This window comes from Drosophila mojavensis, unplaced genomic scaffold (genome assembly GCF_018153725.1).
Source record: "Drosophila mojavensis isolate 15081-1352.22 unplaced genomic scaffold, ASM1815372v1 contig_80, whole genome shotgun sequence".
Taxonomy (NCBI): domain Eukaryota; kingdom Metazoa; phylum Arthropoda; class Insecta; order Diptera; family Drosophilidae; genus Drosophila; species Drosophila mojavensis.
The window spans coordinates 8,671,430-8,772,553 of NW_025318906.1; the positions used below are offsets into that span (position 1 = coordinate 8,671,430).

The window sequence follows — 101,124 nt, forward strand, 5'->3', positions numbered from 1 at the left end:
ATAATGGCTTTCAATATTTAACGCAAATGAACATCGTTTGCTTCTTATATCATTAAACAAGTGTAAAAGGCTGGCTTTAGCATGTGCCGCGGCCACTACTCCTACCATTGCCTCTACCTCGTCATATACCACTGCCTCTACTTCTGCCTCTACCTCAGACTCTACTTCTACTTCTGTCTCTGCCTCTACCTCTGCCTCTATTTCTGCCTCTACCTCAGACTCTACTTCTACTTCTGTCGCTGCCTCTACCTCTGCACTACCTCTGCCTCTACTTTTGCCACTATTTCTGCCTCTACCTCTGCCTCTATTGCTACTTCTGTCTCTGCCTCTACCTCTGCCTCTACTTTTTCCTCTACTACTGCCTCTACTTCTACTTTTGTCTCTGCCTCTACCTCTGCACTACCTCTGCCTCCACCTCAGCACTACCTCTGCATCTACATATGCCTCTACTACTGCCTCTACTACTGCCTCTACCTCTGGCTCTACCACTGCCACTACCTCTACCTCTACTTCTGCATCTACTTCTGCCTTTACCTCCTCCCCTACTTCTTCCTCTACTGCTACTTCTATCTCTGCCTCTACCTCCGCCTCTACCACTGCTCCATGAGTGGCAGCGCTGCGTATACGCAACAAAGGCACAACACACACACATACACACACACAATGGACTTTGGCTTTCTTTTCCTTGAGTTATGTTGTAGCACCGCTCGCACCGCCAACTGCATTGATTACCCTTCTTCTTTTCTTTACATTTCAGTCGGCAAGTCGTTAATTATTTTTACCCACAATATCGTATCTCTCATGAAAATGTCGCCTGTCTCCTGTCGCCTGTCGTCCAATTATCGGTCATAATGCTCTGATTTAATTTAAAATGCCCGCCCGCCACACACATATCGCCCGGTCCGCCGCTCAGCTTCGCATATTTCTCTGCCATTATATCTTGTTAATTATAGCCGCGAGCCGCACTGGCTCAGCAGCTATGAAATTTTCCCAGTGGTTTCGCTTATCGTCCACCCAGCTGAAACACTTAGAGAAAGAAATAATATCAAGCGCTTCTTCATTTCACCAGTCCAATTTTAGCCAGAAGTCTTATCTACTATTAAGCCTGAGCATGAAAATTTCCGGTTAAGAACTTTCTTTTCAGAATTTTCATTAACATAATCGAAATACAAAGTATACAAATTTAGACCGAGTTGAATTTAATAAAGGCCAATTGCATTATATATTTAGTAATATAATTTCAGCCGTCAAGTCTGAGGGCAATTTTTTACCTTAGAGAAATTTTTAGGAAATTTATAATTTGTACTGTATTTTTTTTATTTTTATTTTTTTATTTTTTCTGAGTCCGCAGAATATTTTGTTTATTTTATTCTTATTTGTAATAGAATTTAAACTTAACATATAAATATTTTTTTATTAAAATGTAATAAAAAAATAAAACAAATACTTTTTATAAAAATTAAAGTATATTTTTAATTGATTTTTTTCACACACATTTTAGAAAGAAATTTCAGATTTTTTTTTAAATCTATTAAAAGATTTCACATTTATTTTGAGTATTTAAATATCTGTTGACTTTTTGTGACATTACTTTTCATTTCCTGGTTCCATTTGAAAATTCTGTTGAAATGCGGAATTCGTAATTTATAAATTCTCAGAAAAGAGTTCAGGTGAAATTATTTGCGTGCCTTTAAATGCCTCAACAAGTCAAATAATTGAAGACAAAATTTAAATTTTAAAATTCTAAGAAAATAATTAAAGCTAACTCTAACTCTTAGGATATTACTTTATACAGATATGCCAAATAAAAAATAAAAAAAAAAGCTAATCTTGCCCTCAAAGACATTTTAATTATATTTAAGATATTTTCTGTATATATCACTTAAAACTCTCAATTTCGCTGAGTGTACAACTCTTGCCTCCAGTTGTCAGTCGCCAAATATGATGACAATGCTCGGCGCTGACAGCACCTTCTGCATGTCCAAATATTGCACTTTACGACATAATCCACGCTTAACCGCTGCCTCAAACAATGGCATGCTTGGCCAAAAAGATGAGGCTGATAATTTCCATGTGGCGTGCAGGAGCAGCAGCAGCAGCAGCAGCAGGAGCTGAAGTAGGAGGCGCAGCACCGCTGGAATCGAAGGCCAGATTTCTCTCTCACTGTCGCACTTGGTGTCTTCTCATCCTGCATTCGTCCTTTGGCAATTGCCTTTTGTTTGCTGATTGCATTACGTTGTCCTCGAACGTTCTGCTACTCGACTTTGTTTTCAGCTGCTGCTGCTGCTGCTGCTGCTGCTACTGCTGCTGCTACTGGTACTCCTGCTGCTGCTCTAGCTGCTCTTGTTGTTGTCGCCAGCCTTTTGGCAGAGTGCAAAACTTTTAAATTAAAAGTCTAAAGCTGGCTTATGGCTCAGTTTATATCCGCTTAAGCCGCTTCATTACGACCAACTCAGTCGAACAAGACAGTAAGAGAAAGGGCACAGGAGATAGATAGAGATAGAGAGAGATAGGGAAGTCGAGAGGACTATCAAGTGAGTGTTCTCATATTGCAACAACGTTTAGTTGCTCAGTTGCTTGGCACACAACTAAAACAATGCAATTAGCTGGCCAATATCGATGGCTTGTTAGGTAAACCGTAACACAACTTACACGAAGAGAGAGGGAGATAGGTACAGTGAGTGAGTGAGTGAGAGAGAGAGAGACGCAACCCAACTCATATTCATGTCTCGCACAGCAGTTTGGCTGACGTCAGAGAACTTTAACAATACATAAATTGTTGGCCCTTTTCTTTTTAAAACGAACGAACGAACCAACTAATTCTGTGGCAACAGCCTTAAGGCATTTATTAAAAGACGACACGTGTGTGCCGGCGCTCTCTGCAGCTAATTTGACATCTGTCGTTGTGTGTTTGTCTTGGGCGAAAATAAATTAAATTTCTTGTGTCAGTTAAAAGAACATTTAACATTTGAACCCGACAATTCTTTTTGCTCTTCTTCTTTTTTTTTCCTTTCCCATTGCAAACGCAGCTAAGGACTGCCGCTGTGAAACTTGTCAAAATCAGAGCCAAAGGTCTAACTTTTAGCTTGCACAAGAGCAAAAGAAATCAAATGGATATACAAACATAGACAAAGTCACACACAAACAAACACACAGACACACCTATACACTGACAGAGATAGACTCCTTTGTTCGGCCGACCACCTATGAGGAGAGAAAAACCGCTGATGACAGCAACTGTTGCCAGTTGCCGCATTACGTCGCAGCAACAGTTGCTGCTATAATTTTGCATCTGCCAACCGCAACTAAGCCCAGCCGTAGCACTAAAGCCAAAAATTGAATATATATCTGCTAGGCATGAGCACTGCGATATACCCAGCAATGATTACTTCAAGGAAATTGCGAACTGTTCCTTGGTTTACTTTGGGAAAATGACGCGAAATGTAGCATTGGATTATGTGAAAATCTTGTAGCTGAGGGCTATGGCACAATTATTCTGATTGTATGTATTTGTGGTATTTAATAAGCTCAAAATTCGAAGAGACAGAAGATGGAAATGCAAAAGATGTAATAAACCTATCAAACTGAAATTTAATAAATTTATTATTCTGCTAACTGAAGGAATGGAATCTACTGGGTGAACTATTAATGAATGAAAAGGAAATATGTAATTTAATACAATTTTTAGAGACTACTTGGTTTGTCACAAAACCTCAGTTGGGTTGCTAAGATAGCACAAAAAAAGGATAAAAATAAAAAAATAAATAAAATTTAATAAAATAGATCAAAATAAATCAAAATAAAAATAATAAGTAAATAAAATTAAAAAAATAAAATAAAATAAATAAATCAAAATTAAAATTAAAAACAACAAAAACCAAAAAATATATATAAAATTTATAATATATTAAAATACTACAAAAAAAAAAATCTATATAAATAAATTAAAAGATTGAATCAATTTTTCAATTCTATTCAAGTTGAATTTAAGGACAATAATATTAAAATAAAGTTTAAATAATTTGTATATTTTCCTCTATTTTTATTTTTTACAATTTTATCTAGAAATTCATTTTGTTTACTTTCAAAATATGGTTTGACTTTTTGTAAAGCTAAAAATAAATTTTTTTTTTAATAATTAAACTAATAACAAATGGAAATTCCGTTCTACTCTGTAGTCTATAGAAGCATTACAACTATTACTTTCTATTATTATTTTTCATTATCTTATAAATAAATGAATTAGTTAGTTAACAACATCTGCTCCAAGTACCCAAAAATTTAAAGGCAATTATTATTCCTTAAGGCAATATATATTCTGTCCAGAGCATCTCTTAGCTGTCAACTGGATTATGCTTGGACAGATGAGCGTATATTGCGAGGTATTTTGCATAAAAGCGCAAAATCAAAAACACAAAAATGTGAATATCAACAAGCTGAAGCGGCTTACGAATGCACACAACTGCAACTGACGCTGTGGCCAGGTTTGGTCAACTGCAGAGAGCTGAGCTGACCAAAAATGTGCAGACCAAGCCAGACTAGACTAGCACAGAGCAGACCCTAGCAGACCGGATCGGAGCGAACTAAAACTGAACTGGCAACCCTGGGCTAACCAGAGCAGACGAGCAGCCTAATTAGTTTTCATTGGGATGCACACGTGTCCGCTAACCTGACGCAATGGACAGGCCAGTGACACGGGGAGAGAGGAGCGGGCACAGCTGGGCAATGGGCAATGGACAGGTGGTGGCCGTGTTGGGTGCGTCATGAACCAGGACGTGGCTTGGCGCCTGCCGGAAACGGATGCGGATGCGGAATCGGCGTGCACAGCTGCACGGCAATGGCAATGCCAGTTACAGGTTGCAGCATGCGTTGCTGATTGCACACACACACACACACACACACACCTGGGCCTGCGCCTGTGTGTATGTGTCTATGCGTTGGTTTTAAGTGCAAAACGCATCATGTGGTTAATGGACTTTAATTGCCGTTAGCGTTGTAAACGTGGCTTTCGGGCTAAAAGAGAGTGAGGTGGTGGCAGGTGGCGCCTCATGCGTACCATTTAACTTGATTAAAGTTGCGTGCCGCGCAACTAACTAAGCTCAGCCAGCTGAACATTAAATGCGCTAACAAAAGGCACAAACGCACTAAAATTTAATCGCGCACTTATTCCGATCAACTGCTGCCTCACTCTCACTCTCTCACACTGTGTGTGTGTGTTTATGTAAAGTATAACTGTAAATCTACGGCACACAAAAGGCCCTAGTTCTAGTCCTCGCATCATTTTCCAGTTGCGCATTTCCCCAGCGTGCAATGAAAAGCTTTAATAAATTTCCCGAACGCAGCTCGCATAAAAACTTGCTCGCTCTCTCTCTCGCTCGCTCGCTCTTTTCAAATGCAAATCTCATTTGGCTAGCCCCACCCCACCACCGCCCAGCCCACTCAGCCGCGACACTCCGCCCACGCCAGGCATTCAATTTAAATCACATTTTAGAATTTTACAATCGGATTAAATCTAAATTCAAATGCCGTTTGCCATTAGACCGCAAAATGTTTTGTGGACCAAATCAAAATCAGGGCAAAACGCTTGCTCTCTGGCCTCTAGCCGTTTTTCGCGCCTTGCCGTCTCTCAAATGCGTTTGCGCTGCTTTTTAGCCAAGCTCGTTTTTTTTTTTTTACTCCTTTTTATTTTTTTTGTAGCCAAATTGTTGTACGAATGTGGCACACACATGTGGCACATGGCTTGTTACCATTTTATACGAACATGCAACACAGCACGAAATGCTTGAATTGAATTAACATATAACAATTTCTACTGCCGTTATACACACAAACACACACATATGTAAACACACACGCAAAAGAAAAGTAAACAAAAAAAAAAAAAAAACATGTACAAATACAAGTTACATGTATATGCCATGTTTATGTTTTGTATACCCTGTAAAAATGAGAAAGAAAAAATAAAAAATAAAAAATATTGAAAAATTTTGTTTCTTGAGTTCTGAAAACTTGTTGGCCAAGCTAACAATGATTTCAGCTAAGCATTCATAATGAGCGTAGATCGAGGCTATAGCTGACACTTTCTATACCCGGGGAGCGTGGCTGTATAGAGCGATATAGTTATCCAAGTAGCTATCCATGTATCTAAAAGGCTTCATACTCATTCACGAAAGTAAAATGAGCATATTGGTTTTGTACAATATCTGTGTGCAAACGCAAATTTGAAAAATATACCCGGAAATACCCGAAAATAAAAAACTATGGGCGTGGCAAATCGGAAAATGCATTTTCCTATATCCCAGTTAAAATACTGAATTTTCTACAGTTTTACAATTTGACTTAATTGCTATTTAAATACTATATTAATTTTGCACAAATATCCATAATGCCCCCAATTGGGGCGTGGCAAATCCGAAAATTCATCTGACTTCGCTTGGGCACTGAATGGGTATTCTAGAAGCTTGTTACTTTTTTTAAATATTTATTATAATATAAATTAAAATATTTTTGTATAATGTCGAATGCAAATCATCTCAGCCATCATCTCATTAAATATTATAAGGTATTAAGTTTTATCTGATTCATAACCTCATTATAAATCGTATTATTATATCCTTAGATAATTTTCGCTTTCAGGTCTGATATTCATTAATTCATTACAGAGCATCTGTCAGTCTAATCCAACAAACTCATCCGTCATATCACATTTTTTATTGAAAACTACACAATAAAGTTGCACTAAAATAGCATTAAAATAAAAAATAAAGAAAGTAAACTAAATTCACAATGAAATAAAATGTGACAGTCAAAAGTTTAACACGCCAGCGCGTCGCGAACGGGCGGGCGTTGTATTTGCATAAAAAACTCATTATGAATTTCAATTTAGTGGCCAGCAGCAGGAACTTTCAAGGATGCAGGCGACAATGGCAACTCTATTGTGAGCAGCGCACGGGAAAACGTGAAAAGTCAATGTTGCTGCATTAGCGGATGTATAAAGTATGAAAATTCATATAGAAAAAATTGTAAAAAAAAAAAAAGTTGAAAAAAAAAACAATAAATAAAACTGCTAAAATATGTTTTATAAATGTTTGCTTTTGTGTCGCTGGCCAAGGGAAAAAAGTATTTTTATTTAAATTTAAAATTTAGCTTTTGTGCAAGCGTAAAAAAAATACCTAAAAAAAATATATTTCAATTTTTGTTATGCATTCAAAGCTTTACTATTTTTTATTAGCTTATTTATTTTATTTTTATTATTATTATTTTTTTTTTGCTCATATTTGATTTTAATTTTAGCAAATTGAATTTGTTTTTATATCAAACACGCAAAAAAAATTCAGTGTGTCATTTTAAGTCTAGTCCAGGGGCTTTTATTAAAGGGGACTTTTTTTTGTGCGCTAAAAAATTCTAAAAATAAATTTTATTTAATTATAATTAAATTTATTGATATGCCATCAAAAATATGATTTCTGAGGGAAGAAACATATATTAATAATAATTATAAAATAAATTCTATGTAATACTAATTAAGTTTATTTACTTGCCTATGCAAATAGAAATTTTAGGCACAAAATAATGTATCAAAATGGGATAATTTATTAATTAAATGATGTCGGCAGTTACTAAATATATTTACTTGATATTTGTAGTTTCATTTATCAAGTAACTATTTAAGTATTGAGTCAAGCAATTTTTATTAAAAGTAAACTATGATCGAAATACAGTGAAAAACAATATACAAAGCATATTGTAGTCATTCAGAACTATATTAGTATATAGCTTGAATATATTTATGACCTTTAGCTGACTTCATTATTCTTCAGAAGACAGCAATCGTCCCTCGCTAAAGTTCCCCGCATTTCAAAGTATTATCATCTCACTCGCATATCTTATCACAACTCGTTTGCCATTGACCAATTTTATATGGCTAGTAACTTGGTAATAAAATATTTATAAGCAAGCAGCCTGGAGTGGCTCTTGCATGGCGTGATTTATTTCTCTTCAGTTTCGCCCCGAAACGTGCTCATAATTAAAAAAGCAAATTTGCAATTTGCAAACATTTGGGGAAACAAAATTTATAAGCCAGTTAAATGTTATTAAATAACATTTGGTTCTCGATTCGAGCAGCATTTCTTTTGTCTGCTTTTGGGCAAACACACTGTCTAACACGAAATATATTTTAGTGTGTGCACTTTTAATCTATTTATTTTTGCAGCTATTTCTCCTGGTCTTTTGTTTAGGCCACAAATGTCGACACGTTCTGGCACAAGTTTTTGCGGTTGTTGCAAAAATCGAAAATAAAAACTATTAAAAAAAAAAAATAAAATAAAAATGGCTTGCAGTCGCACTCATCCCTCGCAGTGGTTGCTGCTGGTGTTTGCTGCTCCTGCTGCTGCTGCCCTTGCTGCTCCTGCTCCGACTCCTGCTGCTGCTGCTGCAACAGCCACTTTTCAAATTAAAACTGCCATTGTGCGTGCCCGTCTAGACCGCCCATTTATTTGCATACAAAGCTGCAGCAGCAAACAAAAGCGAAACCCCACTGACGGCAGCAGCAAACAGTGTGCAACAATATGCAATGTCCGTCTGCTGTTGGCTGGTCTTGAAAATGCGCAACACTCACATAACCAGGAATCGCTTGCATGAGGCATGAAATGCCATTTTTTTTTTGTATATTGTTTTTAATGATAAACTGCGCACAAAGCGCCTGCCCTGGTCACAGTTATAACTGCAGAGAGAGTGGGTGGGGGAGTGGGTGGGAGACTCTTTGAAAGTGGATGAGGTGGCAATGGCAGCTTTATGGTTTGTGGCATGAGTATTTAATCCGCTGACAGCGGTACGAGCACGTGATAACGGTAGTCGGGTTCTTGGCATAAATCATTGTGCATTTTGGCGTGTGTAATGAAAATGCTTAACAGCTACTTAAAACGCAAACAGAAAAAAAATGGAAAAAAATTACACGCACTGCAAAAATAAAGCAAAAAGCCGACAAAGTGACAGCTGTGGCAGCTGACGCAATACAATGCGCGTGTAAATGACACTTCAAGCCGCATTACATGACGCCCACTCGACAGCGGCAAACAACAAATGAGCAAAGGCGCGCACGAGCTGGGCTCATTTCACATTTTGGGGTTGGCCAAGGTGACAATGGTGTCATTAAAAGTGCCAGACCATTGAGAAACAAGCAAACAAACAAAGAAACAAACAACAGCATACATCATGCAGCACACACAGCTGTATACAACATACAACATACAACATCCGAGCAGCCGAGCAGCCGAGCAGCTGTCACACTTGACGCGCTGACAGCTCAGCGCTAAGGACGTGCACTTGGCTTTGCACCACAGCCAAAATGAACGAAGATGTCAGCCAACATTTAAATTAGCCAACATTGGCAAAATCTGTTGCATTCGACCATAAAGACGACTGTGTGATACTCTATAATGACAACGTTTGTCTAGGAACGAATGCTATGTCTTTTTCCATATCTGTGTTCTGCAATTTTATTTTTTTAATATGACTGCTCTGCTCTCTATCTCTCTCTCTCTCTCTCTCTCTCTCTCTCTCTCTCTCTCTCTCTCTTCCCATCATATTTCTATATTTTTACTGTTGCTACTCTCTCTCTCTCTTTCCTCTTCACTTCATTTGTGGCACTTCCTGTCTAACATTTCTCTGTCAACTCGTATCGCACTTCGACTCTCTCTTTCTACAGCCATTGTCTTTCTCTTTCACATATTTCATTCCTTAATATCAATTTGTACGCAGTTTCAATTTGCATTTTTTTTTCTGTTTTATGATCTCCAAAGTTGTTTGATCTCTCCGTCCATCCCTCTCTCTCTCTCTCTCTCTATCTATCTCTCCTCCCTCCGTCTCGGTCACCCTCAGCCCCCTTCACTTTCTCCCTCGTTCCTGTGTCACTGCCACTTTCTGCCTCACAGTCTCCTTCAATATTTCACACTTTCTTTGACTCTATTTCTCATTCTTTTCCTCACTCTCTCTATCTCTCTTTCTCTCTCGCTCCCTCTCTCTCTCCTTCTCTATTTATTTTAAATATTTAATACATTTTATTCAAAAACTAATAAACTCTCTTTTGCTCTATGAATACTCTATGATCAGCACGTGAGCTGCGCTGTCACTGTCCCCTTCTCTCTCTCCCTCTCTCTCTCTCTCTCCCTCTCTCTCTCTCCCTCTCCCTCTCTCACTCCCTCCCTCTATCTGTCTCTCTGCCTTTATCACCCTCTCAAGAGGCTGCGTTGTGGCTTGCCACAGCTTTTGTGCCATTAGCAGCAGCTGCCACGCCCACTGCTTCCACACACCTTAGCAAAAAGTTGCAGGCATTGCCCGCCTGCACTTTATACTTTTTTGATTAATCGTTCGAGTTGTGCGCCGAAACATAAGCAAAAAGAACAACAGCTACAACAACAACAACAACAAAAAGGGGAACATTTTCTTTTTAAGCCGCGAGATGTTGACGTTATTTCTCTAGAGTTGCTCGCACCATGTTTTACCTTATAAATCTTGTTTGCCCTGTCGCATGATATATGAGACACAGCGCACATCTACATATGCAGGTGTGTGTGTGTGCGTGTTGCTGGCTTGTTGTGATAAATTTGTTGGCAACTGTGAATTTCTGCCACTTTTCAAAATTTGTTTTGCCAGCTTTTCTCACATGAAATTCTTGGCACTGATTTCCAGGCAGCGCGCGCACCTCAAACCATTTTTGATAAATGAATTGAATTTCCACCTGATTGTTTGCCAATTGACTGCGAGCTGACTGCAGGCCTTACCTGACTACCTGTATTACGCCCCTAATGAGCTACCAAAATTTATTGGCGAACAACCAACAAGAACAACATGTAGGAGAGTGTGAAACAATGGCTGACTTCATTTCACTGACAATTAAGAGCTCTTACTCCTATAAGGATTTCCTAGAATTCAAATGCTGTGTGTATGAGTTTTGAATGTAATGAATTATATGAAAATATTAAAAATAAATCTGCCAACACATATATAAAAATTGTTGTAGCTGAAGACTATATAATAAATGCATAAAAATCTAATGTGTTGATTATAAATATATAATATGAGAAATTCAATAAACATGAAAATATTCCATGTTTTTACAAATTTCGTTTATAATTGTTGACTAGCAGATATTTTAGGAATTTATAAATAATATTTAGAAAAAAAAAAATCGTAAGCAAATAATATGTATATTGTATGTATTTAATAAATAATTATTTTTTATTTGTGATCATCATAAATATGTATTAAATATTTGTGCAAAGATGCCAAAGACCTAACTTATTTATTTATTTAATAATGTATTATAAATATATATTATTACACTTTTATATAAAAATATATTTTTATTTTTACTAACTAATTAACTTTTTTTTATTATTATTATTATTATTATTATTATTATTATTATTATTATTATTATTATTATTATTATTATTATTATTTATTTCGTTATATTTATTAGATTATTAGCTAATAAACTTTTCTAATATTAATACCAATGATTCGAACCTCTCTTTAGAAATTTATATTTTACTTTTTTCGATCTTGGTTTAATACTCTACCAAAACCTTCCACAGTCGAATTCTGTCGGTTCTCTGCATATTTTTCTTTTGGCCACGCTAGAAAGTAGTGTTGCTTTATCTGATTTTCTCATGCAATCAATCAAATATATATCGCACAACAAAATTGTTTTCATTGACATTTTGAATGTATTTACCTGCAGCTGAAGCAATTGTTTTTTGTTGACTTTCTAATGAAGCTAGACAAAGGCTGCTTGAAGTCGATATATCATTATATATTTTTTAATTAATTTGTTTTCCAGGCCTAAACGACTAATATATAAAAGAGAAAAAATAAAAACAAGTAAGGAAAGTAAGTATAAAAACAAGTAATTAACCAAATATATAAATATTTATATCTACAAATGCAATTTAAAATAATAATAAAAACAAGTAAATAAATTCTAAGTAATTAAAAATATATATAAACATTTATATTAACGAATGCAATTAATTAAAAAATAAAAAATAAATAAATAACAACAATATACAATATATTAATAGAAATGCTATCTGTCAAGGCCCTCAGATAAGGGCCCAATTATTTTCTTGTAGAAGTAAATGAATAAAGTTCAGTACACAATATGCTCTTAAATGCTTTAAACCTTAAAAAAAAACCAAGTTCATTACACAATATGCACTTAAATGTTTTATATTCATAATTTGCTCAAATTGAATAACAACTGACCGAGGAAAAAATAATTGGAGGAAACGATAAGGGAATTATATAGAAATGCTCTCCATTATCATGAACTGATTAAAAAGCTTTATAGTCGATGATGGCATGGGCCGATTCCCCTATTGCTTCTGAGAAAATGCACAGACAGGCTTTCATCATGACGTTTGCCAGATAAACGTGTGCACGTGCAATGGGAAAATCATGCGACTCTATCGATGAGGTACTCGAGAATTAAGCGGCAAATCAATTAAGACATGGGTGTTAAGTGAATGACTTGAATTCGATTTGATTACAAATTGGTTTTACAAGCGCCCCGATGATTCAGTCGGGGTTTACAATTTAAAAATAAGTTCTTATATCATATTTGTGGTACGATAAAAAATGCAGACAACAAGACACCGTTTTGAAGCTGTCTGATAAGGCAGCAACTAATGGGACATGAACACTGATTATTAGTGTATGTCTAACTGTACATATATGTATGTGTGTGTGTGTGTCAATTTATCATAGCTGGCGCTTTACACAATAACCTCGGCCACGATATCACTGCAAAGGGTTGTTCCTACTTGTATTAAAACTGCACAGAAGCCAATTAAGCCTGCCAATTGTCTTGTACATTTTCCCCTATCTAATCGAATGTTGCAAAAAAGAGGAAGAAGAAGAAGAAGATATAGCAGAAAAACGATACATAGAGCAGAAACCAGAAGATATTGCTGCAGCATTTAGTCAGCTATAAAAGCAACTGAAACATTGAGATGAGCAATTAGTTAGCACTCGAGAAAGCAACTGGAATAAGATGAAATTGTTTACACGCATTCTACTGCTCGCCGTCACAGTGCTGGGCGTAAGTAATCGACCAGGGAGCGACCGATTTTCATTTAATTACAATTGAATTTGCTGTTGGCTCCATTGCAGGCCAGCGCCTGGCCCCGCATGACCGACGAGACGACTCTGCTTCGCATGGTCATGTCGCAGCTGGGCGTGCCGCTGGCTCAGCCGCGCGCCCTTGCGTCTGCTGGTGAGGCGACCTGCTTCAGTCGGTACACCAATGCGACCAGCAAGATCGGCTCGGATTTGTCCAGCAAAACCACCAAGTGCGAGGATGTGGCCAAACGCACCGTCGTGGAGAATCTCCAGCGCAGCAATGCCACCGTCAACACCATACGCAGCCAGCAGATTGAGCTGCAGAAGAACCTGCAAAGGTGCCTGAATGAGACAGACAGCCAGCGCTTCATCAACTGCACCGTGTCGACAGTAGGTGCAGTCCCCAATTTATATAAATATTTAAAGCTAATATCGCTTTTATAACTGCTTAGCTGGATAGGAACCTGGAACTGCTGGATAGCTGCAACACCTTGGCTTATCAGACCCAATCGCAGTTTGTATCGAATGCCTCTGTGGTGGAGACTCAGCGCTCTAGCTGCATACGGGCCGCCGTGAGTGAATTGAAGGTGAAGTCCATTGAGGCAGCCAACGATTTCGATATGTGCATGGTCAAGGTATCGCAACAGCGTGAGCTGCCCGCCCACCAGGAGGAGCAGAAGCTGGAGCAGAAGCACCTACAGCAGCAGTTGGAGCAGCAGCCAGAGCAACAAGTGGAACAGAAACCTGAGCAGCCATTCGCGCAGCAGCCATTCGAGCAGCAGCCCGCTCAGCAGTCCGCTCAGCAGTCCGTGGCCGTCGAACAGCCAGCCAACTAAATGTGAGCTATAGAATTTATGGCAACAACTTCAGTTTTATTGCCGCTGAATAAAGAGCTTTAATATTCAATATATTTATATTCTCATATATTACTTGACCTCCTCAATATGCCGTTATCGAATATCAAGATCTAATTAGCCACAAGTCAATGGCTCCTATAAAACAATAACAATTTATAGCTGCTGTCAAAAGGCACTGTCAAGTGCTTTAGGCACTGGGAATTATTCACAATTATCTAATTAGTCATATGTATATACATATATGTATGTGTGGCTAGATAAATGTAATTATCAATCAGGGGTTTTGTGGCCTTATCACTTGGCGGACACCTTGCCAAATATTACTTTGTCGGCTGTGATTTCATAGCGGTAATAGCGATAAGGCAAAAATAGAAATTTAAAATTGTCATCGTGTTTTTGATTTAAAATGCTTGGCCAGATCCAGTGACCAAGTCATTAACGAACGAAGGCCTCAACATGGAGGTTCTCTGCAAAATTTTTGTGCTATTTGCACTGTTATTCAGCGCAACGGTATGTAGAATGGATATTAGTTAATTGGCACCTTTACCAGGTGCATATTTGTAGAGCAAGTAATACCAAGACTAAAAAAATTTATTTTTGATTCACTCTATCATATCTGTGTTCTAAATTTATCAATTGTCAAATATTTTTGAAAAATTATTAATTTGAATTTTATTAAATTTCATATCTATGAAGTGATTTATGATGTGTTAAAAAATTTGTGAAGTGAGTTATAAATAAAACGACTAAAATAATAGATTAAAGAGAAACGAGGAAGAGATCACTAAACAGAGTCAGAGTAGATACTACTCTAAAGCTATAAGCTATTCATATACCTATAAGGAACTTTATCATACATTGAATCATTGGCTCCATAGAACATACAACTCGGTATAATCCAAGCCTAACCTCAGAATTCCGCTTATCGAAACCTCTCATAATTTACAGACATCTGAATCCATTCAATCGACCCTATCAAATGAGCTGTTCGATGCCATCGTTGGAGATCTTCAATTACCCCAATTTGGTATACTCAATGATTTGGAGCAGTGTTCGGCCAATTTTCAGGTCAGAAATGCGAAGATATTAATGCATGCGGGCAAGAAGCTGCGTCAGTGCGCCAATTTGGATCAAACCCAGTTGCAAAGCTATTTGCAACAGCCGAGCTCCGATGGAGTGAGGGCTGCCTTCCAGCAGCAGCTGGCCGGTTGCAGCACGCGTAAATGCTATACGGATTCGGTGAGACAGCAAGGGAAACAACAAGCAAACGAGCGGGTTACTAATCAAAGCCTCTTTAATTTAGGTCATGAATCTGTTTGTCGGTGTGCGTCCCATGCTGAAGCAATTCTGGACGACGGAACGCTGTGTCATATATGAAATCAGCAAAACTTTGCATAAACTCGAAAGGTCACTCCGATACCTTGAATATTGCATTGGAAATGCTTTTGCACCCTCTTGGAACTGGACTACTCCTACCCCGCCTACTTGGAACTGGACTACCCCTAACTGGAACTGGACTACTCCTACCCCGCCTAATTGGAACTGGACTACTCCAACTCCACCCAGCTGGAACTGGACTACACCTAACTGGAACTGGACTACACCTAACTGGAACTGGACTACACCTAACTGGAACTGGACTACTCCTACCCCGCCTAATTGGAACTGGACAACTCCTACCCCGCCTACTTGGAACTGGACTACTCCTACTACACCCAGCTGGAACTGGACTACACCCAGCTGGAACTGGACTACCCCTAACTGGAACTGGACTACTCCTACCCCGCCTAATTGGAACTGGACTACTCCAACTCCACCCAGCTGGAACTGGACTACACCTAACTGGAACTGGACTACACCTAACTGGAACTGGACTACACCTAACTGGAACTGGACTACTCCTACCCCGCCTAATTGGAACTGGACAACTCCTACCCCGCCTACTTGGAACTGGACTACTCCTACTACACCCAGCTGGAACTGGACTACCCCTAACTGGAACTGGACTACTCCTACCCCGCCCACTTGGAACTGGACTACTCCTACTACACCCACTTGGAACTGGACTACCCCTAACTGGAACTTGACTACTCCTACCCCGCCTAATTGGAACTGGACAACTCCTACCCCGCCTACTTGGAACTGGACTACTCCTACTACACCCAGCTGGAACTGGACTACCCCTAACTGGAACTGGACTACTCCTACTCCTCCCAGCTGGAACTGGACTACTCCTACTCCTCCCAGCTGGAACTGGACTACCCCTAACTGGAACTGGACTACTCCTGCTACACCCAACTGGAACTGGACTACCCCTAACTGGAACTGGACTACTCCTACCCCGCCCAATTGGAACTGGACTACTCCTACTCCACCCAGCTGGAACTGGACTACGCCTAACTGGAACTGGACTACGCCTAACTGGAACTGGACTACGCCTAACTGGAACTGGACTACGCCTAACTGGAACTGGACTACGCCTAACTGGAACTGGACTACGCCTAACTGGAACTGGACTACTCCTACTCCACCCAGCTGGAACTGGACTACTCCCGGAACACCTAGCTGGAACTTGACCACTCCTGGCTTGAATGCGTCTACCCCTAGCTGGAACCTGACGACTACAGAGACACCCGCTACAACCACTCTAAGCTGGTGGGACAAACTGATGAATGACCTCGGGCTCTAAAATGTGGCGGTAGTGGGCATTGCTAGGCTCGATTGAGGGCAGCACCTCTAAATTATATATTAAGCAAACTAAATAATAAATTGATCAGAATTCAAATGTGTTTACTTGATAAGACTTGCCAGACTTGTAATTTGGTCCGCACAGGGCAATGAATGTCCAGTAATGTGATAAGCCAGAGAAAAAGCGAACGAAAAAAAGTGTTTATGGCAGTAAAAGTCTGCAAATAGGACACGCCCACATAGCTGCGGCTCGACTGAGCCGCCGTCTGATTAAGATTTATTAGCCAAACCGAGGGGCCACGTGTCGCAGATGGCTGCACAAAATGATGGATCTGAGCGAAGCGTCAGCAAAATATTGCACAAGGACACGGGCAGACCAGGAATCACGGGGGTGAGGAGCAATATGAAGCTGTGTCAATAAGTGCGGCAGAAAAAAAAGCCAAAAGTGAGAGAGAACTGGCAATAATTAGTTACACTCGGCGTGGCTAAATAATGAGCTGGCTGTCAGCATCTTGTGGTGCAGGTCAGATATCTGGCTAAATGGACGAAGATCCACATAAAAGGCAAATCAAATAATCATAGTTAAAGCCAAAAGTTAAGCTTGGAACTGAAGTTATGCCAAAAGTTTAATAATTGCGTTGAGCGTTCAATGTTGGGACGAGCATATTATTCAACGCACTCTGACAGCTCTGTCAGGTCGAGAATTTGCATAGCCATTGAGCGCAGTGCAGTGCAGTGTCTATAGCACGTGTGGTTGCATGTGGGTATGAGTGTGAGTGTGTGTGAGTGTGTGTGAGTGTATGTGAGTGTGTGTGTGGGAGCGTGTGTATGTGCTGTGCATACAAAGGGAATCCTGACCTAAACAATGAGAGTATGCGCAAAACTTTTAACCTCAGCGTCAGTAGATAAATCACGTTGGATCATCACCCTCAGCATTCATTGTCCATACCGCAGCGCCATTATGTGACCTACTATGTCTGTGTGTGTGTGTGAGTGTAGGTGTGCACACACGGACACACACTGCAGGTGCTGCACATTCAATGGCGATTTGCGGCCTGGTCTGGTCTGGTGTTAAACCTGCTGCCATTGCCAGCACCAATGCCACTGACCAGAGTCCAGAAACCAAAGCCCCGAGGCTGGCTGCCTTTGCCTTGGCCAGAACGATAAATTACCGCAGAAGCTGTGTAAATACTTCTCTGCTAACTCTTCTCATTCTCTCCCCCCCCCCTCTATGTCGTTGCCGTTGTTTTTTTTTTTTTTTTTTGGAGTAATTGACTGACTTTCTGATTCGTGATCCAAGCTGAAAAAGTTTTAATGAAAATGCACAAATTCAAGTGATCAATTAACATTAATTGCAGAAGGCAAAGTTCATAAAAATTTCATCCGCCAATCACGAGAAAAGAGCATTCGATAAATGGGCCAAAAACAAAGCGAAACAGTGATTAGATAAGGCGCTGTACGAGTTAACTTAGCATAAGTAAAAAAAACAACAAACATAAAAAGAAATAGCAAAGTTAGACATAAGGAATATGTGCTAAGAAATACCCTGTAAAAATTATGCAAGCTAAGAAAATATATAAGAAACTTTATTGTCTTCAAATGTTTTTAGGTAGGAGCTATAAATATTAAATTCAATCTTTCCCCCTCTATAAGACACTCGTCATTTCATTTATAAATTTTATAAAAATATAAAAATTATATGTATTCTTTTAAAATATATTTTTTTGGCATTTACAATGGTATCTAAGCTTCAAGTATTTTTTTAATATTCGTAAAATGCCAAATACAGTTTTTTAAAGGTAAATCAGACTAAAGACCACCATATATTTCCTTTAAAAAATTAATAAAAATTAGTAATTTACATATATTTTTCTACAATTCTTATAAAAACATTTATATTAAAATTCCTAAGCTAAATAACTTTTTGGCTGTAAAAATCAGTCCAACTTGCTCATAGATCATCTCTAAGCTCTCTCAAAACAAGTTCTTGGCTTTCAAAATCCCCAAGAAATAACCAGATTAAAACTCCACGATTAACTGCTTAGCAAAGGGGCTTGTTTTTATAGATTAAGCTCATAAAGGCAAACTTTGGCTGGGTTAAACCCTTTTTTTTTTTCGTTTTGGAAATGTTTGGAGGCCTTGTAATTTTGGAAATCAAAAACTTTTTGAATATCTTGCTCAACATAAACGTAAACTTTAATGATATGAACGGTCGACGGACGACGGACAACGGACAACCGGTCGCCTTCCCCTAAAACGACAATTCAGAATTTTTAAATAGGAGTCTGGTGCGCACAAAGCTAACTGAAAATTAGTAAGTCATTAAAAGCAAACGCCACGGTGCGACCTGCCAAAAGGCCAATAAGTGCACGAAAAGGTGTCCGAAACGAGGGGCGAGCGAACTTGGCTAAGAGCGACACACAGCAGCTGACAGACTGACGTTTAGGTAACTAATAGGCCTTATTTGCATGTTAATTGCTCTTGACTAAGTCAACAGCAGCAGCAGCAGCAGCAGCAGTTGAAGCAAGTATTCTAATAAGGCCAACAAGAATAATGAGAGACGGGTGCTTGCTCAACAACAGCAACAACAACAACAACAGCATCAACAAAAGTGAAGCGAAAAAGACATTTGCAAAGGCAACCAGAATGTTGCATGAACCCATCAGCAACCACTTGAGATGCGTGCGCGACGCTGCAAAGTAGGCAACACTCGTTAAAGCGGCGCCATTAAATTTGCAGGCGCTGCAGAGTATGCAACGCAGCCATTGCCAGCCGAAACCAAACGCCAGCCGCCATGTGGTCTAAACTTGTCCGTAATTATACGCAGCTGCCTTTGAAGTGCCGGCCGAACAGCGGGTAGGCATCACGTCTGCCCTCGCCAGGTAACAACAGGTAGCCAAGTGCTGCGGCGAATTCAGTTCATTAAAGGTGTGACAGACTGAAGACTGAGAGAGATAATTTCAATGAATATTTAGTGTAAAATATTGTAGAATGTAATTGAAATAACCACAAAACTAGAAGAGTTAATTATTCATTTTGTGAGCAATATTGATATAGGTTAGATATAATATTGAGATACACTAAAAATTGACTGAAGCAAACAAAAAATAAATAAAGAGATAAATAAATAATAATAATATATACATATATTTATACATATATTTTAAAAATTATAATAAAAAACTCATAATTAAAAAACAAATATGAGTTATAGTAAAAAAAAAGTTAGAAGACGATAATATAGAATAAGGACAGCGAAATTGAACTTCGACTGAATATATTATTATTTATTTTTTTTTATTTATTTATTTAGAGCATCTTGTTTGCTCTATTTTTTAATTTGGGACATATTTACAATCACAGCTTTAACTAATGTACAATGAAAATATTAAAGCGTTTTATTTGTGTTATGAGTATAAATTGATATTTATTCTCTACTGACTACAATTGTGGTTCATGATGAAAGTTTTATTGATATTCCAAATTATGCTGTATCAGATTAATATAATATAATTAAAACAATACAATCTTTCAAAATATTAAGCAGAACATAATTCTCGCAAAGTTATGCAACCTGGCTAGTATTCTCTATCGGAAGTGTGTATAGGTAATGCCTTAGCCAATCTATTTTCACTTTGATCTGTGACATTCTGGAATGATGCTGCTTTTCGTATACTTATAGCTCTCCCAAGAGAGCGTTCTCTTCTCTCTCTCTCTCTCTGTCTGTCACTCTCTCTCTCACGCTCTCTTAGCCTCTCTATCTCGCCCTTTCCAGAGAAAGGTGAGTGAATCGCACTCTCTCCCTCTATCTTTGTATGTTGCAATATCTAAGTATAAGACGCTAATTTCCTATTTTTATTTTATTTTATTGTATTTTTTTTTCTTATTACTTTTTTTTTTTTTTTTTTTTTTTCTTCAACTCTTTAATTTTTCTCATGCAACAATCGCAGTCAACTAATTTACAGGATATCCATTCGCCACATTCAGTCTCAGTCAGTCACATTTTATTGTTTAAACGCAAAATGTCGTGTCATTGCCATTAGCTTTGAAATGTGCACAGAGCGTCGAGCAAATAAATTGTGTTTATGTAGGTATTCCGTGGCTCTGATTGCGCCGTAATTGTTCCATTTGGGAAATGCGCGCTGCATATGCGAATATTTATGCAACTTTTTGGCGCATGCAGCGGGGCGTTCAATATATATGATGTCTGTCGGGCCGGCAGCCAACCAAAAACTCTACAAATTTGCACATTTCGCATTTATTTCAGACAATTTTTATGCATATATTTTGCCAAACAATATTTGCAGAAAAAATAATCCCACAAAATGCACATAGAACCAGAAGAATAAAATACTAATTATTTAAAATATGCCATAGAAATTTGATTTAATTTGATTAGAAAAGAGAGAGAAGAAAATTAATTTGATTGAAAATTTCTCAATTTATTTTTAGTTTGGTTTGAGCCAAGATCTGAATCGGTTTGGCTTGAGTGCATCGCCCAGTTGCAAACAATTTAATGGCGATTGGCTGCGGCAACCGCAGTGTGGCAACCACATTAATTGCTCATAAAAATCTTGTCGCCCATTTTGTTGAATCGATCAAAGTTAATTGGCATGCGACCGCCATTTGCATGTCATGCATATTTAATAAACAAAAACCCAGCATAAAAACTGCAAACAGCAGTCAAATTAACATAACCAAACGACAAACGACAAACGGCACGCAATCGCACATCGGAAAATATTATATAAACGCAAAACATAAACAATTACCAAAAGCAGGGAAAAAATAATATATTTCTTGCTGCGTGTTTTAACACAATTTGCGCATAGTTTGCCCAAATTGTAATTGCGAGAAGCAGGCGCAGGAGAAGAGGTTAAATCAAATAAACCAAAGAACTACAATAAGTAATTCCGCATCAAGTTAAATGCCCAAAAATTAGGCACATAAACTCACTTCAATTTGTGCGGCACGCAACACGCGGAAATCAACTTTCAATCTACAGCAACTGGGGAAATCAAAATAACAAAAAAAAAAATAAAAATATAAAAAAATAATATTAAAAAAAAGGCAAACAAATAACTAAAACCGCGCATTCTGCGAGCGGATTCCATTTTTGGCACATCATAAATAAAACATTAATGCGAAAGGAAGGAACTTGAAGAAATCTGTGAAATGTGGAAGCTCAAATACTCTTGTTGAGGAGCTCATTTTTAGAGAGTAAATATTAAATTCTAATGGAATAATGTATGCAAATATTTGGTATTTTTACAATTTTTAAAATTATCAATTTAATAGTTAATCAAATTCAAATTAATAATTATTAAAATTCGCATAATTGGATAGTCAGATACTAAGATGAACTAATATACTCCATTTGCATTCTTGCCAAGTCAGTTAATTTTATGAAATCAGTTTACAGCTCTTCAATAATTCAACATGTCATATCAAAGTTTTTCAGCATCTTCCCATAACTCAGAACAAAAACTTTTAAATTAGAAATGCGCGCACTTCGTACAGAAATATGTCAAACGTTTAATATGTCTATATATAAAATGCTTTAAATAAAATATGATGCAAGCTGAGATCTATCAAATGTGATTAGATGATTAAAAATGAAACGAGTTTTTGTACACGATCCATAAACAAACTACTTGAAATACTAAATTTGACTTGCCTTAGATTTTCAATCAATAATTTAAAGTTTCTGGAAACTCAAATTCTGGGAAAAGTCTATGGCCCATCTATTACCTCAGCTCAATATAAATACTTTATGAGCACAAAATGCACATATCATGTCCAAGTTATTGTACAATACCCTTACTCTTAGCTATATATATGCCCGCTATATATAAATTTATATAAGGGGAAAATAAAACCCTTTCTGCGAGACAAACTCTTTTTTTTTTTTCTTCTTTTACAGTTTTCAGTTGAGTTTTCGCAGTTGCCACGTGCCGTGGCTGCTTTTATGTGCCGTATACATTTTTAAAAATCGCATGCTATAAAAATTGTAATTTGTATAGTGCGGCAAGGTGTGAAGCAGGGCCGAGACCATAAAATGGCAGCCAAACATGGCAAATGTATTCCACACGCAGTGCCAATACAATCACAACGATATGAGCGCGTATGTCTCTGCTCAAGCGGCGCAAGCACACACAGCTAACTACTTACACGAGCGAGGGCTGTCCCAAAGGTATGTGTTATTTTTATTGAATTAATTTTTTTTAAATTGAATTTTGATAAGTTAAAGTGGAATTTTGTGCACACTGAGATTTCTAGTATGTAGGTATATAATATATATATATATTTTCATTTATTTATTTATTTTTATTTTATTTTTTTTGTATTTTAAATTATTATTATTTTTATTTTTTATTTTATTTATTTATTTATTTTTTTTTTTTTTTGTACAAAAGACTTAAAAATATATAGCTTAAAGCATTGGGAAATATTTTTTAATTTCTTTAATTATTTTCATATATTTATTTTTACATACTTACTTACTCTTAAAAATTAGAAATAGAAATAGTTTGAATAAGTCCTAAAAGCTTTAAAGTGCTCTATTATAGTGCCCCGTATTTCATCTAGAACTATCTCACATATATCATTTGCTATTAATTCATTGCTTCATAATGATAAAACAATCTAGAGATAAATGGAAATCAGAATTCATATTCTTCAAGTAGCTCTCGCTACGCGCAGACATAAAGTTTCTTCAACTATTCGTATAAGTTTGCCCGCTGCTTTGCTTTTAAAGAGTTTGTTAGTCTTTGGCATTAATGGGCCGCACTTGTGAATTTATGGACATGGCCTGCGGCTGTTTAGCCAAATGCATAAAGCGAACGGGATGGGGCAAACCATTTGGGAAAAATCTTTAAAAACGATTTTTGCCTTTTATCAGCCAAGAATTGTGCAATTTAACAAGCCAACCTCGAGGCCATCTATTCAAAATGCGCACGAGTGTGAGAGAAAGAGAGAGTTCATTGATTAATTAACTATTTGAAGAGCCATCTGGTTTATCAGCTGATTGTTGTGCATTTAGTCAGGAACACCGCAGGCCATGTCCATAAATTCACAAGTGCTTTGCTAAGACTCTGCTGTTAAGCAGAGACAGAGCCAGATAGATGGAGAAAGGGGGAGGTGGGGAGGTAGATAGGTAGAGTGAGACTCTCTTAAAGCACCCGCTGCGGCAGCCGCATTGCCATAAATTTTGCACGCTTAATACAATGTCGCCTCAGCCGGTCCCCTATAATGGCCTAAGTAAGCGGTTTGCGGTAGTCAACACTTGCGGACGGGAGTCTTAGCCGCAAATGCGCGAGGATCTCAGCTCCATTAAAATTGCCATTGTGCAGCAATGTGCGGAGCAGGAAGTGTAGGAATATTTTATGCCATTGGATTTCAATGCGCAACAGTCTGGCTCAGCCAGGCGCAAATGCCGTTCAAGTTGAGAAAAAAGAAATGAGCAGAGGATTTAATTGAAAAGTCAATATGATACGCGGACAGATATCCTGCATAGGGCAAGCCACTCTTTGAAACGTTTTTCTTTTTTTTTTTTAAATTAGAAGGTTGATCTAAAAAAATTCTGTCAAAAAATATAGATAGATTATTTATTATTTTTAGAATATTATTATGAAAAAAAAAAAATATATATATATATTATATAAATAATTAAAATAAAATAAATAAAAAAAAAATCTGATTATTTTCAATATTATATTATAGAAATTATAATTTAAAAAAAAATAAATTAACAAATAAAATACATTGTTTTTATTCTATAAAAATATATGTATAAATTTAAAACCATAGATACTATTATCTAAAAAACAGAAAAAAAAAAAAAACAAAAAAAAAAAACAAAAATTCCGGATGTACATAAAAATACAATAAATAATCGATTAAATAAATAATTTTTACCAAATTTTTAAATATTACAAACGTATATTTTCAAGAAAAATTAAAAAATAAATATAAATCATATACAGAGCATTTTTTATATTTTAAAAATATATTAAATGCAAAGCACAACTAATATTCGATTGAATAAATTATATTATTTATGAAAACTAAATAATAATATAAATATATATATATATCAGCTGTGTAAGATAAAAATTATGTGAATACCTGATTCAGCTATAATCTATGCTCTTTTTAAAGCAACATCATACCCATTTCAGCATTAGCACAGAAAAAAAAAAAAATACAGAAAAAATAAAAACGAGCCGCACAGACAGTAAAATACTTTATAAACCTGCAAACATATACAAATACATTTGTACACTTGTATACATATACACAGTGTGTATATGTATGTATGCATATCGAGTACGTAATTTAACTTTACAACTGTTTAATTTACTGCAATTTTATGGCGTCCACGAGCCACGGCGCAAATGGCCAACCGCTGATTGAAATAAATCGAAACTTAATGCTGTCGTTGCTGCTGGCACTGAAAAAGTTGAAATTGCGCATACGCCGCATGGTACGGCGTTGCATTTATATTCAATTAAAATTTATAAAATATTTTTGTGTTGCCAGCTTATTTATTGTTGATATTGTTGAGGTATTAATCAAATTTTCGTTCATGATTATGCTCATAATTCGGCATAATTAGCGCGCGCACACAAAGGATTCAATCAATTGGAAAACAAAACTCTAACCCCAAAATACAACAACAACAACAACAACAACAACAAAGGGCATACACTCTGATTTGGCCAACGAGTTTTTCGCAATCACAATGAGTTTTCGCACATAAATTAGCGCATTATAACTGCATCGAGGTAATCGCTTCCTTTTTCTACGTATGTATGTGTGTGTGTGTGTGTGTGTTTTTATGGTTTTATGTAAAGTATACGCCGGGTGTGGCCCGGCCCGGACTTTTTGCGGATAGTTTCGTTGGTATTTGCATTTGTTCATGTGCGGTGAAATGCATTTGTTTATATTGCGGCATTCAACCGCAATTGAACATTTTGGAGCTAGCTCAGCGGAAGCCAAGCCATAAATGGACATTTAATGTGCCAGTGCAATAGTCGTAATCGCCATAAAAACCCCAGACCCAACCCTTTCATATGCATACGCTCATTAATATATCCATTATCGTTCATATTTTATTTGAAGAATTAACAACAAACGCTAAATAATTATTAGTTAAATTATACGCTGTGGCATTTAATATGCGTGCGTAATTTATGCGTATTTATTTCTCTCTGTATTTACATTAGTTGCATGAGAAGTTTTTAATAAATACAGCATAGTTTATAAAAATAATATTTATGTGGCATTAATTATGCTTCTGTTAATAAATTTAAATTTATTTAAATTTTATTTTTTATGACAGCATCTGGAATCAGTGAAAGTTTTCTAAAGCCATCTGAACGATTGTGTAATACTCGCTCATAGGGTTGAATGAAAACTCGAATCTATGAAGAAGAAGCATATGTCATATGTGCGAAAAATATTTTTATTTTTTTTTAAATAAATATAATAAAAAGGTATATATATACATATATATATATATATAAAATTTAAAAAAATAGATAGACGAATATTTAATAATATATAATACATTCAATGGATAAAAAAATAAATAAAAATTTAAGCAATGACAGTAAATTTTTAATTACTAGTATGCTTCATCTATTTTATAAATCAACAAAAAAAAAAAAAATAAATAAATAAATAAATAAATAAAACACTAGTAAATAAATTTAATTTTAATATGTATATATTTTTATTTATATTAATTTTGTATATATTTATATATATTTACATATAGTTAAATATACTTTAAATACGTATATTTACAAATATTACTATATATGTATAAATATATGTTTAAGAATTCCATTTACGCGCATATTACATAATCAAAGCTAAGCTAACGTATATATAATAAATTATATATAATATAGAGTTTGCTATAATCCCACAAGAGTTTCTATTGATTCAAGAGCTTAATTTTATTCATCTCAAAGATCTCAAGTAGAATTTCTGATGGCCATCAAGTAATAAATGTGAGGGCTTTTCTTTGTGTAAGCTGCTGTTGTTGTTCATTTGTAGTTTTGTGTGTGTGTGTGTGTGTGTGTGTGTGTGTGTGTGTGTGTGTGTGCTCAGTGTTTGAACGCTTAACCTTTTTTGTTATTTTAATTTAAAAAATTTGCCTTTTGCTGCACTGCAAATAAGGGACGGGAAGAGACGATGGTGGGGAGAGGGTGGGAGGGAGCGAACGGTTGCTGAGATTAAAATCAATGTCCTCGTTGCGTGCAGTGCAGGCAGTTTGTCAGGGCCAGGCCAGACCCTGGCTGGCTGAAGGATGCTGCAGGAGCACATCAGCAGAGTGACATTGGGACCAAAGAATGGCAAATGGAGTGAGGCGTGGCTGGGCGAGGTGAGGCGTGGCTGGGCGAGGGCGGCGTGCGTACAATAAATTTCATATTGCCATAGGACATAAAAGGGCGTGTATAATATGCAAACACAATCAACGCGTCAGGACATTTGTGTTAGCTGCACACGCACTGCGGGGGCAGAAAGAGAGGCAGAGGTAGAGTGAGAGCGAGAGCGAGAGCAAGATGTGTGAGTGTGAGTGAGCGAGAAGGGATTGAGCGAATGGACTCGCAATGAAAGAAAGACGCCGGCAAGCATACACACGCGCCTGCACACATATGACAATTCGAAGCCAAGTGCCACACACACACACACGCACGCACACAGATGCTAACAACTAACTGTAAAGCTAAACTTTGAAATGCCACGCAGCCACATATTGTATATGAGTATGTGCGTGTGTGTGTGTGTGCGGGCATAAAGCAAAGCAATATAAAAGGAAATAAACCGGCGACAGCGCTGCCAGGCAGCTCGACTGAATATGAGCAGAAACTAAACGAAAGCATAAAAAAAAAAGAAAAATAAAGAAGCTGAGAAAAAAAAACAAAAAAAACTAAGCAGCAAGAAAGTATATATATAAACATATAGATATATATGAGCATACAGACACACACACACACATATATACATAATACAGAGAAAAAGAGAAAAGTTTTTTATGTGGAGACGTGCAGAAATTTTTAATTTGCGGTTTGCCACTGCTGCTGCCGCTGCCGCTGCTGCTGCCGCTGCCGCTGTCGCTGTCGTTGCCGCCGCTGCAAATAGAATGAAGCAGCAGAGCAAACGATGGCGGCCTTTATTGCGTGGCCCAGAAGTCAGAGCCCCGAATGTAAAGCCAGTTGGCAAGAACTTGCAGCGGTATGGGCGCTAAAGGACTCGGCTCTGGCGCTTATTATGATTTACATATTTTCTATGGCCAGCGGCTGACTTCGAGTGCTGTAGACGCACACACACATACACACACAGGCAGGCAGCAAATGTGAGCGTTAGATTGTAATTAAAGTTCACGAGGTCAAAGCAAAGCAGACACTCAACATCGATGGACCAGTTGCTGCTGCTGCTGTTGCTGCTGCTGCTGCTGCTGCTGTTGCTGTTGCTGCTGTTGCATTGTTGCAGCTGCTGCGGGCTTTGGCATATTCATAGCATACACTCAGGCGCGTCGTGGCACAATATCCTTAGCAGCAAACGAGTTAAGTGCACTCTAAAATATGTGGCGTTGAGTCCTGCAGACGCAGTTGCGACTCAAGCCGTGGCACGCAGAACTCCACAACAGAGCGCAGAGCTCAGAGCTGAACTATGTGGCGTAGACAGAGCGCCAGAGCAGCTCGAGTAGATGACAGTGGGGCGGGGCGGTGGTGCGGCGGTGCGGCGGTGCGTGCGGCAGAGCAATGTGAAGCCTGTGGCAGCAAATGCAGGCAGGCAGCTTCCGCATCTTGTCTGTCATTTGCATATTTAAATTGCAGTCGGCAGATTGTCATCAGCGTCGTTTTAAATGTTGATAAATGCGCGCCATAATTTAATGTCCTCCCCCATATCTCTCTCCCACTTACTCTCTCTCTCTCGCTCTGTCGCTGCCATTGTCTTTGTAGTGCAACTTTTGCTTGGCCCACACGGCGTATGCGTAACATGCGACAGCTGCCAACGCCAATGCTCTGGGCCATGATTAATAAACTTTTTCGAGCTTTCATCTTTGGCCGCTAAATAATTTTCAAGTGAATTTGCGTATTGAGTCTTAAGTGCGCATAAATTGATTCACTGATTCATTTCGATTAAAGTCAAGCGGAAAAATTTTCGCCTTGAACGCGAAGAGTTCAATGCCCTGAGCAAACTGGCTCAAGTTTATGTATTTCATGTGTATTTCGAATTTTAGCTACTCTAAAAGATGTGAATAATGGCAGTGTGTGTGTGTTGAAGGTATATATATCATTTTTTTAATTTATTAATTTAATTTTAAAAATTAATTTTATATTAAAAATTATATTATTTTCATTTAAAAATATATAAACAATTTTTTTAAATTAAAAATTATATATTAAATTTATAAATAAATATATATTTTGTCAAATTACTTTTCGAATATTTTTTGCATTAATTTTATTTCCTGAATATATGTATTTAAATATCAGTTTTTCAAAAATTATTTGGATTTATTTATTTATATGGGACACTTTATGTTTAATCAATTTTCGGTATACAAAAGTGTTATGTTTTTCATTTCACAAATTATTTATAAATTTCTTTTTATATACACACTTAAATTTAAATATCATATATGTAATATATTTAAAATGAAATTGCTATAAGGTAAACATATATACAAATAATGTTTAAAATTTTAATTCATGAGAAATAATCCAGTTCAGTTATATTATAATTAAATTAAATAATTTGAAATATTTTCCTTATATTATAATATAATAAAATAATAATAATTATGTGTATACATATATAATTAAAATATTTTAATTATTAATCAAATATGTATAGAGAACGCTTTCATAAACATCCACAATTTGCATATCAAAATGCTAACTGAAATACATTTTATATAATATACATATGTGTATATACATAAACTTAACAGAATTTTCTTCATATGATATTAGTACAGATCTTAAATATATTTTCATATATATTATATGAGTTAATAATCCTAATATACATTTCTTCTGCTCTATCTTATCCTATCTTTGAAATTCGCTTATTAAATTCCCAATCAATAATCCACTACAAAGTTGACTAAATAAAATAGACCACCCCATGCTGGCACACAAAGTGTTTATGCCGCAACATTGACTCAGGGTATAAATGCTATATCATTAGCCATTGCAGATCAGTGAATGCAAAACAATCGACTGTCAAATGCTGCGCTTGACAGAGCACCGCCTCTATTACTCCCTCTCCCACCTCTCTGTCTCTCTCTCTCTCTCGCTCTGTCTTCTGCTCTATCTATTCTAAATGTTTCATCGTCGACTGACTGCCTGCCTGCCTGTTGGCAAAATGTGCTTGAAAAATTATGCAGTTATTTTGCTTGGTCCTTGGGCTCTTATTTAACACTTGGCTGCAAAAGCGAGCAACATAACGAAAGCAAAAAAAAAATAATAATAAAAAAAAAATAGATGGAAAGTAGGGAGAGAAAAAAGTGTCGTCACGTCACAAAAAGCATTTCAAGCAGCAAAAATTCAACACTTTGTTAAAATGTCAAATGAAACATGTCATTTATCATGCCGGCACTGGCACTTACACTTGCCAGTTGGCCCCACCCACACCCGCACCCACATCCACGCCCCCTTCCACAATCACTCTGCTCCCATCCCATCCCCCAGTCGAGTGCATATATCCTGTGCGCTCTCTTATCTGTTTTAACAAGCGTTACACTTTCAGCAAATACGTTTATGCCCCTCGCGTGGAGTACGACAAACAACCGCACGCTGTTCCGGCTCTTCCGGTTGGCATTTCTTTTGCTATCCGCCCGGACGAGTCTCTCGCAGCTAACAGCAGCAGCAGCAGCAGCAGCAGCAGCCGCCTGTCTCTACTAGGAGCAACCAAGTCCTGGGTACAGCCAGTTTGCCGTTGCCGTTGCCGTTGACATTGCTTAAGTGCGGGTCCAACCTTTTCGCACTCGAACGCAACGTCGAAACATTTTCAGTGGTAATTTTTAGAGTACTCTAAAAAACAAGGCATTCAGAGTTTTGTTGGCAAATGTGTAACGTGCCAAAAAAGATTTCTAGTTACCAGACTAAATTGCATTACAGCTTTTAAATAACATCATTTGAAGAGTTTTCTACTGTTTTTAAAGCAGCTAAATATACAAAATTAAATTTTAAAAATACATAATAATTTATCATTATTATTATTATAATATAATAATTAATTATAAAAATATATACTCCAAGGAAAAAAAAATCAATAAAAAAATTAAAAAGAAAATATATATATGTATGTTATTAATTTTAAAATATTATTTTATAATTTTTTTTTAATTTTTCCCGTCCGTCCCATAAAAATAAATGCTTTTAAAATACTGTTGTAATTAATAATACAAATATAAAAATGTTAATACATTTTTTTTTTGTTGTATGAACTCTTAGTCGATTATTTAAAATTAAAAAATTTTTAAATTATATTTTTAAAAAAATAATTTAAAAAAAATAGTTTTCAATTTTTCAATATAATATAAATAAAATGTTCATATAAATATGCTTTAATAATTATTATATATTATATAAAAGAAAATCGCATTTAATAGCCTCGTTCCACATTATTAGCTTCAACAACAAAGTTCCCCACTTCTAGGGTATCTAAGCTTCGTCTGCTTAAAGTCAACTGTGTTTTTTTTTCACTTTGTTAGTTTCTTTTAAGTGTACAACAGCGAAATGCCAGCGAAAGGCGCCAAGCAAAGGCACAAAGGCACGCCCACTCCCACACGCATACATAGAGCATAAATACACAGTGCGCGCTAAAACTACACGTACCGCAGTCAACATTCAAGCAGCTGTTGTTACAACACACGTGTGTCTTTATGTGTGTGTGTGTGTGTGTGTGTGTGTGTGTGTGTGTGTGTGTGTGTGTGTGTGTGTGTGTGTGTGTGTTTGCAAACCCACGACAAGGCATTTAAAATTGAAACAAATTGTGAATGATGCCAAGAGAGACAGAGAGAGAGCGAGAGACACAGAGAGAGAGGGAGGGCGAATGCTGAGTATGGCACAAGGCGAGCAGCAACAGCCGCTGCCGTCAGGAGCCACAGCCTTGGCGCTAGCTGAATGGATAGCTACTACGTTGCGCATATCCTTTGGCTGTCGGTGTAGCTTCTGCTGCTCTGTTTGTTTCTGTAACTCTCTTGACGATTTGCTTTATTGCTGTTTGCTTTGTGCATCCCATACAAAGCAGGCAAACACCATAAATATGTACATGCCACATGCCGCATGCCGTATGCTGCATGCCGCTTGCTGCATGCCGTGTGGCATTTGGCACATGCAACTGTTCGCTCCTCAAGTGCAAAGTTATCTAGCTCGGACTTGCTTAATTGGCGAATTTAGATTACACAATTTCCAGCTGCAAATCTGAGAAAAAACATGCTCCAAATTCGTGAATATTCATGAGCAAACGCGACTTTCTAATCAGCCCAAAGGCGAAACATGACAAATTGCATAACAGATACCCAAGTGTGTGTGTGTGTGAGTGTGTGTGTGTGTGTTAAAGTGCAAATGTTGACTTGGCACATTTGATATACAACTGCAATATATATTTTATATATACAATACATAACTGTATATATACATATATGCGTATAACTGTGCTTCTGTTTATTTGCCAACTTTGCTGTGGCTCTGACAGGTGCTAAAAAGTTGACAAGAATAAGGCTAAAATGTGCACAAAAGTTGCAGCAATACCAAAAACAAAAACCAAATGTTGAGTTTGATAAATAAAAAAAATATTTGCCCGACTTTGGTTTCCCATGCAATGAAAATTGTTGTCAGCTCTTCTACTAAAATATTAATGCGTGTTTTGTTTACTGAAAATATTTCTTCTACAAATTGTTGAATAGAAAATGCGTAAAATTGTATTTTTAGATAAAAAAGAGAATATATGAAATATGTAGAGTCCCAAGAAATAGTAGAGCTAGAAGTTAGGTATTCCATGAAACAAGAAAATGAACAGAGTGACTCTGGTTCAATTCTTTTGATCTTGAGATTAAAATGCTCTGCAATGGACACATGAGTGTGACAGGACTAGAAGGATCAAGGACTTTCTAGTCCTCTAGTCTAGTAAAAGCCATATTTTTACATAGCTTGCTATATTTTAAATATATTATTTTAAACAGATGATAAAAAAATATATATATACAATATTTATACATAATCTACAATAAACGGAATACACAATTTTAAATTTTAAAAATTAAATTTTGCAAAAAAATAAAAAAATAAATAAATAAAAAAAAAAATATTTATATATATATATAATACTAATTTAATTTAGCAAATGAATTGCAAATTCCTTTTAGTGTGAAAGTTTAAATAAGACAAAGCATTCTCAGCAATATATAAAAATTGTTTATGTAATTTTTTTTTAATTTGATTATTTTTCATTTTTACAAACCATTTTTATTTTTATTTATTTATTTTTTTTTAACTGTCCTCCATTAGTTTAACTTATGTTTAGTGTCAAAAGCTGTTTCAAATTTCCAATACAAATGTGAACTTTGACCTTTAGTAAATATTGTCGCAATCGCAATGCCACAACAGAGATTTTTTTATTGCAAAAAAAAGCTGCCAATAGACATTGACATACAAAAAAATTGCTCGCTATTTTGGAAAACGAAATGGAAAAAAATGAAATGGAATATGCACTATCGCACATTTAATGCACTTCAAATTGACAAGTAAAACCGCAAACATTTGCTGACCCCTGTAAAAAAAATTGCAAATGCCCAGCTGAAAAACGCTTGACCAATAAACCAAAAATTGCCCAGGCAGAAGCGAAGTGGGAATACCCCCAATGCAGCTACAGTTAAACTGTTGGGCAAAAAAAAAAAAACAAAAATGGTAAATGGAAATGGAACTTCAGTGGGGCGACTATAACATTCGAAACGTTTTTCTTTTATTTTTCTTGTTTTTTTTTTCTTTTTGCTTTGGATGGAAATGTGTAAACATTTCAGGTGGTAGGAGACAAACGCTAAAAACGTTGAATGCCGCAAATAAAGCGCAGTGGCACGCAGCGTGCGGCTGCATTGAAACAAAGCCAAGCCATAAAAATAAATATAAATTTAACAATTTCTTTTGCCACTTTGGCCAACGGCCGGTCGAGGGGGCGGGGCAACACGTATACGCAATGTAAACGGTGCCAGGCTCCAAATTGTCGCAACGGCAGCAGCCGACACGCCAGGTGGCATTCAGTCAGCCAAAAAAAAAAAAAAAAAAAAGAGGAAAAAATATATATAGGCGTATACTAAAAGGTCGCTGCTCACCTGAAAGGTACGACATTGACGTCGACTGCGACTGTGACTGCGAATGCAGCAGCGACCGCGACTGCTGAATATGGTGCAAAGCGTTCTCATGCGTTTTTATGAATTATTTCATAATATATTTTCGAGAGCGTGTCTTTTATTTTTTGCTGCCAGCATTTATGCCACAGACAACACGTTGCGGCCCGAGACTGACCAGTTGACAGCGACACCTGCACCGCCAACCACCGAAAAAAAAAAAACCAGCCACTGGACAATGCCAAAATTTAACGCTGCATTGACTTGCCAACCATTAAGGTTAAGCTGCAATGAATACCCTGTAAAAATGAGTGAGATAAAGAGTGTGAAAATGTGAGTGAGCGAGACAAGATTATATACTATTACAAAATATATATAAATGCTTCTTATGTTGTCAATCAAATATAGTACAAATGACAAGAAAGAAATACTAATTAAATACTATATTAATGCTTAAGTTGAAAATAGAATATAGTAGAAAATAAATTTTAGTAGGGTATTCAAAAATAGGTAGGAAACTCTTAAAGAGAAAATTAATTTCCGAGTAAAATTTAATTAACCTGATTTCTTCCTTTTTCAATTAAAATTGAAGTGTGACTCAAATGAGCATCGATCGTTAGAGAGCAGGAAACATATGAGATAAGAAACATGAGACTCGAACACACGAACCAAGTTCAGTCAACTTTGCAGGCGCCCTAAATAAGAAACGTTTTGAGATCAAAAAACAAATTAGGAACTTAAACAGCTATCAGAGGGAAACGTTATCAACGACAATTGAGACAGTTCACTTCAGAGAACTAAAACAATTAAACACTTAAAATATTCTATTACTTCATATATAAATATGTATACTGTAGTTAACTCACTAGGCTATAATGTGATACAGATATCAATAGCTTTACAATAATCAATGTGATACAAACACTGATGACTTTACAACAGTAATTAATTAATTAACAAAAGCATGTGTCTACAAGTCAATCAAAAATATATAATATTTCCTAGAATATTGTCTAATCTAAAACACATAAATAATTGAAGCTATTTATCGTAAATTTACAACACGAGAATCTATTTCTTATCTAGCCTTGACTTTAGCTCAAAGGTAGTTCGAGTAAATGCCAACTATACTCAATGGAAGATAAGATACCAACAGCAGAGTGATAAGTAATGGCTACAATTATCAAGAAAATGCATAGCAACTGTTAAGGGATTGGTGCAATGCAAAGTGCATAGCAACAGCTGTAAAGTAACTGCAAAGCAACTGTAACATAATAGCTAGAAAGCGACTGTAAAGCAATAGCAGTAAAAAAAACTATAGCAGTAAAGCAAACAGCAAAGCTTCTGTACAGCAACTGTAAGGCAACAGCCGTACAGCAACTGTAAAGTAACAGCTGTTTAGCAAGTGTAAATAAACAGCTGTACATCAACTGTAAAGCAACAGTCGTACAGCAATTGTAAGGTAACAGCTGTACATCACCTGTAAAGTAACAGCTGGTTAGCAACTGTAAAATTTAACTGTTAAGCAACTATAGAGTAATTCCAAAGCTAAAGCTATGAAAGAAAACTGTAAAGTAACTGCTAAGCAACTGTAAATCTAATTTATGTCAACAGAGTGTAGATAGATTCTAAAGCAACTGTTAAGCAACAGCTGTACAGCGTCTTTAAAATTAGCCTTACTGCAACTTAAACAGATGCAAATATCCCACTGCCTTGTCCAACACTCATTACATAACTAATTAACATGCCTTGGATTCACTCTCCTTTGCAGGGTATATTAAAAAAGAAAAGAAAAAAAAAACTCTGACAACCAACAGGCTACGGCGTGGTTAACGCTGCGGTTTTTATTCATTCCATTGTGCGCTCAAAATCCAGATAGCACACTCACACACACGCACAATATTGTATATGAATTATATAGATATATACTGGGTAAATATATGTATATGTATATGTATACGTGTGTGCCTCACCAAGGAGCAACGCACAATGCAAATATTTAAATTTAATTAACTATATTTACAAACAGCGCTGCGCTGGCTATTAAACTGCCCGCACGCACATGCCGAATGTTTGTTCTAAAACTTTGCGTCAATCAAATCGAAGACGAGGAAGCTGCAAAAATGGCCAGTCGAGAGGATTTGAAGCGAAGCTGACAACAAGTGTGAGATACCCTGTAAAGTAGCATAGGAGTGGGCTGGTTGGAATGAGTGGAATCGCTGTGAAAGTGAAGTGGGAGTCTAATCTCCTATCAGCGAAAGCTAGCGAGAGCTTAACAAAAGCTGTAAATACCCTGTAAATAGAGAATATCTGATATTGGGTAGTTCAAGCAAGAAATATTGCTTTTTATGTTAAAATGGAATGGTAGAGACAGACATTTTGATCAGATTGAAAAACTAGGTATTCCCTAGAAGGCTTGAATTTTGTTAAGGTATGATGGACTAAGAGTTGTACTATGTTGTGTAAAGAATATATCGAATGCTAAGAATATTTTATCTGAAATTTGGGAAGATGATATATGATATATATGGCTCACCAACATATAATATGATAACAATATACATGATTAACTCATCGAAATACGCCTCTTTTCTACCAACAAAATCAACTGCATTGCTTACAATTCCTCAACTCAGATTTGCCCTATAAACAAAAGTCATCAGTAAAATCATAACAAATATGTCACTAATCAACTCTAAACATGCTCAATCCAAAAATGTATATTATTCACCCAAAGACAATTGCTACAGGGTATACACGGGATAACTACGACTGCACTACTGTAGTTAAGCTCTTATTCGCAGCATTTTATTTTTTACGACTTCTTATCTATCCATTTATGTTCCATCACTAATTTAGTGCCACAAAAGGAGTATCTTAAAGTGGCACACAATTGCCAGCGGGGGAGGAGGGTGCGGTGGAGCGAGCGGAAGTGTGCGGGGAGTTTAGTGCCACATGCACAAAGGATCTACGGAATTAGCATTAAAATCAAATGCAGGATATATGGGTTAAATGGGCGGGCAGTCAAAGAGTGTTTAACAAATGGGAGAAGTGGGCAGGCAGAGGCGAATAGAGGGAGCGAATAGACGGTAGAGGCAAGGCGGGCAGCGGGCAACGGGTAGAGGCCTCCACCTCAGCTATGGCTACAGCTGCTGCAAAACTATTTCTATTTCTTTGTGGATATTTCGAAATCGTAATACATCCGTTCGCACACACACACACACACAGACATAGGGGTGTACCCTACACACACACACACGCACACATGAGTAGACCCTGCGCATTTGCTTAACTCAAAACTGTAACGGAAACGGAAATAAATGCTGTCAGCATTTTATTTGTTTGCGAGTGCGTGATTTTCATATGCCTACACCCAAACAAACAAACAAAGGGTTCCAAGAATAATATAAAAAAATACACCAAAAAATGTAAAAAAAGAAACGCAAGAAACAAGTCTAGAAAAAGGGACGAAAAAAAATAAGAGAAAGTAATAATAAACGAGTGAAAGACGCAGCCGGAAAACGGAAAGCGACTCAGCCAAAGCAAAAATGGTTTGTGGGTGCTTCGTGGAACTGGAACTGGAACTGGAACTAGTTCCATGTCCATTGCCCGAGGCGTCATTTGCGGAAATGGCTTTTATAGTTTTGCAGTTTAGCTGTACGTCTTTTATTTTTTTCCCTCCCAATGCTTGACATAGTTTTATTGGATTTCATTCATGAACAAAAAAAAAAGAAGTAAATAAAAAAACTTCATTTTACAGCAACTGCCATTTGCCATTTGCTGCAGCGCTGAGTGTATTACAGCTCCCATTTCCCGTTAACTCAGCTTCCTAAAACATATATCTCTCTCTTTCTCTCCATTTCTCTCTCTCCATTTGTATCTCTGGCGCTAACTCCCTTTGCTGTTAAGCTGCAATTGATTTCGAAATTAAAGCCAGTTAGCATTGCCATAAAAACAATTTACACTGTGTAGACGCCAAACATAGTCAAATAAAATGAAGTTTGAAGTCATCTGGATATGGTTGATGGGTTTCAAAATACCCCGTAGAATGCTTAAATACATTATTTATGCTATTTTATGAAAATTTAGAGCATTACAAAAAGACCTCAGAATATTCGTCTATCAGCTAGCGAGATATCGATTAATATTTTTGATATTACTGTTATCGACAGGTCGATTACTTGTTATCGATACACGAATGGCAAAACTACCAAAGTATTTTATATATATAATCTAATATACACATATGAATAAGAAAAAATAGTTATATACTCAATTTTGCATAATAATATACCTCTTTAAAATTTACATTCTTGTCTCGATAAACAATATTGAAATTTGTAATTGACTTATCGATAAAAGCCCCATAGGGCGTGGCTTGACTTGTCCCAACTAGATATAAGATTTCTTAGTCTTTAACTACTTCTGATATATTCTGTAGTCCCCTTTGCTATGTTTCATATAATTACAGGGTATCTTGTTTCGCGTGCACAGTGCCACTAAAAACCTGTGCCACTTTGTAACCATAATAATACTTTTCTATTGTTTATCAGCTAGAGCTGATGTAGCCCAGCCCCAGCCAGCGCGGCGACGATGACGTTGCATTGCCCAAGCGCATAAATTACTGTAATTGTGTGTGTGTGTGTGTGTGTGTGTGGCATAATGGCAGCACTGCCTTTGGCTACTCCATAGACACACACACACACAACAAACAAAGAAAAATATTGCTTCCGGTTTTTGTTTTCATAAATTACGCCGCATAAATTCCGCATTCAATCGTGTGTGTAAAAGCCAGACCCAAGAGGTATGAGCATGCATGTGTGTGCGTGTGTGTGTGTGCTTATCTTTGTGTATTTGTGTTTGCCCAAGTCCTGGTGTCCTTTTCAACTTTACGATGGTTTTATTTACTTAGACGCTGGGCGCGTGTTTGCGCTTATGCTTAACCCGGCATCTACAATTCAATTGATTTTTAGCCCATTATTTGTTAAGTACGCCATGGCCCAACACTTGGGCCAATTATAATGGTCAAGCTGGTGCGCTCTCTCTCTCTCTGTGTGTGTGTGTATCTGTGTGTGAGCTGCTGTTGCTAAATGTGCGTCAGGTGGCAAAGTTTAATAATGAAACACATAAATTGACAAAGGTTAGCGGCAAAGCCCACAGCTCGAGCCGGAGTCAGAGTCGTAGCCGTAGCCGTAGCCGTAGCCAGAGACAACCATTCACCAACTGTTGTTGCCCTCATAAAGTGGGCGAGCAGACACGCCCCCTTTTTGGCGTCTGCTGTGTGTGTGTGTTCCGGACTTTGATTTCGACAGCAGCTAAAGCAAAGTGAAGTCAAAGCCCTAAATAACTGCAGGTGCTTCGCTAACACTCTAACTCAGCGTGTGTCTGTGTGTGTGTGTGTGTGTGTGTGTGTGTGTGTATCTGTGTGTGTGTGCCCATCTGTTTGGCTTTTCAATTTGATGTTCGTCTAAGTAAATTAGCAGCTAGTTTATTAAAAATGTTTGTGTTAAATGTTGAGCCCCGTTGTACACTGTAGAAACTTGTCCTTAGATACCCTGTAATTGATAAAGAATATATAGTAGGGTAGTTTGGAAGAAGCATGCAATATTCTTGTTGAACGTTGAGTCTAGTTGTAGTAAAGAGAGAAAACTCGCCCAAAGATACCCTGTAATTAATTGAGAATGTGAGCACTGCGACACCGTCCTCTTGATAAAGGGTATCTGCTTGTCGTTCTCTTCTCACTTCAGTTTACTAGGGTCGTCCTAAACATTCAATCAACGATTTCTCTCTTACATTCATTTTATACTCCATAGCCCCTCACAGGATATCTGCTAGTCGTCTCCTCCGTACATTCGTTTCATTTTTATACTAAATCCAATTAAAATACTTTGGCAATGGCCGCAAAGTTAAGCCTTGGTACAGCGCCTGGAACAGACGCTCGTTCCGTCCATAGTTGACCTCATTTCTCTGTTGACATTGGCCATATTGTGACGCTTATGGCCATATGGTGACTGCTCACTGGGCCAAGCTGTCCAATGAGCTTACACCACTCACCCGCAGCCCGCCCCTGCCATCAGCCAGTGCCCGAGCCACAGGCGCTGCCCCTGCGCCCCTTGCTCCAACAGCTTGACAAATTTGCGTCTAATCTGAGCATTTTGAATTGACTGAAAGCAAGTGAACTCCTGGACTGACACTTGAGCTAAACTACAATATGCTCAAGCACTCCCATAGTCAAGCAGGTCACAGCGAAGTGAACTCTGACCGCAGTAAATATATGTATGTATGTATGTATGTATGTATGCACGTATGACTGCGAGGTTGGTTTCATAAATGCCTGTATTTACAAATGAAATAGAATTTCAAATGAGGTATCAGAATTATATTCATTCTACATAAGCTTGAGTTTATCACTTTACTTAGTCTCAATCACATTTAATTAGAAAATTTATATATTCCAATCACATTTAAGCATTTATTGCATTTTAAGTAATTCCATTGGTGTGACCAGTTAATGCGATCACTTAAATGCCTTAGACTTTAAATACCCAAAATACTAATTACAATTAGCGCTTAATAGTTGCGAATTTGCATTAATTGTGTGAATTAGTGACATCAAAAAAAGCACTAAAAATGCACATGCTTTTCGTCTGCTGCGTTAAATGTCAAAAAATTAAATACTATAATCTGCGCGCTACTCGTCAGCTGCGAAGCTAACAGAGGGCAGGAGCAAAAAAATATACAGGCATACCAACAAAATACATACGTATGTATGTATGTATGTATGTACTATGTACCATCGCCTATTGTTCTCCCGTTTTGCCCTGATGAGCGCTCAAAGCATGCTCCAGAAGGTCAGGAAGAGAGAGGCAGCACAAAGTAACGGTTAACTTGCGCGTCAGTTTCCTTGTCTTTCTTTTGTTTTCTTAAGGCGGCATCAGTTTAGTGTGAAAATAAAGTGCAAAGGACAAAGTGCTGCGGCAAAGATTTATAAATTTGTTTTTGCTTTATTTTTTATAGTGATATTAAACAAGTGATATGGAAAAGTTAAATAGAAAACAGAAAACAGAAAATAGAACATGTCAATTTTTTACAAAAATTAATGGTAGGCTTTGCTCTAATGTATGTACATACATGTGTATATAAATATTTAACTTTATATACACATGTATATATATTTTATTCTAAGTAGACACCAAGACCAAAATTTATGAGAGTCCTTAAAGTATCACATTTATACATAATTTTCCTTAATATTTTTAATATTTAATGCTACGCAGTTTTTCAAGCATACTTATGAACACACGCATGTAAACACTCGCGTACGCATACATACATGCAGGCAAGAGCCACAGCAGACATAGACACACACACGCACACACACACAAAGTTAAGCCGATCATCGCCTGATTAAATTAACAGTGTCTGCTTTGCTTAGCAGCGCCTGCTTGCACACTGCTAAAACACACATACATACAGTATTACTCAATCTTGCTGCTTGCTTGCTAGTTAACAGCGGCTTCGTCACTTCACAGTGCCTGTTTAATTTAAGAGCGTGTACATAATGCAGCTAATTGAAATTCTGCAACATGCCTTACATTCCCTCATCTTTAATTAACAGAAGAGTCTCTTATAAGACTTTAAGTTAACATTTTTACGCTGCAAGTGCTTTTACATTCTTTTATATGTTAGCCAAGGGCAAATTTCTAAATTTAAAATAGACTTTTATTAACATTCTTATTAATTCGTCTAAAATACCTTTGCAAAAGGTTTTGCAATTCAAATTGTCTGCTAATTTAAAGTTAATTTAGTCTTGAATTTGATTTAACAAAATATTTTTAGTATGAAAGGCATTTCTCAAAAGAATTACAATAAAAATCTGAGCCTCCACAATAAAAAACGACAATTTGTAGGCAAAAGGCGCATAAAAAGAAATATTTATTTTTATTTAGCTATGCATAAGACCTTTTCGAGCACACCACGGCATCAATACTGGAATATTTAGATATGCATTTATTCAGTAATGCGAAGGGCCTCGACAAAGGAATTAAAAGTAAATTGCTTAAGCTTAAATTTGGTGCTCCGAAAAAGTCTAGACAAAATAAATCAAGCTACAGCTCAGTTCATTAAACGTTGAAGATACATCTACCAAAAATATTTCTAGCAAACCTGTATTCAAGTGGGTGTGTGAGTGTGTAAGTGTGCGTGTGAGGTCAAGTTGACCAAAGTTACGGTAATATTTGCACATTATCAATCAACATCAATATCGAATCCAAGTGCCTCTCAAGCAGCTGCTTCAAATATTCATGTAGGGCTGTCCCTCTCTCTTTGTCTCTCTATCTCTCTCTCTCTTTCTCTTTCCTTATTTTCTCTGTAGTGCTTAAAGTGGTCATCAGTCCGCAATTACCGCACTTTATAACACTCGTAATACTTATCTATGGGACTTACGATTGCCCCCAGCAATTGTCGCATGCAATTTTTATGATTGCTTCGCACTCGCTAGAAAGGACATCCTGTGTGGATGCAGCTGTCCTGCTGCTGCTGCTGCTGCTGTCCTTGTGCAAACTATAATACTTCCGTTGGCGTATTTGCATTTCCGTTTATATCCACAAACACACACACACACACACTCGCCCATATACATAGATTTAGATATAGATATGCTTTTTGTTTGTTTAATGAGCTTCGTTTGCTTTTGTGCTTGCAACCAAAATGGCTTAGATATGAGCATATTTGCAATTTGGCCAATACCCAGCAGACAACGGCACACTTCATTGCTGGCCATTATTGTGGTCAACCGGCCAACCGATATTGGCCAGGTGGCCGTCCATTAAAATTATAATTGAAAAACAGCAAGCCCCAGGCGCATATTGTTGCCATTTAATGCACTGCACGAAATATGTGTGTGTGTGTTAGCCATGTTAATCTATATTAAGTGTGATTGAATGATTTTTTTTTTTTAATTTTAATTACAAAATTATTCTTTCCATTTATAAAATTTTTTATAAATATTATATATATTATATTATTAAATATACATAAAAAATTTTAATTTATTTTAATAAAAAAAAATGTATATATTAAGTTTCATAATTAAGTTTATATTCACTAAAATAGTTAAATTTGCCTTATAATTTATTATTTTTTAATTTTCTTTATTTTGCTTAAGTTATTTAAATACTAAAATTACTTTAATATTATTCACTATTTCTTCAAAGTAAACAAACCAAAGATATAGCTTGAATTCTATGTTTTGGCCAAGTGCATTTGGGCTTTTGTATACAAAAGCTGCTTCATACTCCACTGCCGTCAATAATTTCAAGTCCCTAAGTCGACTGGCCGACTATCTATATAAATTTGTACAATATTTATGGAGGGTCATATTTATCGGCTGGGCCAAAGGGCTACAAGGATTTAATACGTTGATTTTGTGGTCGAGTTGTTGCTGAGCATTTATTGCTTTATTACTTGGAAAGGAGCTGGAGACGGACTTCTAACTAGCTCTGGGCTAAGTTGAAGGGACAGGGGCGAGGGGGTGTGGCATGTGTTGATTTCCATTAAAAGCGTTTGCATTAATGTATGGCGGCTGCGGCAATTTCTTGGCCTGGCTAATAGGATAACAAATGACAATTGTTGTTGATCGTCGTCATTTATTTTGATTTTCGGCCCAGCCAAAGTTGTAAGCCACAACAAATACACACACACACGCACACGCACACATAGAGGCCATTGGCCATAATAATAATAATGGCCATATTTGGTTAAAGTAACTAAGCAGCTGACAACGACAACAGCTAATACGAGCAGAGCTGCCCCAAACCATTGCCACAACTCCCTAGGGCAACTCATATAAGTGCGTGTGTATGCATGTGTGTGTGTGTGTGTGTGCGTGTTTTCTTCGTTCTTTGGCTAACATGAAATCCGCTTGTTGTCATGCGATTTGGCATTTTATTGACATCCACTGATTCTCAATGTGAAATTATGTGCCTAATGCCGCACACACAAAACCATATATTATGATGTCCACAACTAAAGCGGAAACTATACAAGAGGAGAGAGAGAGAGAGAGAGAGAGAGAGAGAGAGAGAGAGGAGATTGGTGGTAGTGGTGCAGAGTGGTTGAGATTTGGCGCTGTCAATGAAAACTAATTGCCGCAAGCTTGTGGCGACTGCCAACTTTAACAATTTACAGCCGCCGTAGAGTATATCAGTTGGCATTATAAATTGAAGACAACAATGTTTAAGCCCATCGAATATATATATGTATATATACAGTTCATATACACATTTAAGTGGGATTAAGAGCTTAGGAGCAGAATACATTTATGTCGCTTTACTGCCTTGACTAAGTTCCGTTAAACGTGTTATTCTTGATAAAGTTTTCTGGGAAGTGCTACGAGTACGTCGTATCATGTAGTAAAGGTCTTAGCGGCACTTTATTTATTTATATGGGAATTGTTTAAAACTCTGAGAGTTGTGTTAACAATATGATATGTTTTTCTATAGCTTATATATAAATGAAGATTAGAAGAGCTCTTGTTGCGACGGTGCAGGAAGTTAATTTTACTACAATTTAGAAATGTTTCTTAAAATTTTATTATATTAAAAACAAAGACTTTGGTCTACTTGACTGATGTCTTCCATTAATATGTGTAAAATGATGTCTTCAGTCTCCCAATTCCAAGGCATTAGCAAGTCTTTTTACAGGCCACACACACACACACACACACACACACACATACCTACACTCACACACACACACATTTCACTTAACTGCAAGGGCATTTAAGCTTCCATCGACCACAAACAACCTTAGCATCTTATTAAACTTTGTTGCTATTGCTGTTGCTGTAGTTGTTGTTGTTGTTGTTGTTGTTGGTGTTGCTTGTGATCTTTGGCTACATGCAGCATGTTCCATTAGCAGCACAAAATTTAATTATGTGCAATGTGAATTTCTGCAATATTAACGAGATTGTTGTCTGGCGCTGAGTGCCGACGTCGAGTGGATCGATGTGAGCCAAGGCAGAGTAGAGCGAGAGAGAGAGAGAGAGGGAGAGCGCAAGAGCAAGAGCGAGAGTGAGTAATACTGTTCATCGAATTTAATTTGAAATAACGCTCGCTTATACTTATTTACGTTCTTTTAAGACAGCCAAAGTCGATAACACCAACACGCAGCCCCGCCCACAAGCGGCTTACGTTGCGTTACGTTACGTCGGGGAGATGGGGGGGGCTCTTGTGATGATTATGGGGCGCCATATGTTTCATCAGCCACGCCCAGCTCACCAACCCCCCTAGCCCAACACAGCCCAGCCCAGCCCGTCTCAAACACACGAAATTACATGTCAGGGCAGCTGCTCTAAGCACTTGAACACGGGTTTACTCAAGAAATTAATTTCCTTGGCCCACTAAAATCTAACGATAATGTGTGCAATTCGATAAGGTTTGCTAAACGTGGGCGGTGTGTGTGTGTGTGTGGGGGTATGTGTGTGGGTGTGTGTGTGTGAGTGTGTGTGCTGGCGTGGGAAATCCGCTTTGAAGCAGGCGATAAAGCCAGACGTTCCCCCTTTTGGACTGAGCCTTACAGATTTTGCTGTTTATTTAATTCAAGCGCGTCATGCCACAATACACACACACACACACCACACTCTCTCATTCCCTCCGTCTCTCTCTCTCTTTCTAACTTGGCTATGCCTTATGCCATTGAACGCGAGCAACAGGATATGCTCGCAGCGCTTTGCTGCGTTTCCTTGACAGCGCGTCCTGGCCATGTAGCATTCGGGCCGCGCTGACAGCAACTGAAATTGCCGTTGCGGTTGGCCATCGCTCCTACCCCTTTTATTCCCTCATTCGCTTATTCGCTCACTCGATATGGTCAACTTTGAATTGCCGCCCGCTGCTAGCGAAATATCAAACAGCCGCACAGTCTCTGACTGCATTGTTGGGCCGAAGCAACGGGCTATATAGAATGGCAATACGGCAATATGGTAATGTTGATGTGGCAGAAATGTATTCAGGACTTAATGCGCCTAAGCTGTGAGCTGTAACGCATACAGTATTAGCAGTAAAATTCTTCAAAGCGAAGTAGAGGGGGAAGTAAATAATAACATATTGATGTTTGGTAATACAAGATTTAAAAAAATTTTTTTTTTTAAATTATACAAATTTCAAGGAATATTTAAATTTGAAAAAATCAGAGTTTCGCTCGTATACCTTACGAGTTAAAATAAAAAAATTAATAAATAAAATAAATAAATAATAAAAATTAAATAATAAAAAAATTTTAATAAATAAAATAAAACATAAATAGAATACTTAAATATATTTTTATTACAAATTTTAAAAATTTTGAAAAATATTTGAATTGAAAAATAAGAGTTTCAAAATTTAAGTGCATTCCGAATTTTTGAAAATAAGTATATTAACAATAAGAAATGCTCTAAAGTATTAAAATATAAGAAATCAATAAAACGGAAAATATTTGAATTAAAATGTTAAATTATTTTATTAGAAATACAAATATTAATAAAATAATATACAAAGTATTAAAAAAATATACATTATAATACTATATTAAATATATATTTCTATTTTATTAATTTTATTTTATTGTATTTAATATGTCAATATCAAGTTGCTTAGATATATTGTCAAGATTTAGTCATTAAATGCATTAATAAAAATAAAATTTCGCTTTAACACTATAAATAAGATTAATTGGCATGCTTCTCGCCTCGGATTTCAGTTCGTGTTTATTCTAAGTATTCTATTGAGCGAACTCAATACGCTTCTGCTGCTGAGGTGAAATTAAAAACAGATTTAGTTGGCAATTGACAGATGCTGTCACATGCCACAACTGAATCTGCTGCTGCTGCTGCTTATTCTGGTTGAATTAAATTTTATTCATTTGTCTAGCATCATCAGGTGGCACGTGGCTATGCATATGACACGCTTTTCTGTTTGGCAGCGTGTGAAATGTCAGCGGCTGCTCACGCTGCGTATACGTAATACCGTACAAGTTTCATAGCTTTCGCTTGTCCAGAACACCAACTCAGCTTGGTTTCTGGCGACTGCACTCAGCTGCGGCATCTCCAGGAGCTGCACATGCTGAAACGTGTTAAATTTATGGTTTGATTTCGTTTTGGCAGCGCCAATATGCCAAGCAACCGTCCGACCGAACAGGCGTGCCCCTATCCCGCTCCCCTCTCTGTGGGTGGGCAGCATGCCACAGCCCGATGTGTCTCATATATTTATGGCTAATACGTGCGCACATGTGCCAGCCACACACACACACACACACATACATCGTTGAATCTCTAGTAGAGCAGTAGAGCTAAGCAGGTTGTTGGCTTTCAGCTGCAGCTTCGGTTTGAATCTAAGTTTACCTCACTCTCTCTCTCTCTCTCTCTCTCTTCGAAACTCTCCAGCTCCCTTTGTTACTCAGCTTTCCTTTCTGTGCGTATTGCAAAATGATTTGACCAGCATATTTGCTATATGGCTATATGCAAGCGCATATATATCATGATTGCTGTCACTTTTGCCTAATACCCTGTAAGTATGAAGGATGAGGTATTAAAGGGTATTCTCACGTGTGCATTTCCTTTGAATTGCATTATAAATTGGGGAATTAGAATGAAGAATGAAGAAAATAGTGATGGGATTTTTTTCAGGATAAAAATATATGATTAAGTGATACAAAAAATAATAAACTAATCATTATCATTTATCTTAAATATATATTTAATTAAGTTTATTATTTAATTCCTTATTTAATATTAATTATTATTAAATTACTTTATTCATGTTCAATAATTTTATCATTATCATTTAACTTGATTATATATTTGTATAAATTTATTATTTAATTCATTATTTAATATTAAATTATTTTATTGATATTTAATACTTGCATTAAACTCTCAAAACTTAAAACATTGAATATAAAAAATTATGTTTTATAAAATAATTGAAAATATATAAAAATAATTAACAATTTTGCTGATGCTGATTTACAGGATATCTTCACGTCCAGCCAACCGACATATTAATTTAGTCAGCCCTCGCTCTCTCGCTGCCTGTTAGCTCCATTACTGCAATTACTGCAGCTGCACGTAAAAATCACGTAAGTTTAAATTCACCTTAACATCATTAAGACAAAGTGCGCTGCTTGCGGTTTTTCCCTCAACTTTTCCGACAGCCAAGGAGGCGATGGGCGAACGCCAATGGGCGGGTTCAACGACGCAGTCATAGTCAAAGAAAGCAGTCTAATGAAAATTTAAGTGGTGCATGCTTGATTTAGCAAATGAGTTGAGTGCTGAGCCTGAAGCAGCGCCAGCAGCCAGCCAACCGACCCACTCAAGCTATGCCACCACCAATGCCACCAATGCTACCAATGCCGCCAATGCCACCTACATATGGGAGTCCGCCTAAAACTTACCCCGGCACTAAGCGCACATATATGGAGAAAACGTAATTTTCAAATTAATTAAATGCGCGTTGCCTGTGCGATTTTAATTGCATGTTGCATGCAATTTTACATTGCCATTCATGCACCTTTCTTCAGCCGCCGCCTTCCTTCGCCCTTCCCGCTTTCCTAACTTTCCATTGAATTGAGTTGTGCCACAAAAATTCATAACGCGCCACTCGAGCTGCGACAAGCTGTGTGTTGGCTCTTTGCTTAATTGTGCCCAACAAATTTTGTGTTTTCGTTTGTCCGGTTGGCCCTATCTAGACCGATTCATAAGCCCATTTATAAGAAGGCCTAATCTGGCTGTGGGCCCAGACCCACCGCGGTGCACAGTGGGGTAGCAGCGCCACGTTTTTAATGGGTGTTGCGGCCATTTCTAATGCAGATGCTGTAGCTGTAGCTGTAACTGTAACTGTAACTGTAACTGTTACTGTTACTGTAAGTGTAGCTGGAAGTGACCGTTAGCTCAGCAGGCGCCCAGTCGGAAGCGCTCAGCACTGTCTCCGCAGGCCTGTGCGTAACCTTTGAACCATTAAGATAAGCGCAGCAGCTAAAAAAATGAAGCAGGGAAACAGAGAAAAAACAAAGAGCAAGAGAAGCGCAAGCAACAAAATGAAAAAGAGAAGAGAAGGCATAAGCACAAAACGTGGCTGACAAACAAAAGCGCAGAAATGAATTATGCGGCGCGCCCTGGCTTTGCATACCCTGTATATGTATGCAGAAATAGGCAGGAGATGGTGCAACATGTTAATTAGATTATAATACAAATTTTTAATTTTTAAATCATGTATACAATTGGATTTAAAATATAAAATAAAATGTAAAATATAAAATATAAAATATAAAATATAAAATATAAAATATAAAATATAAAATATAAAATATAAAATATAAAATATAAAATATAAAATATAAAATATAAAATATAAAATATAAAATATAAAATATAAAATATAAAATATAAAATATAAAATATAAAAAATAAAAAATAAAAAATAAAATATAAATATATTTTTGATATATTTCCAATTCATTATTAATATATAATATTTTCTTTCTTTTTAGCATTCTGGAGCTTAAAGCCTGCTAAAACCCGGGTGAGTGATTGAATAAATATTTATTTAAATATTAAATTTTATTATTAATATAATAAACGTATCCTAAATTAAGCCTTGCTCTGTCAGTCATTTATCCAAAATAAAATGCAAAGGGTATCTAGAGTCGGCTTATCTGAACTTTGGCATCTATTCCTTATTTGTGGCTTTCGCATGGCGGCGTCTCATTAGCGCCGTTTTAAAGAATTAAGAGAAAAAACTTTTACTTCGGCCACAGTTGCCGGCAAAGTTTAGCCATTTTTTTTTTTTTTTGTGGGGCCAACAAGTTAAGCCCATATATCCTTAACGGTTGCCTGGGAGTGGCCGACTGGCTGGTGTGGTGTGGTGTGGTGTGAAGTAAAATCGCAGAACCGCAGCCAAATACCAAATCGCACATCGAAATCGGAAAACTGAAAATGCAAATCATTATTTTGGCTGCAGCAGCAGTAGCAGCATCTGCTGCATGCGAACGTGCTTGCTGCTGGCTGCTATTTACCCGACTCTCCCATGCCCTCTCCCTACCTCCTCTCGCTCTCTCCCTTTGTCTCTCTGATCAACTGCTGTTGCTGCTGCTGCTGCTGCTACTGCTGCTAGTTCACGTCTCATTGCGGCACATTTCGCCTAAGTATCGCACTCGGGCAACTTATTGATGCGCATAAATCAGTGAAACGAGTCCCAGAGTCCGCAAACACGAAATCGAGCCAGAGTCAGAGTCCAAAGTCAGAGAGACACGGAAGAGACACCAGTCGAGTCGAAAGTCCACACTCTGCATGCCAAATCACTGCAGTAGAAAATTAGAAAATTTTTGGCTCAACTGTCAAGCGAAGAGCACAGACAGACCGAGAGAGAGAATGTGTGTGCGTGTGTGTGTGTTAGAGTTACAATTTCGTCCGATATACAGAATTTAGCTTTTAGCTGAATCCAACACGTAGCTGCATATCGCGCGACAGCACAGCTGCTGTCAATGAAGTCGTATAGACTAAACACAGCTACTACATTTATATATATATTTATATATACATATATATGTATATTCCTTTCTATAGTTTAAAACGTGACAAGCCAAAGTAACTGTCGCGGCAAGTGCCTCAAATTGCAATTAACTTTAGACTCTCTAATTGGAAGGCACGCAAAAGAGAAGAATAAAAACAAAAAACGAGAAGAAAAAAATGTGAAAGAAGCAAAAAATGCAAGTAAAACGCGTGTCGAAATCCGCTTTAAGCGCTCAATTAGTCCAGCCAGCTAAAAAAAAACACCCCAAAAACAAAAAACTTATGGCCCACAAAAAAAAAAAAAAAAAAAAAACACAAGCAGGAATGAATGAAAGCATGCTTTACATTTTTAAACAGCGACCCACGCTAACACACACACACACATACATACATAGGGACAGCCAGCTGGCGCTTTGCCTCCTCTCTCTCTCTGTCTTTCCCCTTCCCCCTTCGCTTGGTGAACGTGGCGCCAATTAGCGTAGCCACCGCCCAGCACTCAGCGTGCACCCGCCCGCTTGGTTTGGTCTCACATTATCAATTGCTCACATCATCAATCAAGGGCTTTGCAGGTGTAAAGCACCTACAATTGCCGGTTAGCGCGGCCCTGCAGGTGTGTGTCTGTGTGTCTATGTGTGTGTGTATCTGTGGTTGCGCTTGTCTGCTTTGCTGGCGCAGATAATTTGTTAAAAATATAAAGAGATCTGACTAATGACAAATGAAACTCAACAGGCGTAACACGCAGCCTAAAATCTATACAGAGAGCAAGCATTTAGTGTGCAGACTAATTAATACCCTGTAGGTGATTAGACCTATGCATATCTGTATATATGTTTTATTTGTTGTTCAAATATTATCAAATTCTCCCAAGTAGAAGAGCTTAAATTTGAGTTCAACTGAATTGATTGATTGTTTGATTGATCTTTTATTTGTCATTTCCACACTCATCAAACTTGCTTTTCATCTATGCTTTACTCGCTTTGTTTTTAAGCTTTTAATGTTCTTTTAAGCCACATGAAATTTTATGTGTCTAAGACCAAATTCATTAAGGCCTCATAAAAAACAACAGTTTTTTTTGTTTCTTTATAGGTTCATATGGCGTATGAATGTTTTATATTTATACTTTTTTTTATATTTTTAGGCTTTTAAAATTTTTTTTTTTCTGGCTTTCTTATTTTATATAATCCACTGCAGCCATTATATTTCATTTTATTACTTATCTAATAAATTATTTTTATTTAATTTTCTAGTGTTCATTATTTTTAGTTCATTTTATATTTTATTTATTTCAAATGTTCTAATATTTTTAATTTTCATTTAATTTTCAAGTGTTCATTATTTACAGTTAATTTTATATTTTATTCATTTCAAATGTTCATAGCAAGATAAGTTTAAAAAGATTGTGCGGAATAATATAAAAATTTCTATATATAATATAATAAATAGTATCGATAAAATCTCTCTCAATTGAATTTGAGGTATTTGCGAAAAAAAAAAAAAATGAAATTTTTTACAACCCCAAGCCAGGTATAGGCACGCTCTTATTCCATTTATTTCTTAGAGTCAATTTCTATTAATATTACACGCCTATACTTTGGCACTCAGACTAGACACTCTAACATAAAAGATAACAGCTCATCATTAAGGGTATTCCCGCACATTTCAACAGTTGTTCAATTAGATAATTAAGCTCTACGCTTAATTTGCAAGTATTTCCTTAAGTATACATCTAATATATCGATGTGTGCACAACAAGGGTATTCCCTATTCAGTACAGTTAAAAATAGGTTCACTTATCAGCTGAGTAGCTAGATATCTTATCACTAAAAAAATAAAAGAAGGAAAAATCGTGCGTAAATGCTATCTCGTGATTTAGCTGTGATGTCACAGATAATACATTTCGCATGATAAATACAGATATACACATTTATATATCGGTAATAAAAAGTCACGCTAGGTGTTTCATTTTCCATTTAATTCACAATCATTTGTCAAGTTTTTGAGTGGCGCTGGCAAGAAAATGTGATTTTAATTAGCTCGGTCGCAGAGCCGCAAAGGAGTTGTGCAATAATATGCAGATATATTTATGAAAATGCAAATGAATGCGGGTGGGGTGGGGTGGTGCTGTGGTATCAGAATGCAGAGGGTAGCGGAGTGGTAGTTAGGGCAACGGGAATGCAATGTTTGCACTGCTCTTGCATATTGTTCGCACTTCATTTAAAAATAACTTTTAACTTGATTAAAGAATGGCAACAACACGCGGCAAGTGGCAACAGGAAACAGCGAGTTGGCTCCACTGTGGGCGGCGCTGGGCGTGGCAACAAAGTGCAAAGTGAAATCTTATGCAATTAACTTAAAGTCAACTTGACTTGAGAGGAGGCCAAGGGTGAGAAAAGAGGCAAAGGCAGAGAGGTGAGGTGAGGCGAGCCCGTTTGAAAAACTAATTGACATCGTTGCTCTGGCAGCGCTGACAGCTGGAGCTGCCAACTCGCTTTGAATATATATATACATAAAAAAAGAGAAAGAGCATGAGAAAGTAAAGGAGAAAGAAGCAGCACAAATATTTTCACAATTTCAACTGCTGCCTGGTTGCCTTTGCTCCTTTATTTCTTCGTTTTTTTTTTCTGCGCCCATTTTGCGCGACAGTTTTAATTTAATTTTAGCCCGAATTCAGAGCCATGTCGTTCATTGCAGGCGCCAATTTCAGCGCCACCTCAGAGCATGACTGACAGAGAAGCAGTCAGAGAGAGAGACAGAGAGAGAGAGTGAGTGAGAGAGGGAGGGAGCAGAGATAGGTACATGCCGACACGGCGACTAGCAAACCCAGGCGCAACTATTATCAGTGCCATTAAAAAAGTTTAGTCCGATTTGAGCGCTCGCGCTTAATGGCCAAGATTTTAATCAGAAAATGAGTTAAAAGCCAGCTAGCTCCGACACGGCGACGGAGAAGTCCCAGATCAGCGAAGCATATGTTCCAAGTTCATGTCTGGCTTTGATTATTGTAGCGCTTATGCGCAATTACTTGCATACGCTGACATGGCACATCCATTGGATGCAGTTGCTCCGGCAGCACGGCACGGCAGCTTCGCCAGTTAAAAGTTTTGGTGCGCATTTAAAAGTTTTGATATGCGCAGCAGCGAAAAATTGCATTAGCCGCAACTTGCTGGGCGAAAAATCTAATGCAACACTTTCCGACAGTCGAAAAGTTCCACAGCGAGCAGGAAGCAGTAGCAGGAGCAGGAGAAATGGTTTAGCTAATCTTATGCAAACAATTGGACTGCTCCCGCATAGCCTCAGCTCTTAGTTTGGCAAATTTTAAGCAGCGCGTAAATCGGGGAATTATTGTTTAATACAGTGCGCCAGCAGATAAGAGCGAGAATATGCGTTCGCAAGCCAGCAACTTGCCTCGAGTGGAGCAATATTTTGTGCTAAGACCATATTTGATTTTTGATTGCATTATTATCTTTATAAGTGTACGAAACTTATAAACGAAATTAGTTAATGCATTTATAAACTTCATATCCGCTGAAAAATAAGTGCTACAAGTGGGGGATGTTCGACAGGTTGACCTATATGTATGATTAAAGTATATGCTACGCTGACTTATTTTTTTAATATTTATTAAACTTTTTTTTTTCATTTTATAAAATCTCATCTATGCTGAGCTACTTTTCTCATACGTTCGCTTATTAAAAAGTTAAATCTATAAAACACTTTTTACACATACCCTACTCAGGGGTTTAGGACTTGAACCAGCTTGACTTGTGTGCGTGAACATTTAGTTCCGGATAGACTGCAAGCTATCTGCTCATATCAAAAAGTCTTTTAGCACATGCTTAACCTCCTCGCCCAGCACTGTAAGAGCCTACACGATTATGTGAAACCTTTATCAAATATTCAACGAACCCCAACGAAAAGCTTTTTGCCGTGCCTATTAAATTACATTTTCAACAGGCCCAAATATAGTTGTTGTTTATTAAATGTGTGATAAGGTGATAAAAAAAAAAGTTTGATTTGCTTATATTGTTATTATTATTATTATCAACATATCTTTATATACATATTGTTCCGATAGGTTGCCATGGCAACAGAGACCATTCGTTAGTCTTAACTCTGCTACCCAAGAGAACTGTCAAAATGCAAATAAATGTAAATTCAGAAAACTATCAAACGAGAGCTGACAAGGTGCTTAAAGGCTTGACAGTCTTAAGCTAGATTTATTGTATTAATTGAACACAATTAAGTGGAACACAGAGCTTAAAGCACAGCAAGGTCAATGTATATAGATAAATATCTATTTCCTATATCAGTTGACTCTGCAGTGGAGCGTCGAGTAGTTCATTTCTAATTCCATTGCATGGGTGGAAAAGTGTTCCATTGGATGGGTGGAAGAGTGTTCCATTCGAGTGGTTTCATCGTGAAGAGCGGCGGCAATGTAGAGCAATTCGAGCCACTGCACTGTGTCTGTGTTTGGGTGCCATTGCCGTTTTGGCTCTGACTCTGGCTCTGCTGTCCATCTCCAGATTCTTGTGTTTGGCAGCCGGGTCCAGTTTGCGTCTGTGTCTGTTGGCCATCCGACGAGGTTTGCGTCTGAGTTCCGTTGTTGTTGTCGCTGCATTGCACTCGCACTGGCAGCGCCTGTTAAAATGGTGTATGGTTTAGCATGAATCTCGTGCCTCAGTACTTTTTGGGTCGGTCAATTCTCATTACGTTGACGGCGGACAGCAGCAGGCAAATGGCCATGGCCAAGAGGCAAACACTTCCAATAAATCTCATATTGAACGTTTCACGGCCGAAATTTCAACTGAACACAATTGCTAACTGGACGGCACTTTTATAGCCAAAACAAAAAGTGAAATTGTAGTAAATAACAACAGTAAATTGATCCTACGACAATCGAAATTCCAACGGTCAATGATTTTTGTTTTGCTTCTGAGGGCTTTGATAAGATTGTTTTTTTCATACTTTTTTGTCAGCTTTAGATTAGAAATTGAAAAAAACTGTAAAAATCTTTTAAGTTGTGAGATTACTTGATTTAATAAATATAATTGGAAGTAAAAGTATGCGGGGGATGTTCCAGAAAACGTATACAAATTATAAGACAGTCAAAGACAGAAAAAACGACGTTGCTAAAACAACTAGAAAATTTTAAAATATATACAATATATATATAAAAAATAAAAAATAAATAAATAAATAAAAAATAATAATTATAATAAACATAATAAACTAAAAATAGGAGAATATATTTTTCAAAAATTTTAAATAATTAATTTAATTTATTATTTTTATTAATATTATATTATTAATTGTTTATAAAAAAATAAATATTATTATTATTATTATGTATATGTAGATAAATATTTTTATTTTATTTTTTTTTTTTTTTTTTTTATTTATTTATATTTTTCTTAATTATCAAAGAATAGTATTTATTAATCATTATTTTTATTTTTATATTTTTTTTAAATAAAAAAATAACAGTATCTAATATTGCAAAAAAAAAAAAAAAAAAAAAAAAAAAAATGAAGAATAGTTCTTAGGCATATAGAAAACCGTAGAAAACTTAATATAAATTTGATGTTTATTGTTTCTCAAAATAATATATTTATATAATTTAAGAACAAAATCATGGTAATGTACATTTTTGGATAAAAATGTTGTCTTATGCTCTTTCAAATAAAAGCTAAAGTTTACAATCAGCATGACAACTTCTAGCATGAAATTGAAGAGCTTCTGACAGCTTAACAACAAGCTGGAGTTGCCAATTGGTAGTGGCCACACCCTCATATATTTTAAAAATATAAAGAACTATCAAGTGACAGCTAATTGACAGCTTAAACAATGCGCTTAACAGCATTTTTTCGACTTGGCTGACAAAGCGAGTTGCCCAATTTATGTGCTACAAAGTTGCCGCATTTGAGCGTTGCCAGACATTGCAACAGGCGACACTTGACTGACGTACAAGAAAGAGAGTGAAATGCTTGTCAAATGCAATATCCGTGCCAAGCAACAAATGATAACGAAATGCAGCTTCACATTGTTTGTTTTGTTTTTTGAATAAATGCTCATATATTTTTCTATATTTTGTTTAATTGAAATGCCCCTCACATTTAGACATTCACTTTAGACTGTCACTGTAGTTGTTGAGCTGCCAGCAGTCGAGCCGGTAGCATTGTCATCGCCAGTCGTAGCAGGACTTTGCGTAGTGGTCGGCGCTGGAGCAGCTGTCGATGTGGTGGGCAGACCGTTCTTCAGGCAACTGTCGAGCAGATCGTATGTGGCTGCCGTGTCGCGCACATAGTTGCTCTCGGTGGTATTGGTGCACTGATATTCCAAGTCCTGATTGGCTTTGATGGACTCGGCCAGAGTGTTGGCCGTGCTGGCTGCATTGGTGGCAATGTCATAGATGATGGAGACATCGGCTTGAGCCTAAAGCGAGATTAGTCAGGGTTTTATTTTTTCTTGAGCGAGTTTCTTGACTTTCACTTACGGCGTTTGCGTAGCAGCTGAAGAAGGCTGTGCTGTCATTTCTGGTGCTGTTGTTGCAGCTGGTGAAGGCACTGCACAGACCGGCCACGTCCTGCTGGTAGACCACCTGATCCTTCTGAGCCTGCGCTGTCAAATTGGCCAGCTCATTGTTGTAGGTGGTAATGCAGGCCTGATACGAACTGGAGAATGAGGCGGCCACTTCGTTCAGCATCGGCAAGTACAAGGCGAAGCACTGTGAGGTCACATCCGCCGAGACCATGTCCAGGTTGTTCGCCTGTACCAGATATTTATCCAGGGCGCCTTGCAGCTGCGTTTGCACTGAGCTCGGCATGGCCTGCAGTTAACGAAACGACACTTGAAATTGTATTCTTGATTATTTGCAAATCCCACACACTGTCAATTACTTGAGCTAAGATGGCCAAACTGGCCAGCACTAGAACGTTGCAGAACTGTTTCATGTTGAGACTCTGTACGGTTCGTCAAGCACTGTAGATAGAGCGCAATGGGCGCTTATGCTTTATATATGGTGCGAGGCGCTGGCGAATTCATTGCGGAATGATTGATGCATTCGCAATGGTGAATTTTTGGTCAAAATTATTGTGTGTAGCTGGCCAAAAAAGAACAAAAAAAAAAAAAAAATTAATAATAATAAAAAAATAAATAAAAACGAACTGCCTCATCAGGTGAAAGGTGTGTGTGAAGCCGATCAATTAGGTGGCATTAACTCGAACCCATACGGAACCACAAAGCGCCTCATGCCAGACGCCACAAATTGCTTTGCATGTGCATTTATTTATTTATTTATTTTGTGTCTGTTTTGTTGTTGTTGTTGTTTCGCTTTAATTGTGATGCCCACGTAACAGGCGAATAAGGCTGTGACCCTGTAGGCTAAAAATAGACAATGAACCGCCCATTCGACCTGATAAGCGCCCCAAAACGCGTTAACACTTGTTCCAGCCAGCTCGTGCGCTTTAGCCCGGCTAATGAAATATTAAGCCAATATATGCGCCAATGTGTCTACAACTCGATTGTTTTGGCTTATCGGCTTTAGCATAGCATATGCTATCGCCTTCATAAATAATCGAAAACTATGCCAAAAATGCGCCGCTGTAACGTCAGCCAGCCGTATCGGCATTCTGAATATGAATTGTCAAAGGCAAATATATTGAGGCAGCGGATTAATGAATAATAATAAAATATGCAAATGTTATAGATGCCAATTAATATGGGCATATGCTATGAGGTTTTACATAATTGAATAATAAAAATATATATAAAGAATAAAATCAAAGATTACATATATTTTAATATATTTAATTAATTAAGAAAAATTTAAAAAAAATCATTTTTTTTACAACTTGTATTATATTTTAATTTGTTTAATAGATATATATATTTATATAATAAATTTTAAATAAAAATAAATATTTTAATAATACAAATAAATGATTATTAAGAATAAAATTGAATTGTTAAATAGTGCTGATATAAAAATATTTATTATATTATATTTTATTATATGAAAATGTATTTAAAATACTTAGAATACTGTTTATAGCCATATTAACTTTATATCGTTCAAAGTAATGTACAAACTATTTAATACTTATCAAGCTGCTACACTGTGTGCACCTGAATGCTTACACTTCACACACCTCAAATATGAGCAACAATTAGATCATGATATCCAAAAAGAACTACTACTACACTGGCATACAAAAGTATGCTGCAAACTTTCAGCGATTCACAGTTGAAGCAGTACTGAAGGGCTTTAGTACGATTTTTTTTAGATAACAACAAAGCGGAGCGGCTAAAAAGCCATGAATCAATGTCAAGTTAGTTAAATAAGCCCTATGCCTTGAACTTTATTATTATTTCCGCAGTATCACGTTGTCGGCCAAACCAAACAGACGCACAGAAAACATGAAAGCTGTATTCACATTTTTGCTGCTTACCCAATTGCTGGTAAAAATTACAAGGGATTTTTATTTTTTCTTGAAATTTGAATAGTTATATATAAGCATATTGTATATGTAGCACCTGGAGCAGGCCGAGACATCACGAATTCTGGAGAGTTTGGCGGAATATTTGGAGCATCATGATTTGGCTGGAGCGGGCAATACGAAGCAATGTTTTGCCAGATATTTGCCGCAGCTGAAGCAGGTAGGCCGCACATGGGAGACGGCATACGCTGACTGCCAACAGCATGCGAATAGTGGGCGTGACACCGTTTTCAGCCAGGTGGGTGGCATGCAGCAGCAGATACGGCAGGCAGCGATGCGCATAGATAGCTACATCGGCAGCTGCCTGAACATCACGAATGTGCTGGACTACTTCGATTGCTTTGCCAAGCTGGTAAGTCGAGTGCGCAAGCGAAACGACAATATGGCCTAATCAACAACTTCCATTGTCAGTCCAAGCAGCAGCTCATGACGATGTATAACATCTCGTTTAATGCGTCGGAAAATGCGCTGGCTATAACCAAACAGCTGAATGGCATCGACGAGGAGCGTTATCTCTGCACGAATCGCAGCGAGCATAACTATGTCCTGGAGACAGCGAAGATATTCGATGCACTGGACAAATGCCTGCAGGATGCTGCGAAGGTGGCCTAGGTCATAGGCAAAAGTCTCTATCCAAATGCTTTACTAATATATCTATATTCGATTTTGATGCTTCTATATGTGTATATATATATGTATATGTATATATGTGTATATATTGATCGATCAGTTCGCATCCATTGCGGCCACCTCTCTGCGACACTCTTGCAGCTCCTCGTTCGCCAATCGCATGCTGCCTATATACGCCACCTGGGCATCGAGTGTGCACAACATCAGCGTCTGCTGCACTGCATCGAAATCCTGGCGCAGGCGTGTGTAGGCGCTTGTTGCATTGTAATTAATCGAAGTCATCAGGTCCAGATTCTCGTTGCCCTGCAAATGCATGAGACATGGATTAGTTGAAGGCGATCAGGGAGCTTTACATTGAGCTTTTAAAAGAATCAAAATAAATTTTCAAAAGCATAAAAACTTAAACTTTCCTTTGAGCTTTGAACCAATAGTTGAGAAAAGCCGAAATTCAATTGATCTAGATAAAAGTTATGCAAGCTGCATTGAATTTTTTCATTCGACGAGAGGTGAACTACAATTTATGGGCTTAGTTAGTTTAAGCTTAAAGAAAACTTGAACATTTTATATGAACTCTAGATAATAAACTGATTTTTTTCATATTACCTTTAGGTCAGAAGCTTATAATGAGCTTTATTTATTTTAATAAGTTTATATTTACAAAAGCTTTTAATGAGCTTTTTAATGAAAGTATTTGTTTTGATGTTAACATATAGCCTTTAATTATACTTCCAAAACTCTTTTTTATTATTATTATTATTATTATTATTATTATTTATTTTTTATTTTATTTTATTTTTTTTTTTTAATTTTAGATAGATATAGATAGATAGATAGATAGATATAGATAGATATATATGGCTTTAAACGGTTCACTAAAACTTCCATCGTAAATAATGTTTACAACGAACTAACAAAAAATTGTTATTATTATTCTATTATAAACTCATGATTATTGCCAACAAAAAGCTTGTTGATAAATTTCTAAATTTTTCCGCTTTAAAGCACTTGAGGTCAATACCTGAGGCGTTTTAGATTAAAAGTTCTATAAAAACTGCCTACATTCAGGTGGGGTTGTTACGCCGCAGAGCATAGCATAATTAGATTATTAAGTATAGGCATGCTTCCAATGGCTTTATACAATCAATATAGATTAGTTTTATGGATTCAATAATTTAAAGTATAAGTTAAGCTCTTAATAGGGCATTTATTAGTGTACGATTAGACAGCTAGTGCTCTTCAATTTTAATTGCACATATAGTAGGTCTTAGCTACTGTTGCCTAGAGTATAGCACTTACATGATCCTTGTGGCACTCCAAGTACTCGAGATCGTCGTCAAGTTGATTGCACAGCTCGAAATTGCTGCACAATGCGCTGTGGCCCAGCTGGATTTGTTCACGCTCCAGCTGGACATCGATGGTGAGATCGATCTGTGTCTCATTCGCTGTCAGTTCGCATCGCTCGTATTCAATGGCATAGGCGCTCGAGGCCTTGGCAAACGCCTGCATATACTCAGTGTGACACTCGTCGAGTGTCGCGTCGGGCCATGGAATGGGTATGCCTGCAGTCAGACTTGGAGTCGTGTCGCATGCTCCACGCATGCAAATGCCCATCAGTAGCACAGCAGCCAGAGCCACATGCTGCCTGTGTTGACCGAGTTGTTGCAGACGGCGTCGGCTGGTCTCGCCAACCAATTGATTCTCAACTTGTACCGCACACATTTAGCTATAAATTGTGAATGGCGCTTCGAACAGTTTGCCGTCTCAAGTGAGACTCGAGTGTGTTATTGCTGAAATTCTGTATAATTGATATTTCCTACTAATTCACACAATCATACAGTATAACACATAAACACAATTTGAGCAGTAGTAGTATATAGACTATTATTGATAAACAATTGGTCGACGAGTAGAAAAAACATATAAAAACGATTGTAAATTTGCCTTGCAATAAAAATATATATGGGGGCCACGTGGGTGAGCTTAAAAATTAGAGAGATGAGCGCTGAGTCTTACAAATGCAGTGACAGGTTAAGAACACACATATAATAGACACTAGATATAATTTCGACTCAGGGTATAAAGCCCCCGACACTGAAGAATAAAGAGAATTATAAAACTGAATGCCACCCACAATGTTCGTATTCAATTGGCAAAATTCGTTTCTGATCGTAGCTGATCCATCGTTACAAAGGAATAATACATTCAAGGCCAACTCGTTCTATGCAGAAAGAAAAATGAATAATTTGATCAGTCATAAGCTATACATCAGATTCATATTTTCCCTACTGTGGGATTAATGACGAAATATATGCTTTTCCAATAATTAAAAAATTAGAATTTGTTATTGAAAATTATTATTCATAGCCATTTATCTTATCATGTCATAAAAATACCTATATACCATATACATGTCTTGGCTTATTACCTGAGTATGCAAACAACTGATAAGCTTTATGAATGAATTGCATTTCTTTTCCATCCTAAAAGTATGCAGCCCCTCCACTAATTTCATTACATTTCAACTATTAATAAATTATGAATTCAACGGTTTTTTTTTTATATATACATATATATGCTTGCGTTGACGAACTATGCTAATTTCGCTTTACAATCAGACGCAAGTTTAGAAAACACGCTTCAGCTTATTCATAAGCTTTCCGAAGGTCAGCGACATCATATCGATGTCCTCTTCTGGCATCTTTTCAGTAGTGAATACCTGGGCCTCTGTAGTATCAATGGATTCTGGAGCCTCGGTAGTGTCGACTGGAACCTCAGTAGTGTCGACTGGAGCCTCGGTAGTGTCGACTGGAGCCTCGGTAGTGTCAACTGGAGCCTCGGTAGTGTCAACTGGAGCCTCGGTAGTGTCAACTGGAGCCTCGGTAGTGTCAACTGGAGCCTCGGTAGTGTCGACTGGAGCCTCGGTAGTGACGACTGGACCTTCGGTCGTATCGACTGGAGCCTCGGTAGTGACGACTGGAGCCTCAGTAGTGACGACAGGAGCCTCGGTACTGACGACTGGAGCCTCAGTAGTGACGACTGGAGCCTCAGTAGTGACGACAGGGAGCCTCGGTACTGACGACTGGAGCCTCAGTAGTGACGACTGGAGCCTCAGTAGTGACGACAGGAGCCTCAGTAGTGACAACTGGAGCCTCGGTAGTGACGACTGGAGCCTCGGTAGTGACGATTGGAGCTTCAGTAGTACTTGACTCAGCACCACCATTAAGACAAGCATTGAAATCTGCATCACATTTCTCAAGTTCACGTGCATAATCCAGACGAGCAGTATCCACGCATGTTTTCAGATCGAAATTGATGATATCGTACTTAGCGGAAATCGTATTGAACTGAATATTCGCATCGCTGTTCAGTGTGAACATTATTTTGTAGCTGTCAGTGGACTGAAAAATAGTTTTAAAAGTATGCAAAGGAGTATAAGTAAAATATTATTTGATACTAAGCTGTTCAGTTTGTCATCCGAAATAACGATCGATAAGGTCATTTCGTAAAGAATTTCAGTATATTTCTGAGTACTTACCGCATTGCGGTAGCAATCGAAGAACTCGAGACCATCGACATATTTATCACAGCTGCTGAGAACACCGCACATGTTATCGCTACGAGACAGTAAGTCCTGGCGTATCGCAGCACTCTCGGCGGTCAAATCATTTTTTTCCGATTCAGCTGTGTTCACGCAGCCGGTGTAAAATTTGTTGTAGTTAAACATGGCATTTTGCTGATTGTAGAGATATTCATCAAAACAGGTGTTGACCAAATCGGCATGGGTATTGACAGCGTGAGCAGAGATCAAGAAACGCATCGCATTTTGCTGGCGCGTCAGGAATGGCTGGAAGTCAACATCCTGGGTGGAATAGAAGGCGTTGCAGCCTGCGGCTAACACCAAGCACAGAGCAATTGTATATTTCATAGCGAACACTTCTTATTTTTTTTTTTTTTTTGGTTATTTTGCTGCACAGCTATTCCGAATTGTGAATATATCCTGGACGTGGGCGAATGTAATAACTGAACTGACTTCCAAATTATGCGGGCATTGCTTATATAGCTGTCAAAATTGGACAGCGTGAACAGTTATCTAGAGGAAGTTTAGAATAGATTTCAGATTAAAAACTAATCAAATGCGCAAACCTCGTATAATGATTGCATCGCTCCGAAGACAATTATGAAGAAGACACTTGCTATCACTACTCCTGTGAGTGTTGTCAATATTATCACAAGGCCAACACGCTTGGGTCAACGCATGAGTATGGCCGGCATTAGATAAGGCTGACTACTACAATTGAGGCGCAGGTGCACCAGTGGAGGTATCACTGTAGCTACTACTACAAATTTTATGAGCTGACACTGTGAAACTTATCAAGGCGATAAACTATTGGCATTTATAAGTTCTTAGTCCAAATCTACGTTTATTATGAATTTCAAAAAATATTGCTAGCATAGTAAAGAGCTGAAAGAAAGTCTATTAGATAGTCATTTCAAGCGTTATTTATAGACTAGACGACTCTAATCGCTGAGACAGTTCAGAGTGGTGCCATTCCAATGAAATTCAATTATGATTTGATCAAATAAATTAAGATTTTCCATAGTTCAATTGAATGTTAAGTTCTCCTCAGTTGTAAAGAAACTCACGATCAGCCGAGTCCATTGTTAAAAATAGTTATTTATTGAAATAATCGACAAACATTTAACAATTGGAACTAAATATGCAATGAATTAATTTTTTTTTTTTGGCAATAGAAAAAAGTCATGCGATCTTCATAAATATTACTTGTATTTAATAGATAATTAATAGTATTTATGCTGAATTTGCATTTGACTTTTCTTGTTTTAAATGCTTTAGTAGCGCTTGAACCATTTCTTCAACTCATCCAACATCTGCTTGATCTTGTTCTGCTCCTCGGCCAGACGGGACAGATCCTCTTCGGGCAAGTTCTCAGTCGGTTCGGTTTCGGTCGATGTGTTTGGCTCTTGGGTGGACTCAGCGGGAGCAGCAGTGCTGGGCTCTGGGGTGGACTCAGCGGGAGCAGCAGTGCTGGGCTCTGGGGTGGATTCAGCGGGAGCAGCAGTGCTGGGCTCTGGGGTGGATTCAGCGGGAGCTGCAGTGCTGGGCTCTGGGGTGGACTCAGCGGGAGCTGCAGTGCTGGGCTCTGGGGTGGACTCAGCGGGAGCTGCGGTGCTGGGCTCTGGGGTGGACTCAGCGGGAGCTGCAGTGCTGGGCTCTGGGGTGGACTCAGCGGGAGCTGCAGTGCTGGGCTCTGGGGTGGACTCAGCGGGAGCTGCAGTGCTTGGCGCTGGCGTAGATTCAGCGGGTGGAGCAGTGCTTGGCGCTGCGGTGGATTCAGCGGGAGCAGCAGTGCTTGGCGCTGGGGTGGATTCAGCGGGAGCAGCAGTGCTTGGCGCTGGGGTGGATTCAGCGGGAGCAGCAGTGCTTGGCGCTGGGGTGGATTCAGCGGGTGGAGCAGTGCTTGGCGCTGCGGTGGATTCAGCGGGTGGAGCAGTGGTCAGTGGTTCCAAGCCGAGGAGACACCTGTCAAAGTTCGCATAGATGGCAGCTGATTCCTCTACATTGTCGCGCTGAGTTTTGTTGGTGCATGCGTATTCGTTGACATCGATTAGACGGTATTCCTCTTGCACCTTAGCCAACCACTCAGCGGCATCGGCCGAAATTTCGTACATGGTCTTGGTGTTCTCACCGCCCTGCAAATTTACAAATGGAGCCCCATTAGAATAATCCGTTTGATTCAATCGTCAAATGAAGAAATTCACTTACCGATTCTGAGTAGCAAGTGAAATATTTGACGGAGTCAGTGATCTGGCTGCAAGTGTCCAGAGCATTGCAGGCCGATGTTGCCGATCCGTCGATCTGAGCGCGCTCATCCTTGGTGCTCTCATCGATGCTCGCACGGGATGCGTCAGCATCGGACAAGCACTTAGCATAGGCGGCCTGGAAGTTCTCATTGGCCTGGTTGAACAGAGGCAGATACTCGTTGAAGCAGGAAAGGGAACGTTGGGGATTGTTCTGGCTGGCTTCGCTGGTACGCATCATAAGCTTAATCATCGGCGACTCGGGCAGCAGGGGCAGGCGCACAGCCTGGCTCAGGCCAATGGCCAAAAGCAGAACACACACTCTCGAAAACATGTTAGATATTTCGTTTAGTTTTTCTGGTAGATGGTTAACACGATATTTGATTCGTTTGAACGTCGGATTCGTTATTGAGGTATGGTGGCAAGCGACATCAGCATTTATAGGTGTGCTGCTCAAGTGTTGTTGTTCTGCTACTCCAGAGATACGGCCGACATGTTATGGCCAAGATATTACCTTAGATTTGGCACTTAAGCTATTACGCCTTATCAATGCCTGCTGACATTATCGGTCTTATCGTCTGTTGCCACAGCTCCGGCAGAGGGAAATACATTTCCCATGAAACAATTAAACAGTTGCCGACGATCCCCCAATCGCGTCACTCTAATCTTTGAAATCATTGTGGTTCCCTAGAACGCAAATATAAAGCATAAATTATATTTACACAAGCGCAAAGACAAACCATTTCTAAGACATTTGACATAATTTCTATGATTTCCCGAACATTTATGTTTGCTGTTAAGGGCTTGTGTCCTGTCTATTATTTTGATATATTATTTTTAGCTCCAGTCGAGTGTATATCTATCAAGTGTTTATTCTATTGAAATGTATCTGACAGTCAAAAAACTTTTCATTGTCCACTTAATGTAGGTAGCGCTCCTCTTAGGCCCGATGTTGATAAGGTTCAGGAACGTCATCGGCCATTGTCATTGGTCAGCTCCACTTATCAGCTACGCACACACATAATCTTAGATAAGCAACCATTATATTGCACGAGCACAATTATTAAGCAAATATTTAACCATTAACTGTTTTTAAAATTAATTTAAACTTACATATATATATTTTGATTTCCTAGTAATCGCCTGTGATTCTGAACATTGTGAGGGTCATGGATCGATCGAATCGAATAAAACTCAATCCAAACAGTTTAAATAGAAATTAGGTAAAGCGAAGGACGCGCAAGTCGTTGTAGAAATCTTGTGTATATTGAAATATGTACTCTCAGGGGATTGATAGTTGTTTGATTGATTGCAGTATTTAACAGATTTAAACTTTTAAAACAGACCTTAAAATACATTTTTTAACGATAATCTATTTCAATGCCTAGAGTCTTCCTTAGATCGAATTAATTTTTCTATATTTCATTTCGACAGCAATGTGCTAAACTCATAGAAAATTCTGCAAATGCATTTCACAGACTAATAACTTCATGGGATGTAGACTATAAATATGTCAAGAAAACGTATTGGTTGCCTAAGACATAACATTATTATTATTATTATTTGATTAAATTAATTTTTCCTTAGTTCACTTGAATGTTTATTTTTCCTCGGTTGTAAAGAAACTCACGGTCAGCCGAGTCCATTATTAAAAATAGTTATTTATTGAAATAATCGACAAACATTTAACAATTGGAACTAAATATGCAATGAAATGAATATATATTTTTATTATTATTTTTATTTTTTTATTTATTTTATTATTATTATTTTTTTTTTTTTTTTGAATATAGAAAAAAGTCATGCGCTCTTCATAGATAACACTTGTATAAAATATATTGATTAATATTTATACTGATTTTGCAATTGACTTTTATTTTGACAATAATAGCGCCATAAGCAACGCGTCATCTTCATCTTCATCTTCATCTTTATCTTCATCTTTATCTTTATCTTCAGCTTCATATTCAGCTTCATCTTCATCTTCATCGTCATTGTCATCGTCATCTTCATCTTCATCTTCAGCGGTAGTGCTCGGCTCTGAGGTGGATTCAGCGGGTGGAGCAGTGGTCAGTGGTTCCAAGCCGAGGAGACACCTGTCAAAGTTCGCATAGATCGCAGCTGATTCCTCTACATTGTCGCGCTGAGTTTTGTTGGTGCATGCGTATTCGTTAACATCGATTAGACGGTATTCCTCTTGCACCTTAGCCAACCACTCAGCGGCATCGGCCGAAATTTCGTACATGGTCTTGCTGTTCTCACCGCCCTGCAAATTTTCAAATAGAAAGCCGTTAGAATAATCCGTTTGATTCAATCGTCAAATGAAAAATTCACTTACCGATTCTGAGTAGCAAGTGAAATATTTGACGGAGTCAGTGATCTGGCTGCAAGTGTCCAGAGCCTTGCAGGCCGATGTTGCCGATCCGTCGATCTGAGCGCGCTCATCCTTGGTGCTCTCATCGATGCCCGCACGGGATGCGTCAGCATCGGACAAGCACTTAGCATAGGCGGCCTGGAAGTTCTCATTGGCCTGGTTGAACAGAGGCAGATACTCGTTGAAGCAGGAAAGGGAACGTTGGGGATTGTTCTGGCTGGCTTCGCTGGTACGCATCATAAGCTTAATCATCGGCGACTCGGGCAGCAGGGGCAGGCGCACAGCCTGGCTCAGGCCAATGGCCAAAAGCAGAACACACACTCTCGAAAACATGTTAGATATTTCGTTTAGTTTTTCTGGTAGATGGTTAACTCGATTATTGATTCGTTTGCTATGAACGTCGGACTTCTTACTGAGGCAATGTGAAAAGCGACATAGGCATTTTATTTTTAATTTGGGCTCTATCACTTAAGGCATTACGCCTTATCAATACCAGCTATCGGTCTTCTAATCTGCTTCCGTGCTACTCTAATCATTGAAATCATTGTGGTTCCCGAGAACACAAATAGAAAGCGTAAATTATATTTACACAAGCGCAAAGAGTTTTGTGCAAATCACAAACCATTTCCAAGACATTTGACATAATTTCTATGACTTCCCGAACATTTATGTTTGCTGTTAAGGGCTGGTGTCCTGTCTATAATTTTGACAGTCCAGTGTATATTATTTTAAATACCGTTTTCTTTTCAACTGAAAGGTGTCCGACAGTCAAGAAACTTTTCATTGTCCACTTAATGTAGGTAGCGTTCCTGTTAGGCCCGATGTTGATAAGGTTCAGGAACGTAATCCGCCTTTGCAATTGGTCAGCTCCACTTATCAGATACGCACACACATAAGCTTAGATAAGCAACTATTTTATAGCCCGAACACAATTATTAAGTAAATATTTAGTCTTGCGCTTGACATTCTTAACCATTTTCGAAATTAATTTACACTTACATGTATTTATTTTGATTTTCTATTATTTTTCTGTCCATATTGCTCACATTATGAGGGTCATTGATCGTTCTTTTTAGACCCAGTAGGAATGTAATCTATATTCGTGTCGTCTTCAGTCGCTTATCATGCCACGTGCTGTACTCCAGCTATCGTAAACTACAAATCGATGGTCAGAGCGTTTCGTGATTCACAGATTGAGTAGTCTATTAAATGAAATATATATTGCAATTATTTATGACAAGTCGTTTCCTTGGCGAGCACATTTCGCTTTTGTTCCTGGGAATCACGCGAGCTGTTCGCAGTCTCAGTTACATTTTCAATTGTTGCGAACGTCTTGGGTAACGCAGGAACAATGCACAGAATTTTATTAACTCGACTTAGTTTTACAGCCAATCTTTTATAGCCACATATAATTGAAGAATTTTGCAGGTCGTCCAAAATATTACAGCAGTTGCTAAGGCGCTTTATAGAGGCATTATGGAATTGTGGGCAATTGGTAGATATCAGTAGGACTATCAAAGTTGGGCAAGGTGAGAGCAAAGTAAGTGACCTACATATGTAAAGATATGAAATGTTTATAAATAGTTGATGAGAAGATCAATCTGTTTTACTTCAACAATGCTATTTCGTATGAATCAGTTAGTGAGAGATTGATGCATAGCAATTAGGTAAGGCGAAGGCAGTACAAGTTGTTAGGGATATCCTTTATATATTGGAATACGTAGTCTCCGGGGATTGATAATTGGAGATCGAATTACTTTTTCTATGTTTCAGCCTTGTCAATTCACCATTTAAGCTCAAAAATTATATACAGTCTTCCTAAAATCTTAAATTTATACTCCAAATGAATCAAAAATCCTATTCAGGTGAGCCAAAATGAATACGCATTTATGCTATAAATATTTTCCTAGCTATATAAGTGTTTCTATGTAACCATTCAAGAGATAAATCCTACCGAGCATTGGCATAAGAACAAACCCATTTAGCTGACCAAGACTTGTCTATGAGCCTCTTTTCAGAAATAGATAATGAAATTACTCCCATTTTGAGGGTTCAGTTCAGATATTGAACTTACTTGAAGCTAGTAAGAGCGCATAGCTAGGCAAAGCTCGACAGGAATGCACTGAACTCAAAGCAAATGCTGCAAATGCATTTCATAGTTGAATAATTTCTGGCTTCATTGAATACAGACTATGAATATGCCAAGAAAATGCATTGATTGGCTAAGACATAATACTCTAGCATTCACAGATCTGATTTTCAGTTTCCATGAATTTCTTCTCCATATTCCCTAAATTTCAATCTTAGTGAATCGTATTTTAATTATCTCAGTGTCTTTAAGGTTTTTGTATGTGCAAGCGTATTAATAATGGAGTGCAGCTAAATATCAAGCAGCGCCGCTCTCCTGCTGTGCACCTGCTGAGCACACACACACATACACACACTAATTTGCATATCTTAATTGCGTTCTTTGTGCGAAAGCATTTTCAACGAGCCAGGCAAACATAGCTTGAACTGCATTAACATTTCCTACACACACATACACACACACGCACACTTGCATTCACACACACACACATACACACAAATAATGTGAAAAGAGCAGCTAGGCAACGATTTAAATCAGCCGCCAGCTGCAGCCTGTGGCAAGGACACGCGGCACTGTCGCCAGTTATTGGCTTCATTTTAGAGGGGCACTACTGCGTGCACCCTTGCTCCCTCTCCCTCTGCCACTCTCTCTCTCTCTCTCTCACTCTCTCTGCGTGTGTGTGGCTACATTTCTAATTTGTTTTAATTGCAGTGACAACAATGCCGTAGGCAACAACAATCAACAGTCAAAGCCAAAGTCAATGCTGCAAAGCAAATGCAATTAAATTTAAATGAAAAACACCCTTGAGCCAAAAGATAGCTACTGTTTATTTAACCGTTAAATGCTAAGACTTAAAGCCTTTAATTGCCATTCAATTTATGTTTCAAGACCAACCCAAAATCTTAATTATCTTTGATTAGGTCGGCAATATCAAAAAATCATTTCAAATGGCATTCGGCAATTGCAGAAACTTTGTCTAGGTGCAGGAATATGCAAATTATATTTTACAATACCCTGTACTCAGAGCGAATCAAATGGTATTACAGAGCACCGCTAGAGTAATGATTGATAGACTGATATGATTTGATAGAGCGATATTTATATATTTCTTATCAAATCTCTGAACTCTGATTGGATTTTCTCTCTACTCTCAACTTTTTAAAGTTTTTACTTAATGATTTTTATATCAATATAAATGTGCAAAGTAAAAAAAAAAATATATATATAAAATTGATGAGTAAAAATGAGTATAATTGGAACCTGGTTTTACTTTAATGTATTTTTTATATTATCTATTAAATATATTTTTAAGATATTAAATATATTAATATATATATTAAATATATTTTTATCTAAAAAGTGCGCTTTATTTTATATATAAATAATAGTAAAAATAATTTTTTAAAATTCCTCATCTATATGCATGTATTAAAATTAATAATGATTTTTATTTATATCTTTAATTTTTAGTTTAAAGAGAATCTATTTATTTATCATTAAATTTAAAAAAAAATCTATTATTTTTGTTTTTGACTACTGAGTAATAATATATCATTAAATTTTTGTTATACGCTCTTTTATATTGAATACAAACATTCACCAATTCAGTTTACAATACGGAAAATATATACTAAAATACTATTGATATGCTGGCATTTCGCTTGAAGCAGTTAACAGGGCATCTGGTAAGTCGGTCAGGCGCATCAGTCCAAACTAGTTAACATCTACAAGCGTTAATTATGTAAGTTACACTTGTAGAGTTGCAATTGGCTTAGCTGAACTTTTCCATTGCGACTGTCGCCTGGTCCGTGTGGACTCTGTCAATATTTGGCCAACATTTCCATAAAATTGCTTTTACTTTACTTTCCCTTTTACCGTTACTTTTGCTGTGACCAAGCAACGAACCGAACCGAACCCAACCCAAACCAACCCAACCCAGCCCATCCACGCCAAAGAGATTACAAAAGTTTTGCAACTTCAATGTTAGCGAGGGTTTGTCAGCTCGTTACCTATTTAATGCAGTACATAAACCATGTTGTCTAGTGTAGCAGCGAGTGCAGCAGTTTCTTAAGATCTGAGCTGAGGCTGGGCGCGGCCGAAGCTGTTGGCTTGACTGGAGCTAAAGCCGATGTCATTGAGAGGGGAACTGGAAGTGTTGTGCTGATAAGTGATGCTGTTGTGGAATCGAGTGGAACTGGTGGTGTGGCATGGGAACTGGAACTGGAACTTGGAGTGGAACTGGGAGTGGAACTGGGAGTGGGAGTGGATGTGAAGTCAGGTGTTGTTGTCAACGGAACTGGCGGTGTTGTGGGCCTTATACTTGGAATGGGTCTTCTGGAAGTTGAAGTTGTTGCAATTGTAGTGCTTTTTGAAACTGGAATCGAACTGGTCGTGTAAGCACCTGTTGTAGTTGTTGTAACTGGAATATCGGTTGTTGTTGTTGTTGTTGTAGTTTTTGGCACTTTTGTTGAACGAGCGGTGGTGCTTGGAACGGGCGTTGTTGTTGTTCTAATCACCGTAGACGAACTAGTATCGGCTGTGCTACTTCCCGCTGTGCTTGGAACGGGCGTAGTTGTTGTGGTCACTGGCGATGCACTAGTCCCAGCCGTAGTGGTACTTGGCACCGGCTCGGTGCCCATTAAACAAGCTTGCAGTCTGACATAGGTCTGCTCCGTGTCAACCTCATATGCACGTCTCGCCTCATTCGAGCACTCTTCGAGCTGGTACTCGATCACCTGCTTCTTCTGATTGAACTCGCCGTTATACTGGCTGGCTGAGCCCGAAATGTTGTACATAACTTTGGCATCTTCAGTGCCCTGTGAAGGAGGTTTGTAAATGTACATAAAATATCAAATATACATATATAATATAATCATAATTATAGTTCACTTTGAGCCCACTTACCACCTGTGCGTAACAGGCTAGAGCTGAAGCGGTATCAGTTAGATTATCGCAGTTTTGAATCAGTTGGCAGGCGGACTGAGCATTATTGCTCAAGCCGGACAGCTTCGACTCGTACAGCCAATCGAGAGTCGCGAGCTGAGTTTCGCTGGCATTTTCGCAGGTTTGATACTGCTCCTCGTACTGCTGCAGCAGCTGATCGAAGACCTCGCTGTAGTACTGAAAGCACTTTATAGAGCGAGCCGGATTGTTTTGCTGCAGTGCGTTGGTGCTGCGCATCGCCTGCAGCAGCTTCGATTCACCGAGCGATTGGCTGGGTCCTGCGCACACAGCGGCCGCCAGGCAGGCCAACATCGTTAGCAAAAACATTTTCATTTCGTTTCGATATTGAAATAATAGATAATTCGCTTATTCTTTCGTATGTGCTTGTGGCACGGTCGTAAAATGCGTACTTCGGTGGCCAAGAAATTGTGGTTCACCTTTTATAGGCAGCACAAGTTGTGGATGTCAAAAGTAAATGAAATTTGTGAAAAACCATCGGTCTTAAGCCTCTGACAAACTGATATGATATAAATATTCGATTACCCTACTTGCCAAAGTTGTTTGTTTCTTTAGCTATTTATACCCTGAACCCATTTTCATTTTTATGCATAGGTTAGTTCTATGCTCGCACTACTTGAATGTCTTATCAAAAATGATAATTTGACAGACAATACGTCAACATATTTTGGACATGTGAATTTTGTTTATATGTATGTATAATAATAAAAGATAATTAAAGTGCTTTAAGATTAACTAAAAAGCTGATTCTAGATTAAATAACAAGTTCAAGTCTCTAGTAAACATAGTTTATTTATTTATATTTTTTTGTAGATTTCTCAGAATTCCATCTGTCTGTCTGTCTTGTTTTCTTTATTGTATAGCGTAGCGCATCGCCGGTGCTGGCTATTTTAATTGACTTTCTATCGATATCAATTTGATTTAATTTAAATGCCATTTTATCATAGAATAAATTGTTTTTGATAAGCCATTCGATACATTTATCAGGCATTAACAATTGCGCAACAAATAACTGAAATGCCGCTGGTGAACCCTCGAACTCGAGTGGCTGACTAAGCACTCGAAACGTTTCCGTTTCTTATCTGGTAAGAAAATATCTTTTAGCTGAAATAAAAAATCAAATAAAAACAATGCAACCATAGATTGTGCAATTATTGAAAATTTTCGAAGAATTAGCAATATTAAATCAAATTCTGCAGAATAAACTTCAAAACATACGATAGACAAAGGGGAACCAGAATTTATAATTTGCAATAAACGCAATAGCCTCAATGCGGGAATTTTATGGGAGTGCTGCACATAGATAACTTCACCAGGTGAAAACCCGCTAAATGACAAGATATAACATTAAAAATAGTAAATTCTGAAATATAATCTATTTAATATGAGCAATAAATAAAATATAAAATTTAAAATAAAGAAGTATAAAAAATATAAAATATAAAAAATAAAATATAAAATATAAAATATAAAATATAAAATATAAAATATAAAATATAAAATATAAAATATAAAATATAAAATATAAAATATAAAATATAAAATATAAAAGATAAAAAATAAAAAAAAATAATTACAAGGTAAAATTATAATTAAATTAGTAATAAAATATGGAGTATAGCTCGGAAAGTATTTTATAGTGCAATTAAAATACTTTCCGAGAAGTTTCAAGTCATAAATACTTGAGATCTTAATGGCGAATTCTAATGAATATTTCTATAAAAAGGTGTTATCGATAGCTGAGCAGATGTTGAAATATAATTAATGAAAATACTTTTATTCTTATGAGGACCCAGTACAGATGGTTGAAAGTCTTTATCTGTGTTTACAGTTCAGTTGTCGAGCTAACAGATAATACAGACAAATATACAAATAGAATTCTAGCTAGACAGATCTAGATCAACTCAACACAATCAATCTAGTTATAAGCCGTCTAGCTTCAACTCAATTGCCTGCTATATATGCATTTGCATGCACACATTGCGCCCCTTTATGCATTGCCAATGGTTTTAAGAGTATGGAGAGCGTAATTCATTTCCATTTTTACGCGATGCCAGCTATTTTTCATCCCCTCGCTTACAATGCATTTTCAATTTTCCAATTTCAGAAGCTCGCGCGTTGTTTTTGATGCATGTCGGAGCGTTCGTTTGCTCGCGGCCCCACCGGGCGTATGATTAATATTATTTACTTAAAAGCAAATGCCACGCCTTCCGTGGCATACTAAGCGATAACGAGTGGGGCAGCAACCACAGTGGGGCGCCTCGGGCCATCCAGTCAGCCATTTTCAAGAGCTGTCAGCGGAAATGAAGACGTGGCAACTGCAGCGCCGTTTTGCTCGACATTGAGTTACGTTGAGTTAACATCTGATGGATTGTCAGACATTCAGAGGGCTCTACGCGTCAGCGAGCGTGTCTTAAGTACTACTAGCAGTGTAATTGGTTATTATGTAGAGCAAAAAGAAAAAACAAAACAAAAAAAACAATAAAATATACCTAACTAAGTATAATGGCTTAATGATAAATAGGGATATCAAAGTTTAGGTTCATTTCAATTGACCATATGACAAATTGAGTCATCGTCTGCTGATTCACAGTGAAGTGAACCACAATTTTGATAAGCTTTCTATTAATTTATGGCCATTTTTCTTTTGCCAATTCATTGTTTAACTACACTAATTAAAAAACCGTAAAGCAACCGTGAGTAACAGGTGATTTATTCAATCAATTAGAGATAGTATTTTCAATACATTTTTTGCGATAATTAATTTTACGTTGTTTTGGTTTTTGTCTTTTGTCTTTATATTTATAGCACATAAAGTACTCCCCATGGTGGCTATTCCAAGAAACACTCGAGAAGCTAGACAGTGGCATTCTAGGAATTACATGTTCTTCAAAGATAATATTTTCTATGGAATGTTGCGAATGTTTATTATATGAACCTTGCTAGACTATATGGGAACGTTTACTATAATCTTTGTAACATTGATTACGAAGTTTATCTATTTAGTCCATTAGCTCTGATAATTGAGTTTTCTTGTAGTAAATTTAGATCATCGTACTATGTCAAATGACATAGATCTTAAGGCTTAACGCTGTCTATAACAATCAATCACAGCTCATCAAACTTGCCTCTTTACGCACTTCTTCCAGTCTTAATCTCAAATTTAGTTCATTGTTTATTGAATAATAAAAATTTATAAACAAATAAATTTTAATACTTGAACAGATTTGAGATTTGACATAACTTTATTGCGTATTTGGAATCCCCCATGAATATTCAGCGCCCAAAAAATTCAATACAATATTGTTTTTGCCAAATTTATTACATGCCAATTAAAATACGATTTATTGCACTGTAAACATTTTAATTTTATCAGCAAAATAGTTATCAACAAAATATAGTGACTTCGTCACACTTTGAAATGGGTCATGAATCGCAAAAATTTCAAACAAGTTAGCATGAGGTACACAGTGTTCGACTAGGAGATGCTCTGAGCTCTGTGTGCAAAATTGATTATTATTATCGATTATTATCGATAATAAAAAAATCGTATATAGATAAAAATATGCAATATTATTTAATAAAAAGCTGTAGCATTTGTTACTGAACATTGAAAAATAGACTTGGCTCGTCAACAAGATCTAGAATTTATATAGAGTATGCCACGTCTCCTGCTACCTGTTACATACATGCTCAAAAAGTCAGCCTAACCCTTTTCAATGAGTTCAGTGTATACAAAAATAAACATATATGTGCTTAGCAGAGATTTCGGGCGTATTATAATTTTAAACCTCAGTCATATCAGTTCATAATTAACAGTTAATACCTAAATATTTGGGACTTAAACTTTGCTTTAGCTTTATCAGTAGAACTTTGGATGCATAAATAATAACTTGAGGATCGTTATAAAATATATTTCTGTATTCTGATTCATAGGTTTGCTAAAGATAATAGTTTAATTGAAAAACTGATATCGATAAAATTTCTAGACATAAATTTAATTTATGGCAGATTCGAACGATTTTCCTTCAGTTCCGATAGGTGTTTTGTGGCTATAAAGTCGATAGCTATCAGCGTGTAATTAAAAGGAAAAGACTAAATATAATTAGCCAGCTAGTGGGCCGGCGGGGCAGCTCCAGGCAGATAAGAGCCGTAGCAGTATTTGGTAATAATTCGTAATGAACTACGCGAACCAATATAATTTCCGATAATTATTTTTACAACACGCATTACGTATACGCACTGATGTCACTGTTATTTTTATATATACTTCTATATATATATACATATACTACAATGCAATTTGGCACGGACTGAATACACACAACAAATTGTTGTAAGGCAATAACAAAAGATTTTACGATTGCAATAACAAGAAGTGCGCGCAATTAAACACGCTCTCAATGTGAATGAAAACGGATGGATGTGGATGGATGTGAATGGATGGATGTATTGCTTGTTTGGTTTGTGGGTGGCTGCTGCTGTTGCTGCTGTTGCTGCTCCTGCTGCTCCTGCTGTCGCATTGTCTGCGTGGCGAAGTGAAACCGAAATAGAAATTGAGTTCGAAATAGAAATCGCAATTGTAGTTCGGAGCGTTCCGCCTGAGTGGGAGAGTCATAAAAACTCGACCGGAGTTGGCGGCATGCGTTGAGTTTATGAAAGCGCGTGAAATTCAATTAAAACGCGTGCTCAATATTAGTTGCAATGCGTGACTGCTGTCTAAGCCATAAACAAGCTTATTGAATACTATGGAAGGGCAACAACAACAACAACAACAGCAGCAGCAGCAGCAGCAGCAACTGCCACAGTGGCAACTCCTACTGACAATTTTTGTTTGAATACCCTGTACGCTGCTTTTAGATAATGAGGTGATGCTACTGTAAATTATATATTAAAGTCTTGAAGACTAAACAGCTAAAAGATAAATCTCATAAATCTCGAGACATACTCAACAAGGCAGTGGTATAGGGCTGCAAGATAATAATTAAGAATGTTTAGATAAGATGTTTAAATCTCGAGACTTGTTAGTGCTGGAACTTACATACTTGGTTGCAGAGCTCTCGAAGAATACAATTTCTGATACACCCAATAAATTCTAGAAAAACTTTCTATTTTTTTTATTATTTTTTGCTTATCAAACCTAAAAAAAGATGATTTCTGTAATTTGAATCGTTTACTCTAAAAGTTTGTTTTTTATATATTAAAAAAATAAAAAATGAAAAAATAAAAATTTGTGGGAGACTTACTCGGAAAGCCCCATATAAAACCTAACCAATCTCAAAATATCTATATTTTCATGCTTGCCAGACGAAATCTAAGTAAATCAAGTTAACAGAGCTGACTTTATTTAAAATGTTCATGCAATTACAGGGTATCTCTACACACACAACTCACAAATTGCCTCTTACATTCCTCGTAAAATATATTTTTCGCGATAACTTGCCGTGTAAATGTCAATCGGTAATAGTTTTCATATGTTTTATGCCTTGTGGGCGTTTGATTGCCTGCTGCCTGCTGCCTGCTGTCCGCCTGGCTGCAGCTCGTGCGTCAATTTTTGCCGATTAGCCGTCATATCAATGGCCATGCCTATAAAGATTATATGCTGCTTATGATCAGTTATCACATCTATATATGTTTATTATATTTATTTATAAACCTTACAACTAGTCGAGCTGGCGGCGACCCTAGTGAGAATTAATTAAATTTTATAGCCATGAAAAATTTAATGAGTCTAAGCCACACAGAATTTTATTGGCCAAGTGCAAGGGGAACGTTAACCAGGCCAACTTGAAACAGCCAACTGGCAACTGGCATAAAGTGCAGTTGCCATTGCAACGACTGGCGACTGTTGCATTATAATGGAAACTTCCGGCTTGTTGCACACAACATGTCCCAGCTGCCCCTGCTCCGACTCTTGGCCCAGCTCCTGCTCCTGCTCCTGCCCCCACTCCAGCACCTTGCCTTGCCTAGCCTGGACAATTGTGAGCGAGTGCAACGAATGGAATGTGAACTAATTAAATTTTTACTCTGCTCTTACATTAGGCGAGCTGTGCTCCACTCCAGCTTTAGCGGCCTGCATTGCATGTAATTGCAGCTGTTGTTAGACGAACAGCCAAAGGGCTTCGCTTTGAAGGTTTGCTTAATAGTCGCGCGCACTAATGAAATCAAATTCATGACGCATATTTCGAGTGACCCAGCTAAACGACTGACGTCAAACAGTCAACATTGTGACTGACCGCACGTCTGTTGGCCTTAACTCACCTTTGAGCCCACAAATATCGAAGGCTTTAAGCTGAAAGAGCCAGTTTGATAAAGTTCAAAAGTTAAGCAGTAATATTTGAAATGAATGGGTTGAATTTGTTTGATATTTATTTAATATTTAATTTTATATTATTATGTATATGTACAAAGATTTAAATTTAAAGCTCTAAGCAGACAAATCAAAATAAAATAGTTGACTCAAGTCTAGTACAAATTTAGCTACGATTGTTAATCGTATTTCAAGCAGAAATCAGAGCTGATACCAGTTTATATATATTTATTGTACCAGGACCCTTCGCCTCTTAAGCAACCTAGACAACTGTCGCAACATCAAGTATGATCGAGTGTTAACGTTTTGCCATATATCACTATTGGCATGTCTTATGGCTTATTGCAGGCATTTCAGTATCAATGTGCGGTGCGATTGTAGTAATTGTTATTGATAGCGGTGCCTTGTGATTGATTCGCAAGGCGGAAGAAAGTTAAGGAATATTTTGTTAGATAAAACTAAGCAGACATTTGTAAATATGTAAATAAATAAAATATATATAGCTATATACATTTTTTTTTTATAAAATAATATATTTTTTAATTTACACAATAAGAACATATTTTATAAGAACGCTTTTTACATATTTATTGAAATATCAAACAACTACTAGGATAGTAAAGGTATATAAATGTAAGCTTTAAATATTTTAATAATAAAATATTTGATATAATATATTAAAAAAATAGTAATTAAAATATAATAAATTAAAAAATACATAAAAAAGATGTTATGACTAATTTTTTAAATATAAAAAATAATTAGTTCTCTCTTAACAATTTATTCTGTTAAATTTCCATATTCAACATTAATATACTTTTTAAATAATAATTCACCATAAATGTATTCTTTTTAGTTTCCAGCTTGAATTCCAGCACAAAACGAAACAGAAACTAAATAAAAATTCCACCCGAAAACACGGAAAGGAATAAAAAGTCAAAACTGAGTACCGAGAATTTAGAACCACAAAAGAATAAAGCGCACAAAGTTGTCCCTAGCCGCTGGTTGGGCAATTATTTCAAGAACTTTAAGATGCCAACTGCAGGCCATGCGGCAGAAAGAAAAACCCCAGAAACAACAGGAAAAAAAGGGAAGAAGAAGAAGAAAGAAAGAAGAGAAAAGACTAGCAGAGCAATGTGCAAAATGAAAATGAGTGATGCGAAAGAGTCAAAAAGTTACAGTAAGCCTGTCCAACAATAAAGGCCACAAAACAAAATGAAGTCAACTAAAAAATAACTAAAAATGTTGACGACGACTGCAGCGGCAGCGGCAACGGCAGTGGCAGCGGCAGCGGCAACGGCAACGGCAGCGGCAGGAAGCGGTCAAGAAAGCAACAAAAAAACTCAAACTAAAGGCCACAGAGAGCCGCTCTGACGAATACTTAAAGATGGCTAGAAAAGTTAGTCAACAATGGGGTATATATAAAGCATATTTAAATATACGTCTATACATACATATATGTGTATGTGTGTGTGTGTGTGCGTGCACTTAAAATTAATTAGTCAACCACAAAGTGAGTTGAGTTAATAAATGAATGTCAAGAAAAGCAGAAAAGGAACAGTCAATGCAGGTAAAAGCAAATGCATTTCCTGGAAATGTGCATGTCTGAGCTGAGCTGCAATTCATTAGTACAACTATTTATAAGGGGTGCACAAACAAATCACTCACACACACACTCTCACACGCACTCAGTTGCTTTCGTTAACTGTCTGACATTAAACATACGTGTCTAACAAATCAACTAGGTATTTTGGGCACATGTCTGTCTCTCTCTCTCTCTCTCTCTCTCTCTCTCTCTTTCACACTCCCTCTCTCTCTCTCTCCCTCTCTTTCTCTGTTTATTTGCTGTTCGTGCCAGGTGCTAAACAATTTGCGCTATGGAATTTTTTGCTTCAAATTGGTTATGCACACAAATTGTTTTCGTCGAGTTGTCAATCAAATACCAAGCGGCAAAGCATGCCACAGTTTTCACTACTCAAACACATTTGTGTTGCATACTTTTCAGCGCAGCAGCAGCTGCTACTAGAATATGCAATCGTGTTTGTCTGTGTGCCTGTGTGTCTATGTATGTGTGTGTAGAGTTTTTTGCTCAGAAACTTTGTAAGCATTTGCTCAATTGCCTTATGCATGTGGCAGTAAAAGAAAAGAAGCAAGCATGACTTGCTTGCATTGCAGAACTCTTCTCTTTTCATATAGCTCTGAAATGGACACATGAGTGTGCAAGGACTAAAAGGCTCAGGGAATAGAAAAAGAAAAATACATATTTGTATTCTACTTATATGTTCTATCTCTTAAATGTCTTCATGTAACAGCTTAAATTATTAATGAACTATATAATTTTAGAGGCTGTGGCAGATAATGAGGCTAATGATGATGAATGATAATTTGCTGATAATAATATAGTTTTATCTTAGATGATTTTATCAACTTTAGCTATTTATTAAGTTAATTCATAAAAACCCTCTGCATCAGCCTCTCGGCAAATTTCTTGTAATATAGTTAATTCCCAGTTAGTTTTCTGAGAAGACACATAGTATCAAGGTCAAGTCCTCAAGGCTAAGCTTTCTTATTTTTTTAAGGACTTGCAGCTTTCTCAAATGTCACCTTAAATTTTTCCAGTGAATATGTTCGAGGAATTGAAGGACTTTTGTGCTCTGAGTTTGCGAATTCCTAGAACACTATATGGTCGCAAGAGCAATGCAGACCAAAAATAACCAGCAGTAATTGGCTTATAATTAAATAAATGCCTTTATAGGCCAGGTAAGTAAAATTAATTTCCTATACTTTCTATACAGACTAGATTAAATATATTAAAATTTTGCATATAGTTTTATTTATTTATTTTTATATTTTCATTTTTGTTTAATTATTTGTTTTATTTTATTTTATTTCCTTATGTAATTAATTTATTATTTATTTATTATTATTAATTTATTTATATTTTAACATTAAAATTTTGTTTTGTATTATTATTTATTTATTTATTTTATTTTATTATTATTATTATTATTATTTTTTTTTTTGATAGCATTACTTGGACTTGTTAAATCAAACTTTACATTAAAATTGCCATGAATACTTCACTTAATTCATATTAATTTCTACTCACGATTTTCACTGTTTTTTATTACATTAAAAAAGTTTTTAAAGCAGATAAAATGTACATTCATTAATAAATACATTTTGGCAATTTATTCGACTCAAGTGAGCATGACAGGGTCTTAACTCCTAATCCAATTGCTCTCATAGAATTCAAGTTCTTTGGGCATAAATGAGATATTCATATAAATGGAATCATGGCATAAGCCCGAGCTTAGTTCAGCCTTAAGGCAAACACTGCATCCATCCATGTCGATAATCCTTTAAATTCAACAGCAAATATATTCGTTTGCAGTTGACTTTGAATAATTGATGTCGAAAATGAAGTGCACACTGACCCAAATCATAAATCCAGCATAATTTGAATGTTTCAATTCCTGTTTTGTGAACGGATATGCATATGTATTGCGGTGTATATCAATTTATTGTGAGCTATGGTGAATTAAATGTGAATGGGTTTGTTAAAGCGAGCCAACAAACAGTCAAGTGTTGGTGTTAGCATGAGAGTGATACACGGCTGTTGTTGTTGTTGTTGCTGCTGTTGTTGCTATTGTTGTTGATAAGCCATACACAGTGTTTCATGCAATGGCTCATAAATCAAGCCAAAATTCAAATGTTATCAGTATGCGGAATATTCCCAAACTACGTAATAGCAATAGATGTTTCCCTATGCATGTGTGTGTGTGTGTGTGCGTGTTTGGTAGATAAGCAAAACGGGCTGCTGCCCAGTAAGCTAAGCGAGTGCCACTGCAGCAGGCACTATATACAGCTTGTTTATAAGGCTCGCTACTCTAACATTGCGTGGCTGCGTTGTCTGTTTGTCTTATTGCCTGAATGGAAACAAGCAAGACTGTTGCAGCTGCAGGGTGCAAGCGACTGCAACATACTCGTTCAGCCATTCAATGATAACAAAATGCAACATGCATCGAGGGGGGGAAGGTTAAATTTAAGGCGAGTCAAAAAGAATAGTTGTGGATCTAATGCTTCAAAATGAGAAAGATATAATATAATTAAAAGATATTATATTTAAAAAGATATAATATAATTAAAATAAATATACTATAATTAAGTAAACACATATTAATTGCATTAAAATAAATTGTTTGTCAACTTTTTTTTGAAGTGTTTTCCATAACAGCTAGAAAATAGAATTTCAGTCAATATACCCCGCCATAATGGGCATTAATACTTTACATTTTGATTCGTATTATACGCACGAATATATATATATATATTTCTTTTAGCTATACCATCATATAATACTGCTTCCAGTAGGCGTAAATATTGAAAACCTGAGTTGATTTTGCAAATATCATTTCATACAATACTATAGCATGTATATAAGTATACGCTGCTCCTCATCGGAATAACACCATTGAAGCTCTATTGCTCTTGAATATATTCTATAACATATATAGCCAGCTATAGTCCCAAAATTTAAAATTTTAAATTTATTTTCAAATAATTCAAAATTATTTTTAGCAAAAATATACAAAAATATATACATATGTATACAGGGCCAGTTTGGCCCCGATATACCCTCTTCACTTTCCGAACGAGTATAATGACTTGAGTTTCTTCTGCGCTTGCTCGATGGATTAGCTTGCAGTCGGTTTGCCATGGAAACTATGCAGTTCCTCATTTGTATAGCTATATATACTAACTATGTATATAGACTTATATATATAAATAAACATATTTATTTATACACAGTACGATAAGAGCAACAGCTATTCGCGCATTGCATTAGTTAATTGCGTGTTGGTAGCAACAAAAATTCGCACTTGCCAAAGGGCTTTTCCCACTGTCATCAAAGTGACGGCTAACCAATGACAAATGCACACACACACACACACATAGATACAGGTACTGCTACACACATATACACAGATACAGATACAGCTACATAGATCTGGTGGCATATCTAACAATAGACGGCAGCACATTGTAATAGTTCTATATAAATATAAATAAGTGCTGCCTATTGCAGGGCGCCGCCACATTATAAATGGCCCGTAGCGCAACAATTGGCCACTAATTCTCGTCACGCCAAGCATGTCGCACAAAACTCCGGGCGCGATCACAACTTACAGCATACTTCCTAAAAATATATAGATATATTGATATATTCAATTGATCAGACAACCCTGAAATCAACAAAAGTGTGCACGTGTCTAGGCCAAGTGTTGTTTGGTTGCAAAATTTAAAGTTTTCGTTCTGCATTACTGGGAAAAGACTTAAAAACTAAAACGGTATCAAAAGTATTGCAAGAAAATAAACAGAATACGCATACGCCATGGTGTCCAAGACTTTGGTAAGTGCAAGTGATTTTCTATGAAACTACTTTATCAAGAAGGATCACAAATATACAAATTATATAAATAAAAGATACAAAAACTGCTATATAAATCACCAAAAACAGCTAATTTTAAATAAATGAAAAATACATTAATAAAATATATAAGCATCATTAAATACTACATATATTAAAAACATCAACTCAAAATTAAAATAGTATAACAAATACATAATTTTTTTTAAAAGTAATTAACAAAATATATAAGATAGCAAAATAATTATATTTCAAAAAACAAAACAAAAAATAAATAAATAAATAAAAATAAAAAAAAAGCTTTAATTTATATAATAAAAAATGTATTAACCAACCAACCAACCAACTATTTAAAATTAATAAAATTTAATATTAAAGCTCTATGAAACCCTACATACATATATATTAAATACCTATTTAATTATATGAAAAACCTTCAAATTTTTCCAATCTGCATAGTTTTTAAATATCTATACTTTTAACAAGAGTTTTATTTTTAAAATAAATAACTATTATTTCTATATATTTAAATCGATTTACTTATATAAATATTATAATTTTTATACAATAAAATTGAATTATTTTTTTTTTTTATATTTATCAAAAAATAATAATTAAAGAAAAAGATTATTTTGTATACAAAAATTATATAAATATATATGATAAACAATAAAAAAATTAATTAAGCTGTCAGCTGCAGTAAAACGTGGCATATTGACACGATATTAAAATCTGATGCAAAAATCGTTTTAGTGGAACAGAAACTGTTGAAAACCGATGTGAATATAAAAAAAAGTGGCTTTTCATTTAGGCCTGCTGACACATGAGCTGCAATTGCAAAGGCTTACAGAGCAGGACAAAAAAAATGCACATAGACCGAATTGGACGAGTAACAGAAGCTGGCAATATGCAAACAGAAATTGAATTAATGCCAGGCAGGCAGGCAGGCAGGCAGCAAACGAAATGCAGACCAGTGAAGCATTCTGACATACATATATGCCATACACACACACACACACGTCTATATCTATACACCCACATATACCCACATACAGTTGCAAACTGGCGCAGTCAAAATGGATATGGTTAGAAAATTGCAAATTAACAAAAAGCAGGCATCTAAAGCGCTGGCACAAATTTAGCTGAAAATCCAACACAAAAAGTGTGCAAATGTGTGCATGTGCATGGGCATGTGCATTTGTTGTTTTGCTGCATGCGAATTAGTGTTGGCACTCGACAGTTTGTCCGACAAGCAGGAGCGACCAAAGAAGCAGGCCAAGCACACAGACAAACAAACAAACAACAACAACAACAACAACAGCAACAAAAAACATCCAGCAAACTGGGCCCCAAATCAGAGTTCAGCTGAAAGGCAACAAAAACAAAAACAACAGCGGCTACTGACAACTGCAGCACAACAACAAGAGAAGGGAGAAAAGAGGAGCACATAGAAGACAAAAGAGTCAGGCAGCTTCGCCTCTTCTGGCCAAAACAATCCCTTGAATGCTTAACGTGTCAGTCGCCTGCTAAAAAGGCGACGGCTTCTCAGTCAGCTGGGAGCAGGAGACAACAAAAAAAAAACGAAAAACTACGCAAATTAGACATCAAAAATGCTTTAATGAAAATTCCGCCTGCAGGCATGGCTAACAGGAAAAAATGGGGGGAGACTTTCTAATTGGAAGTGCCTGAAAAACAAATACCCTGGAAGGAAATAATCTACTGCTTGAAATTGAGTTTTGTTAAAGCTTATGCTTATCAAAAAAAAAAAAAAAAAAAAAAAAAAGGAGTTTATTTAAAAAATTAAAAGTTACTTATTTGCATGCCAACTGCATAATGCTTTGCTATAAAATATGTCTTTGAATATTAAATAAATAATCCTATAAATATAAAAAACCTTTTCTTATGCAGAAAATAATTATTTTAAATATTATTTATGAAATTTAAAATTAGCAAAATACGTAAAAGTAAAAGTAAAAGATGATCATAATAATATTAGACACTTAAAGAGATGTATAGAGAAGAGAAGAGACACGCATGAACAGGGTCAGATCTACTGAAGAGTCGATTCTCATTAGAAATTATCATTTACATACATTTACATATATATGTATATGTATATATATATCCACAAATATAGAAATGATAAGCTCAGCCACCAGCCCAGCCCAATCAACTCAACTGTAACAATATACCCACACACAATTCACACACTCTCAATGCACTTGAAGGGGATAAAAACTTAAGGGAGGCAGTGTGAAAAAAGTTGACAGAAAAATTTCACACCAAAACCCGTTAAAATTGTTTTGCCGGCATTTTTGCCGTCGCCGCTGCTGCGAGAGCAATGAACGTTGAAGAAACCGAATAATTAGAGAGCAATAGCTGCAGCATAATTGCCATTGAATATTTCAAATTTTTATTATGTTGGCGGAGCAGGAAAAACCGCAACAGCTGCTGCATAATATGAGTGAAAAAGGGAGAGAGAGAGCGAGAAAAATAAATAAATAAAATTGAGCTCAAACAAATATTGCGGGAGCAATTGAAATTGTTACAATATGCATGTGTTTATGCGCATATGTCAGGGCACACACACACACGCACACTCACACACACACATGGGCAGCCATTGGCAGCGGTTAGTGAGGCACTTCACCTGACCCAACACAAAATTTGCAGCTGCCAAAAAATTGCGGCACTAAATGCCAGACAAAGGCGCAGCATTTAACATTTAAAAAAAAAAAAAAAAAAAAAAAAACCAAACCAAATAATGTTTGAAAAACCTTGCAACAAAAGCGCACAGAACTCTGCGTATGTTTGTGGCTAGTGCAGCATTTGAATGTGGCATGCAACATCAAGCTGGCCGCAACATGTGCACTGACAAACATAAGCGAGACAAATGGCTGTAGATTATAAATCCGCACGGCTATAGCTTAAATGGTCTTTTATGTGTTTGTAATGCTCCTTCGTTAATATAAAAAAAAAAAAAAAAAACGATTTGAATTGCATTTTTTGTTGTGGTTGAATTGCTTCTATGAATTTAAGCCTATTTGCTAAAAGCTTTATATATAATCAAGTGGCTCTCTAGATTGCATTGACTAAGAGATTCTAAATTGATTTTATTTCATTATGTGCATTTTTTTTATATATATGAACATTTTTTAGAGCAAAATTTTTAAATTAAAAAATATAGATGTGTATGTTTATAAACAACTGCAATTATTATCTCAATACTGCAAAAGAATTGCAGAAAAAATAAATAAATAAAAATAAAACAAAAATTAAACAAACAAAAAATTGTAATATTAATAATAATAATAATAAAAAATAAAAATATGTAAAAATATAAATGTATAAATATGTATTTTTATATACTAACGAAATTAATATTTAATAAAAACGAGGTTGAATCTAAAAATGTTATATTTTTCTATAAAATATAAAAAATGGATAAACATTAAAAAAAAAAACAACAGAAATTCAACTACAATAAAACTCAAGCAATGGCAAACGTATGTAATATAAACCTACTAGATGCTTATTAAAAACCATTCAGTCTCACATTAGATCCCAGTGACAATTCTAATATAATTAGTATGTTCTTGACACATAGATGGCGCCAGTAATACGTAAGATTGCCTTCTACTTCAGTTACACTCTCTTTGCACTCTCTTTGCATTAGACAATTTATTCTGCACCAAATAAGCAAACAATTTAATGTGAAATAAATAATGCACCTGATCGAATCGAATCAAATGTTGTGTGCAATTTACAGCTAATTGCATAATGCCTTGAGAAAACGAAAGGTAATAGCACTTGGCCCGGCGAAAGTCCTTGAATACCCTAACAAATTTAGCTTTAAGCCCAGTCAACTGTCAAGTTAAATAGTGAAGGCCAAGTCACACAGTAGAGCTTATTAGAAGAGCTGTGCTATATTTGATACCACCTACGCGAAAGGCACAAAAAGACAAACATGAAACCAATACCGAGTGAGAGAGCGACTGGAGAGTGTGTGGAGTGGAGAGAGGGGTGAAGGGAGAGAGTGGCTGGCAAATCAAATAAATTTTTGCAATTAAAAGTTGCACTCGTTCGGAAAAACATTTGTCAACACAAATAAACGTAAATTAAGTTTATTTTGCATTTTCTTTGCGCCAGTCAGCCAGACAGACAAACGGACGGAGAGACGGACGGAGAGACGGACTGCTCAACCACTACGGCTGCGGCTTCTTCTTCTCTTCTCCTCTTCTTGTTGCTGTTGTTTTGTCTGCTTTGCTGTTGTTAGTCCGTTGGTCGCGTTTTTCACGCTTTTTTGTGTGTTTGCTAAATAGGAAGAAGCAGAGGAAACTCGAGTGCGTGTGTGTGTGTAAGTGTATGTCTGTGTGTGTGTGTGTGTGTGGGGAGTTACTTCCGCTGCGAGTTGTAGCTCGCATTTCATGTTGTTTTAATTACTTTCTGATTTATTTAATGGCCAACACACACACACACACACTCTCACACAAACTCTCTCTCTCTCTCTCTCTCTCTCTCTCTCGCTTTTAGTCCATTGAGCGTGTGCTACATAATTATTTGCATTGTCACCTGAATTGCGAGCTGGCACAAAAACCAAACTAATGGTCGCAATGCTCAAACATGGCCGAGCATAAAATGCAGCAGCCAAAATATTTTCGAAGCTAAATCGCTGGCAAACAGTTTCAAAATTTATTTACATAATTTAAATGCATTGCCCCGGACCGGCTAAATTGCGTAGAGCAAACAACAACAATGCAGCCAGCATTAAGCAGCTCTTTTCGCATTTGCAAAATTCTGTTGTTCAGGTAATTTTAATAGCAACTAAGCACACAGCGAGAGAGAGAGAGAAAGAGAGAGAGAGAGAGAAAGAGAGAGAGATAGAGAGAGAGAGTGCGTGAGTGTGTGTGTGGCATTTGGCCATGTTTATTATTTCGAGCGTGCTTGTTAGCTTTGCCATTATAGCTAAAGCTGCCACGCCTTTTTTCGAGGGAGGCCTGAAATGGAAGGAGAATCTCATTATGCTTGTCTAGGAAAGGCAGAGGAGTATATTGGTTTCATGGTGCAGTGTTCGTGCTGCTGCTCAATCGGCGGTTCCGACAATCCGTTTGGCCTCTTTAGCTGTCCGTCCGGCTCTTCTAGCCGTTCTACAGATTGTCTCCTCGATTCTTTGTCTGACCGGCTCTTCGTATATCCTTCTCTTTGAGTATCCCTTCGTCCGTTTGTCTCTTCTTCTTACATTCGCCTTTTCATCTATCGGCTGTTCCTCTGCTCCTTTTTCACTATTAAGTAGTATTCTGCAGTCGTCTCTACCCGTTTACAGCTTTCTTAGTTATTTTAATATTTGGTTGAGCGAGCAACCAATAAAAGCTTAATTCCACAAACAAAACACTATTCAAATTATATGTATATGCATAAGAATATATATACATATACATGTACATGTACACATGTACATATGTATATATATGTCTAGTATTTTTCGGTGTGTGTTTTTAGAAGAGCAAAAAGCAAATTGCATACTTAAAATTCGACGCATGTTTTCGTTAAAACGCGTTCCACACCAACAACAGAAACAACAACAACATTGAGGACCAGAAAAAAGGACACATGAATAATATTCCGTTGCCCATGGCCGAAAATGTTAAGCTTCATAATTTATTTGATATGCGCGGCTCTGCAATGTTTTGCCTGTTCGCCTGCAAGCAGCTTTGTTTTGTTTACTAAAAAACCGAAAAAAGAAGAAAAATACTTGTTTATTATTTATTTTGACACGCATATAATGGTTGTTTGGTAGATGGCAGAAGAATGAACATATGCATGACTAGCAGATACCCTACAGCTATTATGATTATGATTATGTGAATGGAGGTGAACTTGCATGAAGATCGAAAGAAAACATCGTTTTGTGTGTGCTAAGAGACATTTACGCAGGATGATACAGAAATTTGTATAAGGTGTGAATTTACTTGTGAGAGCGGCAGTTGAAGTTTGCATTTATAAGAGTGAACTTGTTTATCTTCTCTCCCTGACCGAGTTCTATAGTACTTGCTTGATATGTGGAATGAGTAAAATAGAAATTGAATTGGTGCTCCAGTAAGGGAAGACTTCGGCTTAGGATAGTAGTAGTAAAATTCTTAATGCTCTCTTGAATGTCAACTCCAATTTCAATAGACTAAAATGAGATGGACTATAGGACAATCAAAATGTAATTGTAAAACTATATTCTTATTACTTATTTTGTGTCTTATATAAATTTAATTTTCGGGGGGACTATGCAAAAAAATATAATAAATTTTTGCTAAATATTTTCAAAATCAAAAAGAGCTCAAAAAAATTATAATTTATTCTTACCTAAATATTAAAATTTTTGTGAGTTCTTTATAGTATAATATATGCTTTAATAAAAAATAAATAAAATATCTTATCAGATATTTTATACAATTATTTTTCTAAAACCCTAAACAAAAAGTATTTTTAATGTTTTAAAGTATGATAAAATTAATATTTTAATTTTAATTTCTAGTTAGTTGTCAAGCTAGCAGCAGTCAAAGGTAATTAAACCCTTCTAGGCCACACTTAAAATGCAGTCAATCTAGATATTCTGAATAGTTTTGCACTTAGCAAGATGGCTGCCTTATAGCATATACTTCCATAATATCCCAGCTTCGGCTTACATTGCACTCATTTTGCATTTGCATTTGGTTTAGTCGGAGCCAGTAAGATGCAGTGCGAAAAGTTTTGTTGTGGCTGCCAGGACAATTACAATGCTAATTAAGTGCAGCTGTGCAATTCCCAACTTTATGGCATATAGTTAATTAAAAACAAAATAAAAGGTAAATAGGCCACAACTAGCTGTACTAGAGCTCTCTCTCTCTCTCTCTGTGTGTGTGAGCCCAAATGCATATTAATAAATCCGAAATATGCATGCTTGAAAAATTAATTGGAATGCAAATATGTTCGCATACAAAGTGCTGCAATTTAATTGCATACTTTGCACGTTCCTCTGCCCGCGAATCAATTAAATATGAGCATGTGTGTGTGTGTCTTCCTCGTCTGTACAATTACAAAACTAATGCCATTTAATTAAGTTCACACGTGCCACAATTAAATCTTCAACACTAATTGATGAACGTGTGTGCGAGTGCATGTCCAATCGTCGCAATTTTTAAGCAAAATGCCCGAGAACCAAAAAAAAAAAAAAAAAAAAAAAAAATGAACCTGAAACGAGATTGGTTTGAGAAGCGCAAAGAAGAGCCCAAAAAATTTCTCACGTAGCTGGGCAAAGGCAAACAAATAAACGAGTGGCCCAGGTAGAGCTACAACAACAACAACAGCAACAGCAACAACCAGAAGTGGAAACGAAAAAAGTTACTGAAATCGTGTTAGGAAATCATAAACAGTTTTTTCCCTACGTCTCCTCCACCCCTTATCTCACTCTTCAGCTTGTATCCTTTTTGTATTAAGCACACACAAACACATAGTTAAAATGTCTTGACCATGTATGTTGATGTGCTTGGCTTGGCTTCCCTTTTTTATGCTCATTGAAATGAGATTTTGGGGTGTATTGGTTTTGCTAAAGTGTATGTGGCGGGTAGACCTCTTAAAATATTTATATTTATTTATTTATTTTTTTTTTAAAGGCTTCGCCAAATTGAATTTCAAATATTTACTGCTTTTGAGAACTCTAAATTTTAATTTGAAATTTATATTTTATATATATTTTTTCTTTTCGATTTACTGTGCAGCATTATATAGTAAATACAGTAATTTTGTACATTTTGATGTTGGGCATCTAGCTTCTTTTTTTAAAAAAAAAAAAAAAAAAAAAAAAAATCTATATTTATTATTTTATTATTTATTTACAATAATATATAATACATAATACAATAATATCTAAAAAATATTATAAAAAAGTTAATTTTGAATTCATCAATTAATTTCCTATTGTAAAGCACATAAGTCTTGCCCAAGAACAGCCGAAGCTGAGCCAAAGGTGAGCCCAAGCTGACTTCAAACTGAGCCCAAGCTAATCCAAGCTAAAACCAAGCTAAGCCAAATCTGAGCTCAAGCTAAGCCCAAGCTAGACCCAAGCTGAGCTTCAACTGAACTCAAGCTCAGCACAAGCTCTCCTTTTCTTCATTACAGAGCTCACAGGATATTTACAAGTCCATCAGCTCCGACTAAGGCTCTTTAACTTGTTTGTAGCTTGGTTATCTGTGTGTGTGTGTGTGTATTTGTTGTGTGTCCTTTAGCCCTAGCCACTTGGCGCTCGTTCTGGTTTTTGTTGCCGTCGCTGGCATATTTGGCACGTTTACGCCTTGACCGGCCACTGCCTAAGTGGGCGTGTCGAGCGTGTGTTTTTCGCTGCTTTTGTTGAATTATGGCTATTTGCTTAGCCCGAGCCGCAGCCTCAGCCTCAGCCTCAGTCCGGCAGAAATTCGAAAATTATTTAGCAAATTAACACGCTGACAAGTCAACTGTATTGAGGCGAACGTGCGCACGGGAGAGAGCCTGGCGCTCGCTCGTGAGTTATGTGACCAGATTGCCCAAATTTATGTATTCCATGCAGTTTTGCCTTCATCTTAACTAATAAACACAACACGCACAGCATTTACAGCAGCAACAACAGCAACAACAGCAACAACAGCAACAACAACAACAGCAACAGCACTTGGCCACCTGAAGAGCCGGGCCTTAAGTATGCGCAACATGCGAGACCATTAAACTAAATTCTTTCATTGTTTTCTCACACACACACACATTTAGTCTTCATCTCTCTCTCTCTCTCTCTCTTACTTTCTCTCTCTCTATTATTTTTGTATACATTTTCTGGCGTAACTCGTGGTCTGACTACCATTTGCACCTGACCACAGCCACACATACATACATACATATTGTAGTTGCAATTTGTTGTGACTAAGCATTTATTGTTCATCTGTGAGAACATCTTAAATACTGTTTTACAGGGTATACACAACGAGGAGTAGTGGTAGTTAGCAAGCTAAAGAAAATACTTTAAGGGAAATTTAAATATATTTATATTCTTTATTATTCAGAGGGAGAAAGACGGAAAGAGGAAGACGGAAAGGTAGACTGAGAAAAGTAGGACTGAAAAAGAGGCAAGACAAAGAATAAGAGCTCAAGATAACAAACAGAGAAAGAAAGCGAAAGAGATAGAGAGATAGAGAGAGAGAGAGAATTTGCGTGAGATGCATATAAAATGGAAAACTAAAGGAAGAGAGGACGTCAATATCTTAAAGCTTACAAAAAAAAGAGATAAGAGATAGGCGAGGTAAGGAGAGATCTAAAGTTAATGAAGATTTCAGTTTCACTAATTTCAATAAAAATTTAATCAAGAAAGCTCTTAGTATAAGGTTTACTTATTGATTAATGAGACGGAAAAATAATTGAGATAAAATATAATTGACATACATATTTCTCTATTTTTCATAATCTGAATATTTAAATGAACTCGACGTCAACTTAATAATATACATATTTAGCTGAGAAGAGTTCGGTCAGGCTACAATCTAAAGGTCATCTGAAAGTTAAGCATTGCCGTAAAGTTATTTTGTGGAACGTAGTTGGCAGACCGCAGCACAGATGCCACAGCTCTTGGACTTGGACTATATTGTTAGTTTCAGTTGTTGTTGTAGCCATTGTTGTTGTGGTAGTAGAACTTTATATAGTGTGTGAGTGTGTGAGTGTGTGTGTGTGTGTGAGTGTGTGTATATATGTCAGCTAAATGTCTTGTTAAAGCCCGGCTTAAACACAGTTGCCTGATTCGAGTTCAGTTGAGTTCAGCATGTAAATCCCTGCTCAAGTCTTAAGCTGGCTCAGACATGTTTGTTTTGTCTCGCATTGTCGAATATACGAAATGCAATTGCATTAATTTCAGTAAATAATACGTGGAGTATGGCAAACAAACGGCAAATGGAATAATGAGATTCCTTCATTTTTTTATGAAGTTAATTAAAAATTTTGTGTCCAGCAGCTGAAGGCAGGCAGTCAGCCCATCAAGTATGGCGTTATTAAGAGTAAATGAGGATGCCTGTGGCAACTTTTGGTTCGAAATGCTGCTGCTACTACTGCTGCTGCGGCTGCTGCTGTCAGGCCACGCCTCAAGTATGCACTTGGCATAATTTGTGCAGCAGCCAGAAACTTGCCACAGGCTCGTATATCAGACAGCAGGCAACGCTGACTTCGACAAGTGTACGAAAAAAAAAAGTATTTATATAGATATATATATCAGAGAGATAAATGTGTGTGTGTGTGTGTGTGTGTGTGACTGCCAATGGCAACGAGGTCAACGACAGTGCCAAATGCTGGGCACTCAAATTGGGGATTTGGCCGGCGCGCATATTGCGCCCAGCACTTTGTGGATAATAAAACAATTAAAACGCAAAAAAAAAAAAAGAAGAAAAAAAAAACAGAAAAAAAATGTGAATTTAAAATATAGAAACGAGAACACGCCCTGCATTGCCTGCCAAATGAATTGGAATACAAAATGGAAATGTGAAATGGAAATGGAAAATGTTAGAAAATGCAGCAACTGCTGCTGCTGCCTCTGCTCCTGCTCCTGCTGCTAGACAAACCACATTTTGCATGCATGCCAGCCCCACAGCCAGACAGTTAGCTAGCTGGCTAACCGGGGGCGTATACTTAATCAAAACCAAAACAGAGGCACACTGGGTGGCTCGAAGGCACGAGCATGCCCCTTACACAGAGCGTTTAATTGGAATTTATGGTTGACATTCGACAGCCGCAGCTTGCAGCTTAGCCTCAACTCGACTCGACTCGACTCAACTCGGCTCGGCTCAGCTCAACTCAGTATCTGTTCTTTGGTAATGTTTTCAATTAGTTATGTAAATTTAATAAGCGACAAGGAGTAGCCGTCGAGCATTTGCGCTTCGACGCCCTTTGAACTAAATATTCGCTAGATTCAAATGGCGCATTACGTCATTTGTGATGCTCGAATGCGCACTTGAGTGACGTTATCCGTTGAAAGTTTAACACGCGCCAACACACAAACACACACAACCACACACAGCCACACACAAGCAGAGATAAAGAGGGATAGAGATATAGGGTCTGAGTTAAGGCTAAGGTTACTTCGCGGCATGCCAAGGCAGCTGGATGCTGTACATATTTCATAATCATTAGAGAACTGCCTTAACCCATGCCATTTCAGTACGTGTCACTAGGCGCCAGCGCGAAATGTGAAGCAAACTTGCGTATATTAAAAAACTTGTCTCGAAACAGAGAATTTCGCTTGGCCTCCAGAGGCAGTGAAAGAGTGCTCTCCCTGCGTGGAGGCAAAGTATGTGAAGTGTACGAGGAATTGTCCACTTTAATTGGTTTATTTTAGGCTATATTGTTGCTGAACTAAAATACATTTATATATTTTTTTAAGTAATTAATATACAAATAAATAACTGAATAGATATTTTATATATATAACCTTAAAATATAAATTCGATTTTAATGTATTTACGAAATCTTAAAGTTAGGCGAATATTTAAATATTTATTTAAACAAATAATTTCAATTAAATTTAAGCTGCCATTTATATAAAATGCAAATGAATAATTGAATATACATATATATTTTTTTTTTATTGATTCACAAAAAAAAAAAAAAAAAAAAAAAAAAAAAAACTTTAAATTAAATTTTTTGCATTAGGCAAATTTATTGCTACATAAAAATAGATTTTAATATTTATGTTAATAATTTATTATTAAATAATTTTTAAAATCTGTGGCAATAAAAGTGTCAAATATACTATTTTTATATATTTATTGTATTTATTTTAAAATTTATACACTTTATTGACTGAGACAAAAATATATATTTAAAATCTCTTAGGAACTACACATTTATAAATATTTATATATTTATATTTATTTATATATATAAATTAAATATATACTTTAGTAACGAATTTAATTAAATCAATATAAATAGCTCAGAGCAAAAATATTTTTATACTTTTATTTACGAAATATTTTTACATTATTGGTTTATGAATTTCAAATTACAAGAAAGAAAATGTAAAAAAAAAAAACAAGTATATATTTTTATATATGTGTTGTTTATTAAATGTTTAAATTATACGAAAAAAACTGAAAAATAAATATATTTTCTTTTCATATATATGTTGATAACTAAATGATATCACAATATAGTTTTATGATTTTGAAATTTCACTGAAAAAGTGATATTTATAAAATCCAAACTTAAGGCTAACAGGCTTCTGCTATTATAACAAATGAATTGAAATAAGCTCTAACACTCTATATGTTTGTCTTAAAGCATTCTGATTTTCTATGCATTCTTAACATGCTCAATATACGGGTTATTTATAACCTTTAGAAAGTAGCAAAGTATTTCAAGAGAATAATCAGTAAAACCCACAAATCGTTTATATTGGATAACTCCAATGAACTCATGCAAACCAAAATGTTTACCCAATGAAAAAACAAATGAAAATAGGCTTTTCACAGCTTTAAAACTTGTTAGCAATGTGAGCTGATTGTATATTGTTTCATTTAATATAAATGTGTATATATTTGTATAAATACAACAAAATATGGCTTATTTGCAGTCCAATTAGAGAATATCAAAAACAAATATTTACATTTTCCGTTGCTAATCGGCTTAAGTTGTTGCTGTTGTTGCTGTTGTTGTTGTTGTAGCTACAGCACTTCATTTCGAATAGCAACCAAAATGTTGCCTACTTTTAATAAAACCTGAGAGTTGAATCATTTGAACAAGATGACGCATAATTAAGCAATCGGTAAAAGGTTATAAAGATCTACTTAAAAAAATATTTATTTTTATGTATTTTTATAATGCTCAATGAGTAGCTAGTCGAGCCTAATAAGTTGCTCAAGTGAGCTGAATCAATGAATGAGGCTCGAGTGCGCACTCACAAACACACTCATACACAGACACTCGTATACACCTACTGAAATGTCTGTGGTGCTGTGAGGCGTGGCAGTGGCAATCAATTTGTGGGCGTATTGCCATATAATTGCGCAGCTCACGTGTCTCTGAGCATCAGTCGTAAACTGGCTTTAAATATTTGAAAGCTTATGCGCTTTTACGACTCGCTTGACGCTAACAATAATATGACACAATGGCTGCCAACTAAGCAGCAGCAGGAGCAGGAGCAGGAGCTGCAGCAGCTGGAGCAGGAGCGGCAGGCTGTAGCTATAGCAGCTCAACCATAAAATAAAAGATAATCATTATTTTTCTAAGATTGCACATAAATTTCTTGCTTGCGCGCTCGAGCGTTCGCCCAGGAAATGCATCAAAATTCGTTACGGCTGCGCGAGTGTGTGTGTGAGTCTGTGTGTCTGTATCTTTGTGTGTATGTGAGGAAATGCGCCAACATACAGGAACAGGAATAAAGTATACGTTACGTGGCATACATGCACGCCCGGATGCAACGCTGGCTGTCCGAACTTTTTTTTTTTTCGTTTTTGGGGCCAAAAAGTGCTCGGGCGTTAAGAATGCAACGCTTGCAGTTGCCGGAGTCGAGCACCGTGCTCCAACCCAGCTCCAGCTCCCGGATGCAACTCATTTCACTTGGGCAAGCGCAAAAATGTAGACCAAGCCTCAGACCCTGCAGCCAGCACAGCCTGCAGCCTGCAGCATGCAACTGCTGCCTCCTGCCTTCTGCCTCCTGCCTGCAGCATGATCAGGCGCAGCAACCAGTTGATAAAGATGGATGCTGCAGTCGCTTGATTTAATACATTTTCCCAAAGCAATAAGAAGAAAAACTTAACTGCACGCAAAGTATTTTTACACGCAGTCAATTCAATAAAATGGCGTGTCAAAGTGTCGCAAATTAATATATTTATATATATGTATAAATATATATATCAATAAAAGCTATAAATTTTACAATATATTGACGTATGTGTGTGTGGATGCTGGCTGACTGTGTGTTCCATTAAAAACTTGCGCGCTTAATTAAATTTCGCGTAAGGGAAATCTTGAGCATTGAACAATAAAAAATAAAAAAAGCTGAAAAGTTTGAATTTTCGTAATACAAACACTTGGTATACTCTTAGTTTAAATTGGATTTAATATTTAGGTATTATGAGCAAAAGCAAGCTAAATATGCTAAGCTAAAAATTACAATTATTAAAAAATATATATACATTAATAATATAAAATTAAAGCAATATATATGACAATATAGACATTTAACTTAATTAATTTACAAATGTATTTATATATATATTTAAAAAAAAAATTATTTTATTTATTTATATAAAAATATGCCAAAAATTTATTTGTGTAAAATTTTGCAAAAGGTTTCATAAATACAAATAAAGTCTGTCAAATTATTTGAGAAGATTTTTCTGCTCAAAGAATTAATTTGATAGCTGAATTATTAAATTGTAGGAAATTTATGAACTGTAATTTAATAGGAATTTGCCAATGCTAAATGCCTGAGTCTCATTAGAAATTAATATGTCGCGTATAGACAAATACAAATATCAATATTCAACATATTTATGCCTTCGGCTTACAGACTCTATGCTCTATATTCAGTTACATAATACACCAGTCATTTATTATGCCCTTTGGCAGTGTATTGCAAGTAAAAGTCGATGGCAGCAACAGAGCGAGCGTCTGCTTCGGGTGCTCTTGCTGCTCCTGCTGGCAAAGTGATTAAATTGAGCAGCCATTAAAATAAATATGGCGACAAATGGCATAAGTGTTCGTCGAAGTCAGCGGAAAAGCTCATTAAGGCGAAAATGTGCCAACAAAAAAAAAAAAAAAAAAATTTATATGTATATATAAAAATAAAAATAATATTAAAAAAAAGCAGCAGCAAATTGACTGACATACCGTGGCAAATGTGTCAGCAGCTGCTGCTGCTGCTGCTTCGTCTGTTGGGCAGACTTTTGAACTTTGATTCTTTTTAATAACGTGCCTAATTGAATTCAAATTAGCTGGCTAATCGACTGACCCAATGCAAATCATTGAGTCCGGGTCATAGACACGTGCACAGCCGTTGTGATAGGCAAAGGGCCAACAAACTGACAGCAACTACTTGAGCAGCTGTCGAGTGTGACTAGTCACTTATGGAATACCCTGTGTCTCGTACTATTGTAGGCAGTATAGGTGCAGCGAGCTGCTTTCAAAGCTGGAATCATAAATGAGAGACTAAAACATATTAAACATATTAAATTTAATAATTTTGTAAAATTTAATGAGAAATATTAATGTTTGTTCATATCTATGTTCCTTATAGCCTAGACAGCTATCTCAGATTTTTTTATTTTTCTTATGTTTAATTATTTTTATTATTTTTTTTTTTTTTCCAATTTTCCATTTTAAATTTATTTTCTATCAAAGAATTTATATTTTGTATACAAGTTTTTGTATGGAGTATGGAGTGGACAGTATTGTAGTTAAAGTTAAATCATAAATAAAAAATAAAACAGCTAAGAATTTGTATTTATATTTTTGAAATTAATTAATAGAAGATGTTTATTCTATTTTAGATTTTGATTTGCTTTTCTATACATATCTTTATAATTCACATAGATGTTGCTTATTTTTTTATAATTTATTAATGTAACTATTATTATTATTATTATTATTATTATTATTATTAGTAGTAGTATTTTAGTAAAAGTTTTATATTTATTAACAATAGAAAATTAAATAATATTATAAATATTTTTGTATTTATATATATATATATTTTTTTTTTATTAAAAAAAAATTATTTTTCAAACATATATTGATTTTGATATATATATATATATTTTTTTTTAAATATATATAGTCTCTTTATATCGTTTGACATAAATGTTGACTCTTAGCTGCTTTTTCTCCTCAATTTTATTGACTTTGCTTCTATCATCTCTTCGATAGTTACAGGGTATCATGATTGCAGCAGTCATGACACTCAACCACAGCCGCCGCAGCAGCTACTCGAGCCTCTGCCGCTACCTCAGACACTGTCCACTTGGACGACGAGTGTTTCTTCTCCTTTTGCTATTTTCTTTATTTTTTTTTTTTTTTTTTTTTTTTATTTTTTTGGTGCTTGCCAAACTGTCATTGTGTGAGTATTCTGGGTGCTCGTTGCTGCTGGTTTCTATGGTGGCAATCATGCTAAAAGCCCCACCTGACGCCGCACTACTAGCAGCTTGCTGCTTGCCGTCTGAGTGCCAAGTCCTTTTGCCTATTTGTTGTTTGTTATTACTCCATATCCGCCCCGATGCTACCTGGGCGCCCTCGTCTGTCCCCTACCCCGGCCTCGGCTACCTATACCTACATCTGCCCCGCCTTGATAACCCTGCTCCAGCTCTAGCCGCTGGGTCCGTTTCAGCTTGAGCATTGGACGACCGTAAATCTTTCCGCACACTTTAGCAATTTATACATAACCGCCGGCATTTATT

The 101,124-nt window shown here is 36.7% G+C and overlaps 9 protein-coding genes across 11 annotated transcripts; 3 read left to right on the top strand and 6 right to left on the bottom strand.

Moving 5' to 3' along the window:
- Positions 1 to 12,990: 12,990 nt before the first annotated feature.
- LOC6579132 (alpha/beta-gliadin clone PW8142) lies at positions 12,991 to 14,028 on the top strand. The gene is made up of 3 exons (XM_002004993.4): positions 12,991 to 13,102; positions 13,174 to 13,512; positions 13,575 to 14,028. Exons 1-3 carry the CDS (start codon positions 13,055 to 13,057, stop codon positions 13,956 to 13,958), a joined length of 771 nt encoding a protein of 256 aa, XP_002005029.1. The 5' UTR covers positions 12,991 to 13,054; the 3' UTR covers positions 13,959 to 14,028.
- Positions 14,029 to 14,384: 356 nt separating this feature from the next.
- LOC6579133 (DNA-directed RNA polymerase II subunit RPB1) lies at positions 14,385 to 16,764 on the top strand. Its single transcript, XM_002004994.4, has 3 exons — positions 14,385 to 14,489; positions 14,928 to 15,218; positions 15,283 to 16,764. The coding sequence occupies exons 1-3, from the start codon at positions 14,436 to 14,438 to the stop codon at positions 16,666 to 16,668; spliced, it is 1,731 nt and encodes a 576-aa protein (XP_002005030.1). The 5' UTR covers positions 14,385 to 14,435; the 3' UTR covers positions 16,669 to 16,764.
- A 37,970-nt stretch (positions 16,765 to 54,734) lies between these two features.
- LOC6579134 lies at positions 54,735 to 55,403 on the bottom strand. Its single transcript, XM_002004995.4, has 2 exons — positions 55,295 to 55,403; positions 54,735 to 55,222 (listed from the first exon to the last, which is right to left on the bottom strand). The coding sequence occupies exons 1-2, from the start codon at positions 55,358 to 55,360 to the stop codon at positions 54,929 to 54,931; spliced, it is 360 nt and encodes a 119-aa protein (XP_002005031.1). The 5' UTR covers positions 55,361 to 55,403; the 3' UTR covers positions 54,735 to 54,928.
- Positions 55,404 to 56,627: 1,224 nt separating this feature from the next.
- On the bottom strand, positions 56,628 to 57,588 carry LOC6579135. The gene is made up of 3 exons (XM_002004996.3): positions 57,481 to 57,588; positions 57,078 to 57,410; positions 56,628 to 57,016 (listed from the first exon to the last, which is right to left on the bottom strand). Exons 1-3 carry the CDS (start codon positions 57,532 to 57,534, stop codon positions 56,711 to 56,713), a joined length of 693 nt encoding a protein of 230 aa, XP_002005032.1. The 5' UTR covers positions 57,535 to 57,588; the 3' UTR covers positions 56,628 to 56,710.
- Positions 57,589 to 58,927: 1,339 nt separating this feature from the next.
- LOC6579136 lies at positions 58,928 to 59,749 on the top strand. The gene is made up of 3 exons (XM_002004997.4): positions 58,928 to 59,041; positions 59,114 to 59,431; positions 59,491 to 59,749. The coding sequence occupies exons 1-3, from the start codon at positions 59,000 to 59,002 to the stop codon at positions 59,689 to 59,691; spliced, it is 561 nt and encodes a 186-aa protein (XP_002005033.1). The 5' UTR covers positions 58,928 to 58,999; the 3' UTR covers positions 59,692 to 59,749.
- Positions 59,750 to 59,775: 26 nt separating this feature from the next.
- Positions 59,776 to 61,468, bottom strand: LOC6579137. The gene is made up of 2 exons (XM_002004998.4): positions 61,006 to 61,468; positions 59,776 to 60,012 (listed from the first exon to the last, which is right to left on the bottom strand). The coding sequence occupies exons 1-2, from the start codon at positions 61,426 to 61,428 to the stop codon at positions 59,806 to 59,808; spliced, it is 630 nt and encodes a 209-aa protein (XP_002005034.1). The 5' UTR covers positions 61,429 to 61,468; the 3' UTR covers positions 59,776 to 59,805.
- A 774-nt stretch (positions 61,469 to 62,242) lies between these two features.
- LOC122757689 lies at positions 62,243 to 63,735 on the bottom strand. Its single transcript, XM_044010737.1, is given in 3 exon segments — positions 62,243 to 62,782; positions 62,784 to 63,107; positions 63,245 to 63,735. Coding segments are annotated over 3 exon segments (1,164 nt in total). The 5' UTR covers positions 63,635 to 63,735; the 3' UTR covers positions 62,243 to 62,332.
- Positions 63,736 to 64,478: 743 nt separating this feature from the next.
- Positions 64,479 to 68,324, bottom strand: LOC6579139. The gene is made up of 5 exons (XM_044010558.1): positions 67,868 to 68,324; positions 67,412 to 67,795; positions 66,091 to 66,216; positions 65,495 to 66,025; positions 64,479 to 65,421 (listed from the first exon to the last, which is right to left on the bottom strand). The coding sequence occupies exons 1-5, from the start codon at positions 68,234 to 68,236 to the stop codon at positions 64,561 to 64,563; spliced, it is 2,271 nt and encodes a 756-aa protein (XP_043866493.1). The 5' UTR covers positions 68,237 to 68,324; the 3' UTR covers positions 64,479 to 64,560.
- Positions 68,325 to 71,959: 3,635 nt separating this feature from the next.
- Positions 71,960 to 73,357, bottom strand: LOC6579140 (flocculation protein FLO11). Of its 3 annotated transcripts, none has more exons than XM_044010825.1 (3): positions 72,897 to 73,357; positions 72,394 to 72,808; positions 72,221 to 72,323 (listed from the first exon to the last, which is right to left on the bottom strand). In XM_044010825.1, exons 1-3 carry the CDS (start codon positions 73,266 to 73,268, stop codon positions 72,307 to 72,309), a joined length of 804 nt encoding a protein of 267 aa, XP_043866760.1. In that variant the 5' UTR covers positions 73,269 to 73,357; the 3' UTR covers positions 72,221 to 72,306. The 3 variants fall into 3 exon arrangements, with proteins under 3 accessions (XP_002005037.2, XP_043866760.1, XP_032586139.1); XM_032730248.2 differs by having other exon boundaries at positions 72,221 to 72,326; positions 72,897 to 73,356; XM_002005001.4 differs by having other exon boundaries at positions 71,960 to 72,808; positions 72,897 to 73,356.
- Between the last annotated feature and the right edge of the window lie 27,767 nt (positions 73,358 to 101,124).

Bases quoted from the DNA above. Each gene is read 5' to 3' on its own strand.
- LOC6579132 (XM_002004993.4), top strand. From the start codon at position 13,055: ATGAAATTGTTTACACGCATTCTACTGCTCGCCGTCACAGTGCTGGGC. The intron at 13,103-13,173 runs GTAAGTAATCGA...GCTCCATTGCAG, and splicing joins TCGCCGTCACAGTGCTGGGC to GCCAGCGCCTGGCCCCGCAT. The intron at 13,513-13,574 runs GTAGGTGCAGTC...ATAACTGCTTAG, and splicing joins TCAACTGCACCGTGTCGACA to CTGGATAGGAACCTGGAACT.
- LOC6579136 (XM_002004997.4), top strand. From the start codon at position 59,000: ATGAAAGCTGTATTCACATTTTTGCTGCTTACCCAATTGCTG. The intron at 59,042-59,113 runs GTAAAAATTACA...TTGTATATGTAG, and splicing joins TGCTGCTTACCCAATTGCTG to CACCTGGAGCAGGCCGAGAC. The intron at 59,432-59,490 runs GTAAGTCGAGTG...TTCCATTGTCAG, and splicing joins TCGATTGCTTTGCCAAGCTG to TCCAAGCAGCAGCTCATGAC.
- LOC6579134 (XM_002004995.4), bottom strand. From the start codon at position 55,360: ATGAGATTTATTGGAAGTGTTTGCCTCTTGGCCATGGCCATTTGCCTG. The intron at 55,223-55,294 runs GTAATGAGAATT...CCATTTTAACAG, and splicing joins TGCTGCTGTCCGCCGTCAAC to GCGCTGCCAGTGCGAGTGCA.
- LOC6579137 (XM_002004998.4), bottom strand. From the start codon at position 61,428: ATGTGTGCGGTACAAGTTGAGAATCAATTGGTTGGCGAGACCAGCCGA. The intron at 60,013-61,005 runs GTAAGTGCTATA...ATGCATTTGCAG, and splicing joins TGGAGTGCCACAAGGATCAT to GGCAACGAGAATCTGGACCT.
- LOC6579139 (XM_044010558.1), bottom strand. From the start codon at position 68,236: ATGTTTTCGAGAGTGTGTGTTCTGCTTTTGGCCATTGGCCTGAGCCAG. The intron at 66,026-66,090 runs GTCAGCAGGCAT...TCTTGGCCATAA, and splicing joins CAGACGATAAGACCGATAAT to CATGTCGGCCGTATCTCTGG. The intron at 65,422-65,494 runs GTAAGTGAATTT...GTAAATTTGCAG, and splicing joins TCACTTGCTACTCAGAATCG to GGCGGTGAGAACACCAAGAC.
- LOC6579135 (XM_002004996.3), bottom strand. From the start codon at position 57,534: ATGAAACAGTTCTGCAACGTTCTAGTGCTGGCCAGTTTGGCCATCTTA. The intron at 57,411-57,480 runs GTAATTGACAGT...CGTTAACTGCAG, and splicing joins GTTTGGCCATCTTAGCTCAA to GCCATGCCGAGCTCAGTGCA. The intron at 57,017-57,077 runs GTAAGTGAAAGT...ATCTCGCTTTAG, and splicing joins TCAGCTGCTACGCAAACGCC to GCTCAAGCCGATGTCTCCAT.
- LOC6579133 (XM_002004994.4), top strand. From the start codon at position 14,436: ATGGAGGTTCTCTGCAAAATTTTTGTGCTATTTGCACTGTTATTCAGC. The intron at 14,490-14,927 runs GTATGTAGAATG...CATAATTTACAG, and splicing joins CACTGTTATTCAGCGCAACG to ACATCTGAATCCATTCAATC. The intron at 15,219-15,282 runs GTGAGACAGCAA...TCTTTAATTTAG, and splicing joins GTAAATGCTATACGGATTCG to GTCATGAATCTGTTTGTCGG.
- LOC6579140 (XM_002005001.4), bottom strand. From the start codon at position 73,268: ATGAAAATGTTTTTGCTAACGATGTTGGCCTGCCTGGCGGCCGCTGTG. The intron at 72,809-72,896 runs GTAAGTGGGCTC...CCTCCTTCACAG, and splicing joins TAGCCTGTTACGCACAGGTG to GGCACTGAAGATGCCAAAGT.